This window comes from Xyrauchen texanus, chromosome 33 (genome assembly GCF_025860055.1).
Source record: "Xyrauchen texanus isolate HMW12.3.18 chromosome 33, RBS_HiC_50CHRs, whole genome shotgun sequence".
Lineage (NCBI taxonomy): Eukaryota > Metazoa > Chordata > Actinopteri > Cypriniformes > Catostomidae > Xyrauchen > Xyrauchen texanus.
In genome coordinates, this window is record NC_068308.1 from 4,107,955 (window position 1) to 4,229,850 (window position 121,896).

At 40.5% G+C, this 121,896-nt stretch overlaps 1 protein-coding gene across 2 annotated transcripts; it reads left to right on the forward strand.

Annotated features, from left to right (window-relative positions):
• Positions 1-7,549: 7,549 nt before the first annotated feature.
• On the forward strand, positions 7,550-102,586 carry adam11 (ADAM metallopeptidase domain 11). 2 transcript variants are annotated; one of them, XM_052102978.1, is made up of 26 exons: positions 7,550-7,837; positions 8,121-8,290; positions 21,827-21,903; positions 22,003-22,069; positions 29,671-29,753; positions 30,796-30,859; positions 35,839-35,899; positions 39,049-39,155; positions 43,129-43,203; positions 43,295-43,366; positions 45,711-45,877; positions 67,944-68,028; positions 71,097-71,187; positions 71,285-71,336; positions 76,923-77,022; positions 81,416-81,487; positions 81,670-81,762; positions 88,439-88,519; positions 88,622-88,672; positions 88,746-88,809; positions 91,718-91,823; positions 92,467-92,586; positions 93,479-93,647; positions 100,690-100,804; positions 101,590-101,680; positions 102,489-102,586. In XM_052102978.1, the coding sequence occupies exons 1-26, from the start codon at positions 7,777-7,779 to the stop codon at positions 102,532-102,534; spliced, it is 2,340 nt and encodes a 779-aa protein (XP_051958938.1). In that variant the 5' UTR covers positions 7,550-7,776; the 3' UTR covers positions 102,535-102,586. The 2 variants fall into 2 exon arrangements, with proteins under 2 accessions (XP_051958938.1, XP_051958939.1); XM_052102979.1 differs by lacking the exons at positions 29,671-29,753; positions 30,796-30,859.
• The last annotated feature ends 19,310 nt before the right edge of the window (positions 102,587-121,896 follow it).

Consider the following 121,896-nt stretch of genomic DNA (forward strand, 5'->3'; position numbering starts at 1 on the left):
TTGTGCTTTTGTAAAATAAATAAACAGGGTGCTCAGTCTCTGTCTTCGCGATTATTTTTCTGAAACACGTCACAGAATTCAAGTGAACAAAATCAACCATTCACGCTAGTCTGTATTTTATCATCTCACAATGAATACAAATGCAACAAGCATGGCACAAAACGAAAATAATGATACTTCTCAGTTCTCAAAAGATTAAACTGAACTGTGCCTTAAGTATCGTATCATGCGATAAAAGCCTCTTAAAGAGACAGTAACAATTTAGCCTTCGTCCTGAACATAGACATTCCCAAGTAATTGAGAAGTACAAATGGTATTATTTTAAGTTTTTTTATTTCTCTCTTACCTTGTAAAATGCCACGTTTTTGAATGGCATGTAAACACAATCACTCCATTTTTTTCACTGGATCTGTTGCTATTTTAATGATTTAAAAATCAAAGCACTGACCATTTAAAGTGTGAGCTTGTAGGCTACATTTTGAAATAGTTATAAACAGTCACAGCTATACAGTGTTATTATGTGCCTAGATAGTCTTTCAAATAAAATTGCTTGTGATATGCTTATGTAAATCACACAAAAAAAACAGAAAAAAAATCTTAAGAGAGAAGTGAAAGTGAAAGTAGAGATTTTCAAAGTGATTTTTCATTCAAAGTGATACAATTTCCACACCATTTGTCTAAATCTTCTGAAACTTGGTGTACATGCCTCATTCCTCATGGGGAACAAAAAGCCTTAAGGACCCATAACTTTCACCATGATGGATTTTCCCAGTACGTTGAAAATTTGCGAAAACCTAAAAATACTCTTCTTCTCCTGAACCGTAGCTCCAATTGACTTGAAATTTGGTACACATTTGTAGAATGGACATCCTTGAAAACATTACTTAGGAAAAATGAATGTGATACAAAATGTCTGAAAGGGGCGTGTTTATGTAAATGTCCAAATTTTAACAATATATACCTGTCAATAAATCAAATGTAATTTTGACTGATGGTTTTTCAAACCTAACATGCTTCAAGATGACATCACTCTGAAGTACTGCGCAAAGAATGGCCGACATTCGCCCCTAGGGGGCGCTACAGGCCATGTCGAAATTCCCATTTTCTGGTCTAAAATGTTCTAATTTGGTACAATGGTACTACAGGCAAACAGGAACCCACAAACCAAGAATGGCCGACATTCACCCCTAGGGGGCGCTAAAGGCCACGCCAAAATTCCCATTTTCTGGTCAAAAATGTTCTAATTTGGTACACGGATACTACATGCCAACAGGAACCCACAAACCACGAATGGCCAACATTCGCCATTAGGGGGCGCTACAGGTAATTCCAAAAAATCCCATTTTCTGGTCAAACATTTTCTAATTTGGTGTATTGATTCTACAGGCCGACAGGAACCCACAAACCAAGAAAGGCCCACATTTGCCCCTAGGGGGGGTGCTACAGGCCACTCCAAAATTCCCATTTTCTGGTCAAATATTTTCTAATTTTGTACATTTATACTACAGGCCAACAGGAACCCACAAACCAAGAATGACCAACATTTGCCCATAGGTGGCGCTACAGGCCACGCCCAAAAATTTTTTTTTCAAAATGATATAATATCCACCCCATTTGTCCAATTCTTCTGAAACTTGGTGTACATGCCGCATTTCTCATTGGGAACAAAAAAGCCTCAAGGATCCATTAGGTCCGGTATGGATTTTCCTGTACATTGAAAATGTTTTGTTTAGGAATCAGACGAAGACATGTTTTTTTGAATTCCTTAATTGGGAGGGTTTATCCCCAACCATCTACTGATCAATTTTAAATGATTTGCCATTTTGAGGAGGAATCCGCATTGCTGCTTGCAGCTATATTTCTATTTGTTTTCCTGTCTCAACCTTGGGATACATATCCTGAGGTTACCACAGCCTGCCAGATCCAGGGATGACTACTAACTGAAACCTTTGCCATCCAGACATCACTTCAGTCTACTATGATGGACATCACAGAGAGATGAACAACTGCCAAGCCCAACCGTAAGACATTGGATAATTCCCTGGTCACTGCCTTGGACTTAGGATGGCCTTTGCCGGAAATTAACTGCCACAAGCTTCCAGCTTGACTGCGATGCACCCAGTTTACGGAAAATAAGATTAGATTATCATTACTATATTAATGCCTAATGTGACCATCTCATATTACACAAGCCTTCTCACCAGACACTGAGTGCAGCATGCAAGATTGAAGGGAAAGAAAGCGCAATTTGAAATAAAAAAAGTTTATGCTGCCAAGTTCACCCTGTGAACCTACATAAGATAAAAATGTTATGGATGGATGCTGCCTAGTTTGGCTTTCTTTGTCTTTATTCAAAACTGTTTGCATCCTTCTGACCACACATTCATTGTTGTTGCTGCCTTCTTTGATTACAATAGATTATGTTAATGTTGCTTTTGTATCTCCATAAAACATTTTACCACGAATAGAACTTGGCTTCAATAAATGTGATTGGTTGGCAGATATTGGCTCTGAACACAAACTCTTGTTTATTCATTAATTCTCTTTACAGTGAATGCAACAGAATATAAGGAATAGGAAGCAATTTAAGATTGTTCTAAAGGAAACCAACCAGGTGGATACAGTCATCAGTGATTGGTCCATTACATGCAGCATTTTAACACCTTTATCTTTTGAGGTGTGTGCCTCAAACAGTCCTGCATGACAAAGCTATTAAATTCACTTAAACAAGCTTGACAAGCAGAGGCACCTCCGTTTAGCTGCCTGGCTCCTCTATCCCTATCCCTAACTCACGGTTAACTTTGCGGTCTTTACACGTTTCTAATAGATAGTTTTCATTCTATAACCTGGTTGTTTTAAAGATGGCTCTTCTATGCCTGCACGTAACATTTCATCTGTAATTATTTGTTCAATAAATGTTAACGTTAAATGATATGCAAATCTATTGCACTTATTTTAATGTTTACCATCTGTTTGTGTGTTTGCATCAAGTCATTTTGTTGCATCAGACAATGTTATTCTTTATTTATATTGGATATCCGTTATGCATGTGTATATATATATACTGTACCATATTAAATGTACCATATTATATCTATATGTAAGATTCATATCTATAATGCATATTATGATGATTATCATATAATGACATTTTTGGTTAATATATGCATCCACACCTTGGTCTTAAATGCTGAAGTCTGGTGCATTTCTGTGCTGTCTACATGAGGAATGTTCAGTAAAAACATCTTTTTTTTGTGCATATTTTTTAAATCAATTATGAATTGTTCGGACTGGATTGAATCGTGACCAAATTTCAGATTTCACGATGCATCCTATTCGTTAGGTAAAGAATTGTAATAGAATCAAACTGTTGTCAAAACAAATCTCTACACCCTTAATAGACAATAAATGAATGCAACTAAAGCCATCATCAGCCAAATAACACTGCATCTACAGTGGCAAGAAAAATTATGTGAACCCTTTGGAATTACCTGCGTTTACTTAGAAATCTAGTCTTAAAATCTGGTTTGATCTTCATCTAAGTTACAATAATGAACAAACACAATCTGTGTTAACTGATAGAACAAACATTATTGTATTGTTCTTGTACATACTGAATGCATCATTCACAATGAAGGTTGTAAAAAGTATGTGAACCCCTAAGCTAATGATGTCAACAAAAGCTAATTTGTGTCAGGAGTGGGTAAACCTTGCATCCAATTAATGAAACAAGATTGGAGGTGTGGGTGAGAGTTACTTTGACTTATAAAAAGCACTCAAACATTTCACAAGAAGCATCTGCTGACGTTGACCATACATCACAAAAAGAAAAAGAGATCTCAAAAGACTAATAGTTAAGAATTGTTGATTTGCATAAAACTTGAAAGGATTACAAAGTTATCTTGAAGAGCTCAGATATTCATCTGTCCACAGTTACACAAACTGTCTATAAATGGAGATGCTTTAGTACTGTGGCTACTCTCTCTAGAAGTAGCCATCCAGCCAAAATGACTCAAAGGGCACACACTGAATGGTCAATGAGGTAAAAAAGAACACTTGAGTGACAACTAAACACTTGAAGGAATCACTGAAACTGGTTAACATCTCTGTTCATGAGTCTACTATACAGAAAAAAATTAAACAATCATGTTATCCATGGCAGGGCACCACGGATTAAGCTTCTGCTTTCCAACAAAAACATTGCTGTGTGCCTGAAGTTGGGCCAAAGACCATTTTGACAACACAACGCTATTGAGAAAATGTTTTGTGGATTGATGAACCTAAAGTTGAATTGTTTGGGAAGAACACAGCACTAAGTATGGCATAAAAATGGCACTGCATACCAACATGAAAATATCATCCCAAAAGTCAAGTATGGTTGAAGGAGCTTCATGATTTGGAGCTGTTATGCTGTTTAGGGGCCTAGACCGCTTGCCATCAACAAGGGAACAATTAAAGGGTAACTAAACACCTGCTCAGAGTCTGACTCCACCCACTAGAAATATTTGAAAATGCAGGAAAAGTGGGCAGACCACGGCGGGGATAGAGGGAACGAACCGAGTGCGGGGCTGAGCGGGGGCACCTGAGACTCGTAGTGACGGATTAATTGACAGCTGCTGTCAGACTCTATGTTATTATTATTCCTCACACGGTCGCAAGACGACATGTACATGAATCTGGCGTGGTGAGCTGGAACCTGCTTACGTCAGCTGTCACCGCTTACGTCACGAAGTACCGCAACAGCCAATAGGAAAATTCAACTGCAGTAGCCACCGTTCAACCTGAAGAGGGCAGCACTCAGACGTTTTTACACCATATATTGTAGAATTAAAACACTTTATACACAAATGTCAAAAAAATTACTTGAATCAATGACCAGTACTAATAAAGCCCCATGCTTACAGATCATTAACTAAAAAAAGTTGGTTTAGGGTTTAGTTACCCTTTAATTCAAACGTTTTTCAAGATATCCTACAGAATAATTTCAGGGTGGCTGTGCACCAGCTGAAGCTCAGTAGAAGTTTGGTGATGAAGCAGGACTATGTAAACATTGAAGTAAATGCACTACAGAATAGCTTAAAAAAGACAATCCCCCTTTTGGAGTGGCCCATTCAGAGCCTAGACCTTAATCCAACAGAGGTGCCATGAATTACCTCAAGAGAGCCATTCACACCAGACATCCTAAGAAAATGGCTGAGCTGAAGCAGTTCTGTAAGAAAGAATGGTCCAATATTGCTTCTGAACATTGTGCAGGTCTAATCCGCAGCTACCGAAAGGCTTGGTTGAGGTTATTGCTTCCAAAGGAGGATCGACCATTAAATCCAAGGGTTCACTTAATTTTTCCACAGCACTGGGAATGTTTAATGGGATGTTTTCAAAAAATACATGAAATTTTATAATTGTTTGTGTGTTGTTAGCTTAAGCACATTGTTATTGTCTATACTTGTGACTTTGATAAAGATGAGATCACATTTTAAGACCAATTAATGCTGAAAACCAGCTGATTCCAAAGGATTCACATACCTTTTTCTGCCAAATTATAGGTTTTTATTTCTGAGATGATAACTGGACACCACTGACTAAATTAACTATACTTTAATGTAATGAGGTTACATGCCAACGATGTGGCAGACTACTGATTAAAACATTTATCGTTGCATTCTGTTTCACATATAGCCTACTATTATTAGCAGGTGGAATACATATACAGCAGTGCACAGTGTGCATTAAGCAGTATGCTAGTATTGAATTCCAAACATACTTGTAGCTTTGATAATTAATCAAAACTTTATTCATTTCCAATAAAGGTTTAAGCAATTATCTAGTAATCAGATCAGTAATTTTTCTTGTTTCTTTAAGAATGCACTATTCTGTTCGCTGCTACGCCAAAATGGCTCCGCGTGTTTGAAATGAGTTTTCTTAACTTAAAAATACTATCTCAACACAAACACTTTGTGTAAAAAGAAGCTAGTTAAATTGGGTAAACCCAACAAAATTAGACGTGTCAGTGTAACTCAAATAAATCTCTTTTGTTTCTTTATATACTATGTTGTGAAAGTAATGTTATCATGCTACATGCATGCTGGATGGAAGCACTACATAGTGTAGGTTCATAACTACACAGCAATTGCTCAACGAAGCGATAAATCAATTTAATGTATGACATGTAACTGTCCTCATCGTTAGTTCAAACTCCACACTTCACCATAATTGTAAACCCCAAAACTCCAACATAACAAAAGCTCTTCTAAATCCCATACAAAGCATGCTTGGAAAAGGAAATCCCCTGCTTAGATTCATCAATGTTACATTAACACCACAAAATGTATTGATTTAGTCCAAACTCAAATTGATTAAGTAAACTTTCATTTTACAAATTTAAATGGATAGAATGCAATAAAATCAAGTTGTGACAAAATGTTCTAGAACTGTGTTGCTTTAGTTCATATTAATTAAGTAAATTATCAAACAGCAAAAATATTTTTTTTAAGTGTATGCTGTAAATGAATGATATGGGGGTTTGCTGGAGTAGGGCAGATCAAGGTGGTGTAAGTTCAGTAACTGAAGGTTAATGGAGATCGATTCAGTCTTCGGACAAGAGAGATATTGCTGAGGAGGAGAGTATTTTATATGCTTTTATCTTTCAGCTGATGTAAGACTATCTCTCTGCCTCTCTCTCTCTCTCTCGCTCTCTCTCTCTCTCTCTCTTTCATTCAGCATACAGAATTAAAGTAATAGTACACCGTTTTGTCTTATGCAAGTATACTATGTAAGTATAGATTTTCCTGACAGTTTTTATAATTTCACCTACTGCATTTTTTTTATACCAGCTGTTTTTTTGGTGTGTGCTAAGCTATATTTTCCTTGCTACACGCAAAACTACATTCATTTAATAATGATCACTTGATATAATATTGGTAGGCTACATTTTAATGAGTAAAGTGAATAATAATTTGATATTGCTCATTGACATCAGTTGTTTATATATTATTTGAAATAAACACAAAACTTTCAGACATAATCCAATATGTCATAAACATAGGCCTGCACAAACAAACACCAAAAGCAAAAAGAAAAGAAAAAACACTTTTTAACTCTCTAAAGAATAATAAAGACACAGTGTAACTAATTAATGGCATAAAATCAATTGGAAAATTAAGCATATTTCAATATTTACATGAGCTGTTTTAGTACTTTGGTCATATGGTATGTCTACTCTTCATAAAATAAAATATTTTGAAATTTCTTCAAAAGCTGAAGCATATAGTGTATTGTAGCTTGTCACACTAGTGTGATAATGTAATATTATAACTGCAATTATTAGGCGTATAGTCTTATTCTATGTATACTATGTATTAGTATGTCTCTTTTGTGTAACTGTGATATCATAGTAATATTTATTGCCGCTTAATAAAAATGCGATTTATCATATTAGGCCACAGTGTGAAATAATGTTACATGTGAGTGCGGTATTAAGTGAAGGGGAGGAGAGGAGAGAGTGGGAGGTGCGGGTGTAAGTCCCGCAGAAGGAGCGTTTCAACATGAATTCCACCCGCAATCTTTGAGCGATACAAGCAGACATCACGGCGCGTCACTCAACCGGACAACATCTAAAGTCTATCCGATCAATGAGCTCTTATTTTCCAATTAAGTAATAATTGTGTCCGCGTTAACGTCTTCTTTGTGACTTTAACCTTTGCCTTGCAGCGGGATGAGGCTGTGAATGTCGCGTTTCGCATCTTTTCGCTCCGGTTGAAGCCGCAGGATTATGTGATTATGTTGGCGATGCGCTGCCTCCTCCTGTGGGCTGCGGTCACCGCGCGACTCGCCGTGACAGGTAAACGTTGAAGCGGGTTCATGATATTAGAGCAAGCTTCATTAATGTATCTATTTATGTATAATATGTGCCAGAAGGAGAAATGTTCATTGAACGGACGCATGTACACGTTTTCTGTCACGAGTATAGCTGTGAATCTCTCTGTAACGTGTCATAATGCCTTGGCCGCAGCCTAGATGGATTGTAGAGGCTGGGGGAATTATTGATTAGAGAAAAATTGGATTAAGCATTAACTTGTTTTTTATTTAATTTAATTTGTTATGTATGTGTTCTGTATTGTAAGGCTGGGGCAGCAGCATCAAGCGGGAAGGAGCGTCGCGAGGACGCGAACTGAACGCGTATGCGGAGGAGCGCACGCAACCTCAACGCCTGCTGCAGCGGACTGACGCGGAGGAGGAGCTGCCGCACGCGCACCTGCGTACACTAGTGAAGACAGATGCTGATGGAGCGCATGTGAGTGACTCTTCATTTTTACATTAAACATCAAATAAAAATAGTTTACTTTTCCGAGACGCGTTTCTGGTATTAAAAATGACGCACCGGTATTGGTGCAAATGTATTCCAATGAAACAAATAAATGTTTCTCTTTCTCCACCTCTATGTCACCAAGCCTTCTTATTTTTCAACCTCTCCTTTGTCATTTAGAGAGCACTTTTCACCATCTAATAATTTCCTGATGGATAAAATCAGGTCTTGTCCTACATTGTTTTATCATTGAATATCTTGTCTCTTTTGATCTTTCACTTGAAAAAAAAATCCCATAACAGCAGCAAAATGTGTTGTCTTAAAAGAGCCCATGAAATTAAAACTGGAGTTGTGTTGCTTTTAGTCAGGACCAGGGGCGTTGCTAGACATACAGCTCTACTGGGGCACAGGCCCCCCATTACTCATATCGCTTTTTTTTTCTTTCTTGAAAGCCTGCTACGTGCAAGAAGTGTGCAACACAATGCACTATACAAACGTCTCTTGCTTAACCCACTATTCCTACAATGCAACAAGTACTGGGAAAGGTAAACATGTAGGTATATTAATCTTTATGAAAATATATATTTAAGTATCTTCAGCATACTGTACATGAACATTCTCAAAATGTTTTATGGCATAACATGCATACACTGCATATGCAAATAACAAAACCGGAGAAAACTTTTGTGCACATTTGCATTCCTCTATATTACACACCAGGAAAACCTCTGTCAAGTAAGTCTGTGGAATTGCATTATCCAACGTTAGGCAAAACGGCCTCAGACAAAACGGCTTTAGACAAAAAGGTCTCAGAATGAGCAGAGAATTGGTCGCTAGGCAGAGTTGGTAGCTAAACTGGCTGAGTTTGGTTGATAGCTTGTGAAAATAGCTTAGCAATCTCTAACTTTATAAATGCTGAAGTGTACTTTCTATAAATCAATAACTAGCTAGCTAACATAATTGGTGTCATTTAAACTGATGTTTGATACTCATTAAGTTTACTTACAACAACAAGTCAAATCAAGCCAAACTATCATCCTTTTTTGTCGCTAGGTAATTAGCACACAGCAGCCATAGTAACTGCCAACTGTTTATGTAGTGTCCTAAACTACCGCTAGCGAAGTAAAATATTGATTTCATATCCAAAAGATTGATTCATTGTTATCATACACAATCAAAGACAGTACTACAGAACACAAAAATGTGTTTATTTTCTCTGCAATTCCAGAGACTTGACAGAGGTTTTCCTGAGACTTGATGCTTTTTCATCTGATGTCTGAAACCTGACTCTGACAGCTGAGGATGTAGTTTGTTTATCATGTAGTTTGTTTACCTCCCTCAAACTCATCTCTCCTTTCTGCTTTCCTGTCCCTGCTTTGTCCAAAGAATTTTTGATGTCCATCTACTGGAGCCAATAATGTTTGAGTCAAAATAAGATCATCTGTATTATTTATAAACTTACTTTAGTTTCATCATGTTTTCATCGCCTACCTCAATTCTGACTTGTGTGCCGACACCTGGGTAATGTTGCACCAGCTGTGCGTAAGTTCTCACGTAGGTTAGGACATAAAGTTCACACTAAGGGCTTAGTAACTACTAGTTAGTTGTTAACTAAGTCAGCTGAACGGACGTGGATTTCTGCGCACATGCATCAGATTTGAGTTTTCGGTTAAACGGTGTTGCTTTTACAAGCGTTGAAACTGCATCGCATTTAGATAGATCCATTTTTTTTTTCAGGATTATCAATCTAAATGAATGCACAGACAAATATAGTAAATTGTTAAAACTCAAACTTGAGATATTACTCGAGCACAGGAGATTTATACTGGGGGTACATGCCCCAGTAAAAGGGGTCTAGTGACGCCCCAGGTCAGGACAGTTCACACTGACAGCATTTTTCAACCGGACGTGTTTCATTTTAAATGAGAATTTGTGACTTGAGGCAACATGAACAGAAGTTGCATTCACATTGGAATTTTCCAGCAAACTCCCAGAGAGCCTTCTGCGTGAATGCTAACAAGAGCCGGAAAACCAGAAAATTTGATCTCGGCACCAGACCCTAACATTGCCTGGTGTGAACAAAGGCAGAGCTGATGCCATGAAGGGTGTGTCATAATGATGATGTAGTTATTGTGCGATGGAGGAAGTTTGTATAGAATATGGACTATGGATATAAAAACAGATGGCTGTTGTACCATTGCATTTCTCAATCCCAATATTGTGTGGATATAAAGTTGTATAAAGTCAATAATTTTTCTCAAATCCGCAGGAACTAACATTTCCATTGTACATATGAGTTCAATTAGTTGAAGCCTGAACATCAATTTCCCACAACTGAGTGGTTGTAGTCCATGGTGAGGGAATCATTTTGGTAAATAAAATGGTGGTAATGGTTACCCAATTTGTGAAATTTGTCTAAAAAAGTGTGGTCTCACGCAGGGAACACATCAAACCTGAAGTGCCATCTGCATGAGCTTCATCTCTTGGGAGGGTTGCACGTTGCAAGTTGTCGATAATAGGCGTGTTATTGTCACTTGCGGTCTGTGCTTACAGCGTGCATAGGCACAGATCCAAAGCATGAGAAATGCGCAAGATATCCCTCATTCATTTTCTTCATGTCATTTCAACATCAACAGATTGGGTGATTACATGAGAGTTGACACATTTTAGTAAGTTGTATTGTATTTTTCAACATACCCTCTTATTTTCTTAAGGGTTTTTTCGTGCCATAGGTAGTAACGATAGAGAGCGTTGCGCACTGCTCTGTTTGAATGGGTAGTTATCTGTCACACATAGCATTAAAGAGCATCAAAACAACATTTATTGTTGTATTTTGTGATAAAATTAATAATTTTTTTCCTCCAAATAATAATAAAAATAGAAAAGAATATTTGTGTGGAGGGGGTTACGATGTTCAATTACAATTTCATCATAGGATAATCGCATCGAATATTGCATTTTTACTCAATATCGTGCAGCCCTATCTCTTGGAATTCGTGGATATTACTTTAAATGAAATTCATGTATAGAATTAGAAATTATAGATCTTTTACACAGTAAACTCTGTGTTGCCAGCTACTGTGCACTTTCTCCTTTTTGCGTTAAATATTAATGAGGGGATCCTTCAACTCCTTTTACTGGAAACACATCAGATACAATACACTTTATATAAAATGACTCATTAGGTTTATAGGTAGGCTAAAGTTTCTGCTTTCTCTTGGTGAAAGCGAACTGTTGGCCATGTGACAAAGTTGTAAAGGACTTTATCCAAATGCACAGTGAAACAATGTAGCAACTACCAATGAGAGTGCAAGAAGTGGAGCTCACTTCTTCTGATACTGTTGGATACTGTGGTCAAGTAATGATGCCTTCTAGCAACCAACAGTATAGTGACTTGATCATCTATTGGTCATCTATGCTAGAGTACTCCTCAAAGTCACATAAACGTTTAGCATATATATCTCTTCTGGGAAAATGGACCAAAAAAATGCTTTCTAGAATGGGAATGCCACTCTACCTTCCTGACTAGCAAACCATGGAGTGCGTCTCATCTTGCTTCCTATGTCATGAATTTGTATATCGTGAACACAAATTCGAGCACGGGCAAGGGTGTTTGTCCACTGATCATTGGGACACTCATGACACATTTTCTCTCTAAATCTCTTTTATGGTGCTGCTGTGCTTCAGTGAACAGTTTCAGATGCAATGTGTTTGGTGTGCGTTATGTATAAACCCTGAATTTTCTTTTTTTTATTGTTGAGGTGCTGGTTCATTTTCTTCCAATTGAATATATAGAGCTGTATTCTAGGGCTTATGTTAGCCAATCATAACAGTGGCTGTTTACATTAAAGTTTAAAAACAAGCATTTCATACAGAGGGCCAGAGACAGGGTGGAAAATGATCATATATTACTAAATTATGACTGTTCTGGTGCATAAAAACGTAATTAAAAAAAGAAGAGTATGTCGTGACCCATTTAAAACTGAGATACTATATTACACATAATCCCATGGTGAAATGAATCAGTTAATTCTCGTGTAGCAAGATACATGATGACATGCTTGTGGGTCTTACTTGCTTACTTGCTTGTGGGTCTTACTTGCTCCTCAAGCAGGCTGCATGCACAAAGCCCAAAGATGAGCAGTGTGTAAGGTGAGTGAGGGCTGAATTTATGCCATTTTTCTTCCTTATTGGTAAACTTCAGTATGCCAAATTGGCTCGCTCAACCACGTACACTACGTTAATTCAAGCCAACAGTGCCTGAAGTTTTTCAAGAAGTTTAAAAATTATCGTGAAGTTATTAGCCGCTCATAAACTGCTCTGCTCCACATAATATCTCTCACTCTCTAGGACAAATTCATTGTTTTGCAAGTCACAAGTAAGTCTCAAGTCTTTGCATTCAAGTCTTAAGTCAAGTCCAAGTCAAGTCCCAAGTCCACCACTTTAAGTGTCAAGTCTTAAACAAGTAATTAGTTCTCTTTGCCCAAATAAATGTCAGATTATTAATTGCTATAGTAATTACACCCTCCATAGTATCAGCACGTTTTAGCACAATGTGTGGACTTTTCAGATGACCCCATACCCACCATAGTAAAAATGTTATACTTTATGTTAAATTAACGATCTGGAACTACATTATGTGACACCATCTGACCAGCTGAAATACAGGACAAATCATGCCCCATACTGATTCAATACGGGATTCCATATTTTACGAGACAGGTAGCAAACCTAACTTCGTTGGTTGCACTGAGCTCTGTGAAACTAAGTAGCTAGTTAGCTAACCCAGCTAACATGTTAAGTTAAATACTACTGAACCATAACCGATGTGTAGCAGATAACCATCTCAACTTACCTCTGTCTGTGGGATTTCAGATGCCTCACAAAATTGGATGTTGTTGATGAAGATTCTGTAATTTTTGAACCAAAGGTTCTACATGTTGCAATCCTTTTGTTGCCTTCGGTATTGTATTCTATATATCCAAATTAAATTACATTTTGTATCATTTTGTCTGTGTCATCTTTGAATACACAATCTTGGTCCTCCTGCTCTCGTGGAAGTTGATTGGTTGGTTCTCTGATTGGTTGAATGTGGAGCGTGAAAATGCAGATTTGAAAATCAATCAAAATGTTTACTGGGGAAATGAATCGTTGATTTGATGCATGTTTTTAAATGTACAACTCTGGTCTTTGGTTTTAGAAGGTATGAAGTCTTTCCAAATCAGAGGGCTTGAGTCAAAATCACGTCGCAGTCATTGTTGTCAAAGTGTAAATTGAGTCACAAGTCTTTGATTATATCGAGAGATAATAATTGCATTCCATGAATATGCAATTGAAACCTTTGTCAGACCATAGAGCAGAGAGAGAATTGGCACTAAGCCCTTTACAGGGAGCTGAAGTGCACATTAAAGGTTATACTTGTAAGTGTATACTTTAATGTGATATCAGTTTCTTGCTGTATAGGAGAGTGCAATATAATTGTTGGGTAAAGATGCCCTTTTGACAGTACTATAATTGGTCTTACTTTTGCTGCTATAGATCCATAGACACTTTGTGAATCGATTATGTTTTGTGTGTCATGAGAAGCGTTAAAGAAATTTATTGTCTTTGAATTTGGGGTCAAATGTTATGGATTCTATATAGAACTTATGGATTACATATGATTATACTAATTATATTATTTAAATACGAATATATACATATATTATAATTATGGCTGTCGATTTAACATGTTATTTAGTGTGATTATATATATGAAAAATAATGAATAAAAAAATTAACGCAATTAATCATGCCACCATCTGTACTTAAATTTCCTAATAAGGAATGTTCCTAACATCAAAGGAATTCTATCTTGATGTACAGCGTCAGCGTTCCAGCTGACTGCCCCCTACAGGCAACATGCCTGGTCAAACCAGCGAGAGCAGTCAGCACAGCTTTCCACAGATGAGCTTTTGCACTTAAAGTCACCTGGACCGAGCACAATGGGATGCAGGAATCTCGAGATGTGTTTAAAACTACATTTAACTTGATACAATATACACTCAATGATAATTTTATTAGGAACACTATGGCCTTAATAAAGTGCCTGACATGATCTTCTGTTGTTGTAGCTCATTCGCCTCAAGGTTCGACGTGTTGTACATTCTGAGATATTATTCTGCTCACTACAGTTGTACGGCGTGGTTGTCTGAGTAACCATAGACTTTCTGACAGCTCGAACCAGTCTGGCCCTTCTCCATTGATCTCTCTCATCAAAAAGCCATTTCTGTCTGCAGTACTGCCGCTCACTGGATGTTTTTTGTTTTTGGCACTATTTTTAGTTAACTCTAGAGTCTCTCTCTCTCTCTCTCTCTCTCTCTCTCTCTCTCTCTCTCTCTCTCTCTCTCTATATATATATATATATATATATATATACACACACACACACACACACACACACCGATGAGCCAAAATATTATGACTATTCACAGGTGAAGCAAATAACATTGATAACAAGGCCACATGTCAAAGTCTGTGTAGATTAGATGGTAAGCGAACAATCAGTTCTCGTAGTCAACGTGTTGAATGCAGGAGAAATGTGCAGGAGGAAAGACCTGAGTGACTTTCACAAGGGCCAAATTGTTATGTTTTAGACAACTGGGTCAGAAAATCTCTGAAATGGCAAAACTTGTTCCTGGTCAGCAGTGGTGAGTACCTTCCGACAGCGGGATGAGGAGAGACAAACCACAAACTTGTTTTGTCTTGGGCGCCCAAGACACATCAATGCACAAGAGCAACGAAGGCTATACCGTCTGGTCCAAACTGACATAAGGTCTACTGTGGCACAAGTCACAGAACATTTTAATGATGGTTACGGGAGGAATGTGTCACAACACAGTGCATCACACCCTGTTGCATATGGGGCTGTGTAGCCGCATATCGAAAGCGCCTACAATGGGCACGCAAGTGCTGGACCTTGGAGCAGTGTAAGATGGTTGCCTGGTCCGATGAGTCCTGTTTTCTTTTACATCATGTGGATGGCTGTGTACGTGTGTGGCGTTTACCCGGGGAAGTGATGGCACCAGGATGATCTGTGGTAAGACGACAAGCCAGAGGCAGTGTGATGTTCTGGGCTATGTTCTGATGGGAAACCCTGGGTCCAGCCATTCTTATGGATGTCAATTGGACACACGCCACCTACCTAAACATTGTTGCAGACCAGGTACACCCCTTCATGTCATTGGTATTCCCTTATGGCAGTGGCCTCTTTCAGCAGGATAAAGCACCCTGCTACACTGCACACATTGTTCAGTAATGGTTTGAGAAACATGATGAAGAGTTCAAGGTGTTTTCCTGGCCTCCAAATTCCCCAGATCTCAATCCGATTGAGCATCTATGGGATGTGCTGGACCAACTAGTCTTGAGGACTTGAAGGATCTGCTGCTAATGTCATGGTGCCAAATACCACAGGACACCTTCAGGGGTCTTGTAGAGTCCATGCTTCGGATGATCTGCGCTGTTTTGGTGGCACGTGGAGGACCAACAGCATATTAGACAGGTGGTCATAATATTTTGGCTCATCTGTGTATATACAGTATATGATGTACTGCATTTGAGGCATTTGGGTCTTTCTCGTATATATTGCTGTGTGGTTAATTGAGATTAATTTGATTAAATCATGTAATTAATTCACTTTAAAATCTTAATCGATTTCATTACATTAATACATTTTTAATGTAGAGTGGTGGTGGTGGTAGTGGGCTAAAGCACATGACTGGTAATCAGAAGGTCACTGGTTCGATCCCACAGCCACCACCATTGCGTCCTTGACAAAGGCACTCAACTCCAGGTTGCTCCGGGGGGATTGTCCATGTAATAAGTGGACTGTAAGTCGCTTTGGATAAAATTTAAATTTAATGTCGTATTAACATTAATACAAGTATTACATTAATATATAATACTATTTATTTTATAATTATATTTTATTTATAACATATGGGTGCATTTATCACCCATATTATAATAGATAAAAATACTAAACAAACTGTAAGTGTTTACAGCAGTCACTGTTCAGTCACTTTTCATTGCACAAATGTAGTGTTTTAACACAAGTTCTAGTGACTTGAAGGCACAATTACATTTGACAAATCTGTTTAAAATGATCCACACTCAACACACTACACTGCACCAAGACCACTGTCATCTTGAGCAGTGTGAAACATAGAATAAAATGTACTAACCTGTTAACAACTGTTCCTGTAAACAATGAATCGATCACTATTTTTATTGGTGAATTTGATATTTATGCTGTAGGTAGTGTTTTGTATCTGCACTTGTGAAGTTGGTATTAATGCACAACTGAATCATCAAACTCCATTAAGAGTAATGTCTAGATCTGAAGAGAAGTGAAGTATGCACAAATCCCATCCAAATATACAGTACGAATGAATCTCACAAGCTTTCATGAACTCCTAACGTGTTGAAGGATCACCTCATTAATAATGAATTAACACAAGGAGGAGAAAGTGCACAGTAAAGAGAGCAGGCAGCGTAGTTTCCTGTGTATAAGAGGAAAGGAGTTGTGGATATAGTCTCATGTAATTATTTAGTTTAATTAGTGGTGAATGGAGAGGAGAAGAGAGGTGGTCTATTTCTTTTCAAACCGATCAGGCTGATTTTCGCATGGCAGATGATAGCAACAATATAGCAATAGAGACATTTGGCAAGAAGGCCCCGCCCAGTTTTCAAAGTTTCTGTCTCAGGACAGAAATCTACACTTCACAATTTTCACGTTAATATTTTGTTATTCGATTGGTAACTTCAACATTTAACAATAAATGAATGCTAATGAGAATGAGTATATATTCATACCTAGTACTGTATACCTAAATATTTCACAGCAACTTCAGAAACCCTATTCACCAAACACTTTGCAAAGCCAAACTTAAAGAGTAATGTGTGTAATGAGAAATGTTTGATTCATTAAAGCATGAAAAACAAGCAGTACTTCACTCCAATCATGTCAAGTTTTTCAGGTACCTTGTCTTGTTCTCTGGGGTTACCTCATCATTATGTTTCTCCCGGGACAACTTTTGTGATGTTATTGTGATCGATTCAGTCTTAAATCCAGAATAATGTTTCCCAACCACTTTAAAGCACACATTCTCATAGGAATTAATTATGAACTATGGTAAGGCCCCATGCTAAACCACGGCCATACGTGTGACGTCAGCATCTATGTGCTAAACAAAACACTCAGAAACAACTTTGCAAACACAACGCCCTGGCAAACTGAGGCTCACACATGCCCTTACATTTAAAAACACTTTCCACTTCGGCCAGAGCTTCTGAGCTTTGGATATCGGTAAGCACAGACCGAGTTTAGCTCAAGAAAAGTCAACCATACTGTTTCCGAATTCACTGTGAGATAAGAGTTTGCAGAGTTTGACAATAGCACATGTTCTAATGCGAATACACCAATAAGCCCCCAAATACATTACTATTTCACAAATATTCAGTGAAATATTCCATTTTAATTGGATGGAACTATTTTTATCAAGACCTATCACTCAGCAGGGTTGCCAAAAATGTGAGTCATGAGAAATGCTCGTTTCAGTGTGTGACGTTTCAGACCACCAAAGCAAATTTACCACCGCAAACGTCAAACTTCAGAGCTCTGAGATATAACAATTTTGCCACGCAACAAAACTTCTCTCAATATCTCAGCGGAGACCACAAAACGCACCCAGAGATTAAATTCTACAGAGACTCGTCTACTTTAAAGTGCTGTGGAAGAAGTCAAACCTCGCAAACTGTTAGATAGCCCCGACATTATAAACAGCACTGAAGAGGTAAAGAGTAACTCATTGATCAACATCAATTACAAGGCATTTTAAAATACACATCATCAACCTTATTAAAATGTATCATATTTATTCTGTAGTAACCCAGTGACAGAAAAGTTATAGTTTCATATTAAATCTATTAGGGGGAACATATTTTTATAGAATTACTTCTCTCAACTGTTCCCTAGAACTGTTAACTGTCTTAGCTATTGATAAAAAGGCAAATATCAATAAAACGTCCATCATATATCTTCTGCAAATATGTGGATATCTAGTTTAAACATTTCATTCACAAACCTCACAAAACTTTCGCAACTCCGTTTTCTTTCAGTGGAGTGATTAAATATATTCATATACTCTTAATCGAGTTTTATAAAAGCCTGGATCAGAACTGTCCCTCTGAACTGGAAGCAGTCAGTAAACTGCTGCTCTCGCTGGATCCGCATGAGTGCGGTATGAGTCATATTCACTGTGTACTGTATGTACTGTGTGTGAATTAGTAAGTCCTGTCTTTTTGTGATAAAATGTGAATGATAATGTGCACATACCATCTGAGGTTATTTCCTTCATATTTTCTGCAATCTTGAATGTATTACAATTTCTTTATGTGCAAACAATTACTAAAATGGAAAGTCTACACAGAAACCAATAAAATGCTTTCTACCATCTAAAATACCAAAAACAGTATTTCTGTTACTATTTTTAAGTTAGTGTTTGAGTGAAAGTTTCAATAAATAGTATACTAAATAAGAGTTAATAATTTTTTTAAAGAATTTATGTCTATATAATTTTACTATTATATTAAAATGTATGATATATCAGCATTTTATCGGCCACCCTGCTCCCTTAATATTGGCATCCGTCATTAAAAAACCCATTTCGGTCTAACTCTAGTCTGGAACTTCGTACATTTTTGACAAGTTCTGGTTTCATTCCTGTTCTAATGATGTCTGGTATTCAACAAACTGGCCCTGTTTGACTTTCAAGAGATGACTTACTGCAAATTATTAAGAGCTTGTTGAAAGGAAAACAATATTTCAGAAGGAAACCAACATTTTCACTAGTCCCATCTCAGAAAAGTGGTCTACTCATGGGTACAGTCAGAATATTTCCAATGTAAACAAGAAATTCAATGTTAATTAGTATCAGCGTATCATTAATTCATTTCATATTCAATTAGGAAATAAAAATTGGAAAAACAAAAAAACACTTGTTATTTCATTATTCATTTGCATAACGAATGAGAAATAAAAATGAGAATATTAAATGAGAAATAGTGATTTGTTTTTCGTAATCTTGATTTAATTCTCAGGTTAAAAATAGGAAATTGGTCAAATAGCCACAGGATTGAATATGAAATGAACGAATGATACATGGATTTACACTGATTAATTATGTCCGTGTACGTTTTGATAGTTTGAATTTCAATTTGATAAAACAAGAAAACAAGGATACGGCTTCATTTCTCTTTTTTGGAGTAATGGGTAGGGTACAAGTTCAATAACACATGTTCATTGTATAGTAATACAAAGTATAATTGAAATCTCTATCCACTCCACACTGTGGGTTGTGCTGGGTTGCACAGCTTCATGTGCATTGAGAGATGATGATAGCTGACAGCTAAATAAAACTAAGTAGACTGAGGGGTAATTTTGTGTGCAGATGCGTGGGACATCAATAGGCTATTTCCAAAACAGACAACTTAGATTTCTTTGCCATTTTGCGGATAGCTTACCATGCTTACACAGAAGAAAGTTGGCATGGACCCCTGTCTAGACCCTGCCCTGGCTAGTACGGTTTGTGTCGCAGGCACTCCTTAGTCCGATTGTTTGATGAGACAGAGATAATATGTAGTTGCAATAAAATTTGAACAGCCGATTGAACATTTTGAGAATCCGTACTGCATTAGCGGTGGACTTTTATTCTGTCGCAAGGATAGAGGAAGAACTGATGAGGGAGCGAGTTGACCAATTAATGACCAAGGGGCGTTTCATGCCTACCCACATGTGCAAATCAAATATTCAAGCTGTTTACCAATTTCCTACCCACAACTCAAATATTAAGAAATCAAGCCGAATTCTTGTTTTTCGAGAGAAAACTAAATATGCGTCATTTTCACATTTCTCCTTATTTCTTTTCAGTTTGAAAATCAAACTATCAAAACATACACAGACCTAATTAATTGCTATTATGTAACTAAGAAACATTGAGCTTGTGGGTGACATTGTACCTTAGCCACCAACAAAGACCATTTTAGGACCCATCAAAAACCCTGGTTGTTCCATATTGTATGGGTGTTTTGAAATTGTGAATGCCAGGTTAATTGGCGTAATTGAGCACAGAGAACCCAGATTATTATTGGCTTTGTAGGATTTGATTAGGTCTTGTTGTAGTGTTAGAAATATACGAAAATAGGACTACTAGTATCAAATACGGGCACCAGTTTCACTGCCACATTAAGGTACCACAGGGACCGGGACTTGAACATTTCGACTGTACATTAACCACTGGCCATTCCAACCAGGTAACAAAAGTTGGCAACCCTGCTATCATCACCATTCATTAATTGAAATGTAGCAATTTATGCTGTGGCACAACTGAATTGTTTGATTTTCCACTGCATCTTAAGGTACAAGAATGATTATTATTTACATTCACATGCATGTGACAGACAGTATATGTACAGCATATGTCACAAAGTTGCAAAACATAATTTGCTGTTGAAAATGAATAAAATGGTTTGTTGCAAAAAAGTGGGGAAAAAAACATTGTTGCCATAATCTGCATATAATTATTTAATTATATCATATTTTAACCTTATACAGTATGACAATAAAAGAGCCAGTGAGTTATCATGGTCACTACAGAAAATACTTTGTTGAATGATTTATCCAGTACAATAAGTGAGTGCGGATGCGCCCCCTCTTGTTGCACTGAAGTAGGTATTTGTTTTCGTGCCTTCGACCGGCAGTATCACAAGCTGATCGCATTTCACACCCACTGCATTCGTCTCCTGTAACCTGGGGTGCTTTATACACCACCTGTCTGTCAAAGGCCATTTTATACCCTCATAACTTTGAGCCACGTCTCCTGACTGCTGGTCAGAGCACACAGTGACCCTTCTTGACCTTCAGCAACAAAAGCCAGAGCCTGAACCATTCTAACCTTGAATAGTGTCTATTATGATCTGTTTTGTGACAGATAGTTTTGACTTAACTATGCACAGATTTGGAAAACAGAGTAAGGCTATTTTACAATACACATTTGGCTGAACAATTAAAAAAAATGTTAGCCATTTTTATCAGTTTTATCATTCCTTTTGTGGAAATGTTTTGACCCAATGTATCGACCAAAATATTTTTCAAAATGCTCTTTAGAATGAGAAAGCCACACCCCTTATACTACCTGCCTTTGACTAGAAATAGTACTTAATTTGTTTCGCCACTGCCCTGAAATAAAAGATGGCAGTGCAGAAGAAATAGCACCTGAACCAGCAAAAAACAGCAGTGAAGAAATATTTGAAGAGAGAGATGAATTAGGGTAGTCAGAGAAGAGGAAAGTGCCAAATTGTCTGTCCTTCACGGCAGTATATATTGTGCCCCTTTTCAGCTTTGATATTTGCATCTTTGAATTGAAATAATCCTTGAAAGTATGTAACTAAAACAACTCATGTTGTATGTGTTCATGTTTCTTACAGCCGATTCATCTGGCACAGATCTCATTCCTGGTGAAGGCCTTCGGCATCTCATTCATTTTAGATCTGGAGCTCAACCAGTATGTACAGAACATATTCACTCACACTACAGGAAATTTGTATGATCCTCATTCACTGTAAGTAGCATATTAATTACATCTGTGTGTGTGTGTTTGCAGCGATCTCTTGTCATCTAACTATGTTGAACGGCACTTTGATGAGGACGGGCAGCCTTTTCAGAGTCTGGTAGGGGGAAATATCACTCCTCTATATTTATGGTTGTGTCCATTTTCTGTGTTAATATCACAATGTTCAAATATATCTAGTAATATTAAAGCACATTTATTGAACCAATTCTTAATTATTGAAGTAGACTACTTAATGTAATCTCTTGAAATAATGTATTATAATAACATTTTAATATTATTTACCATGGTAATATTCTTATCTGTTGTTGTAAATATCACAATGATCACATACAGTATGTTTATAAATTTTTAAAGCATGTTTATTGAACAAATTATTTGTAGTTCCCTTTCAAGTCTGTCACTTCGATGCTGCATCAGTAGCTGATGCTATGGGAAACAACTCCAAGGAGTGACAATCTCTGAAGCCCTATAAAATCACACCAGTCTATTGACATATAAACCTGACTGCAGCGCCATTTCATTAGATGGCCTTTACAGTCCATCCCTGATGCCATAACATTGCAGGCATATAAATGGAGCTCATTAGAATTTTTCTCTTCAATGTCGCTGAACATCTCTCGTGCTCTGGATGCCCGAATCTTCACATTGTCATTGAATCTGCAATCATTAAAAGCGAGTGGATTATTTTCTATCTCCCTCCCTGTGCTCAGACGAACAGCATATCCTTTATCACATCTTTTTTTGAAACATTTTGCATTTTGATTGTTGTTGTGTTTTAATGAGTTCAAACACAAAAATAGCCATTTGCTTGACATCTTTTTCGCATATGTTTTCCACCTTTTGAGCGATATACAGTGCATCTGAAAATTATTCACAACGCTTCAATTTTCCACATTTTGTTTTGTACAGCCTTATTCCAAAATTGATTAAATTCATTATTTTCCTCAAAATTCTACAAACAATACCCCATAATGACAATGTTAAAGAAGTTTGTTTGAAATCTTTGCAAATGTATTAAAAATAATAAATGAAAAAAAAATCACATTTACATAAGTATTCACAACCTTTGCTCTATAATTTGTTGAAACACCTTTGGCACCAATTAAAGCCTCAAGTCTTTTTGTGTATGATGCTACAAGCTTGGCACATCTATTTTTGGGCAGTTTCTCCCATTCTTCTTTGCAGGACCTCTCAAGCTCTATCAGGTTGGTTGGGGAGTGTCTGTGCACAGCCATTTTCAGGTCTCTTCAGAGATGTTCAATCGGGTTCATGTCTGGTCTCTGGCTGGGCCTCTCAAGGACATTCACAGAGTTGTCTCGTAGCCACTCCTTTGTTATCTTGGCTGTGTACTTAGGGTCGTTGTCCTGTTGGAAGATGAACCTTCGTCCCAGTCTGAGGTCCAGAGCGCTCTGGAGAAGGTTTTCATCAAGGATGTCTCTGTACATTGCTACATTCATCTTTCCCTCGATCCTGACTAGTTTCCCAGTTCCTGCAGCTGAAAAACATCCCACAGCACGATGCTGCCACCACCATGCTTCACTGTAGAGATGGTATTGGCCAGGTGATGAGGTTTCCTCCAGACATGATACTTGCCATTCAGGCCAAAGAGATCAATCTTTTTTTCATCAGACCAGAGAATTTTGTTTCTCATGGTCTGAGAGTCCTTCAGGTGCCTTTTGGAAAACTCCAGGTGGGCTGTCATGTGCCTTTTACTGAGGAGTGCCTTCCGTCTAGCCACTCTACCATACAGGCCTGATTGGTGGAGTGCTGCAGAGATGGTTGTTCCTCTGGAAGGTTCTCCTCTCTCCACAGAGAAACGCTAGAGCTCTGTCAGAGTGACCATCGGGTTCTTGGTCACCTCCCTGACTAAGGCCCTTCTCCCCCGATCGCTCAGTTTGGCCAGACAGCCAGTTCTAGGAAGAGTCCCGGAGGTTCCAAACGTCTTTCATTTAATGATGATGGAGGTCACTGTGCTCATTGGGACCTTCAATGCAGCAGACATTTTTCTGTACCCTTCCCCAGATCTGTGCCTCGATACAATCCTGTCTCGGAGGTCTACAGACAATTCCTTGGACTTCATGGCTTGGTTATCTGTGGGACCTTATATAGACAGGTGTGTGCCTTGCCAAATCATGTCCAATCAACTGAATTTATCAGTTCTACAATCAAGTTGTAGAAACATCTCAAGGATGATCAGTGGAAACAGGATGCACCTGAAAATTGAGCTCAATTTTCAAAGGCTGTGAATACTTTTATGTATGTGTGATTTTTTTGTGTTTTATTTTTAATAAATTTGCAAAGATTTCAAACAAACTTCTTTCAAGTTGTCATTATGGGGTATTGTTTGTAGAATTTTGAGGAAAATAATGAATATAATCCATTTTGGAACAAGGCTGTAACATAACAAAATGTGGATAAAGTGAAGCGCTGTGAATACTTTCTGGATGCACTGTATCCCTCTGTCTGCTGGGTGCGAGTGCTGTTTTATATAAAGGCGCTTGTTGAGGCTGATTGCGTTCACTGTGAACACATGAAACTCAAGTCATTTTGCTCTTGACTTGCTTTTGTATTATACTCCTTCTGTGAGAACGGGAAATAAAGCGCAATGATGTGAGGATGATTTTTCGCCGGCCAAGCCTTGCGTGCCACTTCTCCTTCATATCAAGCAGCTTTGCCAATTCAGTACAAGGCTGGGCTGAGCCCACGCTGGCACAGTGCTCACTGAGATTGATTGTTTTAATTTTGACGCATAGAAACTTGAAACTTCAGCTCGCTTTTGTTCTGAAAGCCGAAGCCGCTCCACTCCAGCTATACTCCTTGTGCGGAGGCATACTAGGATGGGATATGGGATATAGAGCATGGAGAGTTGGAGGAGGACTTGTCACGAGCTTATGTCTTGAGTCTCTCCTCTTCCACATCTTAAGCGGTTTCGCCTTTCCAGTATGGCAGTGATGATCTATGTGCTGGCAAGCATGATGCAATTATGTTCAGCGAAGATTATGATGAGGGGGATGCTGATATATCATTGGCATTTATCTCTGTCAGGCCCAATTTCTGTTTGTCACCTGGGCTGAATCCACGCTGACACAGTGCTAGCTGAGATTGATTATGTTTATCGCGAGCAGGGGTGTGCACAGGGGTGTGGCAACAGTGGTCCGAGCAACTGCCTCTTTGCCATTCTGGGCTAAGCTGCCCCTCTGGAGAAAGTCATTTTATTTGCATGCATTTTGCTGATGCTTTTTATCCAGATCAGGGGTCGGGAACCTATGGCTCACGTTAAAAATGGAGGGAGGGAGACTTGTATGAAGTATTAGATTGATATATGACAAGAAATTAGACACAAAGGTGCATATTTGAAGAAGCATGTGTGATTATATTTTGAAGAACCAAATGCGGGTAATTTATGCACTTGTAATTTTGCTCATCTACCCACAACATGTGGGTGACCTGTAAGACCTCTCGGAGTGACACATGATGTTAGACACAAGTGTCGAATTTGCTGTATGTTCAGAGGCGTGCGGGACACTGTCTCGTGGAACACGTTCATGTAAAGAGTTTCTCTCAGTTTCATTCGTCGGAAAACTGTTTGCAAGAATATTGTCGTCTATGAGAATGCAGCAAATGATCTCCGGTCATCTCATGAGGTGTTCAAATTTTAGTTTGCTTTATTTCCACGGAGCAGTTCGCTCTTACACATTGTTAACGCAACTCTGCAGGTTCAGTAATACATCAAGAAACAAAGACGAAAGTGATTAAATCATAACTTAAAGCAACACCTTCAACCTAAAATGTAGATCTATTTTATTTTCTTTAGGCAGCATTAACTGTATTACTTAAACGCAATACAAACACATTCGATAAGAACACTCATTTGGCAGCATTATTTTGGGAACACAAGGGAATTTATTAGGCTTATTTATTATGATGAACATTATAATTATCTTTACATTTATACTTGTGTTTAGTTCTTAATTTGTAGGTTATTAGTCAGCTGGTGTCATGACGGATGCTTACATGATGACAAAAGGGGCCATTGGAGATGGTTAATGTTTGGAGTTGCGGAGGTGGTTATATAAGATTCTTTAATCACATTGCTTTTTTTTTTTACGGTTTAATTAAAAAAAAAATTATTTAAAAGCAAAATCAATTAAGTAAAAAAATTCACCGACCCTCGGCAGGGGTGTTGAGGATATAATTGGATATCGTGATATCATTTAAGCCGATTATCTTTCAAATATTTTTTACATATCGACCAGAGCTGGAAGTGAACTTTTTATGAACAAATGTAAAATGAAGTAATTTCATGGAGACCCGCACAAACACGTGTACTCAATTCTATATTGCAACATGTTAATTTTAATTGTTGCATATTTGTTTGTTTTTGTGTTTTTGAGTAGTCTATGGGCATAATAAATGTTTTTTTATTGAAAACTTAAATAAATTGTAAATTATTAATTTTTGCAATGGCTCTCAACCAAAAATATAAAAATTGGCTCATTAGTGAAAAAAATTTCCCAACCCCTGATCCAGAGCATCAAAGCAATTTATATATGGTGAAGAGTGTAAAACACTGTCTGCATGATTTTATTCTAATAATAATAATAATAATAATAAATAATCCTTACATTTATATAGCACTTTTCTAGACACTCAAAGCGCTTTACATATTATACGGGGAATCTCCTCACTGTCAGTGAGCAGCATCCACATGGATGATGCGAAGGCACCCATAGTGCACCAAAATGCCCACCACACACTAGGTTTTGGTGGAGAGTAGAGTGATTTAGTCAATTCAGGAATGGAGATTATTAGAAGGCCATGACAGATAGGGGCCAACAGGGGGAATCTGGTCAGGACCCCTACTTTTTATGAGAAGTGCCTTGGAATTTTTAATGACCACAGGGAGTCAGGACCTCAGTTTAACGTCTCATCTGAAAGGCGGTTTATTGTTGGTTTCTGTAAACATTTGCTTGATAACTGCCTTGGACTGTCATGTCGATAGTGTCTCTGTTGCAGGTCAGCAGATCAAGAGCAATGGGGGAGGGGTCCTAAGTGCTGACAGTGCCACTACCGACATGACAATGCTTGACACTTGAGTGGGTCAAAATGCGTAAAAGACAAGCATTAGTTCATAAGGTGAACGGTCTTATCATAAAGCTTGCTGAATGGGACAGAAAATGGAGCACCGACAATATGAGGAAGATTTGTTGCAGGCTTGAGCCTTGTGTCTCTCCTCCTGTTCAGTGCGCCCATGACGATTTGCGGTGCGCACCGCCATACGCGCTAAGGTGTGACACTTCTCCTGATTTCCCCCAGCCTGGAGGAAAACAAGATAAGTGGCCTGTGTGATGGTCTCTTTCAGTGCCTGTTTTTCTGTTGTTGTTTATGTGTCAGAACACTGCTATTACGCAACAGGGGGATTTAAGACATATAGAGTGCTTTCTTCAGGCCAGGCCAGATAAAGTGGCCTTCTTGCTTCCCCTTTCATGTTTAGGTAGCCCCTTGTCGCAGGCCATTCTTGAGATTCGCCTTCGAGGGGAATGCATATCAGTTCAAATTAAAAATCTGCTTATTCCTGACTCCCCTCACATTTAGGAAATGTGTCTATGTGACAAATGCTCCACTGTGGCGTAGTGCTGTCCATGTAGTGAACTACCTTGACAATTGTTTGCTTTTAGCACAATCCAAGGAACAAGCGGACAAGCACTGGGATCTGCTGCTTGCACATTTGAGTCTCAAAGTAAATTGGGCAAAAAGTTTGTTGGTGTCCAGTCGGTAAGTTTCTTTCTTGGAATTAGACTCGACTCGTTGGCCATGTTCGTGCGTCTGACCAACGAAAGCACTTATTCTGTACTCCGGTGCTTGATAAGTTTAAGCTGGGTGTAGCCCTACAGCTGTGACTGTTTCAGTTGGTTTTGGGTTTGACAGCCGCCATGGCCGCTGTAACCCTTCTGGGTTTATTAAATATGAGGCCTCTCCAATGTTTGGTCAACAACATCGAGAGTCCCTCATCACATGTGGCGACATGGTCAACTGACACACCATTGTTAGTTCCTCTAGCTATGAGGAGAACACCCACATTCTATGAGAAGGCCTTTGTGCTCAGCCAAGTGGCCAGACACAAAGTTGTCACGACAGACACATCCGTCACAGGGCTGTAAGCCCTGTGCAATGGTTGTCAGGTCTTTCGCACCTGTACTACGGCTTAGGTGAAGAGTGTGTTCTTAGAGGATTTGCCTTGCTGCAGGCTGGGCTTCCTGTTATACCTTTGCCAGGTTTTAGAAGACTTTGATGTCAACTTTGATGTCTCTTATCAATATCTAACAGATACTGCAGCTTAAAATATAAATATCTGGGCATTGTACCAGATATCAACCAGTTGTCATTCAAGTCTCATTTCGATTACATTGTTTTTAAACTAAAAACACATTTTGGTTTGTATTTCAGAAATAAATTGCCCTTTTCTGTTAGTGCCAGAAAGTACCTAGTGTCTGCAACTTTCCTACCCATATGTGATAATTGTAATTTATTTTACAGTACATGCATTTCCCAGGGAAATATTTTAAAAGTCTCTACACTCTTTTTCATTGCAAATTACATTTAACTACTGGTTGTGGTTATCAAACATGTGGCTGTATATGCCAAAGCCGAGCTGCTTCTGGACATACTAAGGCACTCACATTGGTAGCTGTTTCAATTTATAAATAAATTTGTGACCTTCACATGCATTTACTTATCATCTAATATCGTTTTACAAAAAAATTAACAACAAAATGTTGAACTTACTGTTTCCCATGGATGGGAAATGGGTAAAAATGGTTTTACTTTAATATCCTAACAACATGGAACTTTGCTTCCCCCATTGGCTGAATTTATGGCACTTGTAAATGACCTTGAGTATAGTCAAGTTGGAAATTGTCTCTGTGATATTTGACTGCAGATGCTTATGCTTTTGTTTTATCCTCTGCTTGATTTATGTAACATTTAGGTTACTTTTCTTTTTTTTTTTTTGGTCTGTTACATGTTACCTTGTCATTGTGTTCCTTGCTGCTTTCTTGGCCAGGTCACTCTTGTAAAATGATATATCCGTAAGTTTTATCCTGATTAAACCACTTTAGAACACTTTAGCTTCTCTATAGCAACCCGCTGAAAACCACTCAGAACACCGTAGCAACTGAATAGCAATGTCCCGGCAACCACCCAGAAGACCTTAGCATCATGGAGCAAGTTATACATAATCTGATATCTGACACAAAGCAATCTCTTACCATCATGTGTTACAGACATTGGAAGTGTGATTGATGAATATTAATGAGAAAATGTTGCCATGTTAACTGTCATATTTAAGAATTGTTAATTATATAATAATTTCACTTTGATGCAGATTATGTTGTATGTGAGATGTTTTTTTTATTAGCATTAAAGAGATTGAACATTCTTTTACTCGCCCTTATGTTGTTCGGAAACTGTCTGACTTTCTTTCTTCGGTAGAACACAAAAGGAGATGTTAGGCAGAATGTTAGCCTAAGTCACCACTCACTCTTACTGTATGGCAAAAAGATGCCATGAAAGTGAGTGACACTAACATAGTGCTTAACATTTTCTTTTTGTGTTTCACAAGTATTAATAATGGTTTTTGTGAGTAATTGTGATGTTTTAATTTTAACTCAAGTATTAATAATTGTTTTTTATGCTCAGGGTGGAGAGCACTGTTACTATCATGGTCATGTAAGAGGTGTTCAGAGGTCATGGGCGGCAATTTCCACCTGCCACGGCCTTCAGTGAGGAACAACTCTTTATCTGCACAAATCATGCTGTCCAGGATAACATTAGACACCTCTCTCTCTCTCTCACACACACACACACACACACACACACACACACACACACACACACACACACACACACACACACACACACACACACACACACACTCTCTATCTCTCTCTCACACACAAACAAACACACTCACACACATGTTGATGCAGCTATCATTATGAGGACTCTCTATAGACATAATGATTTTTATACTGTACGAACTATAGATTCTATTATGTTTTTTAAGCGATTTGAATTAAGGGGACACTAGAAATGTCCTAATAAACCACATTTATTGCATAATACCCTTGTAATTACCATTTTGTAACCTAAAACAAGTCTTGGCTGTATTCACGCAAGTATTACCATGTATCTTTGGACATGTACCATGGTAATAACATGGATTTTGAACATGTTACATGATTCCATGTTTGATAGTATAATACTGTTTTATTCTGTTTTTTTATTTTTTTACATTTACAGTATCTTGGTTGTAACATGGTTATTTTAGATGTACCATGATAAAATCATGTTTTATCCGACATATACCTTTATAGTAATATGATTTTTTTTTTTTTTAAGTACTTTGGAGTACCATGTTTTATGCAATGATAAATGAATAGGGTAAACATTTGATCCCACGATATATGTCAAGTACAATGTTATTACCATGTAATGCCATCACTGTACCATTGTACCACCACTCTACTTTCTTTCAGGAAATCCTATATTTCTTTTTTTTTTTGTATGAAATGTTATTCTGTTTGGATCAAATGAGACAGACAACTAAGCCAAGATTTTGCTCTTTGACTAAACAATTAATAATATTTTATAAATATACTTTCAACTCATACATTGCACTCATTGTGAGGTTGAGGAGAGTCCCTGTTCATTGTGTAAAGCACATTGAGTGTAGTGTCTGAAAAGCACTATATAAATGTCATTCATTCGTTCATTGGAATCTTCATGTTTGAAGACTACATTGAGATGTTGTTGTGTCTACAGAGGGATGTTCTTTGATGGAAACTTCTCATATGGCATCGAGCCAGAGCACAACAGCCACTCGAAGGTGAGTTCTGGTGAAAGTTAGTATGCATCTAAAATATTCATCTCTAATTGTCTCATGATCTGTCACTCAATCTGTCTGTCTGTCTGCCATGTGGAAAAATCAACAGATACACAATCCTGTTAAACGAGACACAGAGCAGAATATTAGTGACAGAAATATATGTGACGAACAAGTTACAGTGATTGACAGGTGAATTAGCTAACGGCTGTATGTGGGATGAGGTGATGAGCAGGAGGAGAGATGTGAGAGAGATTGAGTGAGAAACACACGAGACAGAGCAGATTAAAGTGTTCTATTAACAGCTCTGCATTATCATATTAAGACCTGCCAAGAACATGTGCAGCTCATATTTCATCCGAAAATAAGAGACAAATTAGAAATTATATTTTGAATAAAGAAAATGAAACCTGTTTTGAGCACCATTAAGATTTTTTGTGATTGATGCCATTGCTCTATCACATTGGGAGGCTGAACCCTCTCCACTGGATGAATGGTTCTTCCCGATCCACTGTAATCAAGCATTACATTGTCTGGGGCTATTCTTTCCCCAGCTGCAACTGGGGAAGACATGACACTCACCATACTCATCGAGAACTCATGTCTCCGGTGCAGTGGCTTTCACATCTCTGGATCGAGTTTAGCTTAGAGAACTACCAAGTAGATAAAGGTCTTGGATGAGAACTGTCCAGACCCCAATCCTTACGTCCAGCCAAACAGAGTGCTGCCAGTGATAACCAAGTTTCTTCCTGTAAACGGGTGTCAGAGCCACCGGCGATGAAGCAACCTCAGCAGCCTGGACCCAAGTGGAAGGTGATGCTTCCTGGACCTCGTCCCAGCAGTAAAATTCCTTCTGGGTGGGCCAAGGGTTCCTGAATGTTTGGCACCTACGAAGCAGGGTTCTATACACATGGAAGGGGTAGAACACTTCTCTGTGTCCACGCAACATATCCAGAGGGTGTGCGGTGCTCAAACCTCAGCCCTGTGTCCTCAGCCTGTGAGGCACGGACATGTAAGCACAGGAATCTGTTGCTCACACATTTGGAGAAGTTGGGCCTTGGGGTCAAATGGAAAATGGGTCAAGTGGGTCAAATGGTCCCCAGTTATCAATTTTCCCTCCTAGGAATGAAACTTGACTCGGTAGCCATGTTGGCGCACCAAACCTGTTAATGCGTTCAGTCCACGAGATGACTGTATACATTAAATGATCACACACGGGGTGGCTGTATGCCTTAGAATGGCAACTATCTTCAGTTTGGTGTTCCTCCTGAAGTGAGGACCCAATGCATTGCCTTATGCAGACAAAACTCTGCTTTCTGCAAGAGCGGTTGGTTGTAGGACTCACTCCCCCCTGTTCAAAGTATAAGTCACTGCAAAATCAACAACTCATTACCTCCTAGGGCTTGTCTTTAGGCAAACATCAATTGGTTAGCAGATGTATGCATGGTGCGAGACATCTAAGACACTTTAGCTTGCTACCATCCTCGTCTGAGAATTAGCGCTGATGCTGAACATGATTACGGGTTCCCTGTTTGAGCCATTAGAGGTTGTAAGCTTATGCATACTCCCTTTGAAGACTGTGCTGCCACTTGCTTTTTCATCAGTCAAACGGGTCGGGGACCTTCAGGCCTTTTCTGTCAGCAACTCTTGTTTAGACCAGGCCTTTCAAAAGCCATTGTCAAGCTTAGAGGGGGTTATGTGCCCAAAGTACTGGGTCTGTCACTAAAAGATATATGTTTGGGTCTAGGTTGGGCTTCCACTAACACCTTTGCCAGCTTTTTATTACATGCATTATCTTTCCTTTCTTCTCAGAATTTCACTGAAAAAGAGGGTTGGCTGTTCAATGTTCACTAACCAGTTGGTTAGTTTCGTTGTATTAGGTGTAAAGTAAAAAACAATGGTCTCTCTATTTCCACTGGTGTGCATGAGAGCACTACCCTGTTGGCTAATGTCAATGTACCAAAGCCCTTGGGCAGGTGCTTGCAGTAGCAAGCCATTATGGTACTGTATATGACTCCCACAGTGTCAGCTATTAATTCAGCATTGCAGTAACCAACTTGAATGGGAATGTCTCACTTACTGATGTAACATTGGTTTCCTGAAATAAGGAAACTAAACACTGTGTAGCTGTGCCGCACTACAGATTTTTCGCTGTTAAGGGACCAAGAGATGCATTCTTGTTCCTTCAGTCGGACAAAACCTGATGGTGTAGTGCTGTACTCTGGCTTATACATGCAATGAGACATACATAGGGTGGAGCACCAAGCATCACCAGCCAATCAAATTGCTGTGAGGATATAGGGTTTCAAGGTCAACGGCCCTAGGAGGAGCTCCCAGAGCATCAGCTACTGACGCAGCATTTTGTTCCCTCTTTTCAGGGAATGAAGACATTAGAGACAATAGATATTTTTTTTCTTTTTTTTTTCTTTAATGAATTAATTTTTTTATAGTTATCAGTAGTGGTCAACCAATATATCGTCGAGGCCGATAAATTGGCAGGTATTCTGAATTTTTTAATTATCCATATCGGCAGATACATTTTCCCATTTGGCAGATACGTTTTTTAGAGCCGCGAGGGTGCTGAAAATCACCTGCTTGCATGTTAAACATCTGACACATGTAACCGACCAATCACAGCTTTTTTTTTTTAAGTGCCATCATGTTACTACAATAATAGATGCAACACAGTCTCATTTGAACTCATAAAGTTAAAATGCTTTCGTGTTTCACTCACCCTATCTCTCCTGAACAGGTCCCTGTAACTTTTAACTATCTTGTCTATTGATAAAAAGGCAAATATCAATTAAAGTAATATAATATTCTGTCTGCAAATATGTGGATATCTCATTTATACAAATGTAATCAACAAACCTCACAAAACTTCAGGAAATCCAGCATCCTGTGAATATCCTCCTCTAAAGCACGTTCTCTGTCAGCCTCTCCTCAGCATTTCCCTGTAACTGTCTTGTCTACTGATAAAAGGCAAATATTATTCTATCTTATACCGTCTGCAAATGTGCTGATGTTTCATTTAAGCAGATGGAATTCATGAACCTCATGAAAATACAGCAGTTTCTAAACGTCAAGGGATCTTCTATTTATCTTCCTCTGAAGCGCATATCCAGTCAGCCAGAATCAAAACTAGGATCAGGATCAAAAGTTCCTATAAATCACAAATCACGATGGTCAGATCGTGACAATCCAAGCAGGTGATTCAGCCCATTTAAACTGTAAGGAGATCGCTGCTTTCGCTGGATCTGCACAAGTGCGTGAGTGCAACGAGTAAAAATGAGTAAACATTTTTTACGATAATTTTTTTACTAAATTAATATTTTAATATAGTGCTAAATATTTTTTTATTAATTCTTTAGTAATTTTATGTTTAAGTTATACTGTATTAAATTGTGTGATGTATTGGCATTGTATCAGCCTATTGGCATTGCACAGCTTTCTGGATGTCAGCATCACCCATTAAAAAAACATTTTGGTCGACCGCTAGTTATCAGCATATTGATGTGCATTTAAACACACTTGTTGGTGAGGAGAAACTATGGCTGTGAATATAATAAAAATATTTGTTAATATTGTCATGATTTCTGGTCTTTGGAAAGCAGAATAAATCAGTAATAATATGAAATTAGGAAAATATCATTAGTTTTACTCTGAAGTTTTCCGTGGACCCCCTAACACTCCCTTACAGCCGCATATACTCCACACTCCACCTACGGCCAACAATATATATATAACTAGAAATTTGAAAGAATGATATGTGTGCGTGTGTACTGTTACTCTGTGTACTGCATCCATCTTTTCAAATCACACACTCTTAACTGTTATTTCAGTATACGGTGTTCTTGTTTTCTTCATCTGTATTTGTTATCCATCTCTCCTTCACTCTCTCGGTCTCCACTCCTCCCTCACTACTTCTTTTAAATGGGTCATTTTCATAAAGTATTCAAAGCTGCAAGTAAGTGTCTCTCTGTCTGAGTAGATGGAATATGAATAATAGATAGTTGTGTAATGGTTTTGCATGGCAGTAGCTACTAGAACTGCATCAAGTGCTCTATCTGCAACAACAACAGGACACAACAAAGATCGCCACATTTACATTTTCCTAGTCAAGTGATAGGGTGTAGGTCATTTGATAAATTATAATTGTTTTTTACAGCACAGCAATAACTTAAATGTTACATTCTTGTGCATTAAATAGTATAGAGCTTTACATATGCATTTAATGGCGATAAAGGTATATAAAAAAAAAGTTCCTTCTACGTCAAATATTTTAATGAAATAAGTGTTGTGAGATATCTCACCTGTCTCTGTGACAGCACTACACTCTGTAAACAGCAAACAAAATTGTGCGCCGCAGTCTCTGATGCTTTCTACCTGTCAATAATTTGTGCGCTCTCAGTTGTAGTGAATTATTGAGGCTTAATGCATTTTTTATACAATGATGTTCATAACAGTTGTCAGCTGAGGGCGCTATTTTACTACTGTTGTTTTTGACAGCCATTTTTGCTGGATTTTGGTCTCAATAAAGCTCATTTGGTATCTTTGGAGTGCTTGTATTTGAAAAGAGGGGGTGTGGCTAATCTAGTGGCTCACCTTGTGGAAATTCACAAGAACAGCAAAAATCGCTTACAGTGCCTTTAATTCATTATTACAGCTTCTGTATACAGTATTGGATGCTAAATGCACATTGATTTCCAAAAAGTACTTGTCCTACCAAGCTGTAAATTATGGAATGAGTAAAACAAGACAAATTGCATATACAGTATGTCACACATATATGTTACAAACATTCTCACTTTAAAGTTTATTTGTACATGAAGCTGTGAAATCTTACTAGAAGAGCCTGTTATGCGATTGAAGTTAACTGAAGCATTCTGCATGTAATATTGATGAAGGATTCATGGTTCAGTGTGAGTGTTCAGAGCATCGCATGTTCCGTTTGTAACAAAACTTCATTCTGCCAAACACAGGAGGAAAACACTCATCTTGTGTACAGAATAACAGATGTGTGGCTCACACCAGACTCTTCAGGTAAGACCTCTTACAAAAAAGATTAAAAGGGTCAGTTCAGGGAGAATTTTTTTGTTGTCATCATTAACTTAACCTCATGTTGTTCCAACAAATGACTTCTGTCTTTGGTGAAAAACATTAGTAACTTGAACTAGTGAGCTAGTCAGAATGTTTCCATAAAAACCTGCTACACGCAATGCATATTCCTAATCTGGCTAGAACATGTTCAATTAATTACAGTCTCTAAAGCATGAAGAATTCAGAATACAGTAACTTCTAAAAATAAAGTAGCTAATAATTCATTATATTCTATATATAACTGGCATTATAAAGAGACAGTTTTATGTGTTTCCGTGGCATATTTCAGAAGACGAAAGAAAAACAGAGCTAATTTGCTTGCCGACATGTCCACAGAAGAGCAGCTCCATTGACAGGTTGCGTGTCCATCATGAGCTGTATTCGTCCAATCATTTTAACCTGGGTTTCACGAATGTACAGTGTGAAACATCGGAACAGGATAACCTAGGATTTCATTTACCCAGGGTTTGGGATGAACCAGGATTAACGTTTTCAAGTGTGAAAAGCCCTTAAGGGTCACAAACGCATCTCACCGTTTCACAGTGTATACCTACTAGTTCCTGAGCAGAGGTTTATAACCCTGGTTCTAACCTCCTTTAAAAGTTACAAGTGCGAACCATTGCTTTACCCGAGGATAAAAGTGGGGTTTAAAAATACAATTACCCGAGGTTAAGCGCAGCATGAAAAGCCCTAGTGTCAAACTATTTAGTGTTAGAATGTTACAGAAAGTTGTTTAGCAACAGACAACCACCTCACTAAAAGGGACCTCACATTGGACGCATCTTGTGGACAACATGGTGCGCTCTTAAATTCGAAACAATTGCTTTCTTTGAATGTACGCATACCACCACCACAGCCCGGCATCTGTCGGCAACGCCAAACTGCAACTCCGGAGGCTGGTCAAACGTTTCTCTGAGCCTTAACGATGGCAAACGCGATAATCACCGTGATGAAGAGACAGTATTCCCTTTGCATGTGTTTTCATGGTAGGTTTTAGAAGAACAAAGACAAACAGAGCTGATTTCTTGGCAACATTTCCCCAGAAGAGCAGCTCCATTGACAGGTAGCATGTCCGCAATGAGCTGTATTCGTCCAATCATGGTTATTGACAGCGTAAATACTGTATGCAACTAAGAATGTTTACCCAGGGTTTACGAATGTACAGTGTGAAACCTAGGAACATGGATACCCGGAATTAATTATTAACCCAGGGTTAAAGATGACACTGATTGATCTGTTCTGTTGAAACTGTTAGTCACAAAAGTATGTTCAGGAAACATTTATCCTAGTTACCAATACCATAGCTACTGCAACTATTGTTTTCTATAAAAGTTTAAATTCACATGTTATCATCTTTAAAACATTTAAGAAGCGTACAATATCTTTCTGTTTTACACCCACATTACCATAGTGTTATTGTAGTAATAATACCTGAAGTAGCTATGGTATTTTTGGTACAAACTATGGTGGCCATGGTACTGTAAATGTTTGCCGAGTTGTATAAGGATACATCTGCATAAGGAAGCACAAAGCATCATATTAAATGATATTTTATTCTACCTCAAACTGAAAATACTTTTTTATATCTACAATTTGAGAGTGTGTTTGTGTGCATGTTTTTCAGTACACAAAGTTTTCATGGCTTCAGAATACTTGGAATATAGCACACAAGTATGGATTACTTTTATGGTGGTTTTTTTGGAGCTCGACAGGCCCAGTCTTTATCCACTTTCATTAGGCCCTTGCCCACTGCAGGAACTAAAGGCAGTTTAGGTACTTTTATTCTGAACTACTTTTAATTGTTTTTGCACAAGTTTCTCTTAGACATTTAAAGTGACTTTTTTTAGCTCCTTCTAGGTGCTGCAGCCTGTGATGGGTCAAACCAAATGATGACAAAGCAATGAGAAATGTGGAGTTGGCAGCCGCCATGATTAAACAAACTTGTAGCTGCTACCCTACTCAAGGATTGCGAAGTACCCAAAGAGTATTGCCTGTTTCACATATCATGTGTGCGAGGGGTGACCAGAGCTGCTGTGTGACTTTAGCGGGAGACATGCTTTGAGTTTTAATCGCATTTGTACTGTGTGACCATACAGAAAAAAATGTGATCTCTGGATTACAACATTGAATTTTTCCTGTGAAAATAATGCGATGTTTATCGAGAGTGGGTATTAAAATCTATTATAAACATAGCGTGCCTGTTACTGTGAGGTTAACTTGCATCAAGACGTCTTTTTTCAGTCAATGAGTGAGTATTTCAGTACTGTATTTTATGTTGAGTCATAAAAGCCTTTATTGTAATGGATTTTCAGCATGTTTTCCCGCTGAGTTCAGCATGTGCTAAGTGGTTAAACTAGGATGAGTGCCTCATCTCTTCACTCACTGCGGCTTCAGGGATGCAGCACCTCACGCAAGGCTCACGTCACGTAAAAACTGTAACCTGAAGACACAGTTTGTGTAAAACAGTTCTAACAGAAGTGGAGCTCCGATCTTGGCATCCTCTATCAGTGTTGTTAGTGTTATTGCTATTGAATCGTGCATGCAAACAACGTCAGAAGAATAATGGTAGACACTAGATGATGTCACTACAGGTTCCTTTTTGTGTACGAATGAAAGAGAGAGTTAAGTGTGCCATTCCTCTTAATAGTAATCTAGAAAGTTCAAGAGGGAAGTACCAGGACTGTATGTGGGAAAGGAGCTATTATATGGAAAATAACAGCACACACATTCTGCATAACATATGCTTTTGTTTTCCATGCAAGAAAGTCTTACAGGTTTGGAACAATGTGAGGGTAAATGACAGAATTTTCAATTTTGGGTGAACAATTCCTGTAATGTAGTCAGTATATATAAATGTATGACTTGAACTCAAGTGCTTTTCTTTATTTCTTGACTCAGTGTCATTTACAGCATTCAGCTGGTTTCTGGTTTTCCATCGTCCTGATGTCTATTTTCTTTCTGTCTGCTGCATATTGATTTTCTGTATGGAACATGTTCCAGTAATTCACATCTCTTAAGGTCCACTTAAAGCTTATGAGCAGGAACTTTCCATTCAGGACATTTTCATCCTTGTATGTCTTCCTCACTTCCAGGAAGCAGTGGAAACAACAGCGACTCTGACAGTAACAATGATTCTCCCATTTCTACGGAGACGTACGAGCCAGAGCTCACAGATGGGCTGAGACGGGAAAAAAGACAGGTGACATTTTTTGTTTTTGACATCAGCTGATATCGACCCATCCACTTCTTTTTCTTGGAGACTACTAAATAACTTTTCATATCTGTTATATAACAATGTTTACTTTATACAGTTTGTATTATAATACGTTGTAGATTATTGTAAGAGTGCATATGATATTCCTTATCTGTTTGTGTGAGCAGCTGGGAGCACAGACATTTCAAAATAAGAGTCTTCGGTGTATTTAGGGCTTGTTTACAGTTAAAGATCCTGTTTAGTTTCAGAGAGAAAATATATAATATATAAGAATAATTTTGCTTGCAACTGTATATATACACACCAGCCACTTCATTATGTAAACCTGTACATCTACTTATTCATGCAATTATCTAATCAGCCAATCGTGTGGCAGCAGTGTAATTTATAAAATAATAAAGATATGCACCAGGAGCTTCAGTTAATGTTCACATCAACCATCAGAATGGGGAAAAATATGATCTCAGTTATTTAGACCGTGGCATGATGGTTGGTGCCAGACAGGCTGGTTTGAGTATTTCTCTAACTGCTGATCCCCTGGGATTTTCACAAACAATAGTCTCTAGAGTTTATAGAGAACGGTGTGAAAAACAAAAAACATCAAGCGAGCAGCAGTGCTGTGGTTGAAAACGGCTTGTTAATGTCAGAGGTCAGAGGAGGCCAAACTGTTCCAAGCTGACAGGAAGGTGACAGTAATCCAAATAAACACATGTTAGAACAGTGCTATGCAGAAAGGCATTTCTGAACATACAACACGTCCAACATTGAGGTGAATGGGCTACAGCATCAGAAGACCCCTCCAGGTACCACTACTGTCAGCTGAGAAAAGGTTCTGTTCTTGGCTGACAGCAGTGGAACCCAATGTGGTATTCTGCTGTTGTAGCCTATCCGCCTCAAGTTAGACATGTTGTACATTCTGATATGCTATTCTGCTCACTACAATTGTACAGAGGGGTTATCTGAGTTACCGTAGCCTTTCTGTCAGTTCGAACTAGTCTGGCCATTATCTATTGACCCCTGTCATCAACAAGGCGTTTTGTCCCCAGAACTGCCACTCACTGGTTGTTTCTTGATTTTCGCACCGTTCTCTATACATTCTAGAGACTGTTCTGCGTGAAACTTCCAGGAGATCGATTTTTTTCCCCATTCTGATGGTTGATGTGTAGATTAACTAAGGCTCATGATCCATATCTGCATGATTTTATACATTACATTGCTGCCACATGATTGGCTGACATAATCATGTGATTATCTAATTTGTAGATGTGCAGGTGTACATAATAAAGTGGCCAGTGAGTGTATATATATATATATATACAGTAGTGTAAATTAGATCTTATGGGCCCTAGTGCAAAGAACCTTTAAAGCCCCCTCCTTGGGGGCCTCGGCCATTTTTCATAGGCCTTCAGTCCCACAGATGTTTTTATGGTTCCATTTGGTCAACCGTCGTGGGCCCCTTCTCACACCAGGCCCTAGGGCGGCTGCCCACACTTCCCTCCCTGTAGTTACACCCCTATATATATATATGTACATACAACAGTTAGTTCTGGTCCTCGAATTTGATGTTCCATGAGTACTGATGGTCTCACACCATCACCACTCGGATGCTTCACTGTGTGTTTCACTCCTCTTGTGTTTTTGTATACTGTATATGTGTCTCTTAAATGTATATTATTTATTTTTTACATTAAATATGTAAGCCAGCAGGTGGTGGCAAAAGATAATTTTTGTGAGTTCAAAAGTGTAGGTGGAGAAGATTGTGATTTCTATAGTGAATAACTCTTGCGCACTGGCTACCGCAAAATAGGGAGAAATACCCCCACGTGGACGGCTATTTTTCCACTGAGAAAGCTGATCTTCAGAAAGCTGACAGCATCTCTGCTTACGTATGGCAACAGATGATCACACGCTCCATCTCTCTCTCTCTCTCTCTCTCTCTCTCTCTCTCTCTCTCTCTACACACACACACACACACACACACACACACACACACACACACACACACATCTTTGTTTATCCAATAAATTGGTAGAAACAGCAAAAGCCGTGAGACTATTTCTGAAGTGACATTTTTGAATAATTAACAAAGGCTTGGACGCATCATTTAGTTTGAACCAGCAATGGCAGATTCTGATCCGTTACATAAGAAAGTAGTTCCATGCACAAATGCGTTTTTATGACTGTACTCAGTTTTTTTATATGCACTTGTTCATTGAACTGTTGTGTATAAGCAATATCACACTCACAATCGTGCTATATGACCTTAAATCAGCACTGCTGTGATTCCGCCGCAGGCACGAGGCCTGATGTAGGGCCATATCACACTCTTTCTCATGTGATATTGCTTAAATAGTACATAGATGTATTACAAAGTTATACATTTCTTCTCACGTTGCTTTACCTGAGTATCTCTGATTTTTAAGTTGTGTTAATTTTTGTCCAACTCGTTTGATTAATATTCTTTCTGTTGTTTATAGTCAGTTGTTTATAAAAAGTAAAAAGAAACTATTTTTAATCACACATTGCACAAATGAGGTAAAATCATCCGTCCAACTTATCTCTTGTTAATTACCGCCCAAATGCAAACACTTACTTGCGGAACTTTCGGTACTCTTGAAGATACAGTACCATTTTAGCATTTGTTATACATATCATGTACATTATACAATGTATACTCATTGTCAATACTTCTAAATCATACAAATTATGTCTATAAACAAACATGGAAAAAAAATGTTATGTAGTAAGTGTAATAAATGTGTAAAAATCTAAATATTTAAAGAGACAAACATACATTATTAAATATTTTTAGTTAAAACAAATGCAGCGACATCTACTTTAAGCATGGATGGAGTGAGTCCTGCATCCAAATGCTGTTGTATAAAAGAGATTATCATCTGCACTGGGCAGTGCTTTGGGTCCTCTACCTGGGAGGAGAACCAGTTAGCAAAAAGTCATAATTTTAAGGCATACATCCACCTAGCTCAGGGGACCCTGGCTAGTAATATGGCATTTTAAACAGGCTGCGACAACCCTGTTATCTCAGACGAACCCCGTTCACAGGCCACACATGCTTCCATAGCTCTGGACAAGGATACCAGATTGTGCCTTGGATTTACGAGAGTAGATCCAACCGCAAAGGAATTTCCCATGGGAGAGGATACACAGCTCTAACCCATCTGGGTCCAGAGGCTGTTGGACCACTTAGCGCAACTACTATCACTATTTCCTTGTCTTCCCATATCTTGCTCAAACTTGAAATGTTTTGCTGGCTATCTGCTAAGGCATCCGAGCCTGGTGGAGTTTGGTGTCATGGAGTACCAGAGGCGATGATGGGGGGTAAACTGGTTCAGCTTCCAGAATACCTCCAATTTCTATGAACTGATTGAGGGTGGAGTATTCATTCCCTCATCCTGGCAACCTGATCTACTGTTCAGGTGGCCAGGACATGCATCACACATAGGGCACATGATTCACTCCAGAGGACAATTCAGTTCATCAAGTTCAACATTGGGTGCTTTCACTGTACTCCTCCTTGGCACTCAGGACATCTGACTGAAAGACTCTCAGAGCCAAGGGGTCTACAAGCAGTTCCAGCCGATTTTCTGTATGTGCCACACAGTTTGTGCACCTTTCCAGGTGCCAAATAACAGATATTCATTGCTAGGTGCTCCTCAGCCTGTGTTGGACACATATGGGTGACTTTTTGCATCTGACGCTTCACTGAGGTGAAGGTGACCTCTGTATTCAGCCTCCGAAGGCAGTAATTATTTAGACACATTAAGTTAAATGAAATAGATTAATCATGGGTTAAAAATACATATTTTAATATAGTATTTCTTTAATGACACTAGTCAAAATTGTTTCTTTGTGAAGCTTCACCTTTCATTTAATTTAAATGGAGCAGTTTTGTAATGGTGAGCTGTAGTTAAGTCTGTTCGTCTGTCTCCCCCTGCAGGTTCGGAGGGGACCGCGCACCGTTCAGAGTGAAACCAAGTATGTAGAGCTACTAGTGGTCAATGACTATGAACTGGTGAGATCTCATAATAGATTAAATACTTTGATATTCATTCATATATTTGTTTTGTATGTTGAATTTAAAATCTGTGTTTATTTCTCTGTAGTTTGTGCAGATGCGGAGATCTGCCCCTCAGACGAGGAACTTTGCCAAAGCTGTGGTGAACATGGCTGATGCTGTATGTCCTGCTTTTAAAGTTTTTACACATTTACATTTAGTCATTTAGCAGATGCTTTTATCCAAAGCGACTTACAAATGTGGACAAAACAAGCAATTTCTCATACAAAGGTCAACAATATCTGCAGTATCACACTGTCAAGTATAAAGATTAGCTAGAGCAGAACAGAAGCTAGCACATAAGAGAAAGACAAAAAAAAAATTTAATAAACAACATAGTAAGTTTTAAGATGGTTTCAGCAGATCGGGTGTAGGTTGGATGCTCATTCCAACACAGAGATAGTGGGTGCATCTCAATCAGCTCCCAAGTTCAGTAATCAGGGCACTGATCAGAAAGTCTGTAATTTCTAGGGCTGTCTCAATCGTGAAATCATTCCAGTGCACTGAAATGTTTGCTCCTTAAAAAATCCCAGAATGCATGAGAAACCAGGAAGCATCATTTCTCATTATGTTCCTTTACCAGAAATATTGTCATGTCTTCCTAAGTCTTTCAAGTCGTTGGAAGAAGAACACAAATGTAAACCTATCAAGTCAAAGCCTTATTTCTCTTTAAAAGAGAATTATCTTTCGTACATAATGTTCTTGAAAGGGAAACAATCGTTTAAATATTAGAGATGTATAAAAAAGATTAAAAATACACTCCTTTTGTATATTTATTTATTTAATTTATTTTTCATTATAAAACAACACCTACACAAATACACCAATACACCTACACAAAAAATGCACAATGGTGTCATTTATACTGTACAGTGATGTTGCTGATTAATACAAGCTGCGTTTAAAGCACAACCTTGTAATCGTGTCACAGGAAATTGAGTCATACCTTTTCCAATGTTCAGTGGATGAGTAGCCTTGCCAGTGCTGAATTCATGATCCTGATATACTGGTTCTCCACATAGGGAGTTAAGGAGCTGATTGAGACACCCCAAGTGAATGATAATAAATTGGACTTCGTGACTGGTTTTGATGGAACCGTTAGTTGCTGCTTGTTCATTGACAGCAGAGAGCAAGTGGGGACAAAGACCTGGAGGAGTGAGTTGAAGTAAGAGTGTGCTGATCCATTGGCTGTCCTTACGGCCTAAGTCGAAGACTTAAATAAGATGGTGGCAGCTACAGGTAGCCAATGGGGTGAAATCAAGAGGGGTTGATGTGGTCCCTCTGGTAGGTTGAAGACCAGCTGCACCAGCTGTCTGGAAATGATCAGAGCTTGGACCAGGAGCTGCACGAAACATTAAGAGAGGTCTGATTTTAATGATGTTGTAAAGTGTAAACATGAAATACTAGGTGGTTGACTAGATGTGGACAGTGAAGTTAAGCTGGTCATCAAACACCACTCCCAGGTTCCAGGTGTCCTGGTTGGCATAAGTTTAGCTGAACCAAATTTAATAGTGAGGTTATGGTCTGTTGAGATGAAGATGCTGTTCCTTCGTCCAGGCAGAGATATCTGAAAGGAAGGCAGAGATAGAGCCAAGACAGTGGGGTCATCAGGCTGAAATGACAGGTAGAGCTAGGAATGGGAGTGGTAGAAAAAGCCATGTGGCTTTATGATCATTCCAAATGATGTTATGTAGATCGAGAAGAGGAGGGGTCCAAATACTGATCCCTGAGGAACACCATTGGTTAAGTTGGTATGACTTGTAAACTTCTCCTTTCCAGGAGACTTTGAAGGATCTGCCTGTGAAATATGACTCAACCCAGTGAGAAGGTGGTTCCCAGGTCAGAGAAGGTGGACAGGAGGATCTGGTTGTTCATTATGTGAAAAGCAGCTGAAGCCTCAAGGAGGAGGAGGAGGACAGATGATTTGGAGTTAGCTTTTGCCAGTCTCAGGGTTTCAGCTTCTGACAGGAGGGCAGTCTCCGTTGAGTATCTTTTTATGAAGCCAGACTGATGTCTTTCAAATAGGGTGTTCTGTAAAAGAAAAGTATATAACTGGATGAACACAACCCTCTTGAGAGTTTCTGCCAAGAAAGGTAGGAGAGAGACCGGTCTGTAGTCATCGACTACTCTGGCTTTATGTGTTGGTTTTTTGAGCAGTGGAGGTACCCAAGCCTGTTTAAATGTTTTTGGAAAGTTTCCAGTTGTAAGAGATGTATTGATAATGTGTGTGAGTGCAGGTAAGATTGATGGAGACACAGCATGTAGAAGATGGGAGGGGATAGGGACAAGGGGACAGTTGGTAGGATGGTTAGACAGAAGCACTTTGGAAACTTTAGTCGCAAATAAAGAAACATATTCACATATATTCACACACTCATGATGTCATGCTTTAGTTGTGATCTTATCCTTCATTAAATACTGTAACAATACAGATATTTTTAACAATTGTGTTTCTTAATTTTCAGATCTACAAGGAGCAGCTTAACACCAGAATAGTTATTGTCGCCATGGAGACGTGGTCATCTCAAAACATGGTTTCTGTTGGCGATGACCCTCTGGTGACCCTGCGCGATTTTATGAAATACAGGAAGGAGAATATCAAAGAGAAGAGTGACACGGCTCACCTGCTCTCGTATGCTACACTATTTCAATTTACATTGTTCATGTCTGTTAGATTTGAGACTTGTTCTGGACATAATTGATCTGGGGTTTATTTCTTTTATTTTAGTACCGGCCTTTTAAATAACAAAACCCACAACAGAACTACCTACATGCAGCAAGTAGAGCAGACAAATTTTTGACCCATTAGGTCACAATTTGCACTTTTTTCAGTTCCATATTTGACCACAGATTTCCATTGTAAAAAATGAAAGGTGCTGTGGAGTTCTGATGGGCAGCAGATTCTCTGACCCACATGCTTGTAGCTACAGTATCATCCAAACTGTAACAGAGGTTTCAGATGTATTACAACTTAGAAATAGAATATAAACCTTTACTAGGCCTCCTTTTAAATGCATCTGTCATTACTTTGAATACCTTTATGGTTAACAAATTATATTATTGTCAGTGGGGCTCTGCCCTACCTGCCGATATAGATATGTTTAGCACTCTCTAGTGGGAATAGTTATGAAAAAAGTTATCTAGTTCTTGTTAGTTGAGGAAGCAGGAAGTGTTCAGCACTGTGCCCAACTAGGGCATGTAGGCGTGTTTTGTTATTAAGTTACTAGGTATACATACTCACTGAGTACTTTATGAGGAACACTATAGTCCTAATAAAGTTCCCCACATAGTCTTCTGCTGTTGTAGCCCATCTGCCTCAAAGTTTGACTTGTTGTGCATTCTGAGATTCTATTCTGCTCACTGCAGTTGTGCAGAGTGGTTATCTGAGATACCATAGCCTTTCTGTCAGCTCAACCATTCCGGCCATTTTCCGTTGACCAATCAACAAGGAGTTGCAGTCTGCAGAACTGCTACTCACTGAATGTGTTTTGTTTTTGGCACCATTATGAGTAAACTCTAGAAACTGTTACAGAAATACTCAAACAAGCTCATCTAATCACTGAGCTCACATTTTCCCCATTATGATGGTTGATGTGAACATTAACTTAAGCTCCTGTTCCATATATGCTTGATTTTGTATATTGTACTGCTGCCACACGATTGGCTGATTAGATATCCTATCACTGAACATAAGCTTACTAATGGCATAGTCCACAGCAATCAATTTTATAATTGAGATCTGTCTGTCTGTCTGTCTGATGTATTCTTAAGAGCTGTTACTTAAGGATTTGTTTTTGCATTCCACCAATTCTATTTTTGTTGGCATATACTATTTTCCGAGTTTCTCACTTTGTTTTCTTCATGTTTCATTGGTTACATCTCAAGTATTTTTAGGACACCGTGCCTAGTTAAACATGGGTTGGACCCCTACATCCAGTTATGCCCTGCCCAGCTATCTTTGCACGCAAAAACACGTCCTGTTGAGTTTTTGTGCTGCCTGCTCTCTGTAAGTGTGCCTGCAGAGCACACCTCGCTCTCAACCATATTCCTATACATATGTAATGGAAAGCCATAACAAATAAAAAAATGTAATAAAAAAAATATATATATATATATATATATATATATATATATATATATATATATATATATATATATATATATGTATATATATACAGTTGCCATCACAATAATTCAAATTACATTTGTACTCCTGGCACAAATAAATAAATTACTAATAACTAAAGAGCATTGCTATCGTGAAACAGAGATCGGGATATCAATGTTGAACCCTTTTCATTTAAATTACTTTTATAGACGGTAAATTATTTATTAAATGTATGCAGAGTGACATCACTACCGCATGAGGGGGGATTGCGTATCAACAGGTTAAGACAGTAAGGATTTACAAAGGCAAGCTTTTCTGATGACCCAATATTTTTACAAAGTAATAATAATAATTATTATAATAACAATAATAGCAGAAAGAAAATCTCCCCCTTTATGATAACACTTCAATCATTAAAAACATCCAGATCTCAGCTGGGTTTGTCTTTGGGAGAAATGGAAACAAAACTACATTAGGTAAGTAAACTCATTAAGTTTTAAAACTTGTTTCATCCGATTTGCCATTTTAAAAATGTAATTATTATGCTAATTATTTTGAAACGGCAAGCTATTAAACACAATGACCATGTACTTGGACAACAGGCAAATGTTCCTTAAAATGTCCTATATTCAATGTGCATTACCACATTGAGAATCAAAGGATGCATACAAAAGCTGGAAGATGTTGCTTTCAGAAGCTGTTTATGGAGTTAGGATGAAAATAAGGTGCATTTCAAACTGTTCTGAGACCAGTGCAGACAGACAGCACATTGCCTAATGGTCATTCCCATTGTAAAGAAGCAAAGGAGCATTCTATAGCTTTCCTATGCAGCCAAGTGCATACATCCGGTCAACATCCGGTCAAAGGTTCAGTTTCTGTCATGTAACGGTGAGTTGCCGGCTCTTTACCTGGGTGTTTGTTTTACTTTCCCTATGTGTCGCTCACCTGTCACTGAGCAGCCGTGATCAGCATTGCCATGACTACCATGGCCCTCAGCTGATCAGTGACAGCTGTGATTAATTTTCCTCTCTCTATTTAAACTCCCCAGTGTGTCATGTTCATTGCCAGATTGTTGTGTGGTGCTTAAGTTACCTCACTCTGTATCGCCTCAGTCTGTCTCTGCGCTGTGTGTGTTTTCCAATGCCAGTTTGTCTGTTGGTTGGATTTCTTACTTGTCCTTGGATTACTCATCGCTCCTTGCTGTGCCGGCTGCTTGTCTATCAGCTCAACTCGTCAGGGGGTCCAGTCTCACCTCTCCTACCCTCTCTGCTGGTCAAGTTCAAGGTTCTCACCCCTTCCCCCTCTCCGCTGGTCAAGTTCAAGATTCGCTCTTCACCTCACTGCAGTCGGTGCTGGTCGACTTTTTCGTTTTAACTTAGTGACTTATTACTGCTATTGCTAATAAACTGAGAACTGTTTTTCTGCATCTTGGGTCCTTAATTACGATCGGTGACAGAACATCTGGCCACCAATGGACCCAGCGGAGGATGCCAGTGTTCACACTGCCCTCGTCCAACAGGGAGCTGTTTCTGCTGGGGTGCCAGCAGAAACAGATTACCTCCTCTAAAAAGGCCTTGGAGATGATGGCTTCTCAGTTGGTCGTGTTGACCTCTATGGTTCAACAGCTTCACCGGACTCCCGATTCCAGTCCCATGCCTCCTGATTATGAACTTCCTGGTCCTTCACTGGTAGTGCCCCTCAGACTGGAACGAGTCGAGCCCCAGTTAAATCCTCCTGCACCAATTTCTGGAGAAGATGGTTCCTGTCAATAGTTCCTTTCCCAATGCTTAATGTACTAATCACTGCAGCCCTCTTTCTTCCCTACAGGGGCTTCAAAGATTGCATGCGTCATTACCCTCTTGATGGGAAAGGCTCATGATTGGGGCACTCCCATGTGGGATAACCATCACACCTGCGTTACTTCATTCCAAGAGTTTGAGAATGAGTTCCGTAAGGTGTTCGACCACTCAACTCGGGGCAGAGACAGTGTGAGAGCTCTCTCTGGGCTCTATCAAGGTCATGGATTTCGCAATTGAATTCTGCACTCTTGCAAAATCCTGTGGCTGGAACAACAAAACACAGTGGGATCGGTTTCTGCATGAGCTATCAGATTACATCCTTGTCAAGATCTATGCCATGGACCTCCCTATGTGCTTCAATGACTTACTGGATCTCGGCATCTGTGTGGATAAGCGACTCACTCTTCGTCGCGCCTTCGCTAATCTCCACATTCCAGGACAACATGCACTCATCACTCCCCACATTGTCCACCAGGCCATTGGAGCATTCGTCTAAGGCAGAGCCCATGCAGAATGGGAGAACATGCCTCCCTCCTGAGGAGAAACAACAGTGCCTGTGTCTCTACTGTGTGCTCCCCGGCCACATTTCAGCAACATGCCCAGTAAAAGGCCATTAGGAAAAGGGTTACTGGTGAGCACTACTAAAAATCCCCTGGACTACCCACTCTCCTCCCAGCATAACTGCAGTGGGGCTCTTCTAGTCAATTGGTCTCTGCCTTAGTCAACTCCGGAGCTGAGGGCAACTTCCTGGATGTTGAGCTTGCCTCTAAGTGGAAGATTCCCACCATTCCCTGGAGGAGCCCATTACTGCACATACCCTCAGTGGAACTCTACTGTCACTGGTCACACACTTCACCCAGCCACTGACCCTCATTTCTGGGAACCATTCAGAAGTTATCTCATTCTTCCTCCTCAAATCACGTCCTCTCCAGTTCATGCTTGGACACCCCTGGCTGGTAATCCACAGCCCTCACTTAGATTTGTCCACTAGTGTTGGCCTGGAGTTCATTCTGTTTTTCTAATGGTTTGTCTTCTGGTGTTTCCCCTGTAGAGTTTTGTTCTGTGTTGCATGATGAGCCGGTGGCCTTATCTGGGGTGCCGGTGGCTTACCATGACCTGAGGGTGGTATTCAGTCGGTCCTGCACTGCGTCTCACCCTCCTGATCGCCTGTACAACTGTGCGATTTAACTGCTACCGGGTACTTTGCCACCACAAGACTGGCTTTACTCCCTTTTGGTTCCAGAGAGAGAGGTCATGGAAAGGTACATCAATGATTCTCTGGCAGCCGGTATCATCCATCCTTCCTCTTCACCGGCAGTATTGGGTTTCTTCTTTGTGAAGAAGGATGGTTCGCTTAGACCCTGCATTGATTATCGGGCTGAATGATATCACAATGAAGAATCGTTATCCTTTGCCATTGATATCTTCAGCTTTAATGCCTTAAATGCAGGGGCGACCATCTTTACAAAGTTGGAGCTGCGCAGTGCTTATCACCTTGTCTGGATTAGGGAGGGGGATGAGTGTAAGACAGCCTTTATCACAACTAGGGGGAACTTTGAGTACTTGGTTATGCCTTTTGGCCAATGCCCTGGCTGTCTTCCAGGGGCTCTTGAACGACTTGCTTCATGACATGGTCAATCAGTTTGTTTATGTTTAGTTGGATGATATTCTGATTTTCACCCAGAATATCCAGGATCATGTCCAGAATGTCAGGAAGATTCAATGGCTGTTAGAGGTCTGGCTCTTTGTTAAGGCAGAGAAGTATGTTTTCACATACAGTCATTTCCGTTCCTGGGGTTCTTCAATTCGTCTGAGAGAGTCTGCATGGATTCCAGCAAGGTCAGTTCCATTTCAGATTGGCCAACCCCAGATTCACGGAGAGCAGTGAAGAGGTTTTTGGGGTTTGCCAATTTTTATCGGCAGTTCATCCAGAACATTAGCCAGCTCACCACTCCTCTGACAGATCTCACCTCCACCAAATTTCTCTTTAAGTGGTTGTCACAGGCTTAGTCCACATTTCTTAAACTTAAAGAGAGTTTCTGTTTGGCATTTTTATTTCCCCTGATCCCTAGCGACAGTTTGATGTGGAGGTGGGTGAGTCGGAGGTGGTCTTGGGGGAGGTCCTGTCACAACACTCTCCCTCGGACAAAAAGATGCACCTGTGTGCATTCTTTTCACATTGTTGATTGTTCCACAATCGGTCCTCACACATGTCTGACTTTTTATAGCTTGGTTTTATTTAAAATTTCACAGCTTAGTCCCACTTTTCACATACGTGTACAGAATTTTTTTTGTCTAAAAAATGTCGTTTCTTATGGGCTTCTAGTTACATATCAAAAAGGGGAATGGAAATTGCACACAGCCGTCACTCTCAGGTGTCAGGAGGGTATAGTGTATATTGTTATGACTTTTTTTACTACCTTTACTTTGTGGCACTTTACCGTTATTTTAAGAGAAAAAGAGTCTTCCATTTCATATACCACATATGCTGTTTGAGATTTAAATAAACAATTTGTGGCACGGAATAAAATATTTTATTAAAAGCTTATTCCAGATATTAATAGGATATTTATCACCTGTGGAGTACTATTGTACAATATTATTGTATACTATATGTCACCAGATGGCAGATATATAGCCCAATAAAGTCTGAATTTCACACCGTACAATGCAGTCTAAAACCCTAGAGCTTCATATATAACAGCCAAATTAACTGGATTTATTTCAGCCAAAAATTATGGTTTATTTAAAAATGATTTGGTAGCATAATATTTACTATATAGGCAGTAATTCTGAGCATTTAGACATATAAAGTTAAATTTAAATGATACCCTGTTTCATTGTTAATAGAACCAATCTAAGGTACATGCATATACTATCCCTGTAGGAATTATGTTATCCTAATTGAGGAGGAGACTATTCACAGCAAACACCTACACCCCCAGACCAACATAATAACTAAAGAAATAATTAAAAAAGGAAAGCTACAAACTTGTGATGAACTTTTCAATGCTACCATAATCTGTAGCCTATGCTTTAATCCAAATGTATTATTTGTTGTAAAATTGTGAATTTATTTCAAACATGAAGACATTTTCCACGTCCATGATCACATGATCAGCGTTTTACTGGAGCGACAATAAGATTTCCATTTATTAATCATTTACACACCATGCCCGTCACCCATGGCCAGCCACATGCTCCGCCTATGCTTATTTGCCGTAAAACAAATTAACCAGGTTTAAAATTAATAACATTAAAATATTGAATTGCAAGCAGAAATATTTGAAAATCTAAATTTTAGCCTACATAACTGTGTGCTTATTATATTTAATGAGGGAAAGAACTATACGGTACTCATCCCATAACAAATTGCGAATGATGTAGGAACATTTTAATCCAGAGGTTCTTAAATGTTATAATCTAAGAGCCATCTAAGAAATCAGGGAAGAATCTGTGTTTTAATCTACTCAATAATAATTGTTATATTACACACAAAAAAAAAATATTAAATGAGGCAAGCTTTCACAAATGCTCTTTGCAATGAAATTAATTCAAATCCATATAAAACATGATTTGCCCTACACAATGAACAACAAAACATTTGCCCTACACAATGAAATTTGTATATCTTTTAAAATAGTCTAATACAAATGTTCATGGAACTTGTGGCTTTCATTCAATACATGCGTATAGCAGCCCACACTTAGGAAACACTCGTTTTAAAATCTTTCAATTACCTTTGCACTCCAGCCTTTATCATCAGTGTGAATGGTAACCTAAAATGTATATTTTCTAATACCTTTCATACAAGGTTACAAATTAAAATGTGCATTAGATCTCCAGAGGTTGCATTACCTCGACACACCTAGTGGGATAGTCCTTTGCCTGCAGCTATCCAGCAGCCATTCAAGCACCACTACATCCATTTTCAAGGCACGAGAAAGGCCAAAAGCAGCTAAATCTAGGTAGCTAAAAGCACTGCAGGCACAATTTAAATCAACTCTTGAGGCATTGCAGGAAAATAATGATGCTCTAGTTGAGGCACATGTATCAGAGTAAGCTTTGCTGGAAATGGAGCACAGCCTCGAGTCTCGATTCCCCTCCTGTAGAGGAAGCAAGGGACATACTGCAGATTGTGTCAGAGCACATACCAATGTTAGTAGTGGTGCACTGTCACCGAATAAGATGAAATATGTGCTGCCACTCCTCCAAACCTCTTGAATGGACCATTCAAGAAATTAGAAATATATAAATTGGAAGGAGTGTGTCATCTGATTAATCGGCCTAACCTTTAGAGCCCTTACTCTATTATCAACACAAGGCAGACACAGTTGTAATAAAATTGATTTTATTTACAAAAAGATAAACAAGGAAAACTAAAAACTACTAAATGTTACTAATATGCTAAAAGATAATATAAATGAAGAGGTAAATAAAGAGCATAATATGGCAAGATGAAAGTGGTTGAATTGGATGTAGCAATGGCAGAGGATGACAATTATTATGGAAAGATAACTTGCTAAATTGTAACGAACGCCGCTCCTCTAGTTCGCTCCGCTTCCTCGAGCTCACACGCTCGCTCCCAATCACCCCCCTCTGGCTCTCACGCTCGCTCCCAATCACCAGAGTATTAGTTTCACCCGCACTCGTCCCAATCACTCGATTATTAGTTTCACCTGCACTGTTCGTTTTCCCCTATTTTTACGCTGCCATTCGTCTCACTCGTGTTGGATATTGTTTAGTTTACCCCTTCGCTTTGCCAGCTCTAGTGTTCCCCTAGCTCCCCTGTCTATTCAACTCGCTTGTCTTATTCTACTTCCTATTCTGATTTCCCCGGCTTCGACCTTACGCTTTCCTCGACCACTCTTCTGTAGATTCGCCCCTTTGCCATACCCTGATTCCCCGGCTTCGACCTATCGCCCCCCACTACTACTCTTCTCTGGATTTGCCCTTTTGTACTTTTGCCTGCTCTTTCAATAAAAGCAGTTTTTATCTACATTGTGACTGTCTCTTATTGTGCGGGTTACAGAATAACCAACCCAACTGAAGACAGTCACAATGGAACCCACGGAGGATTTCCGCAGCTCGCTAGAACGGATTTGCACAGCGCTTTCTGCCCAACGATCTACGGTTGGGAAACACGACCAAACACAGCAGATACAGGAAATACTGCACGCGGTACGTACTTTTTCCGATCAATTTCACCCTGTTCCACCTGTATCTGCCCCCGTACCCATTGATGTTCCCACCGCATTTCCCAGCTCCGCGAGCTTTCAACCCCCCAAGAGGTTTGACGGTTCGTCGGAAGCTTGTCAGGAGTTTTTAATGCAATGTAGTGTGTACATGACGTATCACCCCCTTTTACGCACTGACAGTGAGAGAGTACATTTTTTAATCTCACTGCTCTCGGGTAAAGCACGTCAATGGGCCACTGCATTGTGGACTGCCAATAGCCCCCTATTGACTTCTTACGATCAGTTTTGCCACCAGATTGCCGTGGTTTTTAATCTCCCGGCAGCTGGTAGGGATGTGGGCAGCCGCCTCGTGTTTCTGAAATAGGCATCACGCACAGCCGCAGCCTACGCACTTGATTTCCGCACCCTTGCCGTGGGTAGCGGGTGGAGCGACCCCGCTTTGTTGACCGTCTATCGCCTGGGTTTGAGTGACCAGCTCCAAATGGAATTGGCATGTCGAGGAGAGTCGCTGTCGCTGGAGAACTACATTCAGCTCTCCATAACAGTGGATAACTTGCTTCGTGACTGTACTTTTCGCACCCCCTCGGTCGTCCAAGAGCTTTCAACGGGCCTTAACTCGTCTAAACTCATCACTCCCGAATGCTCTCCCAAAACCGAACCCATGCAACTTGGTCGCGCTCCGTTAACACAGGCAGAACGAACTAGACGGTTGATGCAGAACCTCTGCCTGTACTGTTGCGCTTTGGACCACCGTGTTACCTCGTGCCCAACCTGTCCCCGACGTTCCCTCTCCAAAAGTCAGGTGAGAACGTCAGTCATTCTCAGCATTACCCAGAAACAAGTCTGCCTCCCTGTAGTGTTGAGTTTTAACGATGTCTCCTTTTCTACCCCAGCCCTAGTTGATTCCGGGGCAGCGGGGAATTTTTTAGACGATGGCTTGGTCCAAAAACTGTCCATCCCACTCAGTCCGGTCGTGCCACCTCTCCGAGTTAATTCTCTGGATGGGGCACCCCTCGGATCGGGTCTTATTTCCTTTCGGACCATGCCATTGTCCCTCCAAGTGGGCTTATTTCACACAGAGCTCATCCAGTTTTTTATTGTGCAGTCACCTAGAGACCCAGTGGTCTTGGACCACCCCTGGTTAGCGCTTCATGACCCCCACATTTCCTGGCACACGGGGGAGCTGTTTCGCTGGACCGACCACTGTTTGACCCATTGTATTTCCCTTCCAGTGTTCTCCACCTCCGTAGAGAGCCCTGAAGTGAAGTCTCCGGTCTCCATCCCTCCTGAGTATGCCTCCTACGCTGATGTGTTCGAGAAGACCCAGGTTAGTCTTCCCCCACACCGTAGTGTGGACTGCGCCATCGATCTCCTTCCGGGGTCCCCACTCCCTAAGAGCCGAGTATACCCCTTAACGCTACCCAAAACCAAGGCTATGGAGGACTACGTCGATGAGGCGCTCAGTCTGGGCATCATTCGGCCGTCCACCTCCCCGGTGGCGTCCGGCTTCTTTTTCATGGGCAAGAAGGATGGCGGGCTTCGCCCCTGCATCGATTACCGAGCCTTAAATAAGGCTACGGTGAAGTTCACCTACCCCCTGCCTCTCATCCAGCCGTCCCTCGAACAGGTCAGTAAGGCGAAGATCTTCACTAAGCTGGACCTCAGGAGCGCGTACAACCTTGTACGCATCCGCAAAGGGGACGAGTGGAAGATGGCGTTCATCACCACCAGGGGGCACTATGAGTACTTGGTGATGCCGTACGGCCTCGCCAACTCCCCCTCGGTGTTCCAGTCGTTCATGAACGACGTCTTCCGGGACATGCTAGACCTCTTCCTCGTCGTCTACATAGACGACCTTTTAATTTACTCCTCCACACTCTCTGAACACACCGTTCACGTCTCGAGAGTGTTACAGAGACTGCGAGAACACGACCTGTTCGTGAAGGCAGAGAAGTGTGCATTTCACCACCCCTCCGTCTCCTTCTTGGGCTACGTCTTGTCTGCTGGAACTATGGAGATGGAGACCGACAAGGTTGCCGCAGTCCTGTCCTGGCCCGAGCCCAGTACGCTCAAAGAACTCCAACAATTCCTGGGTTTCGCCAACTACTACCGGCGTTTTATTAGAAACTTCGGCAAGATCACCGCACCGCTCACGTCCCTGACACGAGGCAACCCGAAATACCTCACTTGGAACACACCCGCACAGCAGGCCTTCCAGGCCCTAAAGGAGGCCTTTACCACCTCCCCAGTTCTCCAACAACCCGATCCCACTCTCCCGTTCGTGGTAGAGGTGGATGCCTCAGAGGTAGGGGTGGGAGCTGTACTCTCCCAACCACACAGGACTCCCGCCAAACTATACCCTTGTGCTTTCTATTCCCAAAAACTGTCCTCCCCCGAACAGAACTACGACGTCGGGAATAGAGAGCTGCTGGCCATCAAGCTAGCCCTGGAGGAGTGGCATCACTGGTTGGAGGGCTCTAGGTTCCCTTTTGTCGTTTTCACCGACCATAAGAACCTGGAGTACCTTCGCTCAGCCAAGAGGTTGAACCCTCGACAGGCCAGGTGGGCGATGTTCTTTACCCGCTTTAACTTTTCTGTTACTTTTCGCCCGTGCTCCCAGAACATCAAGGCTGACGCCCTCTCTCGTCTCTTCAACCATGGCTCGGAACCCCCGGGGTCGGAGAAAATCCTCCCCATGTCGTGTGTCGTCGCACCCGTTAGGTGGGAACTGACGGAGGCCATCCTACAGGCTCAAGGCGACGAGCCCGCGCCTCCTCAAACGCCCCCCAACAGGATGTATGTACCCACCATTATTCGCCCTCAGCTGATGCAATGGGTTCACACTTCCCTCTGTTCTGGCCACCCGGGGATTACCCGTACTACCGAACTCCTCGCTAGGAGATTTTGGTGGCCCTCGCTCAAGGACGACATCCACGACTATGTCCTCTCGTGTCCAGTCTGTGCCCAGTCCAAAACCCCTCGTCACCTTCCCGCAGGACTCCTCCAACCGTTACCTATCCCTGACCGACCGTGGTCCCACATCGCCATGGACTTTATTACCGACTTGCCCCCTCCGACGGCTGGACCAAAATCCTTGTGGTAATAGACCGTTTCTCCAAAATGTGCCGCCTGATTCCCCTACCCGGGTTACCCAACGTGACACAACTGGCCGACCACATGATCACCCACATCTTCAGAAACTTCGGTATTCCCGAGGAGATCACTCGGATCGGGTACCCAGTTCACGTCTCGCTTCTGGCGAGCCTTCAGTGACAGACTGGGTATCCAACTCAACTTCTCCTCGGGATACCACCCCCAGACCAATGGCCAGACCGAGCGTCTCAACCAGGAGATTGGCAGGTACCTGCGAGCCTACTGCGCCCAGAACCAAGACAGCTGGCACACCTATCTCCCCTGGGCCGAATACGCCCAGAACAGCCTGGTCAGCTCTTCTACATGTCTCACCCCTTTCCAATGCGTCCTGGGCTACCAACCACCCCTTTTCCCGTGGGAAGCTGATCCCAGTGACGTTCCGGCGTGGATGCCTGGGCCCGAAGATGTGCCCAGGTCTGGAGAGCCACCCATGACCGGATACAACGCTCCACCCAGACCCAGAAGTCCAAGGCAGACCGCCGACGCCGTCCTGCGCCCCTGTTCCATCCGGGCCAAAGGGTTTGGCTCTGACCGAGACATCCGCCTCTGTCTCCCGTGTAAGAAGCTAAGCCCCAAGTATGTCGGCCCTTTTAAAATTATTAAAAGAATAAACCCTGTCACTTATCAATTACTTTTGCCACCCCGCTACAAAATTTGTCCTGTGTTTCATGTTTCCCTTTTAAAGCCAGTGCACTATAGTCCCATGTTCTCACCCACGGCAGCCCAGACACACCCTCCACCACTCGATGTCGGAGGTCAACCCGCTCTATACGGTCCGGGCCCTGCTAGACTCCCGACGCCGGGTGGCGAGCTGCAGTACCTGGTCGACTGGGAGGGCTACGGACCTGAGGAACAGTCGTGGATACGGTCGAGAGATGTCCTGGATCAAGCTCTCAAGCTAGACTACCATCGCCAGCATCCCGATCGTCCCAAGACCGCTTCCCAGAGGTCGTGCTCCTCGCAACCGAGTGCGGCCGTCCAGAGCCGTCCATAGCAGAGGGGGGAGTACTGTAACGAACCCCGCTCCTCTAGTTCGCTCCGCTTCCTCGAGCTCACACGCTCGCTCCCAATCACCCCCCTCTGGCTCTCACGCTCGCTCCCAATCACCAGAGTATTAGTTTCACCCGCACTCGTCCCAATCACTCGATTATTAGTTTCACCTGCACTGTTCGTTTTCCCCTATTTATACGCTGCCCTTTCGTCTCACTCGTGTTGGTTATTGTTTAGTTTACCCCTTCGCTTTGCCAGCTCTAGTGTTCCCCTAGCTCCCCTGTCTATTCAACTCGCTTGTCTTATTCTACTTCCTATTCTGATTTCCCCGGCTTCGACCTTACGCTTTCCTCGACCACTCTTCTGTAGATTCGTCCCTTTGCCATATCCTGATTCCCCGGCTTCGACCTATCGCCCCCCACTACTACTCTTCTCTGGATTTGCCCTTTTGTACTTTTGCCTGCTCTTTCAATAAAAGCAGTTTTTATCTACATTGTGACTGTCTCTTCTTGTGCGGGTTACATAAATACATTTAGCAATTGATTTAATAATAATACATTTAAGTTTCTGATTTCTAATGAACAAATAACTCAAATATTATTTGCTAGACATTTGATACACAGGTTAGGGAACACTGTAGGGAACATTAGATAATCATAAAAAGTATACACTAATGCCAAGATCTCTGGAGAGAAGTTTGGATAGTGATATATTTATATTCTGCTTGATTGATCGGTGGGTTCTATGATAGCGACGTCTTCCACTGGTGGTTCAGGCCTTATTACAGTGGGACACTGTAATACATTACTGTATTCCATTTGAACAGGCTTGAACACGAAGCTGAGAAATGCTGGTCTCCTGAAGCATCAAGAGGATTCTTGCGATCTGGAACATGCAGATGCAGTCCTAATGTTGGCACAAGTCTGAAACATGCAGATGCACAAATTTTGAAGGGAAGGATTGCTTGCCAGAAATAAACCTTGTCACTGGTATCTCTGTAGTTATTTCCCTGGTATGGGGACTTCGAACTTGGCATGGCTATTGTTTCTTGTAGTGAGACTTGATACTTGTTCGATCTTCTACTGTCTCTCGCTCTGTGAATTGGAGACTCTGAAAAGAAGATGCCGAAATTCGATGTTTCTCAGGATGATCTAGAGACACAGAATTTTTAGTGTTACTGTTATGTCCTTCTGACTTGCTAGCTGGAAACTCAGATGAAGGGTGTGGCTGATTGTAAGGATGCTTTATACCTTCCTGATGAGGAGGAGATTCCAGTGTGGCACCTTCCTGTTTCAGGATCAAGATTGGCAGCTGACATCAAAGGGGGGCCCACACAGTGTGGTCCACCCTCCCTTCTCTGTGTGGAACTAATTTGCATTTTTTAAAGTACACAAATCACTGCCCTTAAAGTTTGTCTATGCATTATTTCTTTTTCAAATCACTTCCAAAATATTCTTGGCATTGGTCTGAATGCATAGTCTAAATATTATACTGAAAGATTAAATATTAACCATGCATTCATTTATAACTTAATAGTTACATTTTTGTGAACTATTGTGCTAATCAAAAAAGTGCAATTTCATAAACAGTTCTGTGAACAAACATGGATTGGATGTGTTGCAGTTGGTGCCCATTTTAAGAGTAAAGCTTTAAGGTTTGTCTTTGTGGCTTCTTTATTTCAGCTTTTGCCACATGGTAAGTTGATGTTGCTTCGAGAGGTCTTGAGGAATTTTTATTGTCCTTAGCTCAATCCATACAATGGAGGATTTAAAATGTTGCACAGGATTTTGCAGATCACTCATTGCAGACCACTCATTGACCATTGAGAAGTCCTTTCCGATGTGTGGGTAGGTCCAGGGCCTTCTTTCTGACTTTACTTTTTGGCAGTTGTACATACAGCTTACCTGATAACTGCTTGGCAAATATTTGTGTTGGTCACAATCCATTCAAAATGGAGCCACTTTCCCTTGCCTTGACAGTTAGGGAGGGCCTCTGCCATAAACTGAGATTCTTGGAATTTTATCCAGTTGTTCACCACAGTGGCATAATGTGAAATTTAGCATTATGGAAAGGTTGATTTAAAACCAAATGTAGTTTTTTGTTTGTTTGTTTGTTTGTTTGTTTGTTTGTTTGTTTGTTTGTTTGCTTTGTCTTTGTCAAGTTCCAAATAAAGAGAAAATTAAATAAGAGGAAGTAGTTTTCATTTATAAAGTATTTAATACACTGACTGGATTGTTAAAAAATAGGTATTACAATATTGTTATTTAATATATAAACCACATTTTGAACTATGTTGTAATATGTTGTGTATCATTAACGTGATATAAAATAATTCATATTGTGATATAAGATTTTGGTTATATTGCTCACACCTAGAGTCTGCCTCACCTGACCAGTGGCAAAATGTTCCTACAGATCTTAACCTAGCAGCTCTGGACAGCACTACCATTTCTCTAACTTCATCACTCTCATCAGGTCAATAGAACGGCTAATCCACAAATCTTGGTCTTTCTCCAATCCCACTCAGGATAGTAGCTTCCGAAGATGTTTTGTTTGCATCAGTAATCCTTTTGAGGAACAACTTCAGAAAGCAAAGATATGTGTGTTAAAGTATGACTTGTATGAATGTTACCTAGCAGAGATGAAGAGCATCACTGCAACACATAGCCTTCCTCAAAAGAGCATGTCAAATAAATTATCTTCTGTCATTGACAGCAATGGTTTTCTTCATGTTGAGGCTGTATAATGAAGTCTAATCTAGTAGCTTGTTGTAATGTGGTTTGGGTAAACTTAGTAAATGTACCAGTAAAATGCAGGTAGGCAAGGCACAAAGGTAAATAACTCAGATATCTTTAATGATGAAATAAGATTCACCTTCATAAACATCAGCAAACACATTGAATGCAAACTCAAAACTAAGTAATAAAGCACAAAACCAAGAGAACTTAGAGTGACAAACAAGCATAAAATAAAGCACAGGTGTGCATTAAGATTGACAAACTTATGAGAACAGGAACTAATGACCATAACAGGGAAACCTAATGGGAACTTATCCCATTAAGTGGCCATCTGGCACATGGCCCTTCTCACAGGACCCTCCTTCCGCCTTCTAGGAGTGGCATTTCATGTTCCCTCAGAGTCCTTAGAAATTCAACTCCCTGATCAATTCAAGGTCTAGAATGATGCCATCCATGACCTCTCCTCAGGTCCATAGCCCTCCTAGTCCACCAAATATTGTGTTTTTACCTTCACCTGCCAAGAACTTAAGATGCATTGAATAGTGTATGTTGGTTGCCCCAGAATGATCCAAGGGTCTGGAGGAGGTTGAACAGTAGGAGACAGAGGACTACAAAGCAAGGGTTTCAGTCATGAGATGTGGAAGGTGGGATGTATCTTTAGTGACTGTGGCAACTGGAGCCTATTGGTGACAGGATTCATTTAAGAATCTTAAAGGAATGGATTCATCTAGGGGCTAGTTATCTGGATTCCACCATGAGTGGAATGTCCTTAGTCAACAGCCATGCCCATATTCCAGGACGCAGCCTAGCCTGCATCGTTGGTTAGTTGTTTGGTTAGATCCGGGCTCTCTGCCAGGTTCGTCTGCATTACTGGCCAACCGCTCTGCTGATGGCACTCCTACCTCCAAGATTTTTTCTGGAAACAGAGATGGCTGAAAACCATACTGACATTCAAATTGGGACATATCTATGGTGGTCTGATGAAGGGTATTCAGACCTTGTGGAAGCAATCTTGGGACCTTGTTTTGGGTACATACTTTACAAGCTCAGACGACTGATCTTGTGTTTTTTCCATGGTGGGCCACCAGAAACATCCTTTGATGAAATCCAAGATTCTTGTTATCCCTGAATGCCCTGTCAGACATGAGAAGTGGGACCTCTGCAATACACTAGAAGGAACAGTGTTAGGGACAAAGATGCAGCCTGGAAACTCATTACCTAGTTCAGGATGATGTCTTTGAGTCCATAGACTCCATCTTTCTTGCCAACAAAGAAGAAAACAGCAACAGTGGATGAAGGGGATGTGTGGAAGCCTTTCTTTTACTGAATACCTCCAACAGATCATGATATTCAACTGGGACTCAGGACAGTTTGTAAACCTTTTGGAACAAGTAGGGATTACTTGGGACTCTGAATACTCTTGAGTGCTTGAGAACAGGTGTTGGAGACTTGAGAGAGGACACTGATGGCTCAGGAGGGGCCGAGGACCTGAGAGGGGTCACTATAGACTCAAAAGAAACAGAAGGTTTGAAGAAGTCACTGGGGACTCAAGAGGGGTTGTAAAAGGGTAGGTCTTCAGACAGTTTGAAATGCACTTCTCATCCCATTCTTTCAGGGTTCCAGTAGGCCAGTCAAATTGAGGTTTGGGTTGTGCCAACCAAGGAAACTCGAGAATAAGTTGAAGCTCTGGGAAGTGAATAAGGTGAAAATAAACCTCTCTAGATGTTTATCAATGTGCAGGGTAAGTGAAACGGCCACATGGTGGATGTTTCCGCACTCAATGGACTTCCGTCTAATGCAATGCAATATAATGTCCTTTTTAGAGACATTCACCATCAACGCTTCTACAGGGAGCCTAATGATACTTGCAGTACCACAGCTCCCAATATGCATATTAAGCTGTAATTAACTGAATATTACTAATGATTACCGTGAACATGCCTAGTCCACGGATACCATCTTCGATTACCTTTTTTTACCATATTTCTGGCATTTTCGCTTAGCTTGACATGCACCTTCTCTTTCTTTAGGTTCTACTGAACTAGCATGCTCTCAAGTGCATGTGCTTCTACCACTGGTAGCAGTCTGGGCGTTCTTGTTCTTCATGTATAAACACTCAAATGCTCTGGGAATGGCAGCGGCCAAAGCGTACGACTGTCAGCTGAGTTCTCTCTCCCACTCTGCAGTCTGGCTCATTTTTATTTCAACAATCTCTCACTGCGAACATAGAAACAACAATTAACAGCAATTAATATAATTTGAAAACCCTTACCGCCTTCTCTCTCCCCAGACGAACACTTGAATATGCCCTCGCCTCCACATACCCCCACCGTCCGACTCAGGCAGGGGGAACTGTCCGGCTTGCCCACTCCCTCTCTGGAGAGAAAGTCTGTTACAGCCATCTGCACCACCGGCCTGTGGACCACCTCGAACTTAAACGGCTGGAGTGCTAGATACCAACAGGTGATCCGTGCATTGGCATCATTCATGCAGTGGCACCATTGGAGCAGTGCATGGTCTGAACAGAGAGTGAATGCTCATCCCGGCAAATAGTAGCGGAGAGTGAGGACCACCCACTTGATGGCCAAGCACTCCTTCTATATGTTGCTGTACTTTGAGAGATTCTGACTAATGTACAACACCGGGTACTCCTCCCCCTCCACCACCTGGGAAAGTACAGCACCAAGCCCCCTGTCTGATGCATCCATCTGCAAAACAAAAGGGAGAGAGAAGTTAGGGGAATGTAGAAGTGGCCCACCACAAAGTGCAGCTTGTACCTGCAGGAATGCTTGTTGGCATGGCTCCATCCACTGGACTGGGTTTGGAGCTCCCTTTTTAGTGAGATCAGTCAGCGAGCTGGTGATGTCCGAATAATTAGGCACACACATTCGATAATAGCCAGCCAGCCACAGGAACTGTAAACTTATTTTATAGTACAAGCTGTCAAGTGTGATTTTGCTTGGATTTGAGTCTATTCCATAGTTTTAAATAAGAACAAGCCCTTTAATATGACCTGCCCCAACTTCTTGTTTCAAATATTAGGAAGGAAAGTAATTTTACAAACCAAGTATTATTTATATTAATTTGTCAAACCATATCATGGGGTGATGCAACATCACACCAATGGAACTGGAATTTAATATTGTGTGACCTCCGGGGAGTCACGTGACGCCATGCGAGGAGCTGACGTGTAAACGGCGAGCTATGTGCACTTTGCTAGTTTTTAAAAATGTGTGTGTCATAATCCAGTGAGATTCGATACACCCTGCTTCATATCTGTTCTTTGAAGTCAACATGGCAAAGAATTCAAAATCTTTGGCCTCTGGAGATATTAAAAGACACTTATGTGCTCAAGCTGAAACCTCAGACAAGCCTGCAGGCTAAGGACTGGACGGTGCAACGGGAGAAATTCAGCAGTAACTGGATAGCATGTTTGTGATGTTGACAAAGGATGTTGCTGACTTAGAGGATCTTGCTGTAATACTTTGATCGATTACTGCGATGAAAATTAAATTCTTGTTGGTTACAAGAATCGGGGACATTGAGAGATGGATCGATTATCTAGAATCATCAGAGAGAGAATTAGCTGCTAATCCGCTAGTGACCAAGATAGATTTGGAACACGTTTTGGAAAAACTGGAGGATTTGGAGAATCGTAGCCGGCGAAACACTGTCCGAATTGTTGGAATTCCTGAGCATGAAGAAGGTTCTTAGGGGTCGGATCATACAGTATGCTGCATTCAACAAAAAATTCAAAACACAAGAACTTGTGGAGTTGGAAGGGAATATAAAAATGCAGAGGCAGGTCTGCAGTGTCAAATGTCCACTGATGGCCTTAGAGAATTGACCCGACTGAAATACAGTTATAAAAATATTTTGTCATGGAAGGCGGAGTTTTGGAAAGAGTCTTTTTCTACCATTCCCTCAGTGAAATCTGCTGGTGGTGAAATATTTACCTCAGCCATTGATATTAATAATGCTTTTAAAGAATTCTATCTTGATCTTTATAGTTCCACATCTTTGTCCACCAATGAAGATATTAGAAAGTTTTTGGAAAAATTCAAACTCCCTAAACTGATGACTGAGCAAAAACATTCTCTGATTCTGAAATAACCTTGGAGGAGCTTGCTGAGGTAATCAAGGCCTTGCCTACAGGCAAGGCTCCGGTGCTAGCGTTTTTTTTAGATCTTATGCTACAAAACTGGCTCCACTTTTGTTAGAGGTTTATACGGAATCATTAAAGAATGGAAAGCTTCCATCAACCATGACACAAGCCTGGAAAAGTCTGATTCTGAAAAAGGACAAAGATCCAAGTGAATGTAAGAGCTAACGTCCAATTTCCCTGATCCAGCTAAACGTAAAAATGTTGTCAAAAATGTTGGCTAACCGATTAAGTTATGACATCTCTTATACATATAGATCAAGTGGAATTTATTTGGGCTGCAGCTCTTCTGATAACATTAGGTGTCTAATTAATATCATGTGGTCAGTGGTGACTGAGCAGACTCCAGTCGCTGCCATCTCACTTGACGCTAAAAAAGCATTTGATATGGTAGAATGGGATTATCTTTTTGAGATTTTGGATATATACGGGTTCGGGAAGATTTTTATTGGATGGATTAAATTACTTTATAGACACACGGTAGCTGTGGTACAAACAAATTGATTAATTACAGATTACTTTACTCTGAACAGGGGGCACCTCTCAGGGTTGTCCTCTTTCCCCATTATTGTTCTGTCTTGCCCTGGAACCATTAGCTGCCACGATAAGAAGGGAAGATGATTTTCCAGGTGTGATGGCGGGAGATATGGTAAATAAGCTTTTGCTTTACGCAAATTATGTTTTATTATTCATCTCCGACCACACTAGATATATCCCTTGCCTCCACAGAATTATTTATTCCTTTTCTAATTTCTCAGGATAAAGAGTTAATTGGTCTAAATCCGAAGCTTTGGCTCTGACAGCGTACTGCCCATTAACAGGTTTTCAGCCAGGCACTTTCCATTGGCCCAAACAGGGCATTAAATATTTGGGCATTATATTCCCAGCAAATTTGTGTGATTTAGTTAGAGATAAGTTTTTTGAGCAATGTGGGCAGGTGGGCTTCATTAAATGTATCTATGATTGGAAAAGTTACTTTTATTAAAATATTGTATTCCAAAATTCAACTATCTACTACAATCTCTCCCTGTATATGTCCCCCTCTCTTACTTCAAGCAATTTGATAGCATAGTGAAGTCCTCCATCTGGAATGGTAAGCGTCCCAGATTATATTTTAATAAATTACATAGGCTGATTGACAAATGTGGGCAAGGCCTACCCAAGATTTTGTTTTATTATTATGCATTCGGTCTCAGACATTTGGTTCATTGGTCGCTTCCACCTGAGAGAGCCCCTCCCTGGTTTGATATTGAAAAGGAAGTTCTTGACACTATTATTCCACTCCAAAGCCTTTCTATTAAACTAACAGGAGAAGTTAAGTCACACCCATTTATTTCGCATTTGCACGAGGTATTAGTGTTTAATTTGGACATTTATTTAAATGTTGCCTCGAGCATATGGCTAAACCCAAAGTTACGTATTAATAAGTCCCCATTCTGCTGGACAGAGTGGATTGTGAGGGAGGTCAATTTGCTTGGTGATCTATATGACAGTGGAGTGTTGAGATCATTTGAAAATGTTGTCAAAAAATTCAGGATACCCAGATATCAGTTCTTTAGGTATTTACAGTTGCGCCACCAGCTCTGTACTATTTTTGGGAGTATTTTTGGCATACACCTCCCCTAAAGGGGCAGATATTCTAGAAGTGGTGATTACTGCTTTTGGAAAGGGTCATGAGGCATCAGTGTATTACTCCGTTAATTCAGTGTCTGGGGGACGGAGCTTCATCTTCTCTCAAGAGATTATGGGAGAGAGATTTAAACTTGGTATTGAAGGAGGTAATGTGGGCTAGGATTCTAAAAAACATCAAGTCTGCAGCTAGAGATTCAAGTGTGCGTCTGATGCAATTTAAGATTTTGCATTGATTATATTGGACACCCTCTAGATTGTAATAACCCACCTGCCGGCGATGCAATTCAGAAGACGGGGACACAACCCATGTTTTTTGGGGATGTGCTAAGTTACAAGAATTTTGGTTGAGGGTACAGAGATTTATGTGTGACCTATTGGACACACAATTTTCATTTTGCCCCAGACTATGCATCTTAGGTGATGGAGCAGTTATTCATTTTGGGGATATCCACATAAAGTTGGGTCCTAGCCGGGGTTATGGTTGGAAGGCAAATTATTCTTAGGGGGTGGAAGATGGGTGGGGCGCCCTCATTTCAGGAGTGGTGCAGGGTGATGGGCAGGGTGGCAGCATTTGAGGAGGCGAGTTTTAGAAGTTTGGGAAAATGGGATTTGTTTAATAGGAAGTGGCCTTTTTGGAGGGTTCTCAGGGAGAGGCAGTGGAGAGGGATTTTTGTTGTATTGTAAGTGACCACTGTAGTGCGTGTTTGTGTAGGGTGGGGGTGGGCGGGTTGTATCGGGGGAGGGGTTTAATTTATAAACATAATTTATATGTTTATTTGTGTTGTAGATGGAATCAATAAACATTAAAAAAAATAAATTCAAAAAAATAAAAAAATACTGAGTAACTTTCAAGTTAAGCAACTCTTTCTGAAGTTCAAATCACACTTTTGAAGGTTTTTGGATATTTTTTACCTGTAGGGGACGCACATTTCAGAGCAGACGGAGTGGTACTGCATACATTGAGGGCATCTGCTCGGCGACACGAGGAGGAGGAGTCAACGAGGTAAGAGTTTTACACTTTTTTTTGTTTTGTAGAATAATTATTGAGCTTCGCAATTACTACAGCATCCTCAGGTGTGGTGCAGTGGCTAAAATTCAGAACCATCACCTGAATGTTTGGTGGTTTGAGACCCACAAGGAACAAGGCTTGAGTTATGTCAAGTCAAGTCAACCTTTATTTATAGAGCACATTTAAAAACCAAAGTGCTTTACAGATCAAACAAACTAAATATATAAAAACAGGATTTATGACCATAACGTTAAAAACATTGTATTCTTGAGTAAGGCACTAAGAGTCAACATGAAATCTAAATTTACATTCCTGGTCTTATTGTGCACAATTCATCAGTGTATGTTATTCCAAATTCATCCTAATCTTTGCCATCATTATAATGTAATAACTTGCTTCATCTATTAAACAACTTTCTTTTTTGCTAACGTCACGCTGTTTAAGATACAGTCAATGGGTGCCAGTGTTTTTTCAGGAGGAGAGTAGTCCTGAATGCTCACTTTTCACAATCAATTGATCACTGAATTTATTAATGGCGAGGGCACTCATCCATGTGGAAAAGACAGGTATCTCGAAGCGGTATTACCTTCAGGTGCGCTTCATTGCATACTGCCAACTATGTTAGTTGCAGCACCACTCAACTCGCATGCCTGTTTTTGGGGTCCAGAGCTGGAGATGCTTCACTTCATTAACTGCCATGGTAGTTCTACCTCCTCCACCTTGCTTCATATGACTCTGCTCCACCGATGCCCACATTCTTCACCACTGTGGTTGGTTAATTGAAAATAGAAACACTAGGTGTGGTATCAGGCTTAAGAAAATACATATTTTTAATGAAATGTACATAAAATATAAAAAACAGGGGGAAAACGTTTCCATCGAGGAATGGGCCAGGTTGGTTGACTAATTAGTGAGGTTGACTAGTAAGATTAATATTTTTAGCAATGGTGCTTTAAATGGTAGATGTAACCAGGCCCGCCGACAGGGGGGGACAAACGTGTCTGTTGTCCCGGGCCCAGGTTAGGGGGGGGGCCCAGAACTGGGCCCTCATTAAATTATGGAATAATTGTTAAAAAATAAATAAAATAGGCATATTTGTGGAAAAAATATCTAATATTTGAGTTACATAAAAGCTTTTATTTGTTTTCTTCCTAATTGTCCTTGAAATAGTGGTCAAGAACCCCCGTCCACCCCCAAAACAAAAAATGGTTTGGCCACTGATCAAAATTTGATGTTGTCATTTGATTTGAAGTTCAGTAGGCTAACGTTACGATCAAAATGTCCGGTCAGCACAAGTCTGGTGCTCAGAAAAGAAAAGAGAAGAAGGGAAGAAAATAGAGGCCTTCGAGATGTCCTAAACAAATATTTAAAAAAAGGTGGTGACGGAGAAGCTGGAAGTAACGTTAGTAAAGTCAACGTAGAGCAAGGTAAGAAACAGCGCAGCCAACGTTTATGAGTGTTGTCAAAGACCCGGTACTTCGGTACCAAGTCGGTACTAATTTTGTTTTAAACGTCACGCCACGGTACCAGGTTTCTCAAACCCGGTACTTGATGCGCGTGCATGCCCGAAGCGCGTGCAGTTGCGTCCTCTTCATAAAAGTGCTGAGACATTGCGACCGGCGGTGCTGCTGATGTGGTGGCTGTAAATCCACTTGTTGATAAGAAAGGAGGAAAGAGACACATATGGAAATATTTTGGATATTAGCTCATAATAGCGACGCGGCGCGCTCGTTTTTACAGGCGCGCAAGTTCATTGTTGCATAGCAACGACAGACGCCACGGGAGAGCACGCGCTTGTGGAAAGGAGAAAGCGGTGCGAACTGCGCTCTCCATGATGACGAGGAAGTATTAGCAAAGAATTCATTGATTTCTAGCCCTTGCATTAGCTTTACTACTAGATATATTTATGGAGATGAGAAATAAAAAGCCGGCTGAAATGCGTCACTGTTGGCATCGGTGAACAGATAATGTGCCAGATCCGAGTCTATTTTTGCTGCGCTGCTCATGCTTAATTAAAAGTGAAAGCACACTTTTGATGGACAAAAAATGAATATGATTTCACACAAAAAGTGCCCAAAATGCACAGAGCAGAGGAGAGGAACAGGAGAGGAAGAGCAGAGGAGAGGAACAGGAGAGGAAGAGCGGAGGAGGGGAACAGGAGAGGAAGAGCAAGGGAAAAGGAGAGATCTGGGCATGGGGGGGCCCATCTAAGATTATCTTGTCCCGGGCCCAGGCAAGACTGTCAGCTGGCCTGGATGTAACACTAAAATAATTGAGTGGTGCAATGTCTTGAAGAGTGTTTTTGCGTGTAACAGTAGCAGGGTAAGTTCAAGGAGTTCAATAAAATCCTTTAAGATAAGTTTTGTGCCTTAAATGGTTTAGTTATTTTACGCTTTATCTGCTCCAGCCATCAAAGTGCCGTCCGCTTCTATTAGCTATAAAAATTCTATTTTTATTTAAAGCAAAATCTCTTATGAAACGCGTACTTTTCACAATCAGTTGAATTCCTGATGCATAAAATCAAGTTCCACCTACCTTCTGCCTGTGCAAGGAAACCACTGTGCCATGCAAGAGAAAGACATCAGCCTCTTGAGGAGAGGCGCTTTGTATCGAACAACAGTGGTGACAAGGTAACATTAACTCATCAAATGCTGTTATCCCTGTTAGTGACTGTGCCCCTCCTTCCTCGTGCCTGCTCCAGATGACTGCAGAGTGGTGATCAAAGTGACGAGGAGGCCAACATTCCATCACATGCCTTACATTGTTGAATATTCTGTTGCACTTTGAAATACAGTATGTCATGCCATGCCAGTAAAATTGGTTACGAATATAATTTCATGTTGACTTGCTGTGTGGTACAACATCGTGCTAGCAACACCTAGGTCATGGGTTCAAATTCCCAGGGAACACATAAGTTCCTTGAATGCACTCTCAGTTCTTTGGTTTCTGCTAAATGCAGACATTTTGATTACTTAATCAGGTTGTTAAAAACAGATTGTTCCTCTGATAAGTGTACTCAATCTAATTGACTACTAAATTGCCCACCTGTATGTTTGTGTCAGTATGGAAATGTGGGGCCCATGGCTGTCACCTTGTGCCAGAGTTTAGGTCAGAACCTTGGAATGATGTGGAATAAGGAGCGTGCTACAGCAGGTAAGAATCCTTCCACTCAGCTGAAATAAACCATCCATCCAGTCCTAAATAAATGGAACTACATAAACAAGGGACTACTTATGTGTGTTTATAACAGGTGACTGCAGGTGTCCAGATCCATGGCTCGGTTGTATTATGGAAGATACGGGGTGAGTCAAGCGCAAGAACACAAAATGTTCAGTTAAATAGTTTATTTTCTACCAGAAAGTCTCTGAGAATATAATATTTAACACAAATAAAGTGAGAGAATAGTTTCCTTTGGACCAAAGCCCTGTCCAATGGATCAGTGCTCAGATCCTGCCAGAAGTTGATGAAGGTAGGGGGGGAGAGGAGCTCATCCCTTAGGATGGACAGGACCTAAACTGGTGGTGATGGGGTGTGGGGGGTTAAAACAATGGCAGCATAACAAAGCGATGAAGGACAGCTGTGCAGAACTTATAAAGCATTTGCTGGTTTATGATTGGATGCGATGCCTAAATTGAAAATATGATGTGATGCTTACTACAAGTCTTCAAAGAATACAAAGAATAAGTCTGAATGAAGCAGAAATAATTATGAATGATACAAATATAACCCTGTATATAACTTTGCTAATACAGTATATTTCCCTTGTAAAATGTGCACATAATTGTTCAATAGCTTGTAAGATGTTTTTTTTTTTGGAGGGGGGCACTATTCTGAGTAAACTGTAGAGAATGTTGTGCATGAAAATCCCAGGAGATAAGCAGTTAGAGAAAGTCTCAAACCAGCCCGTCTGGCACCAACAATCATGTCACGGTCAAAATAAATGAGATCACAGTTTTCCCCCATTGGTTGATGTGAACATTAACTGAAGCTCCAGATTCTGTATATTTTAAGCATTGCACTGCTGCCACATGATTGGCTGATTAGATTATTGCATGAATAAGTACGTAGGTGTACAGGCGTTCCTAATAAAGTGTTCAGTGAGTATAAATGTGTCTACGCCAATTAGATATAAATCCGTTCTTCAATTCCCTCACTATATGTAAATTAAACAGAGTTTCACTTGTTGTGGTTATTTTCTTTGAATTTGCTTAAATATGCAGACCTGGCAGCTTTTAGGGCCTGTCTATAGCTAGAGACACTATCATTCCATGCACCTAGAATCACTGATAACATTTTCTTTGAAGCCTATGCATTCTATGCATTGTAAAGGCATTATACATGTATTATACTGCATTCATAATGTATCATAATACACCTTATAATAAGTTATATCTTTGCATAAATAATTATAACTACAGTTATAATACATTATAAGGCTTCCCCTAATCATAGTTATACTTTAGAGTATTATGCATTATAACACAAGCAACATTCAATTTTAACGCAGCAGAAGTTAATAACTTTTATTGTATAAGTGCTGTATATTGTAAACAGTCAAAAGGCTTTACGAAGTCACCATATTATAAGTGGCTTTGCCTGCTGTAAGTAAATTTACAAAAGCAATGTCTTCTTATAAACAGCCATAACATAAACTTGTAACATACAATATATCAGAAGTCAAACTTATATAATGGAAGATATTTATAAAATAAGTCTCCAAATAAGATGCACAAACATTAAAGATTATTGAATAGAGTCCATTATAGAATCAGTTTAATTTCTTTAAATTATTTTTTACTCTTCGATGTGTTTACATTCAAGAAAGTTGGCTACATGTGTGATCAACATATATTGTTTTCCCGAGAGGGAGTTTCTGATATATTTTAACCTTGTAGCTTTACATGTGTTTTTCGTAATATCTCAAAGTTACACTTAATGTGTGTTATTTTGTATTTTGTGCATGTGTAATGTATATAACTGCCAGCATGACTTGTAATGTCTTTATAACCACTTAAAAATATCTAATGGATGTTTATAAGAAGGCATTGTTTCTGTCACTTTACTAAAAGCGTACCTATTACATACAGTATATTAAAAAAAAAATATATATATATATATATATATATATATATATATATATATATATATATATATATATATATATATATATATAGTACAATTTAACTTCTGTAGATATAATTGTTTCTTGTGTTATAAAGCATTATACGGTAATGTATAACTATGAATAGGTAAGGATAATAATGTATTATAATTGTGGTTACAATTATTTATGAGAAGTTATAACATATTATAAGGTGTATTATGAGACATTACTAATGCATTATAATGCCGTTACAATGCATTATAAATATGGGCTTCATAGAAAGTGTTACCGAAATTGATATTGTTTATATCAGAGTGTGCATGTGTCATTTGTGCCGCATACACACAGTGTTAAAAATCTTGATTCTTTGATGGAAAAAAAAACTAGTGTGCGATCAGAAAAATCAAAATTATTTGGCTAAAAGGTTATAATTTACAGTATTTTGAAATGCCCATGATAACAATATTGTGCATGTTAATTACCGTGATATAACATATTACCAAATACCATCATAAGCCTAGTTTCCACCAGACTATTTATGTGCAAATATTCACTCCGGTTATTTACAGTAATAATAATAACACAGCCCTGTTTAATGTGATTATTAAATATGTCCTTGCTAACATTTGTGATCCAGTAATTGTTTTACAATTACCTACCACTAGGTGTCGGTAGGTACCCAGCAACAACTGATAGTTCCCAGTTAAAGAAAAAAGTTATGGTGGACATCTGGAGCAAAGAACAAGAAGAATCAGTGGGTAAATACAGATATACAGCAGTAAAAATCACTACATAACGAATAAAAGCAGATAAATAAACGGATAAATTGTAACAAAATACAATCCACAAACATTGCATAAGCATACCTCAAATTAACAGAGATATTATAATCGGAGCATGTACACTGAGCACCTCAAAATTCTACAAACAATACCCCATAATGACAACGTGAAAGAAGTTTGTTTGAAATCTTTGCAAATTTAAACAAAATACAAATCTAAGAAATCACATGTACATAAGTATTCACAGCCTTTGCTCAATACTTTGTTGAAGCACCTTTGGCACCAATTACAGCCTTTTTTTTGTATGATGCTACAAGCTATGCACACCTATTTTTGGGCAGTTTCTCCCATTCTTCTTTGCAGGACCTCTCAAGCTCCATCAGGTTGGATGGGGACCGTCAGTGCTCAGCCATTTTCAGATCTCTCCAGAGATGTTCAATCGGGTTCAAGTCTAGACTCTGGCTGGGCCACTCAAGGACATTCACAGAGTTGTCCCATAGCCACTCCTTTGCTATCTTGGCTGTGTGCTTAGGGTCGTTGTCCTGTAGGAAGATGAACCTTTGCCCCAGTCTGAGGTCCAGAGCACTCTGGAGCAGAATTTCATCAAGGATGTCTCTGTACATTGCCATTATTCGTCTTTCCCTTGATTCTGACTAGTCTCCCAGTTCCTGCCACTGAAAAACCTCCCCACAGCATGATGCTGCCACCACCATGCAACACTGTAGGGATGGTATTGGCCAGGTGATGAGCGGTGCCAGGTTTCCTCCAGACATGACACTTGCCATTCAGGCCTAAGAGTTCAATATTTGTTTCATCAGACCAGTGAATTTTGTTTCTCATGTTCTGAGAGTCCTTCAGGTGCCATTTGGCAAACTCCAGGCGGGCTGTCATGTGCCTTTTATTGAGGAGTGGCTTCCGTCTGGTCACTCTACCATACAGGCCTGATTGGTGGAGTGCTGCAGAGATGGTTGTTCTTCTGGAAGGTTCTCCTCTCTCCACAGTGAAACACTGGAGCTCTGTCAGAGTGACCATCGGGTTCTTGGTCACCTCCCTGACTAAGGCCCTTCTCCTCCGATTGCTCAGTTTGGCCGGGCGGCCAGTTCTAGGAAGAGTCCTGGTGGTTCCAAACTTCTTTCATTTAATGATGATGGAGGTCACTGTGCTCATTGGGACCTTCAATGCTGCAGAAATGTTTCTGTACCCTTCCCCAGATCTGTGCCTCGATACAATCCTGTGTCGGAGGTCTACAGACAATTCCTTGGACTTCATGGCTTGGTTTGTGCTCTTACATGCACTGTTAACTGTGGGACCTTATATAGACAGGTGTGTGCCTTTCCAAATCATGTCCAATCAACTGAATTTACCACAAGTGGACTCCAATCAAGTTGTAGAAAGATCTCAAGGATGATCAGTGGAAACAGGATACACCTGAGCTCAATTTTGTGTGTCATGGCAAAGGCTGTGAATACTTAGGTACATGTGATTATTTTCGTTTTTTGATTTTTAATAAATTTGCAAAGATTTCAAACAAACTTCTTTCACATTGTCATTATGGGGTATTGTTTGTAGAATTTTGAGGAAAATAATTAATTTAATCCATTTTGGAGTAAGGCTGTAACATAACAAAAAAAGTGCTGTGAATACTTTCTGGATGCACTGTAAATGCTGAATCCTCATTGCCCAATGCATGGCATGCAAACGCTGTTGTAAACAGTTGAGCAATATGAACCTGGACTTGGCTGGCCCACGTGGCATGGCTGCCATGGACTGGCTAAACGCAATCTTTTCTCACATCTAACATGAAGATCTGTGTGAACCAACAACTCTTGTAATAGTGAAACAATGCTGCTTGAAAAGCTATTTCTGGATTCAGTATAATGATTCAGTGATATTGAACAGTGAACAGAGAATCATATTACATAAATACATAACAGAAAAACCTAAAACCCCATTGCCACCAGATACATGCATATGAACATTTTTGTAACTTGCTGATGGAGACCAGCTGTGCTGAGGAGCATAAACATCAAGGTGAGTAAACCAAACAAGGGACAATTAAATTCTAGAGCAACTGTTTGCTTGGAAAAGTGCATGTGAGATGATTGTGTGTTTCACTTACTTGTGAGTGAGTGAAAACAGCTACGGCATAACCAAGAAATTAACCTGTTTACATGCACACCAATATGCTACTTTCTCTCTCAAATCAGCTTATTTAAAAAATCTGACAAGGCAAGAAATCTGCGTTTACATGACATTTGAAATAGTTGTGTTATTCTCTACTTTTGGCATGAAACCACGAAGAGGCATGCGCTAAACACGTGGATGAGCCGGTAAGAACACTGGCTCAGGTGTTTACATGGCATGCGAAATCGGCGAAAAGGGCAAAAATCTACCAGTCGACAGTTTATTCTTAAGATGTTTATGGCCTTTAAGTTGATAAAGGAACATTTACATTTACATTTATGCATTTGGCAGATGCTATTATACAAAGCGACTTACAGAGCCCTTATTACAGGGACAATCCCCCCGGAGTAACCTGGAGTTAAGTGCCTTGCTCAAGGACACAATGTTGGTGGCTGTGGGGATCGAACCCACAACCTTCTGCTTAACGGTTTAGTGCTTTAACCCACTATGCCACCACCACTCAACATGGTTTATTGCATTTACATGACCGCACGCATTGTCAGCTTGTTAAGCATAATCATTGTAAAAACGAGCATGTAAACGTGGTCAATGTCGGACTGTGCAGAGCTTATAAAGCATAGGCAGAGTTTTGAATTTAATGAATGAAGTGAATGAAGTGATGCTTCATACAATCTTCCTAATATAAAAAACGTTTAGGCTTCCATTTCTTGTTGCTCAAATGGCAGAGCATGGCTCTAACACAGCTCACAAAGTCATGGGTTTGATTTCCAGGAATACACAAATGTACTTTGTGTGCATTGTAAGTCAAATTGGATAAAAGCATCTGTAGTTTGAACTATATTGTGTGTTCCTAACAGATACTATCTACCCAGAAAGTTTTCACGGTGCAGTATAGAAGAGTACATTCAGTTCTTGCAGCAGGGAGGAGGGAGCTGCCTCTTCAATAAACCCAACAAGGTTTGTCTGATACATCCACTAGGAATGAAAAAAATAATACAAATGTGGGATTGTTTTTTAAACACTAAACTATAAAATTTTCCCCAACAATATTTCAGCAAAAAATATACCTCATAATGTAACTAGCTACTTTCTCTAAGGGTGCTTCCATCCTAGCAATTTTGGTGCACACCCAGAGGTTGAATGATGTTCGGTTCGTTTGGATGTCAAAATCTGAACTCGGGTGCGCACCCAGGAACCGCACATGGGTCCGCTTAAAAAAAGGTGGTCTGGGGTACAGTTCATGTGAACTCTGGTAGGGTTCGCTGCTAATAGGAACGCAATCGTACCAAATCACGGAAGTGAAGCACTTGTGATGGCGTATAATTTGCGTCTTTGCAGGCTCTTGACCGCAATTATTATGGTATAATGCATTTCTTATACCTGCTTGTGTACAAATACACCGCTGGAACCAGCTAAAATTCTTCAGATCTCTTGCGATGCATCCGCAGGCTAGCGGCACATAAATGCTAATATTCATCACATCGTTGCTCATTCATTGCATCCCCGGGAGACAAACACAAGTTTTGTTCTGTGCATGGCAAATTTTCATGGTAAATCCAAAAAGACAAACTTGAATACTTCACTTAACACAGTAACGTATAATTGAGTTGTTACCTAATTGCAGTGGTAAAGCACACTGATGATCTAATCAGACTGCGGTTCAGACCTAAACAGGGATGTAGTGGAGGCTAAACGCACGTAAACGCCGTTTACGCACCTCCCAAAATTCGGAAATAGCGTTTACCCACCTCCAAAGTGGGTTTATCCACCTCTAAATTGCGTTTATCCACCTCTAAATAGATAGTTCCTAAGCCATTTTAAATTAAGCTTATGTCGTTTTAGTTTCATATTGTTCATTATTAGTTTCATAGGTTGTTAAACCTAAGACGAAGTTTTTCATAATTCGCTGCTGCCAGTGTTTCCCATGCGCGTGCATCGATATTGACTACTACCAGCTATATACAGCGTGCTGACCTCAAAAATCCAGCTGTATTCTAACAATAACTTAGCTCTCCTTATTAGCTAGGCTCCTTGCATGCTGGCTAATAAGTAATAACTGACAGTGCTGTTTATGCAGCGGTGTTCCTTGACGGAGAGAGAGCGCGAGATGTAGGCCTATGGTTGAGACAGAGAGAGAGAGAGAGAGGGACGAGCGAGAGGTAGCCTAGTGCTGCGCGAATGCGCAACGGCTCTCTGCAATCAAATACGATTTTAAATAGGCTTAGTAAAAAATAAATCGAAAATCAATGTGTGGCGGTCAGCGTTGATATTGTGGCGGGCCGCCACAAATAAATGAACGTATGGGAAACCCTGGCTGCATTACTGTCAGTGTTGACCAATCAGCAGGAAGCAGCAGACTGCATCAAGATTCATCCGTCACTCACTAGCCCAAACGATTAAAATTAAAATATGTGGCACCAGATTCATTCTTCTGTCGTTAATCTGCACTATTTTACTATCTAAATTATTTTGATAATCAATTAGTCGGGTTGAGTCATTTTTTAAGACAAAAGTAAAAAATTCTTTGATTCCAGCTTGTTAAATGTGAATATGTTCTAGTGTCTTCTCTCCTCTGTGACAGTAAACTGAATATCTTTGAGTTGTGGACAAAACGAGACATTTGAGGACGTCATCCTCCTGGGCTTTTGGGAAACACTGATCCACATTGTTCTGACATATTATAGACCAAACAATTAATTGATTAATCGAGAAAATATTCAACAGATTAATCGACTATGAAAATAATCCCAAATCCCTAATTATTATGTACAAGTGCATTGCATTGGAAGCCCTGGATATAAGCCTCCCTCTCTATCTCTCTTAAATATTTTTTGTTCTCTCTGTTTTGTCATTTAGTAAACTTTATAGATTTCAACCATATTATTCCTTCTTGGGTCTCTTTAACAAGAACTTAGATTAATGTATGAATTGAATAGTGATTGTGTGACCTATGATGAGGGAACAACCAGTGATACCCTTGGTAGTACCATCAAATGATAGCCTATAGCGATGTCATCAGGATACACATACACCGGTAGGCAGTGGCCCACCTTACCGGGTGACCACATCGTGGTCCACCAGAATTTATAGTTTACCCACCTCTTTTTTTACCACTACACCTCTGGACCTAAATAATATGATGTGAACACAGACCAGCAGGGCCGGCCCAAGCCTTTATGGGGCCCTAAGCAGAATTTGATTTGGGGGCCCCTCGGTGCCGCCAATATGATTGAATATTGTCAATGCTTGATTATTCGCACACTATAAATCTAACACACCCCTTATCAATTTTATTAGTTGTAGCTGTGTTGCTTACAACATACCAATGTCTGCCTGGCATGATTTTACCCTTCTACGGTTTTAAATGTAACAGTAGCACACCTATATTTACCCAATCCTGTTGATCCTCTGTTACCAGTTTTTGTGTACTTCCTAGAGAACAATTTGCAGCAGAAGCTGTAGACTGCATCATTTATTTTTGAATAAGTGAGCCAGCTCCACTTACATTTTTTCCCCATTAATTAACTTTCTGTAGGTGTAGTGGAAGCTTCGGCCATCAGGTTTTTCAGGGAATGTGAAGTTTTCCTTTATATTTCCTATATAAGTTTTCCACTCTGCTTACCAGATCAGTCCTTTCTGAGTCTGACAGGATAGATGACCACATTAGTGGATGCACGTGCTGGGAAGTGCTCCTCGCATGCAGAGGATGGACCTGATGAAAGATGAAAATAATAATAAAAGCTAGCCATGTTAGATGTCATATTAGAAGGTAATGCAACTGTCTGTCAAAAACAAAGGCATGGTTTATCCATATAAATATAATGATCTGGGATTGTTGAAAAATCATCATCAGCTGTAGCACTGGAACTTGGGGCAGGTGGCGTTGGTTGTGCCCCACCTCCAAAATATTTCAACAGTGCTCCTAGGGAAGTTTCATAAGAGTACATATTTGACAGAATATTTGACAAAATGTTATTTTCTCAACACAAATTATTATACACAGCAGCAAGTCATCTGTACTCCTAAAACAACAACTCTTAATCTATAACTAGCTAACTGAGGCATAATGATATTGGAATATAATAGCAAAGACCCCAAAATGGTAGACTAATGTAAATAATGTTACGTTGTTATCAGTACAAAGTTTATGGAACAGAAGCTTATTTTTATTACAAAAATATATACCCAGGAAAGTTATTTTTACACAGAAGACAAAAACTTTAATCTAAAACTTGCTAAGTAATATGTTGTACTAATAATATATTAAGATGTCAAGGCTATTTATGGATGATTAATCAAACTTTCCTAAAAAAGAAGATATGCTACATAGGCTATGTTAACTAACTAGTCAGCTAATGTTAGCTCATAACTTAGCCTAGCTACTTAACAGACCTTTATCGTGCTGTTTTTTCTCTTCCTCTGTTTTCTTCTTTTTCCTTTTCTTTGCACCAGAGGGATATGTCCTTTTTTGTGACATTGCTGTTTTGCTGTCTGAATGTGCTTGCATCCTGCAGCCCGTTAACATAATATTGCATTTAATATTGCGTTTTTGTATAATTACCATTGTCCATTGACAGTATAATCACAAAAAAAAAAATTTAAAAAAAATGTATGTGCTCTTGGGGGCCCCCTGGTGGCCGCCGGGGCCCTAAGCAGCCACTTAGTTCGCTTATGCCTTGGGCCGGCTCTGCAGACCAGCACGGGCATCAGGAGGGGGAGGAAATTAACTCAGGTTCGGTCCAAGCAATAGAACCAAGTTTTAAAGCACGCTAAGGGTAGCTTTTAGCTTAGCTTAGCTTAACTAAGCTCAGCTCATTTTTCTGATAGTAGTTGGTAACTTAGCTTACTACTTTTTTAAGTATCTTGCCCAAAACAGATTATCTGCCATAAAACACATAGGGTAGTAACAAGGGCTATCCTAGGGTCTGTTTCGGGGCTCAGCCTAGAACTATGTTTATATGAATGGGTCATAGTATTATTCTGTGTATGATATTAGTATGATAACCAGCGAGCTAACAGGCTATGCTAATCTTAGATAGTGTTTCATTTATTACTTACTGCTTTGTGTTTGGAGTAATAACTGCTCGGTTTCAATGTAGAGCCTATAGATTAATATTGTAGTGTTTCTACAAAGACAAAAAGTTTTCTTGAAAGACCATTATCAGAAATGTTATGTGATGACTTGGTACTGAAGTGTTGACTTACTATTAAAGTTCTGGTACTTTTTACATCCCTAGAAAATAATAAAAAACTTTCTGGGTTTTAATAAAATCATTCAGGGCTTAAGCCCTGAAAGGCCCACCTGTAGTGCCATTCATGGGCAGTAACATGATGTTCTCTGTTGCTACAGTTGTTGGATCCCCCTGAATGTGGAAATGGATTTGTGGAACAGGGAGAAGAATGTGACTGCGGCTCTCAAGTGGTGAGTGAAGAGATAACCACAAAAATGTCCTTTTTGAAGTCCAAAAAAAGCTTCACAATATTTGTTTACTCTGAGCATCAGGTCATCAGTGTGCTGTGCCTGTGAAATGTACAACTATACAAGAACAGGAATGTGCAGTGCGGGATGAGCTAAAAGTATGTATTTATCATCTCTGCACGTAGGAATGCTCTCGTGCTGGAGGAGCATGCTGTAAGAAATGCACTCTTACCCATGATGCAATGTGCAGCAATGGACTTTGTTGCAGCCGCTGCAAGGTAAGACTTTGAAGAAAGTGAAAAGTGATCAATTACACATTCTAGTGGAACACAAAGAATGCAGAGTGTTCAGGCTGTTCTTTTCCATACAAGAAAGTGGACAGTGACCAGTGACTGTCAAACTCTAAAAAGGATAAATACCAAAAAAGCATCATAAAATAGAATTAAATTATATTTTTATATACAAACACCTAAGCTGACACACAATGCCGAAAGTGTCATAAAAGTGACACAAAATAACATGGATGCTTCAGAAAATTTATGTTTCATGTTGCATTTGCTTTTAGTACACTTTTGGTTAGTTTAGACATTGGTTAATGGTAAGGATATCTGTTCTTTTTTCCTCTCATTTGCTTTTTCCAAGTCTGGTTGTGTTAGGACTCAAAGATTTTCTAGCAAGTCACTGCAATGGCTGCTATATTTGGAAATCTCTCGTCTTTTCTATGTTAACAAGTGGCATGCAAGAGCAGCTCCTTTCTACTTGAATGAGGAAAGGCATAAATCTCCAAAATGATTGGACAAACGTAGAGCGGCGGGTCCGGGCTGGAACAACGCATGCCCTGTCCCCAATCAGCCTGATGGGGGCGCGCGAGGGATAAAGGCGGCCGGTGACGACAGTTCGAGAGAGAGAGAGAATTACAGGCTGGAAGGGCAGCATCTTCCCTCCAGAGATGGGGGGAGTTGGTCAGACTGGTGGCGCCCTGGCCTGAATCGGGCAGGGAAGGAGTGTGACAAGGAGGAGGGCGTGACTGGCTGAATCAGCTGATCAGTGAGAGAGCGAGATAAAGGGGAGCCAGAGGCGCCAGTTCGAGAGATAGCTACGTTGCATGTGTGTGTTTTTTGTGTATGTTTGTTTAAAGTTTGACATTAAAACTTTATGTTTACTGATCAGCCGGTTCCTCCTCCTTGCCCATCCTTAATCTGTTACAACAATCCTTGTACAGCACTTGGTGTAGCAAGCATACAGGGGGGACTGCATACTTGCATTTCACTGGCAATTTGTGAGCTAGGACGTCGAAGGCCAGCAGAGCCTATTTTTCATCATGAAAACTGTGCATTTGGCCACTTGGCACAGCACAACACCCTTCCCTGGACTTGTATGTTAACTTATATGCACTAAGAGCAGCCAATCTTCAAGTTAGTTCAACACACAGATGCCGCTCAGCCTTAGTGAAGTGATTGCCATATCAATACATTTGGGAAATGTGTGAGGAGCCAGGGACAAGCCAAAGGGATAGGCCGCCCCTTTGAAGGCAAATGGCCTGTGGCAAGGGGCTATTTTGTCATTTAAATCTGGTTCACTGACACAAACCAGTCAAACGGATGGACAAGAGATGAAATCTGTCTCTGAGTAACCATCTTATATAAAAACTGTCTGAGTGTCCAATTCAAGCACCTCAAAACAAGTATGAGCCTAGCCCACTGACCTTTTTGGTGACCAGAAAATAACAGCTAAAGAAGCCAGTCTGTGAGTAGCACACCATTATCCTCTCTATTGCATCTTTTTTAAGGAGAGACTTTACTTCCAAGTGCAAAATTTTCTTATCCCACACCGTGACTGTGGAGGACAAATCAAACTCTCATTAACAGCTCACAATGGTGTGGAAAACAAGATGCAAACCCTGAAAAATTCAGCATGGGTGCCAATCCAAGGACACTGGGCTGCCCATAGTCCTGCCAATTTATTGTGAAGATATCTTGGTAGCCAGAGAGACAAATTCATGATTTTAGCACCAGTGCTAAGTGGACCAGTGGCCAAGTCATAATAAGTTGTCTGGCAGCTCTGGAAAGAATGGCACCGGAACATGGTGAAAACCATTCATCCAGTCAAGGTTCAAGTGAGAATCGTCTAGGTTACGTATGTAACCTCCATTCCCCGATGGAGGGAATGAGACGTTGTGTCAGAGAAGCGACACTAGGGGTCTCTCTTGAGCGCCGATATACACCTCTGATCTATGAAAAAAGGCCAATGAGAAGTTGGCAGCCGGTATTTGCATATCCCGCCCCAGGACATATGGGTATTTAAGCGGCGCAAATACGGGAGTTCATTCAGGATTTTTCTGAGGAGCCGGAAATGGTCCGGCCACAATAGTGGCTCGGCTCAGCGGCGTGGCGGGAAAGACACAACGTCTCGTTCCCTCCATCGGGGAACGGAGGTTACATACGTAACCTAGACGTTCCCCTTCTGTCGCTCTCTCCACGTTGTGTCAGAGAAGCAACACTAGGGGTCCATTTATAAACGTGCCATGCGCTGAGCCGTGTACGTGAACTGCCGATACAGGAGCGAGCAGGTATTCTTACGTGCAAAGGTGATGGCCGCCAACCTGGGAACGGGCCAGCCTGGCTGGGCCTCTTTTCTCTCTATGTTTCTCGCATAGAGCAACTACGGCCGGGGCCCTTACACGCATTGAGGGAAGGGGGTCTTAGCCCTTCTTTCAGGGGGAGAAGACCCTGCGGAGGCCACACCTACCCTGCAGGGGAGGCAAAGAGTGGCAAATACATCACATGGCCTGTTAGGACCTATGTGGAAAAGTTGGTGCGGTGGTAGATCCAGCCTCGTAGGGGGGGGAAGCGTACAGCACGGTGACCGAGGCAGCTGTAACTGCCTAAGGGAGACACGGGGGTCCGCTCGTGAGGGGATAGTACCGCGGAATTACACACAGGGGGAGTCCGAACAGGAGGCCTTACCTGTGGAGCACCTATTCCAGTACAGGGTAGATTGGGTACCCATAGTGGCTTGGGTCGGCGAGTTCCTCCGCTGAACTGCGGACCCAAAAGGGCTAGGGAGGAGTCAACCAGCGACCCGAAGATGGGATCTCCTGGGAACGGAGGCGCACTATTTTACCTCGGCTGAGGGAAAGGGCGCTAGGCGCAAGCGATTCACCCGGCCAGATCATCAGCATGTTACCGGCTCGGACCTGAGAAAACACGGGACAATACTGACTCAACTCGGAGATTGTAAAATCTCGAGAAAGTGTTAGGTGTTGCCCACCCTGCTGCTCTGCAGATGTCTGCTAGGGAGGTGCCCCTGGCCAGTGCCCATGAGGACGCAACACCCCTGGGTGAGCTCGGACCCGCAAGGGGGGGGCATGGCCTGGGTGTGATAAGCCAATGAAATGGCGTCGACAACCCAGTGGGCAAGCCTCTGTTTGGAGACAGCGTTCCCTTTCCGCTGTCCCCCGAAGCAGACAAAGAGCTTCTCAGAGCGACTAGTGCTCTGCGTGCGGTCCAGATAGATAAAGCAAAGCACGTACTGGACACAGCAACGAAAGGGCTGGGTCTCCCTCCTCCTGGGGCAGCGCTTGCAGGTTTACTACCTGATCTCTGAAGGGTGTGGTAGGAACCTTGGGCACATAGCCCGGTTGCGGTCTTAGGATCACGTATGTGTCTGCTGGACCAAACTCCAGGCAGGTGTCGCTAACAGAGAACGCTTGCAGGTCCCCGACCCTCTTGATGGAGGTGAGCACGATCAGCAGGGTGGTCTTGAGAGAGGGGGCCCTGAGTCCAACTGAGTCTAGCGGCTCGAAGGGGGGTCTCTGGAGTCCCGTGAGGACAACCGAGAGATCCCAGGAGGGGAACAGGTTAGGCCGGGAGGGAGTCAACCTCCGGACACCTTTTAGGAACCTGACAATTAAGTCGTGCTTACCAAGAGACTATCCTTCCTCAGGGGAATTCGTCAGGGAGGGGCTGTCGTGAGGAGCGTGACATCCGAGAACCACGTCCGGTTGGGCCAGTAGAGGGCCACCAGAGTGACTTGCTCCTCGTCCTCCCTGACTTTCATAGCACCTGTGCAAGAAGGCTCACTGGGGAAAAGCGTACTTGTGCGGCCCCACGGGCCAGCTGTGCGCCAGAGCATCTGTCCCAAGGGGAGCCTCTGTGAGGGCATACCAGAGTGGGCAGTGGGAGGTTTCTTGGGAGGCAAACAGGTCTACCTGGGCCTTGCCGAACCGGTCCCAGATCAGCTGGACAGACTGGGGGTGGAGCCTCCACTCTCCACCGGGCAAGCTTTGTCTTGACAGCGCGTCCGATATCACATTGAGGTTGCCAGGGATGTGAATGGCAAGCAGTGACTTGAGTCGCTGCTGACTCCAAAGGAGGAGACTTTGTACTGATACGCCTGGCCGTCGAACGCGAACTGTAGGAAGGGTCGATGTCGAGGGCGAATTGAGACGTGGAAGTACGCGTCCTTCAGGTCTACCGCTGCGAACCAATCTAGATGCCGGATGCCAGATAGAATTTGTTTCTGGGCGAGCATTTTGAACGGGAGTTTGGACAAGGTCCGATTAAAAACTCGCAGGTCCAAGATCGGTCGTAAGCCGCCGCCTTTTTTGGGTACAACGAAGTAAGGGCTGTAGAAACCCTTCTTCGTTTCGGTTGGAGGGACAGGCTCTATCGCGTCCCTGATTAGAAGGGAGGCGATTTCTTCATGCAGGGTGTGGGCAAGTTCGCCGTGCACTGCGGAAAAATGAACGCCCACGAAGGGGGGCGGAGACCTGGCAAACTGAATTGCGTAACCGAGTCGAATGGTCCGGTGCAGCCAGCGTGACGGCCTGGGCAGTGAAAGCCACGTCTCTAAGCTCCGTGCTAGGGGCACCAAGGGGACGAGTATTTTGGACGTACCTGGCGGGGCTTCGCAGCGGTGCGGAACAGGTAATGCGGTGTCGGGAGGCACTGTAGCGTCCCGAGGCTCTGGTGCTGAGAATAAACTCAAAGCACTTACCTTGCTTCGCGCACCCGGCAGGGGGCAGGTTCGTGACTGAGGAGGAGGTCTGATGCTGGCGTCCTCTGGACTCGTCTGAACCGGCCGGCCGGGGAACAGTCGTGGGGCTGAGGGCGGGGACACCGCATCCGGGAAGCTGGGACTGTTGAGGCCTGAAAGCAGAGTGCCGTGAGAACGGCATTTGCGGGCCAGGTGACCCAGGGACAACAAGGAAATAGCTCTATAGTGTGTAAAAAATTTAACAAAAAATTCTCCTTCCGGCAATCCACCGGGGAACGGAGTGGTCTTACCAGCTCCGGAGCTACTGTCTCGGTCTCTGGGTTGGTCATCTCAGGGGCGCCTGGGAGCCTTCTGGGTCCTCAAGGGGGCCCGTGAGACGATGGGCGTCCAACTTCTGCGGGGAGCTTGACGCTGGGGCTGAGAGCTGGGCCCACTCACTTGTTAGTAGAGGCGGAGCACCACTTTCTTTCTTACTTGAAAGACGCAGGAGGACGCCCTCGGCGAGCAGACAGGGCATGGCCCCCGACTGCATCCTCGACCATCGGCTCCGAAGAAATTTTCTGAATGAACTCCCGTATTTTCGCCGCTTAAATACCCGTTTGTCTGGGGGCGGGACATGCAAATACTGGTTGCCAACTCTCACTTTTTCATAGTTCAGAGGTGAATATCGGCGCTCAAGAGAGACCCCTAGTGTCGCTTCTCTGACACAACGTGGAGAGAGCGACAGAAGGGGAACAATGATTAACACTTCTGCTACAAGAATGTAATGCATTTTAATTATCTGAATATTTTTATATATATATATATATATATATATATATATATATATATATATATATATATATATATATAATTTTTTCCATATTTAAAAATAACTATGTATAATTATATATTGATATAAATATGTATAATCTTTAGATATTGAATTATTGTTATATGAGGGGCTTTCTCAGCAAATATTTGTATATGCAATTAATCGTGATTAATTAACCGGGACACCATGTAATTAATTCGATTAAAAAAAATTATCGATTGACAGCCCTAATTCTAATATATAGAGACTGTTTTGCGTGAAAATTCCAGGAGATCAGCAGTTACAGAAATACTCAAACCATCCCAAATCACTGAGATCACATTTTTTCCCCATTCTGATGGTTGATGTTAACATTAACTGAAGCTCCTGCCCTGTATCCGCATTATTATATGGATTGCACTGCTGCCACACATTTGGATGATTAGATAATCGAATGGATAAGTAGGTGTACAGGTGTTCCTAATAGTAATCAGTAATTACTCTGAATAATTCCAAGGGTTAGGTATTTTCAAGGTATGATGTTCCAAAGTTAAGGCATAATTTTCTATAAAGCTGTTCACTGGGGGCTTAAAGATTTACAGCACATTCTTCTGTAAAGCTGCTTTAAAATAATGTGCATTGTGAAAAGAGCTATACAAACAAAAATGACTAGACTTGATTTCTGTTAAGTAAACTTTGTTCCTCATCGGTTTCTCCATAACTGTGATGAGAGATCCAAAGATTATCACTGACACTTAAGAAAGAAAAACATCTTTAACAACTGGTATTGAGTGTTTAAAATTCTCAACAATGCCACCTATTTAAATTCTATGAAGCCTGTCTGACTGATGCTTCTAGATTTCATGTGATGGATTCTCTAAGGCTATATCTGTAATAATCCACAGAAAACTGATTTCTAAAGATTTGTATTTTTTTATCACTGTACTCGTTCTATCTACATATCCCTGGGGTTAATCTTAATAGTTTTTTATTTATTTTATTTAGAATCATTGATTTTTGTCTTTTTTGCATAGTTTTCACATGAAGGACTCACAGATGAAATACTAAAGCAGGAAGTGTGTGTGTGTGTGTGTGTGTGTGTGTGTGTGTGTGTGTGTGTGTGTGTGTGTGTGTGTGTGTGTGTGTGTGTGTGTGTTTTACAGTATGAGCAGAGAGGGGTGGTCTGCAGGGATGCAGTGAATGACTGTGATGTACCGGAGGCGTGTTCTGGAGATTCCAATAAAGTAATTATACATTTACACTAATCATCATCATAATAAAAATGATCATAATAATTTAGCAAATCTTCAGCTAATGTATATACTCCTCATGAATTTCTCCAACAGTGTCCTCATAATGTCCACAAACTGGATGGCTATATGTGCGATGCAGGACAGGTAAAAAAAAAATCTTTCTTTCTTTCTTTCTTTCTTTCTTTCTAATGTGATGTTATGTTTATGTCTTTCTCAGGGCCGCTGTTATGGGGGCCGCTGTAAAACGAGGGATGCGCAGTGTCAGGCTCTTTGGGGTCACAGTGAGTAACAGGAAATAGCACCTTTTATACTGTAGAATGTTTTGAATAAAACAACTATCTCTAAGCAGTCCCTCCAAATGTTCCACATTTTTATGCTAATTTCTTAACAAAAAACAAAACATTGAGCATTTCTGTCAACTGTGTTATGCCCATTATCTTCAGGGAGCATGCCTTGTGTTATGAAACAGCTGAACGACCTTGTATTCGCTGTAATAGAGTAATTGTACATTAAATGCTGCCAGGAGATGTTGCAGAATAAGTGCAATAGTTCACATAATGAGGACTTAATTGGCTATTCCCACATGCCGCTAGCCTCCATATACCTGGGAGCGTACAAACTCAAACAGTTCTGATGAAATGTTTAACGACTTACCAGGGCAATGTTTGAAGAATTTTGTGCCATGGTTGGGCCTTCACATCAAGCTATCTCACACCCATACCAACCCAGGTCTGTGGAGTGGGAAGAGAGCTACGACCTCCTGAGATTGGCCACCAGACATTGCGCATCTGCATTGCCCAATAGTACAAAAGCAAATGTACTGATTTAAATGTAAATACTTTCTGATCAGAAAGCCCCACATGCATTAATTGACAGTACGTACACATTTTGACTTTTTCACCTGCTGCTCATGCTCAAGATCATTAGACATTCTCTTAGAGGGGTGCAGCTTTTCTGTATCGGAGGCCCAGAGGTTTTATTAAGCAAGCCTTATTTCTAAATATATAATATATAAGCCTCATTTCTAATCTTCATTTGTTTTTATCAATCCATACACCAATGAGGTTTGAATGCATGCATAAGTGACAGTCAACTTGTTTGGAGCATCCCTAATCGCTCCCATAGATGGACTCTTCCCAGGTTAAACCAGCTAGCGCATTTAATAAATACCATTATCAAATTAGCAGCAGTTTCACTCAACTGCGAACCAGCCAGACTTTATTTGATCAGGATGAAGAACGTACATCAGAAACAATTAACTTTAACAAGGATAATTTGTATGGTGTGCGATTGTTATGACAGTAGCTCAGAAACGTAAAAAGATACTTAGCATCTCTTTCATTCCAGTTGAATAAAACAATACAAAAATAAAAATTTCACAATGAAAATTAGTTAAAGATGTGATTCATACACTAAAAGTGGTTAATGTAAAATTATTATTGTATCGTTAATAATGTTTTATTTAACATCAAGGCTATTTATTCAGATATTATTTTTGTTAATATTATTATTAACGTGGAACTTGCGGGAATTATTCAAATTGTGCGCAATACCAGCAATCCAGCACAGAAAGATTCTTGTGGGCTAAGCCCCGGATGTCACTAAAGTCTGTGTGTTCGTAAATCTCTCTCTCTGTTACACTGGCGTCTCTGGTCAGCTTTTATCTCTCTCGAGGGCCTGATTAGGGGCCGGGTGTGTGGAATCACGACCTGGCCCCACCCTCCGCCCTGCCACATTCCTCCCTCATTCTCTCAGGCCGGGGAGTACCCGGCATGATGTACATATTATCAAGTCATGCTTACCCAAGGACTTGCCGTCCACTGCGTCGTGATGGGCCATGATAGCGGCTACATACACCTTCAAGGTGGGTGGGACAGCCTCCCCTCCAACCTCTCTTGCAGGGATGAAAGCACTGACCGAACTGTGCATCTCTGCGGGTCTTCAGACTGGGAAGAACACTAATTTGCGAACAAGCACCACTTTTGGCCGTAAAGTTGTCTGGTGTCTTGATCCACATCCTCCCTGACCTTGCACAGCACCCGTGCAAGAAGGCACACTGGGGAAAATGCGTACCTGTCTCGAGGGAAGCTTCCGTTAGGGAGTACCAGAGTGGGCAATGGGAGGTCTCTTGGGACGCAAACAGGACTACCTGTGCTTTGCTGAACTATTCCCAAATCAGCTGGACCGACTGGGGGTGAAGCCTCCACTCTCCGCTGAGCGTACCTTGTCGTGACAACGCGTCCGCTGCTCAGGATGTGAGTGGCACGCAGCGATCTGAGTCACTGCTGGCTCTAAAGGAGGAGATGGCGGGCGAGTTGTGACATGTGACAACTCGCGCACGCCACCTTGGCGATTTATGTATGCTACCATCGCGGTGCTGTCTGAACGGATCAAGCCGTTCTTGCCCTGGATTAGTGGGAGGAACCTCCGTAGGGCAAGAAATACAGTCAGCAACTCTAGGCACTTGATGCTAACACAGCCGGGGCCCTTTCCAAGAGTCAGCAGCTGCATGCCCATTGCACACGGCGCCCCAACCCTGTTTGGAGGTGTCTGTGGTGACCCAGACGAAGGTCCTACTGCCTTTGATTCGGTATGATTTAAAAAAATCAATAATACATTGTGTGTAGACAGGATGATTTTTATTGCACAATGGTAATAAAAATCCTATTGAATTACAAAAAAACTCAAAAGTAAAACAGCCAGACTCATAACAGTAATAAGAAAGAGATTTATTTTGCTTTTTAATAATCAGAATTGGCGGGAGGGATGCACCCCTCCAGTTAATTGATAAAAAAATAATGTCACAATGCAAAAAATCATAATGAACTTGTAAACTAAAGTTTATCTGACCCTGTCAATCATCAACAGCTGCAATGACAATTATTCTAACATTTCTCCACCACCCCATCTCCTGCCTTATTTAACTATTTATTACTAACATAGTCCAGGGGGTTTAATGCTTTAACCCTATGTCTTAGACAGCATCTTTTTTACCTTCATCGTATTGAAGGATTATTTGAACATGCAAACTTCAATTACTTTATGCAAAAAATATTTGATATATTTCTACTTTTAATTTTGGGCTGAAATAAGACCTGAACATTTCTATATGAGATTCAGTTCAAATACATATATTATCACTACATATCTCTTGTTTAGCTTGCATACTGCATTTGACTGTGCTCACAGATGCAGCAGATCGCATGTGTTATGAGCGGCTGAACACTGAGGGGACAGAGCGGGGCAACTGCGGTCAGGACCCCAGCTCGCAGGCCTGGATTCAGTGCAATAAACAGTGAGTCACATGGGCTGCATCCCAAAGCTGACAGTCAATGACTTCACAGGCAGCGTTTTTAATGCAACTCCTAAGGACACGTTAATGTCATGCAAAATAAACTAAAACAAATTCAAGGGAGCTTTAGACATAAAAGAGCAAATGTTTAGTAACTACAATGCTTATTTCTCAGTAGAAATGGAATCATACTTTGAACAAATTGGACATCAATAAACTAATTTACTGCTGTCAACTACACCAGCAGACATCATTCCACCAACAGCTGAAACTTCCACCAACAGCTGAAACACACACACACACACACACACACACACACACACACACACACACACACACACACACACACACACACAGGATTGTATAATTTCATTGGCAGCCAAGACCACATCTGCAGTAGCTGTCTTTACAAACTGACTAGATGAGGGCATCTTAGAACTGATGCCTTCCTACCTCTAAAAAATGCCTTTCTACCTACAGCTTACAAAGACTTTTCAGCTTTCAGACTCAGCCATGATGTTACTATAACAATCCTGTTTTCTCCCTTTCACTGCTTGTTTCCTGTAATTCATCTCCTTTTCATTTCTTCATCTCTGTTTGTGTTCAACTGTTGTTTTTGTTTATTTCTCTCTCTATCCTTTCACAGGGATGTGTTGTGTGGGTTTTTATTGTGCACTAATATTACGGTGAAACCACGGTATGGAGACTTACAAGGAGAAATCACAAGTCTTACCATCTACCATCAGAACAAGTACCTGGACTGTCGGTTAGTTTGTAAACCAGATAGAAACCCATAACATAAAGTGCTAAAAAGCCTGTTCTTATAGCTGCAGTGTGAAGTTCCATTGCCTCCAGTGTCACCAAATGGAATAGCAAAAATAACCATTGTATCCACCCTGTCTTTGATTGGTAAGACAAACAGGTTGTTCCCTCAAACTCACACCATTGGTTGAGTCAAAAGCTAACATCTCAGGACAAAGTTTAAAAAAAGAACCACGGAGCATTTTCAGGAAGTTGATCTACCAATGGCTTATAGTAGTTTAAGTGATATACGAGAAAGTACATAAACATCCAAAAACTTCTTTGTCTACTAGTTTAAAGAATGTTAGGATGTTTTTACTAGAACACAAGAGCACGATGCTAATAAAGAACAGGATTTTTTGCAGTGTAACAATATTAAGAGCAGAAAAAAATGATGCCTTCAGGAAATGAAATTGTTCCTAGTCATTGTTTACAGTGTGTTTTTGTGTGTTATGTGGTAATGGTGAGCTGTTGTTTGTGTTTGTGTGAACATGTATTTATCACTTTGTAGGGACCAAATGTCCCCTTAAGGATAGTAAAACCTGACATTTTTGACCTTGTGGGGGACATTTTGTCAGTCCCCATGAGGAAAACAGCTTATAAATCATACTAAATTATGTTTTTTGAAAATGTAAAAATGCAGAAAGTTTTCTGTGAGGGTTAGGTTTAGGGGTAGGGTTAGGGGATAGAATATATATTTTGTACAGTATAAAAACCCTTATGTTTATGGAAAGTCCCCATAAAACATGGAAACCAAACATTTCTGTGTGTGTGTGTGTGTTCTCTAGTAATGATGAGCTGTTGTTTGTTTTTGTGTTCTCTGGTAATGGTGAGTTATTGTTTGTGTGTGTATTCAGTGGGGGTCATGCGGTGTTAGAAGATGGCACGGATCTTGGGTATGTGGAGGATGGAACACAGTGCGGTCCTAATATGATGTGTCTGGACCATCGCTGTCTGCCTGTAACCACCTTCAACCTGTCGTCCTGTCCTGGGTCATCATCATCTCTTGTGTGCTCTGATCACGGGGTAAACTAACATCACACTGACATACTGTCTGTTTTTTTCCTAGGATCTAGTACTATATTTTAAAAAACACAGTCACTATATAACATAGATGTTAAAAAAAAACATCTGCTTACACTGCTGCTGCTGCTGCTGCTGTTACTGCAAAGCAAGTACAAATATATTTTTATTGCTAGATTATACACAGACATGCTGTGTTTAGCATGTAAGACATGATGCTGCACAGTTATACATACACAGACATGCTGCATCAATGTAGGAAATGCTGCTGCTGCTGCTGCACAATTAGACTTACAATATACATTAAAGCACGGAGGCTGCACAAAGACAATACAAAATCCAACCCCCAATAATGCAGATCTACCACCAAGACTTGTGTACTGCTGCTGCTTCTACAGTATGTGGGCCTTAGCCAGCTCAGACAAATGTTCAAATTTGGTGAACTCTGACCTGCAAATACATACGACAAGAAGACGTGTGAGCAATAGAAGATCGAAACTTCACAGACTGACCTATTGGCTCAACACAAAGAATACATATTTTAAAGCTGCAGGTTGCAATAAAGTGAGTAGACAGTATTTGAACATTTTTAATATAATAATATTTGGTAATTGTGATGTATTATTTACTAATATAAGAAGCTCTCTCTTGTGACATCGTATCCTGGTTCGTTGTGTTTTCCTAAATTTTTTGGCATGTTCAAAGCTTTGTGTGACTGCCCCTTTAGCCTAGCTATTTGTAGATTTATTTAGACTAATGGCCAAAGATAGCTACAGAATGGTACTCATACTATTTTAACTAGTTGAAGCTGAATGTGTCACAGCTCATTTTCTCAAGAAGTATATTGCTACTACTACTGGGAAAAAGTTATGTTTTGTGACATCAAAATGACCAAAATGTCAGTAAAAGACTGCCTCTACCAGAACCGTTCTACACAGGGAAGCCTACAAGGTTATCATAAAATATCATAATGTGGCGGTCCAATAGACATTCTGTTGGTGGTACATTTGCAAGTAGATAAGATGCCATTTTTTTAATGGATGTCTGTGGAGGAGATGCTTCAGTGTCCTGAATAAGCTGCTTTTTTGAAGAAACAGCTCATCACTTAATGAATTTACTGCCTGTGCACCAATATTCCAAATGTTTTGCACTAAAAAGTCCTTTTGGAATGAACTATGTTTGGAGTTTTGTACGATACAATTGCTGTTTTATAAGAGAAGTCATGGACATTTTGCGACAGGTAGATGTCCATTCACAGCTCTCCCCATTCATTTGTTGTAACACGCTAGTTGACCGTTGCGCTCTCTCCTATGGTTAAAGAGGTTGTTATCTCATTAAATTATAGAATCTCTGGCCTCTACACCAAGTCATCAATGCCCACTTTTACAATGTTGCACCCTTAGCCTCGCCCACTTACATTCAGTCTGAAAGGTGAAGAGGAGAGAGATCACTCACATCTGTCATGGGAGATTCAGCTACACCAAAGGAGACTTACACAGGACACCTTCCTAAATGCTTTTTTTACATAAACATGCACTAGCTAAACTGCTTCAACCATTATTATGCATCTTACACCGCTTTTTATAAGATGGACCTTAATTATAATCTTAAAATGAGACCCCTATTCTGTGTCTTGCTGTTTTGAGCATAATTGTGTCCAGGATGCATTTTTTGCTTCCATCTGCTTTTGCTTCCATCTATTTTCAATAGTTTTCTGGGTAAACTTGTACTAGATAGACATCTTTGATTGTTTTGGTGAGTTTCTGGTGGTGTATGCCGTGTTTTAAGAGCAGAACAAGCTCAACTACTCATCTGCTGGCTGAGAGAACTGCATGCCATCCTGTTTGTAAAAAGGCATGGAAGATGTAAGCTGTCGCACTTTTGAAGACCAGCTTCTCTGCTTTGGCGTGTTGAAGCACCCCAAGAACAGGAAACGGGTATCTTCTGATCACGTCAGTTCAGGATTGTTTCACCATGGATTGTATTACATTTGTGTGTTCAGAACATTTCAGTGTGAATTGTATGTGTGTACAATATGATTCAAGCTTTGCAAAGGAACTGTTATTGAAGGATGGAACAGTTAAAACACTATTGGACCTGACTGCAAATCTGTAAGTAGCCAGTTTCATTCACAAATTATTTTAAAGTCTTGACTGTTAGTTTATGTGTTGCTGTGCTGAGTGAACAGTTTCATATATTCAGATGAAATGTGAACCTGATATTTAGTTTTGTAATATTGTGGAATTAGTAAATTTTTCCAATTGAGTTTCAAATATGAATTTCTTTGTATTTGTGTGGGCTGTGTGATGTTAGCCAATCATAACAGTGGGCGTTAACATTACAGTTTAAATGAGGCACTCGGCCAAAATCAAATGTTTTTGAATGAGGGCCAGAGTGGAAAATTATCATATATTACTAAATTATGACTGTTTTGGTGCAACAAAAAAAAACGTTTACAAACATTATAAGTGGACCTCAGGGAAGGTCCCACTCTTCCATCCACATTACACTGAAGTTAACACAAAATATTTTAGACATGGAAATATGGTGCAACTTTGGTGAAGGTGTCATGACTATAGATGCTTGGCGCCAGACCGCCATGAGAACAGTGTGTGGGGGCGCTGGTTAGGTGACCAAAGGAGTGCGGGAACCACTCTCTTTTTCCTGGCAATGTGTGTACCGCGGCCCAGGCGGGGTGCGGCAAGAGGTTTCCTTCACGGCCCTCCACCCTTCACGGCCCTCCACCGGGCACTGTGACCTTCGTGGCCCAGGGGGTGCGATCGATCGTTGAGCGCAATTCCTGCAGCACATAAGGAACTAAGTGCAGATCTTTAAGTACCTTGGCCTGGTGGATTTGCAGGGGGGCCATGGCATGCTGGGCAGAGACCGCTTGGGGCCGCTCTGCCATCGAGGGTAGTGAGAGCGGAGGAGTGAGGAAGCCGGTTTTTCAAAGCGCCCAGGGGCAAAGCTGCACTGCCGTGCAGAGAAGGAGAAAGCCACTGATATGCGCTGTAGATCCAACAGCAATGCTCTACAGAGGTGAGTGGAACAGTAGTGATATAAGCTCGCCGATCGCACAACCGCTCGGCTCCGAAGAAGAAATCTGAATGAACAGAGGCGTGATTCCCTCCCTTTATACTCGTATGTCCAGGGAAGGGAAATGCAAATTCTGTCTGCCAAATTCTCATTGGCCTTTTCTCAAGTATAGAGGTAACCAAGGCCTTCAAGATAGTCCCGAAACAACATTGAAGTGAGCAACAGACTTGGAACACTCTTTTCCAGTTATCTGTTGTCCAATGTCTGTGTTTCTTTGCCAACCTTTTCTTTTTGTTTTTCTGTTTCAAAAGTGTCTTTTTCTTTGCAATTCTTCCAATAAGGCCTGCACCCCTGAGTCTTCTCTTTACTGTTGTACATGAAACTAGTGTTGAGCAGGTAGAATTCAATGAAGCTGTCAGCTGTGGACATGTGAGGCATCTATTTCTCAAACTAGAGACTCTGATGTACTTCTCCTCTTGTTTAGTTGTACAGCTGGTCTTCCACATTTATTTCTGTCCTTGTTAGAGCCAGTTGTCCTTTGCCTTTGAATACTGTAATATACACCTTTGTATGAAATCATATTTTGTGGCAAAATAATGATTTACTGACGAGTTTCTAGCGAAAGCTGTTTCTTTTTTGCCATTTTTAACCTAATTTTGACCTTAAGACATGACAGTCTATTGCATACTGTGGCAACTCAAAGACAATGTTAAGCTTCTTTTAACAAGCCTAATAGCTTTCAGCTGTGTTTGATATAATGGCAATGATTTTCTAGTACCAAATTAGCAATTTAGTATGATTACTCAAGGATAAGGTGTTGGAAATGGGGAATGTCTAGATTTGATCAAAAATGACTTTTTTCAAATAGTGATGGTGCTGTTTTTTACATCAGTAATGTCCTGACTATACTTTATGATAATTTGAATGCCACTTTGGTGAATTTAAAGTACCAGTTTTCTTCCGAAAATCTGTACATTATTCCAAACTTCTGGGCGCCAGTGCATTCTCTTGCACTGGAAGCTTCTGTCAACATGACAAATTCCTTGTGTGTGTAAGTAAACTTGGCAATAAAGCTCCTTCTGATTCTGAATACTGTATACAAATCCACCATTTGGACTTGATATGTATTTAGCTTGGAAAAGTGTGGGACACAAAAATCACCTTTTTAAAGACTGCGGGGGATGTGTCCCCCATGTGGCTGCTATGCCCTTGTTTTAAACGCATATCAAACACAATAATAACAAAATAAACACATTTACATTTTATAACACTTATGAGCAGGGTTTCAATTGAACCACTCTATGCTAGTCTACCACTGCTTACTAGTCTGGTCATTATTACATTGGATAATGCCATCATTGATTTGCTGCTTTGTTGTTGTTTTCAGTTGGGCTAACAAATCAAATTATGATTGTTCACAATGTATTTTTGTTTTATTTTTCAAGAAGGTGGTACAATTAACCAATACATTTGAAGCAATGGTTTAGATTAATTGAAAAAGGCCAACATTCTTGAATTTTTATCTAAATGCCAATGGTATATTCATGAGCTTGGCTATAACTTTAATGCTACCATTAATTTCCATTTTTTTATTCTCCTACATTTTACCATCAAAATGTAAAACTACAGTAAAAATTATAACATTGACAATGTTCAGTCATGACAACTCTCAGAATGTTGGTCTAGGGCTAGGAAGACTAGATCTGCTACACTGCTGCTGCAGAGTAAGTATAAAGACATGCTATTGCTAGAACATATGCAGACATACTGTATTAGCATGTGGACATGCTGCTGCTGCTTTTAGACAAATATTTAAGACATGCTGCTGCACATTTAGACATGCATGCAATCCCCATGAAGTAGATTTAGACACGTGAAGCTGGAAGGTTTTATGGAAAAACTCTTACAGCGCGCTGCAGTGAAACCGGCTAATATCCAAAACTGAGCAATTTAAATGTTAGATATAGATAGAGTATGCAAGTTTGCTTACTTTTAAACAAGTGAGGAAATGTTTGTAAGACAAAGAGAGTTGTAACACAATTTGTTTGGTTAACAGTTATTTGTCAAAAGACCTATCAGTTTGAAACACTATTGTCCACCACTTCAAATGCCAGGGAGGTGTAACTACCATGCAGGAATCAATTTTATTTTCATGTTACAAGAAAACCAAAAAAACAGGAAATATCGTAACATAGAGGAACACTGTAGACCAGGGGTGCCCACACTTTGTCGTGTGATGATTTACTTTTAAATGACCAACTCAATAAGATCTACCAACTAAAAAAACCACAGTTTCATTTCAAATAAGAAAATGCTTGTTGGGACTACTGCATGTATCCCTACATGGAATTCATCTTCTAATTAATATATAATAATGTTCAATGTTGATATCATTCAGTTTTAAAACTAAACCCAAAACACCTACAGCACAATAGATTACAATAGCCAGGGCATTTAACTGTCTGATTTCATTCAGTTTTGCCTAATCCGGGCAGTAGCATCGCAATTTCACGCTCTGTTCTCAGAAGTCCTCGGAAGGCGCGTATGCGCAAACCTAGTTGTCATGGCAACTGAATAAACAAAACCTCGCCTGGTCAATATTTACTCGTCAAGTGCAAGTCAGACAGAAACTAAAAGAAGGAAAGACATTATATTTATTTTTATTACAATTTAACGAAAGTACATTTAAATTTTGTGCGATCTACCAGCATTGCCTTTGCGATCGACTGGTAGATCGCGATCGACGTATCGGGCACCCCTGTTGTAGACTGTCATGACTTTGTGTCTCCAAAAATATCAGATAATTTGACATTTTTATGACATGGCATGGTTGGTATAGTTTGTTAAATTGGAAAAACCCATGTAATCTACAGGTTATCCATGATTAAAAATTCATAATATTTGTAAAAAAAAATAAAATACTTTGTACCATGAAAAATGTTTACACTCAAATGTATTCCATGCTTACTGTACATACATCTCTTGATGCTTCTTAACACATCATCAGTGGTGTTCCTGGGATCATCACGTGTTTTAGCTCTATCAAAATCATACATTCTCACCTTGTTGATACAGCTATAGTAGATCAGGTCACAGGCTGCATTCAAGTGTGCTGTTCCTGTTCCCCAGTTCTCTCTTTATTTAAAGCCATTTTGAGGCCTTTTAGGCTGATGGCTCTCCTCATTGCTGCAGTTATGCCCAATGTACTGATGGCCTTGAGGAGGGATTTCCCTGAAAAACCCTGCACCCGACCTCCTCCACCTTGCTTTCCAGCCCTGTTTGCGACAGTTGTTGACTAGCTCTATGTACTTGGCCCTCTTCTTCTCATTGGCTTCTTCCAGACAGTCCTTACACAGTATAGATAGCTCCAAAAGGAGGATATTCTTGGTTGACTCCTAAGTCAGGAGAATGTCTGTCCTCAAGGCTGTCTCGATGATATGATGTGGGAACCTTAGTTGTTTCTCCACATCAACTGAGAGCTGCCAGTCTTTTGCCAATTTTAGAATCCTAGTAATGATCCCGGTCCCAATCCTATTTGCTCTTTAGCTCTTACAAAAGTCATTGTATGATTAGAGGGACGTATTTTTTGTTGCCACTGTTGATTTTTATACTGATGGCATCTGCAGTGGGCAATAATAACTGGTTATGGTGCCAATGGTACTGGCCCTCACTTAGCAGATTAGCATGTGTTCCAGAATACCTCTCTTGAAGCACAGCAGGCTGTCAAGGTGCTCCACTTTACCCAATTTAAAGAGAATTGAATGAGAGGGGAGCACGTTGTATACTGGACACAAGTTCATCACAGGGACTGAACTTGACCTAAAAGATTGTCAAAATTATAGGACAAAAAGATTACCTTTATAAAATGTAGAAACTATATTTCCTTTGCATTTTCTTGGACATCCTTATTTTTCATTGACAACTGTTGGTCCAGACTGTTTGATTATCGTAATGTGAGCAGAGGTATTTTTATCTTTTGGCTTATCTATGCCTTCTCTCTCATTCTCAGACATGCAGTAATGAGGTGAAGTGTATCTGTGACTCAGACTACACCGGAAAGGACTGCAGTGTGTATGACCCCATCCCAGATCCCCAGCCTCCGGACGGACCTGAGAAATACAAAGGTTCTGAACGTATTAAATCATTCTCATGTTCAGTTTTATCAGGTTGAGTGTCTCATTGGCAGTGTTTCCAATCGTATTCTGTGTAGTATATACTGTATACTGCCTTTGTTGTAGTATGTATTGTGGTAAGCAATAATGAATGTTTCTAACAGTAGTATGCTATATTGTTGTTACATGACCTCCATAAAGTTACATGTTTAATTCAGCAAGTGGTGTGCAGTTATTGCATTTTATTCTATAATTTAAGAAATATATTTAATAATTTTGTTACTCTTGGCAGTCATATCAAATAATTAGCAGGGTTATTATACTTTGGGATTTTTTATTTATTTTAAATTTCATTTATATTTTATATTCAATTGAGTGCCCTAAATTGAGTTGACATTTACACTCGTTTACATTTTCGAGAGAGAGAGAAAAAAAACGTTACGTCCCAACTTACGTGAGACCATACGCACAGCTGGTGCAGCCCTACCCAGAGATCTTGGTTAGTTGTATTTACAACAGAAAATGTCATGCTCATATTTTTTTAAGTGCAATAATGTTAAAATATTTTGCCTTTGTTTTTACAAATTGAGGAACGTATTTAAATGATTTTATGTGGTGACTGATAGAAAGTCTGAGATGCTGTACATAGAAAATGAGTGGTATTTCTTTAAAATAAGCTTGCCCTTTGCAGACTGATATAATGAGTGGAATGAAGGTTATTCTAGCAGTCTGTATTTTGTTTTTTCATATTTATTTTGAGATACATGTTTCTTATGCCCTTTTGCATCTCTCCACAGGTCCCAGTGGTACAAACATCATCATTGGCTCTATAGCAGGAGCGATACTGCTGGCAGCTATAGTACTGGGAGGAACCGGATGGGGCTTCAAGTAAGATGGCTACAATTACTGGACAGTATTTTCCCTTTTCACTTCCTGTTTTAAGTGTAATGAAGCACAATAGTGACTGCCCAATTTTTCAGCAGCCTGAGTTACAGAAGCAGTTACATTTAATTTTCTCCATAGGGATTTAAAAAAGCCCTTGGCAGTTTTAAGCCTAGTTTCTAGGCTGTGTACTTCTAATGAGGTAATGAACCACTTAGACCATAAGGCTTTGTAAATGATTTCATCGAATCAGACTTTTAATGTATTTTCAGAAAATATCACTTCTGTCTACAACAACCCATATTGACTCATGTTAGAAACTGTCGATAACAGGCCCAGTAGGTAGCTAATGCTTTCTAACGTTTTTTGGTGCTAGCATCCACCATCTTGCAAAAACTCAGGACACTCTCTTCTCTGCCAACATTTCTATTTCCATGGTTACTGAGACTTATCTGATTGGTGGATATGTCTTCTGGATTATGGGTAGTGTAGTACTTCATCAGAAATGTGCAATTAAGCACAATTTTTACACAAACGTTAAAATTGCACTTACTTGTGGCTTCTATAGAAGCATATTTAATCACTTAACCTCAAATCTATAAGATAAGACTGTCTTGGGAGGTTTATATGTTACTGTTAAAAATGTATTTTTCTATGGAGAAAATGAATGTGATTTTTGCTTCCGCAACCCTACTGTTGTGCTCTATTTTTGTGTACTTGAAGTTCACAAATACAACTCTCTCTCTCTCTCTCTCTCTCTCTCTCTCTCTCTCTCTCTCTCTCTCTCTCTCTCTGTTTTGTGTGTTTAATACAGAAATATCAGAAGAGGAAGGTATGATCCTGCCCAACAAGACATGTGATGTCGTACACCCAGCACATACATCAGCCCTGTTTTCATATCTTAGTAATCACGTTCAGATTGTATGTTTTCTTTTTTTCTTTTTTAAGCCTTGTTTTCTTAACGCATCACCAGGGTGTAAAAAGTACTCAGAAATTATACTTAAAAACCATCGATATTTCTCAGTTCACACTTATAGTTCTGAATTAATACACCACATCTGGTTGAGCGCTTACATAAAATCTAGTCGCACAATTTGAATTATTGCAATGCATCCAAAGCTCAAATCAGATCTAAACATTCTGTATCCGCATATTTATGGAACTCCACACAGCTCCTGTGCGACTCTTCATTAAAAATGACTGACCTCCGGTCTATTGTCTGTCGTTTGTCATATGTAGTGAAAAGGCGGCTTTAGTTCAGTAAATGATCTGCAAAATTGAGTTAAAAGTAGTATTTATTTTCCTTTGGAAATGTATTTAAGTAAATGTGCTTGAGTAAATTACAAATCCCCCAAAATAATACTTAAGTCTTGTAATGAAGTAATATTACTGAAGTACTTTAGACCCCTGTGTAATACCATTTATTTGAGATAACATTTATATTCATTTAGAACTTTTAAATCCACCACATTTATTCCCAAAACTTTAGCACTTAAAGGGACAGTTCACCCATGAATGAAAATGCAGTCATTATTTACTCATCCTTGTGTTATTCTAAACCCATATGACTGACTTTCTTTTGTGTACACAAAGGGAAAAAGTAAAAAAAAAATATTCTGCTCATTGAACGCTTTCACAACAAATTGGGCTAATTTGAAAGCACAATCACTTGTTAAAATCATAGTTTCACGGGTTGCATTTTTCGGATATTTTAAAAATGGACCACTGTCATCAAAGGCTTGATGGTAAGAACTAAAGAATTAAATTACAATGACTTATTCATGTATAATGATTCCTGGTTTTAATATCGGGCATCAGCACCGGCACACCGTTGTCTTAACAAGCACACTGCCAACTATACACCAGTATTAATACAGTCAGCAAACATTTTACCACAAATATAACATTTACACGCATTATACGTTGTTTCCTGTGATTGTTGCTGTGCAAATACATATATGCAGATGCAGCTTCTGTGTAAAGATGGACGGCTCTCGATAAGCATTTGGTTAGTCAGATCTACATCAGAAACTTGCAGAATGAAGAACAGTTGGGAAATAGCAGTTATTAACGACAATAATATGAACAAGTAAAATATGGTAGAAAGTAATGCAAAGATGAAAGAGGTAAAAAGGACTTGAAGTAGATCCGAGGTGTTCCAAACGAGAACTGAAAAATATGATCTAAATTCCTACTTTAAATTTTGTGGCTTATAGACGTATGGGCGACTAGTTTAGTGTGAGATGTATTGTAACATACAGGCATATTAATTATATCTCACTTTTAAAAAAAACAAAGTGAATCACAAAAATATAAAACAATAAAAAAAATGAACAAAGGATGAGTAAAAGAATCTAAAGCACTCAAAAATAAAAGTGTGTGTAAAATTACACGAATAAATTGTCCTACAGTAAACATGGAAATTAGCAAGCAAGCCTAGTTAAAATGAACGTCTAGATTACGTATGTAACCTCCGTTCCCTGATGGAGGGAACGAGACGGTGTGTCGAAGACGCGGCACTAGGGGTCTCTCTTGAGCGCCGAATATGCCTCTGATCTATGAAAAAAGGCCAATGAGAATTAGGCAGACAGTATTTGCATACACTGCCCCGGACATACCCCGCCCCCGGACATAACCTGTGTCAAAGAAGCAACCTGTGTCAAAGAAGTGACACTAGGGGTCCAATTTAAATCACGCCATGCGCTGAGCCGTGTACGTGTATTGCTGACACAAGAGCGGGCAAGTATTTCATGTGCAAAGGTGACCAGTTGTGTCAGACTGCATGTACCCTTCCCCAATGCCCCATAAAAGTCATCGGAATCCTTCTGGTTACCCTAAACAGGGGAACAAGGTGACACTTGCCAACCTGGGAACGGGCCAAGCCTAGCCGGGCCTCTTTTCTCTCTATGTTTCTCGCATAGAGCCAAACGGCTGGAGCCCTTACACACATCGTGGGAAGGGGGTCTTACCCAGTTTCCTACTCTTTCAGGGGGAAAAGACCCTGCAGAGACCACACCTGCCCAAGAAGGGGGATGTAAATGTGGCGAAATACATCACATGGGCCACTCAGGTCACATGTGGAAAAATGGCATGGTGGTAGATCCAGCCTCAAGGAGGGGGGAGTTGCTACAACGCGGCGACCGGGGAGCAGCTGGAACTGCCTAAGGGAGACGCGGGTCCACTCGTAAGGGGACAGTACCATGGAAAATACACACAGGAGGAGTCAACGCAGGAGTCCTGACCTGTGGAGCATCTATTCCAGTACAGGGTAGATTTGAGTACCTGCAGTGGATTGGGTCGGCAAATTCCTCCGCTGAATTGCGGACCCATAGGGCTAGAGAGGAGTCATCCAGGGATCCAAATGAACGGGATCTCCTGGGAGAGAAAGCGCACTGTTTTACTTCAGCCGAGGGAAAGGGTGCTAGGTGCAAGCGATCCACCCGGCCAGTCCATCAGCATGTTACCGAGTTCTACCGGCTTGGACATGAGAAATTACGGGACGAAATTTCTGACTCAACCCTGAGATTGTAAAATGTCACAAAGGTATTAGGTGTTGCCCAACCCGCTGCTCTACATATATCTGCTAGGGAGGTGCCTCTGGCCAGTGCCCGTGAGGATGCAACACTCCTTGTTGAGTGTGCTTGTGCCCACAGGGTGGGTGGGCACGGCCTGGGTGTGATAGGCCAATGAAATGGCATCAACCACCCAGTGGGAAAGCCTCTGTTTGGAGACAGCGTTCCCTTTCCGCTGTCCACCAAAGCAGACAAAGTACTGCTCAGAAAGTCTAAAGCTCTGCGTACGGTCCAAGTAGGTACGCAAAGCAGGTACCGGACACAGCAACGAAGGGGCTGGGTCTGCCTCCTCCCAGGGCAGCGGTTTTGGGATCACATGTGTGTCTGCCGAAACGAACTCCAGGCAAGTGTCGCTGACAGAGAACGCTTGCAGGTCCCCGACCCTCTTGATGGAGGCAAGTGCGATTCGCAGGGCAGTCTTTAGGGAGAGGGCCCTGAGTCCAACTGATTCTAATGGCTCAAAGGGGGGTCTCTGAAGACCCGCGAGGACCACTGAGTGATCCCAGGAGGGAAACAGGCTTGCCGGGAAGGATTTAACCTCCGGGCGCCTCTTAGGAACCTGATGATTAAGTCGTGCTTGCCCAAAGACTTGCTGTCTACTGCGTCGTGGTGGGCCACGATAGCAGCAACATACACATTCAAGGTGGAAGGGGACAGTCTCCCCTCCAGCCTCTCCTGCAGGAATAAGAGCACTGACCTAAATGCGCACCTCTGTGGGTCTTCAGCCCAGGAAAAACACCAATTTGCAAACAAGTGCCACTTCAGGGCGTAAAGTTGCCTGGTAGAGGGGGCTCTGGCTTGGTTGATCATGTCTATGACGGCAGGTGGTAGACCAGCTAGATCTTCTGCGTTCCGTCCAGGTTCCAATGGTCTGGGTGCGGATGCCAGAGTGTGCCCCGTCCCTGAGAAAGAAGGTCTTTCCTCAACGTATTTCCCCGCTTTTATACCCGTATGTCTGGGGCGGGGTATGTAAATATTGTCTGCCTAATTCTCATTGGCCTTTTTTCATAGATCAGAGGCATATTCGGCGCTCAAGAGAGACCCCTATTGTCGCTTCTTCGACACAATGTGAATACGAGCCCTTACTTGTTCATTTGTGTTATTTTGAAGCTTAAAGATTTGGTCACTATTCACTGCAATTTTATGACATCAGTGAGCAGAATTATTTTTTAATTATTATTTCTCCCTTTGTGTACCATAAAAGAAAGAAAGTCATAATGACTGAATTTTCATTTTTGGGTGAACTATCTGTATTTAATTATCAGTACAGACTCAATACCATAACCACTCATTATTGACCTTTTTTATTTTGTAATGTTTGTCACATTGTATTAGATATATTTTGCATATGCACAGGCCAATTCAGTTGGTACTAACAGAAAGATGATTTTTTAATTGTTATTTTTTATCAAACATGATTTCGTAAAATATGCATTATGGCTCAAATGGCTACGAAATGATATAAGAAATGTAAGAAATAATATATTATAAATAGTCCAAATATTCTCTCCAAAACTGCTGCTTTCTCTAGTATACACCAGTGGCTTAACTATGAGAGAAAAATAGGGGCACAGAGGTCTGAGGGATCTTTTACCAAAATAATAAAGTATTCATAGAGTTTATCAATTGAGTGCACTTTGATGTGACTATTAAAAGATTATTTATCAGTTTTGAAGCTGAAAGAATAGTCCAGTATTTGTGTTTGAGTGCATTTAATGATATTTAGACACAATATTTTTACATTCAGATTCCTAATATTTTGGGCTTAGGAGGCCTTCTGGCTGAGGATATTGTAAAATAATGTATGGGGGTTCAGGGCTAGACCCTAGGCGAAAATTTTGAAAATGTCAAATTATGAATGGATGACTTTTATATTTACCTTAATGTGATTGTGGTGCCACCACCTATAGGCCACAACTACAAACTACAGTATGCAACCTTTTGTTTTACAAGTAAAAGGAACAATAGCCTGCAAATAATAAATAAGTATTGTACTGTAGGGTCAAGCACCAGATGAGATAATTAACTTGTAACAAACCTTTTATTTAAATAGTTCAACAGGAATCAAGCATTAAATATATATTGGGAAAAAAGCACCCTGTTAGGCTAATTAAAATAACTACTTAAGAATCAATTGGGGAACAATCCATCTGAGTACAAGGGATCCCAGTAGCTACCTGAAGCCAAAGCTCAAGATTGTTTTCAGCCTAAAGGAGGAAGGGGGAAGAGAAAAAAAGAAACAGACAAAATACCCACACTACCTTAAATACAAAATGGTATTGTGACAAGGAGTAGGGTGGGGCCAGGCCGTGAGGACACACGGCCGGCCCTGAATCAGGCTAATCAGCCTGGAGGGGGATAAAGACAAGCCGGAGGTGCCAGTTGTGGAGAGAGAGTTATGTTTGACATTAAAACTTTATGTTGACTGTTCAGCCGGTTCCCGCCTCCTCCTTGCCTGTCCTTTATCTGTTACAGTGGTACCTAAACCCGGGAGGGAGGAGGGATGCGTTGTTGCAGAGTCCTCGCCGCTGCCGTGCGCTAAAGGAGCAGCCACGGCTATCTGCCTGGGGACAGAGGGGTTGCTGCTGGCCGCCAAGAGCCGGAGGAACTGCTCCCATCCACCGAAGAATTGGAGGAGCGGTTCCATCCGCCAGGGGCCGGAGGATTCACTGCCATCCGCCGGGGAGGAGCGAGCTGTTGTCTGCCATAGGGCGGAGGAGCGTTGAAGACCGGCGGCATCATGTCCGGGAACCAGCGGGCAAGATTTTCTCTCTTCTCTCTGTCGCTCTGCCTCGCTCTTTCCCTCTCCCCTTTCCCTCCCTTCGTCTCTCCCAGGGCTCCAGAAAGACGGGGAAGACCTGCTGGCAGGCACGGCCGAAAGGGCAATTCCTCCCTTCCTGGAAGGGAGAGGAGTGCGCCATGCTGGGGGTTTCCCCAGCCTCAGTCAGGCGATGGAGTGTGACGAGAAGGAGGGTGGGTCCGGGCCGTGAGGACACATGGCCGGCCCTGAATCAGGCTAATTAGCCATGAGGGGGATAAAGATGAGCCAGAGGCATCAGTTCTAGAGAGACAGAGACGCACGCGGCCGCGGCCATGCTTTGTTTATGTTTGTTTTAAGTTACGTTTGAAATTAAAACTTTATGTTGACTGTTCAGCCGGTTCGTGCCTCCTCCTTGCCCATCATTTACAGGTATAAATAACAACAATAACAGAAAAGATCAGTGTGTCAGTTAGCACCCAAAACAATTACCTACTCACAATACCCCAAATTGTGCTGTTCTACACTTTAAGATTTTACATCACTTTACTTGGATTCATTGTCTTTCACTGCAGCATTTTAGTGAAAGATATCACCATCCATAGCACCGCTCACTGTGTCTCTCCACTGCGGTCTACTGTGGGGTGTGGGAGCGATGTAACAGTAGCCTTGCGAACAGGAAAGGGGATAAATTAAATGTTTCAATGTTGAACTTCTCATTTCCAGTGTTCAAAAGGCTTCAGCCTGCGGGATTCTATTTAATTCAAAATTCCTACTCTTTCAGAGTTCCCATTTTATTACTTAATGTTGAGGCTTACATGTTACAAGTATTGTCTTCATCAGTATGTCAACTGCACTATGTACCAATAACACATAAAACAGTAATCCCTACCCTTAACAAAAAACTTACCATGGTAACCATAGATTTTGGCAAAATACCCTAGTATATTTTTGCTACTCTAAAACTCATTATTTAAAATGGGATCTCAATTAAGTATGAAACCAATAAGTGTATGAAGATTTCAGAATATACTTTTTATTTTTTTTGTAACAGTGGTGATTAATTCCAAGTTATCACTGCTACTAGTAAGCATCCTTTGATCCTGTGGGATCATGCGTTTGCACCTATCTTGGACTAATTTTAGCAGCATCTCCTGTAGCTGTACAGTCCAATCCGGGAGTTGCAGTTCTTTCCGCAATGTGAGAACCATTAGGCAGAGAGAGACAGGTCTTCCTGAGGGCTACCTTGTCTTCCACTCCCTTCACCAAGATAGTTTCATACATAGCAAGAGCATCCTTCACTCCCTGATTCCAGCCATACCTGTCTGAGGCCAGCAAATGCCAGGTGTTTGCACTGATGGAAAGAGCGCTGAGGTCACACTTGCACGTGTCCTTTTACTGCAATTTAGGTTGCCCTTTTGGCATCTTTCCAGATGCCAGTTCACCAAAGAAGAGGTCTTTTGGCATTCGCCAATGCGTCATGCTTGAGATATGGCCCAGCCACCGCATAAACCCCTGTTTGAGAAAGGTGAATAATGGAGGTGGTGCCTGCCCTCTCAAGTACTGCATTATTGCATTATTGCATTATTGCATTATTGATTATTAGGAGTGTGCACCTAAGGCAGCGCTTATGGAATGTATTTTTAGCCGCTGCTTTTATTTTGAGCACAAAGTCCATGCCTGCATACAGCAGCGTGCTCAAAACATAGTCTAAGTAGACCTGTACCTTAGTGTGTTCAGTGAGCTTGATGTTAGCCCATACGCTCTTCGTCAGCCTGGAAAACAGTGTAGTGGCTTTTCCAATGTGCTTGTTAATCTCACTATCAAGCTACAAGTTGTCCGAGATCCTAGGACCTAGGTGCACAAACTTCCATTCGTGGTCAAGTACACTGATAGATGGCTCATTGCTCACATTTTGGCTGATCACCTGGGTCTTCTTTAAGCAGATTATAAGGCCAAATACCATGCAGGTGATGCCAACGTGAGTCATGAGTGAGTCATGAGTGACTTCAGTTCCTGCTGAGTGAGGGCGACAATAGCAGCAAATAGAAATAGAACCTCCCTTTGCCATGAGCCTCGACAGTTTAAAGAGGTTACAGTCAATTCTCTTGCAGTGGCTCAGCGGTTAAGGATCTGGGTTACTGACCAGAAGGTCAGGGGTTCAAGCCCCAACACCACCAAGACACCACTGTTGGGCCCTTGAGCAAGGCCCTTGAACCTATTTGCTCTAGGGGTGCTGTATCATGGCTGACCCTGCACTCTGACCCCAGCTTAGCTGGGATATGTGAAAATAAATAATTTCACCATGTATATGCAGAAATGTATGTATAATGTGTGACAATTCATCAATTTATTTTTATTTACTTCACCCGCTGAGGATCTCAATATGTTCAGATTTGGATTCATCATATACGATGGTCCCCTTCGTGCCTGCACTGAATGCTGAGCAGAGTTGGGGACAGCTGATCTTTGCCAAAATTGCAAACAGTCCTTTTTCTGACGAGGTCATGTCTATAATGGAAATATATAGCCGTTTATTTCGCTCCCTGCACTTAACAGAAAAGTCCATGTCTATAATGGTCCGTTCAGCTCTGAACCCACACTGAGACTTAGTGTAGACTCTTATTGCAAGAATGTTGAGCCTCTTCAAAACAACACGTGCAAACAGCTCCCCCACGGTAATCAGAAGGGAGATATTGCGGTAGTTGTTACAATCACTCATGTTTTTGTATACAGTAACGATGTTAGCATCCCTCATATCCTAAGGTATGATTCCGTCTTTCCCGCATTGGAAAAGTATCCCATGCAGCTCCGTGATTAGGGTATCGTTGGTTCATTTAAGGATTTCTGAGGAAATATCGTCTTTCCCAGTGTTTTCCAAAAGAGAGAGCTTTCAATATGTCACGAGTTCCTCCAAGGTGGGTTTAGGGTCAAGCTCAGTCATGGTGGGTAAATGCTTGATGGTATTCAGAGCTCTCTTTGTAAATACGGTCTCTATGGCCTACAGCTGTGAGTAGTGTTCCACCCAGCATTCTAGGGGTGTGCAGCGAAACCATTATCTTTATCTGTTCATATGACAAAATGATTTGTATCTGTCTCTGTATTCGGATAGAACCGGGTGTGGGCAGGGTTTAAACAAGAAGTGTATCAAAACTAAATTAAATGCCCATTTTTAAATAAGTTTCTATTAATAAAATATGCCTTGTATATGCCTTTTCATAATAATAGCCTAATAATAATAATAATTATTATTATTTTTATTTATTATTGTTGTTGTTGTTGTTATTATTAGTATACAACTATTATTAAAAATATATATATATATTTTTTTTTTCTAGATGAAGCGGAATTTGTAGGCTACAATAACCATGGAATAAGTTGTTAACTGTGGTTTCTCCTGGTATTTCAGATATTAATATCTGCATGAAACAGAATTTTCATTTGTCTGTGCATGTATAACAACATTATTCTGAATACAGGAATAATGTGTCAAGCACACAATTTGCAGTGAATAATATATAGAAATTCAAACATTAAAATAAATGAAAATAAAATTAATATAGCCTACAAACAGCTGAAAGTCCAGTAAATCTATCAGGATTTTTTTATGACACCATTATATAGTTAAACAATAATAATAATATTCCATTTATATAGCGCTTTCCCAGAGGTAGCACAGTTTAAAGAAGAAGAAAAAAGACAGAGCATATTTTAGTATCTTCGTTTTACATAAGGAGGAATATTCCTAATAGATGAATACTCTATGAAGCATTTAAATCTTTATCGAGCATTTTAACCTCTTTTTTTTTGGAATAAAATCAACCACATAATTTCCTTAATCACTGATGTGGATATAACATTTACATTTACGTTTATGCATTTGGCAGACGCTTTTATCCAAAGCGACGTACAGAGCCCTTATTACAGGGACAATCCACCCGGAGCAACCTGGAGTTAAGTGCCTTGCTCAAGGACACAATGGTGGTGGCTGTGGGGCTCGAACCAGCGAACTTCTGATTACCAGTTTACCAGTTATGTGCTTTAGACCACTACACCACCACTCCGATATAAATGTGGTCAACTTTAAAAGACAGATAGATGAGCTCCAACGTGAAATCATCACTTCAGGTCCGGAATTAAATTTTGCACTTAGGTTTAGGCTATAAGTGAATACATGGGAATCACATGTGAATCGTGGGATACATTAACATAGACATTTCAATAAGTGGAAAGTGTATATGTTGTTGTATCTTAAAGGCACAATTAACAGAGACCACACCCATCCGTTCTGAAATCACAACATGCGCATTTTCATTCACCTGCATGCAGCCATTGCAGTCTCGTCTTCTCAATCAAGGGTGACAGCACTTCACGTGGGCTTCAAACCAATCAGCCAACTTGACTGTCTTATTCCCAAAGGTGGACATTACAGTGTTTTAGATAACGTCCTGAAGTTGTTCCCATCTCTTGCGTATACTGTACTTGGCTGGGGTCTGCCCAGCTTTATCCCCTGGCATATCACTCTACACCAGTCGAGTGCACTGGCTTACTACCAGTAACTGCTGCTTTCCATGTTGTGTCACCGTTTAATAAGTGATGCTGAAGTGTCATCTCAAGGGTGCAGGCCTGGGCAAGTGAGCTTGGAGAACCAGCTGGTGCTCAGCTGCAGGTTACCCATCTTTATGCACACTGATGTAACCTAAGGGAAAGGCTGAAGCCAGAACAGCTTGGCTGTCAGAGTGAGGTTGATTACAACCTCAAACTGCCTTATGACTCCATCTCTGGAGCTTTCCTCAGGGTTTGCTCTTGAAGCCTTCCCATGGCAAGGTATTGCCCCATGGTAGGGTTTTCTTGTCCTAGGTGAGCTGCCTTCCTGGGCTGATGAGCCCCGCCTGCCTGAACCAACTGGTTTTAAAGCGATAGTCACCGCCTTTGCCCATTCTCCTGTAAGTGCAAACAGTTTAGCCAGGCTTAGAAGCTTAGTACCAGGTGAAGGTCAGGAGTTGGGCTTTGGTTGTCAGAGGCTACTAAAGATAAACGCTATGGGGTCGTTTTATAGATAGTAGATACTACCACCCTCGGCTTTGACAACCTTTGAAACCACAGCAACTCTAGTAAGAATAACTGTAGTAGATGTGGTGTTTTGGTGAAAACTATGGTCACCATAATACATTTCAAAGGGTGTTTAAAAATTCTTGGATAAAAATTATAATTCTGAGTGATACATTTTTTTATGATTAATGTTTAATGTGTGCACAAAGTATTTCAATGTGCTCTAAAAATATTTCTTTGTGTAAAATTGAAATTTTAACAAAAACAAAATGCTAAAGGATACAAATAAATACTAGTATTTATACCATTATTCTCAAAAACAGAGCTTAGTGTCTAGATTAAATTTGTAAAGCATGTAGTCAGATGAGATAAGTTATGGTTATGGTTATGGTTATGGTTAGGGTAAAATGTGTAGTGTCAGTGGTATTCCAGGAAAGGATTGAAAACACTGATATATGCAATATAACCAAAGAAAAGAATGTTTTTTGATGTCCAAATACAATGTGATATGATGCATAGATATTAAAATAATCATTTAGAAAATGCAACGCTACCTCAGATACTGTATCTTTTATGTCATCCTGAGGGACAGTCTCTGGTTACAAAGCCTATTAATCATAGCTGTTGTGGTCTGTCGACGCAACACATATTTACATTTTTGGAGAGGTGCATGTCAGGCTATGGTGTTGGCTACAGCATAACCAGGGTAGCTATGTGTAGTCTACGGCGTTGGTTCGACGCAGAAGTATAAATGTGCCTTTAGGTTCTTTAAATGGGCTCTTTTTACAACCTAGAAACCACCCAGAATACCCTAGCAACAATAGCACTGTATAGCAATGCCCTGGTAAGCACCCTAGCATTGTGGTGGTGGGTTTTTCACACAGATAAGCACCAATAACTTTAATCATGTTTGTAAGAGACAATCTACATTTTTTGTTGGATATTTTTGATTCGGATAAATAAAGAATACGATCAACAGTGAATTGTATCATGTTTTATCATTTTGTTCTTTCTCTCTGTTCCTCAGATCTGGAGGAGGATGAGTGAGTGATGTCTTTTCTCCTCTGCTTCTGTGTTCTTTAAACTCCAGATGAATCTCCAGATGTCTTCCACTCACTCAAAACTCCAGTGACACTGTCCTCTCTTTCCACTTCCCCTTTTACTGCCTGTCACCTGTTGCCTAGAAACACTCCAGTACATACCATGGTAACATTCTTATAATGAGTTTGATTTTGCTGATGTTAGTAACACACCTGAAGTGTGGCTAAATGTTAGTATTATATACATATAAAAAATAGTCTATAAAACCTCTAAAACATACAATTCACAAAATTCAGCTGTTTTCAGATATCAGCAGCAATATCTGTTTTGGCCATTTAAACCAATAATTTGAATAGGGAATACATACACTGGCCTGTTGTTAAAGAAGTAGTTGACCCAAACATGACAATTCTGCTATCATTTACTCACCCTTGTGTTGTTCCAAACCCTTTCTACCATAAAGATGCCTTTCTACCATAAAACACAAAAGATGTTGTGTAGAATGTTCAAGCTGTTCTTTTTTATACACTGAAGGTGAATGGGGACTAGGGCCACTGAGCTCCAGAAAGGACAAAAACCAACATAAAGGAAATCCATACAACTTGCGTTATATTCCAAGTCTTCTGAATAATTTCAGTCAGTTTTGTGTGAAACAAAGACCCAACTCGTCGCTATTATTCTCTGAAAATCTTTTCTTCCACCGTAGCTGTAAAATCGTATTCACACATGCACACATTAAAACCTGACACATCACATTAGGTTTGATGGGTAATGATGACAGAATTGTAATATTTGGTTGAGCTATTCATTTAACAAATCAACATTCCAGGTAGTTTTAAAACACACACACACACACACACACACACACACACACACACACACACACACACACACACTCATTTACACACACTGATTAATAAAAGCAATGTTCATTCAGAAAGCCATGTTGATGGTAACATGCAACAGTATCTCTATGCATGATCATTTTAAATGTTTTTCTCTCATAATGCTAAATAATACTAATAAATGTGAAATTATTTGCTACTCTCCGTTCCTTGCGAATAGACAAATGGACTTGTCTAGGTGTCTTCCCCAAATATTTTGAATACATTTCTCTGAATATTTACTGATATTTCAGGGAGAATCCAAAAACACTGTACTCTCGTTTACCCTGATACTAGTCTTATATCTATTATCTTACTTTTTTACTATCATTCATACTAGTTTAAAAATAACATACAGTATGCATAACCATATGAATGTACTTTTAGGTAACAAAACATCAAGCTGTTGCTTAAATGCATATTTAATGCAATTCAGCGTTTTCATAACCACATAGCTGAGTTAGGTAATTTTAGTAAAATATGTATCAAATATCATTTTAAAATCTTTGTAGATGAACAGCGTATAAATGCATTGAGCTGAGCTTACATACTTTTTATATAATGTATATGACAGCACCATTTCTTTCCTTTGAGTTTGTAAATAAATAGCACAGGCAGACAGAAGCACAAGTATTAGATTTTTAGGTTGAGAATTAATATTAAAACTTTATACTGATATATATTGGTTTAACATGAAGTAAACGCTAATGGGTAACATATGGCAAACTTTGTACAATGAATACTAGTGCACAACCAAAATAGTGAACTTCATTTTGATACACTCAACTGCAGATTGCATCGGTAAGTCCGATACATTTTAGCGAATCACTCTTTCCAATCGGTTCCCCGTGCAAAATGTAATGTTTCCAATTCTGTTGTAAAATTGCTGTTTATCACTGCTTTCGACTGGGTTAGATAGATTGCGTCAAATGTTGTGTTATTGTTCTAACATTATTATTGTTAACAAAATCATTATTATTAATATATTATGATTAATAATATTAACATTATTAATCCAAACATTGTTCATGTCTTCCCATCTCACTTTTACTCCTAAACAAAGTCATACAGTTATTTATAACGTTCTACGAACTGTTTGACAGAATCATTAAAAGAATCATTCACAAAATGGCCAATAGTTACGGTATGTACTTTACATTACAATGGTCTTGTCCTTAATGCTTATGCTGACTGGGAAGTTCAGAAATGTTTTTAACATGACAAACACAAGCTTTTTAATGCTGCGGCAACATGAAGAGTAAAGGATGCACATTAGGCGTGTAATTGATGCATTGTGTGTATTCCATCATTCTTGCACCAGAGAGAATGATAAGAAATGTAGTTTTGTTGCGCAAAGTTATCAACTCTAGTGGCAGGCATCCATAAACCAGCTTCCCCTGGCAGTTTCTTCTGAATAACGGTTCTGTCCCCATTTTTGTAACCCCTTCTCTGAAGGCGTTGATGGGTTGACTGCATGCCACTGGTCATTTCATAAACCGACCAAATGAGCACTGCCCTGTACAGTCATCATTCACAATTAAAAATATGATCAGTATGATTTATGATGATGATCAATACTGATTTGCTTCCACCTTGATTCTTTAATTCACATGCCCCCACTCTGAAAATTGAGAATCCAGAGTTTGCCACCGGTAATTACGACATTGTGGAGGCATTCATGTGCCGTCATGTAGTAATTGCGATCACTACAACACAACTTGAAGGCAGGAAATTAGTTTAAAGTGCCCTAAGTATGGTTTACTGAACGAAACAAAGTGGTGATGGACTTTATACCTGTCGGTGTTGATGCAGCATCACACAAAAGTTTTCAGGTACTAATGTACCATTGTAGAACCACTGTATTTGTAACTAAAAGTGTCTGATCGTTAGCCTTTTTCACATTTCCGTGTTTCATGCTTCCGGGTGTGGTCGTCGCAGTGTAAACTTACTTCTGGTAACAACAGTCAGTCAAGCAAGAACAACATCTGCTAGAATCAAATGTCTTCATACAATCAGTAACTTTTGTCTTGGTGTCATCTTGGACTTACACTGTGGTTTGGATGCAGCATCATTTAAAATAGATAGTTTTTAGTTTCAGATGTCATTGTAGTAATGTATTATTCACAGAAAGACATGATTACTTTAATCAATGAGTGAAAGTGTCAAATAACAGGACGGTCGCCGAGTAGTATTCAGCTGGTCATGTGATTCTAACATGAGAGGAGACCCTCTCCATGTAGAATAAAACAGCTTTTATAAAGTTACTGATATGACTTGAGTCTTCATTTTAATGTGAGTGCTCATGATTTCCTACATATATTGCTAAATTATAACTCATGTCTTTTGGAGTTAAACTTTTTTAATGAGGAAAACAATTACTGAGCGCACCTTTAAATAGTGTGTACATGTTTGAACTGGCTTTACTCTTTATTGTCTACTCTATAACACTCTAATTAAGATCTTAATTACGGGACAAGTGCATCCTGACATCTTTGAGGAAGGCATAATGAGACAGAATGCTGCATATTCGCTGTCTGAGATCTTCAAGCTGCTACTACTGCTTTTATTTTGAATTCTAGACTTCACCAGTAATAAATAACTCGTGACTTCTCTGTAATTTCATTCTCCCATGCCTGTTTGGCTTGGCTCTGCATTATCGCAAGTGAAAACTACAGTGCGTTGTGTGACACTTCTGACATCTCTCCGATATTTCATCGTCATAAAACGGAGTGCGGTAAAGTTCATGTTTGACATTCAGGATCAGGCCAGCTGACAGTCTTGCCTGGGCCCGGGACAAGATAATCTTAGATGGGCCCCCCCATGCCCAGATCTCTCCTTTTCCCTTGCTCTTCCTCTCCTGTTCCCCTCCTCCGCTCTTCCTCTCCTGTTCCTCTCCTCTGCTCTTCCTCTCCTGTTCCTCTCCTCTGCTCTTCCTCTCCTGTTCCTCTCCTCTGCTCTGTGCATTTTGGGCACTTTTTGTGTGAAATCATATTCATTTTTTGTCCATCAAAAGTGTGCTTTCACTTTTAATTAAGCATGAGCAGCGCAGCAAAAATAGACTCGGATCTGGCACATTATCTGTTCACCGATGCCAACAGTGACGCATTTCAGCCGGCTTTTTATTTCTCATCTCCATAAATATATCTAGTAGTAAAGCTAATGCAAGGGCTAGAAATCAATGAATTCTTTGCTAATACTTCCTCGTCATCATGGAGAGCGCAGTTCGCACCGCTTTCTCCTTTCCACAAGCGCGTGCTCTCCCGTGGCGTCTGTCGTTGCTATGCAACAATGAACTTGCGCGCCTGTAAAACGAGCGCGCCGCGTCGCTATTATGAGCTAATATCCAAAATATTTCCATATGTGTCTCTTTCCTCCTTTCTTATCAACAAGTGGATTTACAGCCACCACATCAGCAGCACCGCCGGTCGCAATGTCTCAGCACTTTTATGAAGAGGACGCAACTGCACGCGCTTCGGGCATGCACGCGCATCAAGTACCGGGTTTGAGAAAACCTGGTACCGTGGCGTGACGTTTAAAACAAAATTAGTACCGACTTGGTACCGAAGTACCGGGTCTTTGACAACACTCATAAACGTTGGCTGCGCTGTTTCTTACCTTGCTCTACGTTGACTTTACTAACGTTACTTCCAGCTTCTCCGTCACCACCTTTTTTTAAATATTTGTTTAGGACATCTCGAAGGCCTCTATTTTCTTCCCTTCTTCTCTTTTCTTTTCTGAGCACCAGACTTGTGCTGACCGGACATTTTGATCGTAACGTTAGCCTACTGAACTTCAAATCAAATGACAACATCAAATTTTGATCAGTGGCCAAACCATTTTTGTTTTGGGGGTGGACGGGGTTCTTGACCACTATTTCAAGGACAATTAGGAAGAAAACAAATAAAAAGCTTTTATGTAACTCAAATATTAGATATTTTTTCCACAAATATGCCTATTTTATTTATTTTTTAACAATTATTCCATAATTTAATGAGGGCCCAGTTCTGGGCCCCCCCCCTAACCTGGGCCCGGGACAACAGACACGTTTGTCCCCCCCTGTCGGCGGGCCTGTTCAGGATAATATCTGTTAAACTGTGTTTATTTCACATCATGAAATCAAACAAACTGTGATATACATCTTATACACAGCAGTGGCTTAACTTTAAAAATAAGATTTTTATAGCATTTTTATAATAATAATATAAATAAAAGAATGGAATCACAACTGTAAAATGTTCTGAAATATTCCTTTTTTTTCTTTATGAAAAAAGGTATGTAGCTAAAAAAATTACTTGGTTAAACTGTAATGGCTCTTTATGGTGGCACATCATAATTTTAAAGCCTGTAAGCCCACGCTGAAATATCCAAATTGTATATGCAACTTTATTCACTTTAATATTGCACTGATTCCTGAGATAATGGACAAAACATGTTTATTAATAAATAAATTTGAAATGGATATATTTGTATACAAAATAAATGTCAGGAAACAGGTTTTTATTTTCTGAAAATTGACATTTACTCACTTTATAATTTAAATCTTACTGTAATATCGGTCATCTCCGACAGACACACTAAAAGCATGCTATTTTAATTTGATACATCCAACAAGTGTGTAAAGTCTTTAATTTTCTAATAATGGTGTTCAGAGATAAAATACATTCTAGATACTTCTAAATACTTTTTTATTTTCACACTATTCCCATCTTAACCATGTGTTGTACACTGAAGCTATTTTGATGTTTCCTCAGTTGAAGCTGAATGTATAACCTAAACTAAAATGCCCAAATTATTCTGCAAGTCTGAACAGAAATGATCACAATGGGATGACGGTGTTGACATGTTAAAGCTGTGACCACAGAGACTTTCTTTGTTTGAAATATATAAAAATATAAAACTTACCAGACCATGAGTCCTACTGTTGCATCTACCACGAGCAGGAAGTAGTAAACACTCAGAGATATAGCCGACATTGTCTGACATTGTCTGATTTATTCAGGATTAGGAAAAATAATCTGATGCATCTGTGATGACACAAAGTGAGGACACAATTTGATAGACAGTTTTTAATTGAAAATTTCATTAAAAAATGTACTTTATATATTGTTTGATATCTTACAGATCCATACATTTCTATATTTATATTTAGGAATTTGTTGCATTTTAAACAATTTGTTTGGCAGTTTAACATTGTGACCTCTTGCTGAGGACAGGTTCATTTACATGTGCGCCCAAGTATAAAATAAAAAAATTCAATCTAATGAAATTGTTTAAAAATATAAGTAATAAATGCACATTTCCTTTAGATTGAACTTTTTCAGTATTTATATTATTATGAATTTCTTGATTTGATAACTAACTTAAAGAGGACATGTTTTGTCCCTTATCTCAAGAATCAGTGACTGTATTAAATGCATTGTTTATTGCACAGTTCCTTGTTGCTCTCTGCTGCTCTGTTACTGGGATAGTGGGGTTAATGTACATTGTGTATATGTATACCGATGAGCCAAAACATTATGGCCTAATTTTCTGTTGGTCCTCCACGTGCCACCGAAACAGCACAGACCTGCCGAAGCATGGACTCTACAAGACCCCTGAAGGTGTCCTGTGATATCTGGCACCAAGACATTAGCAGAAGATCCTTCAAGTCCTGTAAGTTGTGAGGTTGAGCCACCATGGATCTGACTTGTTGGTCACACATTCCAAAGATGCTCAATCGGATTGAGATCTGGGGATTTTGGAGGCCAAGGCAACACCTTGAACTCTTCATCATGTTTCTCAAACCATTACTGAACAATGTGTGCAGTGTGGCAGTGTGCATTATGCTGAAAGAGGCCACTGCCATCAGGGAATACCACTGCCATGAAGGGGTGTACCTGGTCTGCCACTATGTTTAGGTAGGTAGCATGTGTCCAATTGACATCAACATGAATGGCTGGACCAAGAGTTTCCCAGCAGAACATTGTCCAGAGCCTCACACTCCATCCACTGACTTATCCTCTTCCCACAGTGCATCCTGTTGCCATCATTTCCCCAGGTAAATGGTGCACACGTACACGGCCGTCCAAGTGATGTAAAAGAAAATGGGACTCATTGGACCAGGCGACATTTTCCACTGCTCCTAGGTCTGACGCTCGCGTGCCCATTGTAGGCGCTTTCGACAGTGGGCAGGGGTCATCATGGGCACTCTGAATTGTCTGCGGCTACACAGCCCCATACACAGCAGGGTGCGATGCACTGTGTGTTGTGACACATTTCTCCTGTAACAAACATTAACATTTTCTGTGACTCATACCAGATGGGATAGCCTTTGTTGTTTTGAGATGCTCTGACCCAGTTGTCTGGTCATAACAATTTGGCCCTTGTCAAAGTCGCTCAGGTCTTTACTCCTGCACATTTCTCCTGCATTCAACACATTGACTACGAGAACTTATTGTTCGCTTACCATCTAATCTACATATATCTTGAATGGCCATGTTAGGAGATGATCAAAGTTATTCTCTTCTCCGGTCATAATGTTTTGGCTCATCAGTGTATATAATTTGTATATAAACCTGACTTCTACTTATATGTATAACTTATATAACTACTTATTTATACATTTATACATCATTTAACATTGTTGGGAATTAAATACAGAGTTTAGTGAGACACTGAATTTAATTTGCATTTTTGCGTCTGTGCTGGGAACATTTATTGATTTAATTTGCATTTTTGCGTCTGTGCTGGGAACATTTATTGATTTTTAAAATGAATTTCTTGTGATACTGGGATGCAGGAGGGAAATGGTTGAATGAATATTCCTGTAAATGAGACTGGAGCTAGTGAAGAAACCACCCCAGCACTGCATGAGAGCATATCAACTCAAAAGAGACCGTGGTCTTAGTAGCTGAAATTAGTTGTGATCAGATGATA

Bases quoted from the DNA above. Each gene is read 5' to 3' on its own strand.
- adam11 (XM_052102978.1), top strand. From the start codon at position 7,777: ATGTTGGCGATGCGCTGCCTCCTCCTGTGGGCTGCGGTCACCGCGCGA. The intron at 92,587-93,478 runs GTTAGTTTGTAA...GTGTGTATTCAG, and splicing joins AACAAGTACCTGGACTGTCG to TGGGGGTCATGCGGTGTTAG. The intron at 93,648-100,689 runs GTAAACTAACAT...TCTCATTCTCAG, and splicing joins TTGTGTGCTCTGATCACGGG to ACATGCAGTAATGAGGTGAA.